The following is a 135,141-nucleotide window of genomic DNA, read 5'->3' as shown; positions in this document are numbered from 1 at the left end:
TATTCTAAACCTGGGGAGAGTTATAGCATTTTGGTAGCCATCATTTAATATATGAATAGTGAAGGAGAGTTTGCAGTTTATAAGTTTAGTTCAAATTTAATCGCTACGTTTCCTATGCCAGTGAGAATCTTTGTGATTTCTGCCAATTTATTTATTCGTTCAACAAAGTAAATCTGGAGATACAGCATTGTACTAAATAAACATTCTCTGGTTTCAGCAAGCTTATAGTCAAGCGAGTGACATAAATAAAACATATACACATACCTTAAAATAATGTCAGATAATGGATGCTATGAAAATATGGGATGGGGGGAAAAGTGACCAGAAGTATTGGGTAGTGCTGTTTTATACAGGGAAAACTGGAAAGATGTCTTCTTAGGTGACATTGGTACAAAGATCTAAAGGAAGTGAGGGAGGAACTATGAAGACATACCTATTGGATGAGCATTCCAGAAAGAGGTCTTCCCCCAGGTGAGTTAATGGACGAGTTAGACGTCAGTCTTGGAATTTGTTTGATATCTAGAAATATGTTGGCCACCTTGTTTTTCTTGGAGAGTGTCTTGACTGTTCTTAGCACTTTACATTTCCATAAACATTTTAGAATAACCTCGTTGCATTCTATCAATTTTGGTTGGGATTGCATTGAACCTATAATTATTCCTCTAGAGATCTTTCACATCTTTTTTTTTTTTTTTTTTGCGGTACGCGGGCCTCTCACTGCTGTGGCCTCTCCCATTGCGGAGCACAGGCTCCGGACGTGCAGGCTCAGCAGCCATGGCTCACGGGCCCAGCCACTCCGCGGCAACACATCTTTTTTTAAGTTTTATTCCCGGGTACTTGATTTTTTAGGTATCATTTTCTGTTTGTTAGTAGATAGAAATGTGGCTAATTTTTATGTAATGATTTTGCATCTAGGGAACAGTACTCTTAATTCCAAGAGTTTGTCTCTAGATTCTTTGAGATTTTTCTATACACAGTCGTCATCTGTGAATATTTTTTTTTTTAATTTAACAAACACTTTTACAGTGCTTTGTAGTGTCAAAACACTTTCTAGGTACTTTTAAAATATTCTCGTTTACTCTTTAGAACAACCCTGTGAAGGAGGTACTCATTATCCCCATTTTACAGATGAGGAAACTGAGACACAGGGTTAGCATTTTGCCCAGAATTACATTGCTGGTTAGTGGCAGAACAGGGATTCAAATCTTTCTCTTTGATCGCTGCATCATATATTTCTTTTTCTGGCGCATTTGGACTGGCTAGGACTTCAAGTGCATAATGCTGAATAGCAGTGGTTTGGGGGGCATTGTTAACTTATTAATAATCTCAAAGAGAACCCTTTCAACATTTCAACCATTAATTACGATATTTATATTTCAGTTATATTTGTAGATATATTTGTAGATACCCTTTATCAAAATTATTAAATTCTTTTCTAACTCTTAGTTTGCCAAGAATGTTTACCTTGGGAAATATGCTGAATTTTATTGGCTGCTATTTTGGGGGGAGGGTCATCTATCATGTAATTGTGATTTATTCCTTTAATGTGTTAACATAGTGAATTTGATTCTTTAAATGTTAAACTAACCTCCTGGGATAAACTTCAATATCAGAGTATATGTAAGACTGGAATTATGTCTTCCTTGAATGTTTGGTAGAAATTGTTATTAAGGCTGTCTGGACCTTCTGAATTTTTTTTATACCACAGAGGTCCACATTTTCAGGGTTAGTAAGCAGTTCCTTTTCATTTACATAATAGGAGCAGCAAGGCGAGGCAAGCTGTTTCCTCTGTGATCACAGAGTTTGCTAATCCTAGAGTGTGGCAATTTGCTGGTTGTCTGGTGCTGACATATTCCTGCTTTTATTGTTTTTCTTTGCAGCTTTTTGCCTAATAATGTTGGAGCACCTATTTCTGCTACCTTTTGGCCTGCATGAAGGAGGTAAAACTTAGATATTTCACAACCCCATGTGTACCAGGTGCCTCCAAATTCTGAATTCAGGATACTAGGAAACCAGAAACCTTAAAAAGAAAGAAAGTGTAGGCTCTCGGGGGCAAGAACCATATCTTTACTTTTTCCTATGTGTGTGCTTAATAAGTACTTCATCTACGGAGAGGGAATTGAGGATAAGCTTGCTATGATGGGACAGAACAACTGAGCAAAGACATGAGAATATTTGTGGACCAAGGCCTCAGAGTTGGTGACCAATCACTTCATTACATTGTCCACTAGAATAAGTTTTGAAGCAAGACAGTGGCTGAAACTTTTAACAAGGTTTTATGCCAAATAGGTTAATTTGTCAATATTCTAGGATGTATGACATACACTGGAACATCTTTTTTCAGGGTTGGAATAGCCAAGGCATTTTACTTTTGTTTCCGGGGGCTTTTTTTTTCTGTTTAAGGAAAATGTAATACGTTCAGCTAAATAAAGAATCATCGTTGCTTTAGAGGTAATGTGCAAACTGATGTTTTAGAGACAAATACTACTGAGAGTTTAAATAAACTGTGCACAAGACTTTCTTTCCCCGTCCCCCTTTTTCCTTTCTCTTTTTTCTTTGCTCCCCCCTTTCCCTTCTCTACCCTTCTTCCCACATTACCTTCCCCCATAACCACTGAAAATGACCAAGTATGTGTGATAGCATAGCTTTCTCTACATTCATATAATCTTACACAGTGCCTATATGTATTGATTATTGTCGCGATTTTCTCAATATCTATTGATTATTGTCGCGATTTTCTCAATATCTCAGAAATCAGTCCGAGTCACGTGATAGAGCTCCATTTCATTCGTTTCGATGGCTGCATGTTCATGGGTATTCACTTTGTGTCTCTTTTGTTTTGTTTTCCTCTCTACAAACACTGCAAGAAACATCCTCATACATAAGTCCTTGTTTTCTGGTGGTTTGGAGTATGGGAGATGGATTCATGGAAATCAAATAGCTACACTGAAAAGTATATGTATTTTTAACTTTAATAAGATTATCAGATTGCCTTCCCAAAAAGGTTGTCACAATTTCCAATTCCACTAACAATACACGAGTCCTCTTTCCCCTGTATTCCACCAACAATAGATATTAGGAGCTTTATAGTTTTTGCAAGGCTGTTTGGTATAAAGTAATACCTACTACTTGATTTTTCATATCCCTGTGAGTGAATTTGTACATTTTTGTGTGGTTTTCTTTCTTATGAGGGGAGGGAAATGATGGTATTTGATTCGCTGTTCTCTAAATTGACTTTAATATTTTTTGCCTATATTTTTTGAGTTGTTTTCTCCTTGTCAGTTTAAAAGATATCTTTATTATATATTATAGCTATCATAATAGCTCTATATTATATATATTACTACTAAGTTATATTTTTATTATATTTTTCTCTAAATCTAGTATTTGATTATTGACTTTAACTTTTCTTGCTGTGCAATTTTTTCTTCAACTTTGTTTAGAATTTGTGTTTTTTTTTTTTTTTTTGGCTGCATTGGGTCTTCGTTGCTGTGCGCGGGCTTTCTTTAGTTGCGGTGAGTGGGGGCTACTCTTTTTTTTTTTAACATCTTTATTGGAGTATAATTGCTTTACAATGGTGTGTTAGTTTCTGCTTTAGGGGGCTACTCTTTCGTTGCAGTGCGCAGGCTTCCTTGTTGTGGAGCACAGGCTCTAGGTGTGCGGGCTTCAGTAGTTGTGGCACGTGGGCTCAGTAGTTGTGGCTCACGGGCTCCAGAGCGCAGGCTCAGTAGTTGTGGCACATGGGCTTAGTTGTTCCGCGGCATGTGGGATCTTCCCTGACCAGGGCTCGAACCCGTGCCCCCTGCATTGGCAGGTGGATTCTTAACCACTGCGCCACCAGGGAAGCCCTATAATATTTTTAAACTTAAAGAAGAGTTGCAAAGATAATTCAGAGGCTCCCCATACACTCTTTACTCATATATATTATTTTGCCATATGAAAGCTCTAATTTTCAAATGTGTCTAATGGTATATTTCAGGCCTCTAATCGTGATTAAGGTCTCCCCTGCTCCTAAATGATACTTAGTCTCCTAGGTTTCTTGAGAGATTGTTATTTAATTTTTTACCTTTGCTTTAATCTGTATTGAATTTATGTTTAGTATGTAATATGGAGGTCCAATCTTATTTTCTTCCATTTAGAAAGCTGTTTGTGATGACACTGATATATAATCTATCCTTTCCCTGTGATCTGAATACTGTTTTTATACTGGAATTTCTAGATTTCTACAAAAGAGCCTGCTGGGATTTTTATTGTGATTCAATTGAATCTATAGATCAATTGGGGGACAATTAGCATCTTAATGATATTGACTCTTCTGATCCATGAATACATTGTATCTATCCATTTAGTTTTTTAAATTTCTTTAAACAGTGTTTTGTAGTTTTCAAAAACTGTTTTTGTAGATTTTTTTTAAAAAATCTCAATTTCTGATTTTTCATTAATAGTATACAGACATACCTTGTTTTATTGCACTTTGCTTTATTGTGCTTTGAAGATACGGTGTTTTAATAAACTGAAGTTTTGTGGCAGATGATGGTTAGCATTTTTTAGCAATGGAGTATTTTTTTTTTAATTTAATTTATTTTTATTTTTGGCTGCGTTGGGTCTTTGTTATGGTGCGCGGGCTTCTCATTGCAGTGGCTTATTGCGGAGCACGGCGTGCAGGCTTCAGTAGTTGTGGCGCACGGGCTTAGTCGCTCCGTGGCATGTGGGATTTCCCCGGGCCAGGGCTCGAACCCGTGTCCCCTGCATTGGCAGGAGGACTCTTAACCACTGTGCCACCAGGGAAGCCCATCAATGGAGTTTTTTTTAATTACGGTGCATACAATTTTTTAGACATAATGCTACTGCATACCTAATAGACTACAGTATAGTGTAAATGTAACTTTCATATGCACTGGGGAAACCCAAAAATTCATATGACTCACTTTATTGTGATATTCACAATAAACCTGCAATATCTCCAAGGTTGCCTGTATAGCAATACAATTTTTGTAGATTGATCTGGAAATCCTACAAAATTCTAAGTCATTTATTAATTCTAATACTTTTTTGGCAGATTCTCTAGGATTCCTCTACACAGACGATCATGTCTACAAATAAAGACAGCTTTATTTCTTCCTTTCCAGTCTGGAAGCCTTTAGTAACTTTTCTTTTTTTCCTTCTTTTACCGGCTTCAACCTCCAATACAGCATTAAATGGGAATGGTTAAGACTAGACATGCTCGTTTCCCATTGTAGCATGGAAGTATTTAGTCTTTCACACATCCATAGCTTTTATTCCTTCTGATAAATTAAAGGGGTGACACACTTAAAGGGGGTGACCTGTTTGAAATGATTGGAATTTGACCCTAAGTTGTTGTCTGAATTGGATGGTTTGCTTTTTTCCCCCCTCAATTTTAAAAATTGAGATATAGTTCACATATAAAATAAGAAAAATAGAAAACCGAGTTTGGTTTGTAAGTATCCTGACTGGTTTCTGACCACTTCGCAGTGAAGCATGCCGACAGTGGCAGAGTTTCAAACTAAGTTTCCAGTGCACTGTGACACTGGAAATTCTACAGTAAAGTAATTCAATCAGACTGAGCTCTTTCTTCTCATCAACACAAGTTAATTTAAAAATATGGCTTAGATTTTACCTCTTCCTGAAAATGTTCTTGATTAACTTTGGCCCTTTTAATAACTTTGACACTTGAACGTTATATTGATGCTTTTTTTTTTCCTACTAGAGTCTCTTGAACTTGGTTTTATTTTCCGTTCCTTCCAAATTAGTCATAAGCTCATTAAAAGCAGGAGCTATCTTTTTACTTATCCCCTACAATACTTTATTCAGAGGGTCATAAATGGTTTAGTTCACTTAGATGCTTATGCAACTCAGATATTAATTAGTTATTACGCACTCAGCTTCTAGGACAGTGGGTGTATATTCCAACTTGCCTAAGAATCACAAGAAATATTTTAAAATTTAGATTCCCAACCCCTGGACTCTAAGATTTCCAAGTGATTCTGATGCAAATATTCCAAGAACTACTGTTTGAGAAATATTTATAGAGTGTCACTGTAAAGTTCTCAGTAATAGGAACTTCTCTAATCTGAATTTTGGAAACCAGGGTACCTTTTAGGGCAGTGTTCTTTTAGATTCATTCATTCAGCATTTGCTAAGCACCTACCAAGCTATGCCAGACTCTGAATATACCTCTGTGTTGGCTCACTCTCAGAACAGTGACAGGTTGGAAGCAGCACACACTATTACAAATAGGTTGTTAAACTCAACATGTGGAGTCATCTCTTGGCTGTTGTGACATGACTGATTTCCAGGAGAAGGCACCAGACCACTTCTCTGGCTATCCCATTTCTATTGGCGTGGTTTTGATGTGTGTGACTTACCCAGTAAGTAAATATAAAGGTGTCCCTAATATTTGAAAATAGCTTTATTATCCTTTTCTATCAATAGAGATGAGATCATTATACTTATGGGAAGAAAGGAGTTCTATACATAGAAGGTAAGATAAGGAACTTATGAAGTAACACCAGGCATTTTACAAGAACTACATAATCCTACAACCCTGAGTGGTAGGAAAGTATCCCTCCTCATTTTGCAGATGAGGAATCTAAAGTCTTCAAGGTTATACAGCTCCTGAGTATCAATTAAATCCTGAGTTGGGATTTAATTCCAGGTTTATCTAATGCCAAAGTCTATGCACTAAAGCAGTTTCCCAGAAGAAAAGAAGGGGCAGCTCTGTCTCCTGCTGCTTTTTCACTGATCTTTATTAATTAACCTTCAACCATCTCTTTTATTTGATTTTTGGCAAAAGGTATCAAAACTGATAAACTTGACGAAATGCATTGTATTCTGGAGACAGATTTCGCACTAACAGACGTCTCTCGTGTGGGGAATTGAGAGAGGCAGCAGCCCATGACTTCCACATCAGTCCTTAGGGGTCCTTTTGGTCTGGGTGGTGCCAACTGGCTAACAGAGTAAAACAAATTCCTAATGAACCCGCTTTGCTTCATCCTGTTTCTAGATAGCAAACCCATGAAATAATAGAAAGGCAAGTATAATAAACTATCTTTGAACTCACTCTAATGTAAGTTTTGCTATAACTCATGATTAATCTTGATATCTTGCTCATGAAGGAGGAACTCTCTGCATATATATGCCTAAATAGATTGGCGCTCATTCTGAGCGATTCAGAAGTACAGTAGCCAGTTCAGATTCGGTATTATAGCTGCCCTTACAGCTTTGCTTCTTCACCTTTCAGTTTCACCTCCTTCGCCCACAAATCTCAGCAAAAGGGCAAAACCAACGCAGTCACCACTTCTCAGCGTTTCATACTACACAATATTCTGTTGTGTTCTTATTTGGGCTTCAGTATAAATAAAGGGATTAGCTTTAGGTGAGACTATCTCTAAAAAATTTCTTTAGGCTGCAAGAGTGTAACACAATTCTATGACTAAGAAAAGCCTTCTGGATTTGATCCAGGCGGTTGAGAGCAGTTTCAATAGTGATGGGAGGTAGAAGCCAAATTTCTTTCAAAACAGGAAATTTGGGAGGTGGGGAAAATGGAGAAAATTATCTATTTTTGAAAACAGGATGGTGTAGAAAAGGATGGAAGCTTGGATGATGAAAGAGGGACTCTTCTTTAGGTAGTGGGAAGAGTTGAGTCAGTTTGTAGGCTGAGAGGGGGGGCAGTAATAGAAAGGGACATATTGCAGATGCAAAAGAGGTGTTATTCTTGGGGGTGGGATCAAGGATCAGCATCAGGAAGGAGAGGAATACTGTTTTCTGGGAGAGAGAAGGAGCAGGGAACATTTGGTCATAAGCCATGAGGAAGGGAAGCTGATTGGAGCAGTCATATGGGATGGCCTCAGTTATTTCTGCTAAGGTCAGGAGGCTGAGGGTAGCCAGGGCAGTGGACCGTGGGATCATGTGGTAACAACTGCAGAGGCTGGACATTAACTGATGGGCCACAGTTAGGAGACGTAGAATCCTAGACTCAGGTTCTATACAGAGGGAGCTTTCATACTGTCCATGAACCAGAAATAATGATAGTCTCTTCTGTGGTGTATAGCTTAAAAGGTATTTTCATAGGTTATTCCACAACAAACATGATTGTCGGCGAGATGGTATCTATTAATCATTTAAAATATGCAAACTTAATGATTATGATTTGCTCAGGTATATTGTCATGTATAGTTTTCAGAGCCTGTGTTTTTTTTTTCTCTCCTTTTCTGTTTTACTATTTTGTCCTTCACTCCTAGTCTAGAAACTGCTTAAAAAGGTCCCTAAGGCATCAGTTTAAACTTTGATGATAAATCACCCTCACTCTAATAGAGAATTACTTTGAGACTTTTCTACTTCTGGATGCATGATTTACAGCAACCCATCAGATATGACAAGTGCAAACATTCTGCTGAGATACTTTAATATATGTACCCTAACATATAATGATAAAGTTAGCAATGCTTCTCTTTCATTTCATGCAGATTTATTGAGTCTCTACTGTGTCAGCCATTTTGCTCATCAAGATAGGGAACAGAACTAAACGAGACATTCTCTGTCATAGACAAGTCAACTCAGAACACCGCAGCAGTGCTTAGAACTATGATAGAGCTGTGCGCATGGCACCATGAGGAAACAAAGACAGATCATCTAACTCAGCCAAGGGAGGTGAGGAAAACCCTCTGGATTTTAAAATCCATTTGAACTGGATTTTAAAAGATGACTAAGAATTCACTCTTGTGGGTGTTTCTGGAGGGGAGAGGGAAGAAAGAAGAGCATCGGGAGCAGGGAAACATTCCGTGCGAAAGCAGTCAGTGTATTTTTTTTGTTTTTTTAAGTTATTTATTTTATTTATTTATTTTTGGCTGCGTTGGGTCTTTGTTGCTGCGCGTGGGCTTTCTCTAGTTGCAGCGAGCAGGGGCTACTCTTCGTTGCGGTGCGTGGGCTTCTCATTGTGGTGGCTTCTCTTGCTGTGGAGCATGGGATCTAGGCGCGTGGGCTTCAGTAGTTGTGGCACGTGGGCTCAGTAGTTGTGGCTCGCGGGTTCAATAGTTGTGGTGCACGGGCTTAGTTGCTCCGCGGCATGTGGGATCTTCCCGGACTGAGGCTTGAACCAGTGTCCCCTGCATTGGCAGGTGGATTCTTAACCACTGTGCCACCAGGGAAGCCCTGAGAGCAGACAGTGTTGAGTGAGTGCACCATACTGGGTAATGAAACAAGTTGCCTGGATGAAGTATTGGATGTGGAGTTTGAGAGAGCAAGGAAAGTCTAGGATGAAGCCAGAGTTCCTGGCCGAGGCCAGTGTATGAATGCTGGTAACTTTCACTAAACAAGTGAAGCCTAAGTTTGAGGGAACAGAGCTTAGTTTGGGGGACATTACATTTGTAGTAATGAGACATCCAGGTGGAGATGAACCATGTGAGGTTGGCTTTACAGGCCAGGAACTCATGAAAGATTTAAGGACTTAAGGTGGAAGAGATACAGAAACAGACTGAGAGATTAAGTCTTTGGATATAATTACAAACAATCCAAAATCTCAGTGGCCCAACACAAAAAAGCTTCTTTCCTGTTTAGGCTCTCTGCCCAGGGCAGGTTAGCAGGCCTCTGCTTCAGGCCCACACTCAAAGCACCAGGCTGCTGGAGGGGTCATCATCTTGTGACCCACTAACTGGAACATGAGGCCTTCTCAGTCACTGCAGCGAGGGAAAAGGCTGAGCGTGAGGGCTCTGTGCCAGCTCGTGCATACGCTGGCCCAGAAGTGACGGACAGCTTTTACCTCTACCCCAGCGGTCCCCAACCTTTTTGGCACCAGGGACCCGTTTCGTGGAAGACAGTTTTTCCACCGACGGGGGTGGTTCGGCGGTAACGTGAGCGAACGGAGAGGATGGTCCAGGCGTGCTGAGTGCAAGTGATGGGGATCGATGGGGAGTGGCAGTGAAGCCTCACTCGCTCGCCCGCTGCTCACCTCCTGCTGTGCAGCCCGGTTCCTACCAGGTGCAGACCAGCACGGGTCCGCGGTCCGGGGGTTGGGGACCCCTGCTCTACCCTATTGGCAGAAGAGGTCACCTGGCTCCAACCAATCACAAAGAGGCCGAAAAGTACCGTTTTGGGTATGCCCAGAAGGGGAAGAAAACCAGGTACTGGTTAAGAGTGGTAATGCCTGACTAGGAAAAGAACTATTTGTATAATTAAAACTCTGATATTGCTACCATTTCATGTGCAGCACGCAGCTATCTACTTTATCCCATTATAATTCCTTCAGGCTTTATCACACAAAGCTTAGGCTCCACTAGTACTAAGATGAAATGCAGTTCCCCAAACAGGTCCAGATATTTCACCCTTTCATGCAACACGCACCATCACTATGCATCTTGATGCCTTTGTGTCTCCTCTGCCTGGCACGTCCTTTTCTCGCATCCAAATGGCAAACTCAAGCTGCAACATTAACTCCTTGAAACCTTTCCTAACCTTCTCACGGCAGGGCTGGGCACTCCTCTTGCTCTGTGTAATCACTCTAAATGCCTCTACTGGGGTACCAGAGTTGGCAAATTTACATATCCATTGCCTCTACTAAGCTGTAACTCTTAAAGGCCAGGCACCTTACTCATTATTCCATTCATATATTTAAAATTTTCCATTACACAGCACAGTGCATATGAGTTCAAAAGAAAGACTGCCCAGGTTTGAATCTTGGACTGGCCATTTGCTGCATTTGTAATCCTTGTTAATGCATAAGGATTTAATTTAACTTAAATTTTCTGTTTTTAATTTTCTCTGTGCCATGGTTTCCTCATCTGTAACAGAGTTATTAGGATTAAACTAGACAATGTATGATAAACTAGGCACAGTGTCTGGCACAAAGTGAAGCTAAAAAAAAATATCACCTGCAATTTTTTTTACATTGAAATATATTTGACATATAACATTGTATAAGTTTACAGTGTACTACATGTTACTTGATACATTTCTATACTACAGTATGATTGCTGTGGTACTGCTAGCTAGCACCTTTATCACATCACATAATTATCATTTCTTCTTTGTGGTGGGACTAATTAAGGTCTAGTCTCTTAGCAAGTTTGATGTTTATAATACAATATTGTTATCTATAATCACTACGCTGTGTTAGATCTCTAGGACTTATTTATCTACTAGTTGTTAGTTTGGACCCTTAAACAACATCTCTTCTATTCCCCCACCCCTAACCCCCTGATATGCACCATTTTACACTGTTTTTATGAATTCAGCTTTAAGATTCCACATATAGGTGGTATCACACAGTATTTGTCTCTGACTTATGTCACTTAGTATAATACCCTCAAGGTCCATCCACGTTGTCACAAATGACAGGATTTCCTTCATTCTCATAGCTGAATAATATTCCTTTGAGTATATATATTCCATATCTTCTTTATCTATTCATCAGTTGATGGGCACTTTAAAGTATCAGGTCTTATAAGTCCTTGATCTATTTTTAGTTAATTTTTCTGAGTGGTATAAGAGGAGTCCAATTTCTTTTTTCTGCATTTGTTTACCCAGTTTTCCCAATACCATTTGTTGAAGAGACCACCCTTTCCCCATTGGTTGTTTATGGTTCCCTTGTCTAATATTAGTTGGCATATATGTGGAGGTTTAATTCTGGGGTCTCTATTCTGTTCCATTGGTCTGTGTCTATTTTTATGCCAGTACCATACTGTTTTAATTATTGTGGTTTATTGTATAGTTTGAAGTCAAAGTGTGATGCCTCCAGCTTTGCTCTTCTCTCTCATAATTGCTTTGGTTATAGGGGTCTTTTGTGGCTCCATACAAATTTTTAGGATTTCTTTTTCTATTTCTGTCAAAAATGCCATTTGAATTTTGATAGGGATTGCAGTGAATCTATAGATGGCTTTGGATAATATGGACATTTTAACAATATTAATTCTTCCAATTCATGAGTGTGGGGTATCTTTCCATTTGTTTGAGTCATCTTTGATTTCCTTTTTTTAAAATTAATTTATTTTGGGCTGTGTTGGGTCTTTGTTGCTGTGCACAGGTTTTATTTAGTTGCGGTGAGCAGGGGCTACTCTTCGTTGTGGTGCGCAGGCTTCTCATTGCGGTGGCCTCTCTTGTTGCAGAACATGGGCTCTAGGCTCAGTAGTTGTGGCTCGCGGGCTCTAGAGCACAGGCTCAGTAGTTGTGGCACATGGGCTTAGTTGCTCCACAGCATGTGGGATCTTCCTGGACCAGGGCTCGAACCCGTGTCCCCTGCAGGTGGATTCTCAACCACTGCGCCACCAGGGAAGCCCATCATCTTTGATTTCTTTTTTTTTTTTTTTTTATCTTTGATTTCTTTAAACAAAGTCTTGTAGTTTTCATTGTACAGATCCTTCACTTCCTTGAGTAAATTTATTCCTGGTATTTTGCTTTTGATGCTATTGTGAGTGGGATAGTTTTATTTTTCAGGTGTTTCATTGTTAGTGTACAGAAATGCAACTGATCTCTGTATGATTTTGTATCCTGCAAATTTACTAAACTTGTTGATTAGTTCTAAGAGTTTTTTTGGTTGAGACCAAAATTTTCTATATGGTCGTCCCTTGGTATCTGTGGGGGACTGGTTTCTGGAATCCCCACCAATACCAAAATTCACAGATGCACAAGTCCCTTATATAAACCTCTCATGGATTCTAAATCTGTAGATTCAATCAACCCCAGAATTCAAGCCATGGATACAGAGGGCTGACTGTATATAAAATCATATCGTCTGTCTGCAAATAATGAAAATTTTACTTCTTCCTTTCCTATTTGGATGCCTTTTCTTTCATTGTCTTGCCTAGTTGCTCTAGTGAGAACTTCTGATACTAGTATTGAATAAGAATGGTGAGAGTGTGCATCCTTGTTCCTTAGAGGAAAAGCTTTCAATTTTTCACTTGAGTATGTTTGCTGTGGGCTTGTCACGTATGGCCCACATTATGTTGAGGTTATGTTTCTTCCATATCCAATCTGTTGCGGGTTTTTATCATGAAAGGATGTTGCATTTTGCTATATGCTTTCTTCTGCATCTATTGAGATGATCATGTGATTTATTTCTTTCATTCTGTTAATATGGTATATAAGATTTATTAACTCACGTGTTGAACCATTCTTGTATCCCAAGGATAAATCCCACTTAGTCATATATTTAGGTGTTCCTACGTTGAGCCCATACATCTTTATGATTGTTATAAATTCTTGCTTACTGACCGCCTTTATCATTACATAATGACTTTCTTTGCTTCTTGTTATTGATTTTGGCTTAAGGTCTATTTTGTCTGATATTAGTATGGTTATCCCCACTTTTTGTGGTTTCCACTTGCATGGAATATCTTCTTCCATCCCTTCATTTTGAGCCTGTGTGCCTTTAAAGCTGAAGTGAGTCTCCTGAAGGAAACATATAGTTGGGTCTTGTTTTTTTAATCAGTCCAGCCACTCTGTGCCTTTTAACTGTTGAATTCAATCCATACATTCAGAGTAATTACTGATATGTACGTACGGACTTACTATTGCCATCTTATTGATTGCTTTCTGGTTTCTATTTCCATTGTTTCTTTCCCCTCTGTTTCTGTTTTTTCCTTATGTTTCTTTTTCCTTTTGTTTCATCTTGGTAAACTGGTGATTTTCCATGGTGATATGCTGTTTTCCCTTTCTGAAATCTTTCATGAATCTGCCCTAGACTTTTGCTTTGTGGCTACTGTGAGGCTTAGCTAAAACAGCTCATAGATGAAACAGTCCATTTTACACTGACAGCATCTTCATTCACCTATGAAGACTCCTCCCTTCACTAATCCCCCCTTTTACATTTTTGATGTCACAATCTTTTTATGTTGTGTATTTAATTATAGTAGCTATAGTTACTTTTAATACTCTTTTCTTTTAACCTTTATCTGTAATTGAGTGGCTAATATACTGTCTTATTATAGAATTAGAATTTTCTAAATTTGAGCATGTATTTTTCACCTTTACAGGTATAAAGGTGTTTTCATGTCATTGATGAGCCTCTTTTCATGTCAGCTTGAAGAACTCCTTTCAACATTTCTTGCAAGCCAGGTCTAATGGTGATAAACTCCCTCAGCTTTTGTTTGTCTTGAGAAAGCCTTTATTTTTCCTTTATATCTGAAGAATAACTTTGCTAGATAGAATATTCTTGGCTGGGAGTTTTTAATCTTTCAATGCTCTGAATATGTAATCCCACTCTCTCCTAGCCTGCAGGGGTTTTAGTGAGAAACCTGTTGATAGCCCAATGGATGTACCTTTGTAGGTTACACCCCCCCCCCCCCCCCCCCCCCGCCACTGGCTGCCTTTAGAATTCTTTATCTTTGGTAGTTTCATTACAACGTGTCTTGGAGAAGGTATTTTCACATTTAGATAACAGGGTGATCTATTAGCTTTGTGAATTTGGATGTCCACGTCTCCCCAGATTTGGGAAGTTTTCAGCTATTATTTCTTTAAGTAAACTTTCTATCCCCTTCTCCCTCTGGATCCCCAATTCTTCTAGTATTGATATTTGCTCTCTGTCTCAAGTCCCATAGAGCATGCATGCTTTCTTTGCTCTTTTTTATTCTGATTTATTTCAAAATTCTCATCCCCTAAATCATTTATTCTGTCTTCCATCTGCTCTGCGCTACTGCAGAGGCTCTCCAGTGCATTCTTCATCTCATTCACTAGAATTTCTGTTTAGTTCTTTTTTGTGATTTTTTTGGTAAAGTGTTAATTTTGTTCACGTATTTGCCTTCCTATTGTCATTAAGCTGTCTTTCTGAGTTTTCTGTAGCTCACTTCAGAACAGCTTCTTCAGAAGAGTTTCTTCAGAACAGCTATTCTGAACTCTTTATCAGCTACACCGGAGTATTCTGTTGCTTTGAGCTCAATTGTTGGAGAATTATTGGTATCTTTTGGAGGTGACATATTTTCTTGATTTTTCATGTTCCTTGTATTTTTGTGTTGCTCTTTTGGCATTTGAAGTAGCAGGCACCTCCTTAAATCTTTACTGGTTGCCTTCAGTTGGGATACTAATCATTGGTGTTGCTATACGAGGGGCTTCCTCGGTTTCTGAATGGGTAGCCCTGCTCCACTCTTCTTGTTCTGCCTTGTGGCAGAATTCTTAACCTTTTATGTTTCTCCTGATTCTTAGAACTCACCAGACCGGCTGCTGGAAACCTCTCTTTTGTCTTCCAGAAGGTAGTGTTATAGCTCCAGTTGCAATTTCTCCCTTACCCACAGACTCTGGTCCATCCTTCTGAGAATACTCCAACTACTGCGCCTGCTCTCACTGCTGCAGCACTCAGGAGCATGCAGACGGATCTGGCCACAGAATGGCAGGAAGTGTGGGTTTAGCACTTGGGTTGTTGGGGATGCCCACGGACCCAGCAGGGAGATCCCTAAGTAGGGTACTCCCAGAGGCTTGTGGGCAGACTTCCTGCTGAAGTCCTGAAGCTGTCTGCAGGAACTGTGCTCCTTTAATGCCCTTGATATTCTTATCTGCTTCCTTCACTTTCTCTTCCCTTCCTTCAGTCATGGAGGTCCCCCCTCAGGACTCCGGCTGGGGAGAAACAAGTTTCTCCAGGTGTGACCCCAACGGTTGGGACAGCCCAGCACTTGCTCACTGCTTCCCACCTCCTCCACAGGAGAGGCTGCCCCATGCAGCTAGTACTGGGTATGTAACTGTCAACAAAAGAGAACGTTTCCTTTTTATGTTTCTACTGTAAAGTTACTAACACACTCCATCATGTACTTGCACAGAAACTTAGTATCATTCAAAAGGAGAAGACTGTTTTGTTCATTTGCTTGAAGACTAGAGTTAAATACCCATCACAGCAGATTTTCATTTATGAGCTTAGGAAAGAATAGTTTTTTAAAAAAAATGGCACAGTTTGAAACCATTTACCCAAAATACTTTAAATATTCTTTAATTATTAAATATTAGATAATAATGGATATGGTAATAATGAATGTGATAGTCATCTTTCGTCTGCTCTTCTAAAGAGCAAGAAAATGCTTCAGAAGAAGAAACCTGACCAAAGACTACAGGAATAAATGACAGCACACTGATAGAGACCTGAAGGTTTTATCGTAAGAAACACCTTTACTCTGACCCAGTTAACAAGGGAGCTCTCAATATAAAGAGTTCTTCACTTTCCCTTTTGCACGAAGGGAATAAATATGATTATGCTTAAAGGAGGAGGGAAAAAAAGAGGGAGAAGTCATTTAAAATGTTTGGGGGAAGTGTGGGAGTGACAATTCAAATAGAAATGCAGGCTTAGTTGCTTTTATATAGTGGTTGTTTCGTTATTGCTTGTATAAGCAACACATAAGGGAAACTTGCCTTTAAAAATCTAGTAAAAAGTAGTAGAATTTCAGGCAGTTTTTGTTCTTAATTATTAGGCAATGCTTCCATATTAGAAAAAAATAAGTTCCTCTTATAGCTGTAAATTAATAATCACAATTTATTTAATAATCATTTCATATTCTAGACTTAAGTGTTACATTTCATCTTAGAGGCCTGTAATCCACAAGTAGTATAAAATGGGATTTATATATATCTTAGCAGGAAATAAAAGTGATGTAATAATCACTGTTAATGATTTTCACTTTTAAAAATGAACTGTAAAGAAATACATTTCTATCAAACTTAACAGGACTCCTTCATACCCAAAGAAGTGTAATTTAACTCAAAATTTTAACAAGTTATTAAAAGAAAATGTATAATATAAATTAAAATGCATCTTAGCGAGTTCCAGATATAATTATTAAATATAAGAAAATATTTACAACTAATAAAAAGCAGATTGTAGAATATATGTGTTCTATGTATAAAAATAAGTAAAATAGTTTATAGTCCAGACCAAGGGATCTTTTCTAAGCCAGGTTTTATCCATGCAACTCTTTTACAATACCATCTCATTAGCATTACTGGAACACATACATGCATGGAAGAAATCTAACAATAATCTTTATTTAAAGCTCATACTGCCTTTTGAGGGCCTGCACGTCTTCTAAAGTAAAATGTTTGTTTGGTGTGTCTGAGAGGTCATCAAAGAGCTGTTTAATCTGCTCCTTTTGGCTCTTGCTAATCAGTGTCAACATCATCTGAAAGAAGGAGAAAAATTATATTAGCATACAAACTGGCATTTTAAAGTTGTTATAAAACCCCTAAAAAAAATCAATCTCCATGAATAACATAGTTTGACACTTACTTTAAACCTTTCTGCTTTACTCAGATATAAAAGATGCTGATATACCAAAGAAGGATCTTTATCAACAAGATTATTTTTCAGAGACTGGATGAGGAGCAGGAATGTATCCCCTTCAAGTTTGTTGCTCAACAACACTGGCAAGTCTTTCGGTTCAGTGATGGCTAACAGGTGTGCACAGGCTTCTTTATCTTTCCTAGTACTGACTGCGTTTATAACCTGGCCAAATTCGTAGGCATTGTTAGGCTTGGGGATTGGTAGTTTCTCATAGAATTCTCGTGGCCCGTTGCTTGTGTCCCCCATCTCAGAAGCATGGGAGTCAGTGGAGACGTCCTCCGAGGTCCTTTCAGGCTCCTCTTTCTGGCCTTCATTCACCTTCAGGGGGAGACAAATTACACTGTGACACAACGGCCACTGCACACACCCCAAGTTACCTTCATTAAAACGGGAAGGGGGCTTCCCTGGTGGCGCAGTGGTTGAGACTCCACCTGCCAATGCAGGGGACACGGGTTCATGCCCCGGTCTGGGAGGATCCCACATGCCACGGAGCAGCTAGGCCTGTGAGCCATGGCCGCTGAGCCTGCACGTCCAGAGCCTGTGCTCTGCAACGGGAGAGGCCACAACAGTGAGAGGCCCACGTACCGCAAAAAAAAAAAAAAAAAAAAAAAAAAAAAAAAAAAAACGGGAAGGAACTGAAAAACACAAGTGGACTGTAGTTTAGTCAAGTTCTAAGTGAAAAATATATAACTTGTAATAATCATAAAATCTACTTTTTTTTAGGGAAGAGAACTTTAAAAGTATAAATAAGGATCCATTCATAAAAGCATTCATTTTTAAAGTTTAAAAAAAAATTTTGACACTGAGAATATGACAGTGAAATTTTATAATTTTCCACAAGTAAAAGCTGCTGCATAGAAGAAGACCTGTAACAACTTTATATCTCTTCTTCATGATAAATTTTACATTTACTTGTTTCGTTACATTTGATAGAGAAGTCAACTTACATTTCAATTCTCTTAAAACAGCTTTTTCCTCCCCTCCTTAGAGGGAAGAAACTCCCTAGCTTCTTTCACATATTAGCCTCTAACTCTTAGTAGAAATGTAAGATGATAGGTAGCTGATATAGTATTCATGAATACACAGGAATCCAAGAGCTGACATTCTTCACTAAAGGCAAAACAAAAGGCTACAGCACAACGCATCGAGTTGTCTGAAATCACAAAGGTAGGTTTGATTCTAGGGTAGTCCAGGACCCCTGGTGAGGCCGGTCTTACAAGTTTACTAAAAAAGGTCTAAATCAATCACGAACCCTCTATGGGGTGTGGCGTGCAGGACCACTGAAATTGAATCAGTCCTGTAGGGTTCTCTGGGTCGACCAGGAAGCAAAGCTCAGCGGCCACAGGCTCGCAGGGCAACCTCGAGTGGAAGCAATAAAACCACAGGCCAGGTGATACCGGGGGAGGGGAGCACAGAAAGGAAGAATGCAGACACCCAAGGGTCCTTGGACCCAAGCTGGGAAATGCAATGGCTAATTATCACAACAAAAGAAAAATCTTGTCATTTGTTAAAATGTCTTCATTGATCATCAGAATAAAAACATGAAAATTTTTAAAGTCATAGGAATATGACTTCAGAATCCCATATGAGTATAGGATCTCCAAAAGAGTACTTTCAGAGATAGCCAAATATACATACCTCTTCAATCTCAATTTTCCTTCTCTCCTTTTCTTTGTTGAATAATGCTGCATTATCCTGAACATTCAGGATTCTGGTTACCTCTTCCAGTTCCATTTTTGCCTCAATAATATTTGGGTCTAGTAGGAGAACTTTATGGAGATCGTTTAAACTTTTCTGATAATTCTGAAAGCAGGAAGGCAGAGAAAATAATTTTCATACATAAAAGGAGAAGGGGCACAGATGAGCCCAGGTGGGAGTGAAATTGGTGAGATGACTACACAGAGTGTGTGTAGTGGGTTCCATTGGTACCGCAGTAGTAAAGTTAGGCCTACGAGATAAGTCTTGGGCTAAAATATTGTAGCCCACAACACGGCGGCCATCCTCTACAGAAGAGCGAGCACGGAATCTGGGGTTAGAAGGCAAGTTAAGTTCTGTACCACCACAGCTTTCATAGTCCCTGGCACACACCGGCATTTGTGGTCTGCTGAATAGATGAAAGAGCGCAGCCTCCCATCAGCACCTACTAGTAATGAAAGCTTGAGCAAGATCCCACTTCAGCTTTCTGAGCTTTAGTTCTCTCATCTTGAAAGTAAGGATGAGAAGAGATTCTACTCTAGTTTTCACGAGGTTGTGCCGAGTAGTCAGCTCATTAATAAAATAACGTGGGAGTGGCTTAGCCTTAGAAAGAGCTGGGCCAGTGTTAGCTGTTACCATGATGCCCTGTTCTGTAACACCCTTCTGGTTGCCTACTGCTCAAACAGCCTAGAGTCAACCTTTATCCCTCCATAAAGAGTCAGGCAATACACTGGAGAGGTTGAGGGGAAGGAGAAGGGATCTACGCTTAACCAGACACTGCACAGAATCTGCTGGCAGAGACGGACACCACAGAATCACAGTCTGCTGTGACAAGCCACATTCTAGAACTACAGACTAGACCCATGTTTTGATTAAGCCAAAATTGATTCTGTGAGGAGGCCAGGAATTCCAATGACGTATCACCTCTCAAGTACTCATGACATATAATAACAGCATGCACTGGATGCTGAAGCCCAGGTAAAATAAGCTGGTGGTTACGTGACACCCCTGGGGGACGAGCTGTAATGCCGCGGCCCTTCCCACTCCACCCAGCAACATACTAGAGCAAGAGTGATGTGTTTAAAAGGGATAACCTTAAACCTGCTCTAACTTATTTTTTAAAAAGGTAAATTATTTACAAACTGTAGTACATCAGCGCTATTAACAACAATCTCCACATAGCACTTTGTCACAACAGCGCAGTTGGAAAACCTGCTACAAAAGACGACACTGTGTTTTCATCCTAGGTGTTCCAGGCACGGAATCATACTGAAAGGCAAGAAGGGGGGGGCAGCGGGGCAAGCTGAGGGAGTGATAATAGCTAACTCTTACCCGTCTCAACATTTTGCAAGTATTCTTATTTTAGTCCCACAATAGCCCTATAAATACTGTTACTGCCCCCATTTAAAGATAAGGAAACTGAGGCATAGAAAGGTAATCTTTGAGATGATGAAAGCAGCAATGAGCAGAAGGTGAATGATAAGACAGTTGTGGAGCTCAAGTGAGAGGCCTGAAAATGGAGATTTGTGAGCTGCAGCCTTGGAAATAGAAGGCCACCAGCAAGGAGTTGACATGACTATTTTTTCATCCATTCAAGGAAACGCTGTGCCTAAAGACCAGTCTGTCTGGTTGGAAGAAACCTAAGAAAGCAAGAAATACACTTTGATAAATGTTAAACAGAGGCAGGCAAGTGTGAAGAGAGGGCCTGACAGCAGGAGGTGCGGGGATGGCCATGGAGCAGGGAGGCGGTGGCAGAGGAGGGGCCGGGTCAACACAGCGTCAGACCAGATCCGGCCCTTCCGTGGGCCAGGGGCTAGGACACCATGGGGGAAAGGACAGCCAGGGCCCCGGCCCTTGTGGAAGCTTACGTCTTATGAGGGGAAACAGTAAGAAAACAAGTGAACAAATGAATAAATAAAGTAAGCGTGCACTGTCATTTATGCAATTAAGAGAAGCAAGGATGGAGACGGATGCTAAGGAGGGGAAGGAGTCTCCTTTGACACGGGTGTCGGAGAACAAAGGACCTGAAGGGAAGCCAGCCACGCAGAGTGGGGGGCAGAGCAGAGCTCACACAGAGAGAAAAGTGCGGCTCCAGCAAAAAGGAGGACGTTAAAAGTTGCTAATGACCTTATCAGGCCTCAAAAAAAAAAAAAAAAGGTAAAGTATAATCACATGTGTTTGTGATAACATTTACTATCAATAAATGTGCTTAAACTCCAATAACAGCAATTATTTTAGACGATATTACCCTTTTTGATACTTTTGGCCTGATAGCATCCCCGGTTGGCTGTGAATTCCCTAAGGCAGGCACTATGTCTTACCACCTCTATGCTCCCAAAGCCTAGCACGTGAGTGGCATATAAATTGTAAGTAAAAGCAAAATGTTCAATTATCTTTTCTTATGAAGAACAGCTGAACATTAAGCCCTATATTTTTCAAACCCGGCACACAGAAAAAATAAAAATAAAATAAAGCAAGCTAGAAAACAAACAAAATATCTGAGAAAGCACAGGCAGGACCCCAGCTCCCTGTGAGCCCCTGTGCCACTTCCTCACCGGTCACACAGAGGAAGCTGACCCAGGTGTGAGTTCTGATGCGTTTTATAAGCAGTGGTAGCCTTTGAAGATCCTGAAATTAAGTTCACTTGGCACATAACTCAAACTACAGGGTATACAGATCAAGTTATAAGAAATCAGACCAGGAAAGATGCCAGCCTCATACTCCAGCGGGACAGCATTGCTAAAAATGGGGATTATCTTTCTGCATCGTAATACAATTTCTAGAATTCATTCCAAGGAAGTATAAAATTCCGGTCTTTCATTAGGTACAACTTCTGACTTTGAATCAAGTAAACAAGTTCAAAGAGTCAGGCAGCCAGTACGGGATGAACCTGTTCTAAGGGTCTGGCTATATATAAACTCACGAGTCATGCAGATCATGGGTGCCTCACGGACCCAAATCCATTAAGTTCAAAAACACTTGAGTACATTTTCAAGAAGCCTCTTGTAATTCATGGTGCCACACACCACCTAGGAAATCTTTACATGAGGTTTACAAATGAGTATGTTGCTAACAAAAGAAAGGGGAGGGGACTGGTCAGGTCGCCTGGGCCCTGAACACACTGTGAATACAGGACACAGTGCAGCTGTGGAGCTGCTGGGCTGGTGAGTGGGGGCATCCACATGCTGGGAGGGTGACGCACCCCAGTTCCATGGGGACAGAAGCTCCTGCGCTCAGGACATTCCTGGACCTCGCCCTACACACCTCTTCACTTGCCTGTTCATCTGTGTGCTATATAACAAACTTAGAAGGGTGGGGGAGGGGAGGAAAGGGAGGGCAGCTGCATGGCCCCAGCTGGTAAGGGGTAGAGGTGTGGCTCCACTGCAGCCCGAGGGGATCTAGGACCTAGAAAAGCCTGAGCACTCAGTGCACACAGGTCGTACTCATTTGATACAGGACACAAACACATGACCACCCTCTCTCAACAAAACCTAGGTTTTATGGAATATATTTTTAGATATTTCCCTGTCAGTGATGGGCAGGGAATTACAAGAACTCTCTCAAACTCAATAAGGTCAACACTCCTCCCTCAAATCTCTCCCTCCTGCTGTACACCCTCCCTTATCACACTGTACTGCTCAGCCACCTGAGACAGAAACCTGTATTTATCCAAAGAAAACGAAAACACTAACTTGAAAAGATACTCCCATGCTCACTGCAGCGTTATTTACAATAGCAACCAAACTGTCCATCAGTGAATGAAGAGATAAAGAAAAATGTGGTATATCTACACAATGGAATATTATTCAGCTATAAAAAAGAAGGAAGTTCTGCCATTTGTGACAACATCATGGACTTTGAAGGCATCATGTTAAGTAAAATTAGTCATACAGAGACACGACAGTTACCTTATGATCTCACTTACGTGTGGAATCCAAAAAAACCAAAAAACCCACCACCTGAACTCACAGAAACAGAGAACAGAATGGTGGTTTCCAGAGGCAAGGTGGGAGTTGGGGTGTGGAGGATGGGTTGGAAAGGTTGAAGACCCTCAAAAGGTACAAAATTCCAGTTATAAAATAAGTCATGGAGATGTAAACAGCATGGTGATTCGAGATAGTAATCGTGTATTGTATACTGGAGAGTCTCTAAGAGAATAAATCTTAAAAGTTCTCGTCACACACAAAAAATTTGTAACTGTGTGGTGAACTACACATATTGTGATCATTTCACAGTATATACAAATACCAAATCACTATGTTGTACATCTGATACTGATATAAAATGTCAATTATATCTCAGTTTAAAAAAACTTTAAAGAGGAAAAAAAAAGTCAATGACCTGTACACTGACAATGTGTGAATTTCATTGTATTAAACCTTAATCAACTTGATTCTTTAAAAATACCATTTCAGGAAATGCCATTTCCCAGTATGTTCTGATTTTTCCTTGTCATGTTATTTTCTACAAATGTGAACATTCACTCAAGTCTTCCACACAGAAGAATCATCATAAAGAAAAATGTAATTATACAATACTTTCCTTGAAAATAATGGTGTGGTTTTCTTAGAGAAGAATGCCATCCTATAGCCTCACACTGACCACCGGCCAGTTTACAGCCCAAATCACAACAAACTTCCCAGCCTCTGCCATGTCTCTACCAACGTCCATGGGGTGAACACATTCTCCGTTCTGATACCTCCCTCCCACCCTACAGACAACCCCAGTCCCCTGCTAGAGGAATCCAGTGGCGGTGATGATGGCCTTCAGTAATTCAAACAAACCTTCCTGTCCTTTAAAGTGGACCTATTATAACTAACAACACTCCTTAGAAAATCAGAAAATAAATCATCGTTTTTGAGCTGGAAGGAATCTTAGAAATTATCTAGCTCCACATTATAGTCCGGGGAAATCTGAGGCATCTTCCAAGGTTTTGGGACTGCTGAGTACAGAACTGGGATTAAATCCCAGGATGATGTCACTGCCATTCCTTGAGCCCACAATTTATGTTCATGAAAACCACATGATCTGTTCAGAGCTGACATTTATATATTAAAATGAAGATTTCCTCACCTTGAGTCCTTTGTAAGCAAGAGCTCGTCTATAGCATGCTTTCACATTCCCGAGATCTATCTGAAGCGCCTGGTCACAGTCCTGCTTTGCCTCTTCAAACTGGCCCAGCTTCAAGTAACAGAGGGCTCTGGTATGTAATGGAACTCAGCATTATGGAAGTAAAAACAACATATCTATAAACTTGGACAACTAACAGAAATCAGAAAATAGATAAATAAGTCCGTTTCTATACCACAGCTGCTGCAATTGAAACCTAACATTTTCCTCCAATTATGGCATTTTCTTGCAACATGTGAAATTAGGGCCCTGGGGATACAACCGCAATCAAAACAGTCCTGGCCCTCAAGGAGGCTGCAGTCTAGGGGAAGAGACAGTCAAAAGAAGCAAACAATAAAATCTGTAGAGGATGCTCTGGTAGCACAGAGCTGAGACTCTCAACACATTTGGTGGAGCTGAAGCCAGGGGAGGAATAGTCAGGGAAGACGTCCCAGAAGAAGTGGCGTTTAAGTTGAAGCCCAGAGTACAAAGTGAGAATTAACCAATGTGAAAGCACTGGGCTGAGATTTAATATGTGGGGAGGGCACAGCACGTGCAAAGTCCTACGGTGACAGAGAACACGGTGCTCTTGACGGACTAAGAAAAGAGCGCTATGGTGGTGATGAGGCTGGGAGAGTGGGAGGCCAGATCAGAAAGGTCCCGTCAGGAGGCTGAGCTTTATCCCAAGGTTAATGGTAGTCCAGTGATGGGTTTTTAAGCAGAGGCTGATCCGTTCACCATGTTTTAAGAAGATCGCTCCAGCTGCAGCATGGAGAATCAGAGGGAACATGACTGTGCGGGGATACCTGGGAGGGCACTGCAGACGTCCAGGGAGAGCCGGTGTCAGCCGGAGGAGGGGCTGACGGTGAGGGTGGACAGAAAGGCTCACACCCAAGAGGAATTTAGAAGGTAGGACATCTGAGCTGCTGACAGACTGGAGAGGGAGGTGTGGGTCAGGGATGATAACCCACCGTGAGTGCAGAAGGGAGGGAGGTGCTCAGGTGCAGGGCTCAGAGACAGATTTGGGGGACATAATTGGAAGGTGGTAAATGGAGCTGGGGAGAGGATTAAATGGCCCAGAGAACATTAGAGCAGACAAGGGATCTATGCCTTTAGAAGCCCGAGAACACCAGGGAAAGAAAAAAGAAAAGTCAGAAGGGGAGAGCCAGGCAAGTGAGCTGTCTGCACCGCAGCCAGGAGGAGAGGTGGTCTCCAGGAAAAACTGAGTGGCCAGTGATGCCCAAGGCCACCGAGGCTGAACAGGAGAAGGGTAGAAAAGTACCTGTTGGGTTCAGTGACAGAATCTTTCACAAAAAAGGTTGCCAAAAGAGGAAAACATGTACAAAAACAAAGCAGTGAGAGATTAAAAGTTTTTTCTGAAATGGCTAGGAGAACCCATGCTGAGCCCCTATTCTTTAGGAACCATACCTTATTCTTCCTTGTCACTGCAGACTCTTATCTGTGTCCTAAAAATCCCCAAATCACCATATTCTAGGTTAACTATCTTTTTTACCATAATGTGTTAAACATGGCACCTGAGCAGCATTCTGGAAAAATCTGCCCATTCCTACTACACATTAGAAGATGCCGGGCCCTTCCCTTAGCATTTCAAGAGAAAAGGGGCCCTTAAGACACTAGTTTGAAAGGCAGCTGATTCCTGCTCCCACTCTGGAGGACCGCGCTGAGGCCTCCCCACGAGCCGCGGCGAGGCCACACACCACGGAGAATCAAAGCAGCACCAGCCAGGGCAGCCATGGCCACGCGGGAACCTAACGCAGCCCACGTCAGACCTCCCAGCTCCGAGACACATCATGTTTTCAATCTCTCCGATAGCCCCACCTCTTTAAAAAATACTCACTTAAAACAATTTGCTATACAGAGTCTCAGAATCATGGTAATAAACTTTGGCAATTAATTTATAATTTTTTCATCAAAACTATGAACATAAGAAATATAGAAAGTTACAAAGAACTTGCCTGTTTGTATAAATGGCACATTCCTTGTTGTTAATTTTTAAGCATTCACTGTATTTACTAAGGGCATCTTTATAGTTTTTGTCCTTTACACATTGATTTCCTTCTTCTTTAAGGGTTTTAAACATTTCTTCATCTATGGGACACACACAAAAAAGAGCAAGTATTCATATAAGCACCTTCACAAAACTTTAAGTATACTGTAAGTTAAGTGACCACAAACCATACAGAGCTAAAGTCTAAATGGAACAAAACGTTGTATACAAATTAAAAAGATAAATTGGCTATAAGTAAAAATGATTATACAATTATGACACTATTTTTTCAAATTAGAAAATAAAATACAAGTGATTCTATCCTTTTATCCATATTGGCACGCCTTCTTTTCTCTGCTAGAGATAGAAATATCTAGTGTTCAGTGTAGTAACTACTTCATGAAAAGTGAACAAACAAACCCATTAAAGCCTGAATTAGACATCTTCCAACAGTCCGAGTTTCCTTGGAATCACACCTCCTCCACTCTCTGCTCCTAAGGTTTACGTAAAGCAAATCCCACCCTAGCCCTACCTTTTGGAGTAATCTTTGTTTTACTAACCAGCACACTATGTTCCCTTGGCCACAATAATCTAATTGGTCAGGAATGGACCTATGAGAGCCAATGAGCTACAATAAGATTTTAGTGGCAGCTTCTGGTAAGGTAATTCTTGCTCTTTGCCGTGGAACATGAGGATAAAAGGAGGAGCTATTTTGCCATTGTGCGATGCAAGGGGAGAATCTGTCTGAGAATGGGGCCAACAGAGCGAGAGAGAGGCCAAGACAGACAGCTAACAAATAACCTCTGAGTGCCGAATCCAGTCATCCCTGCAGCTATCCTACTTGTGGCCTTTTCCACAAGGGGTGCTGCTAAACAACCTCTTTTGCTTAAGACATTAATGGTTGGGTTTTCTGTTATCTGCAATCAGAGTCCCAACTATTACTATTGCCTATTATCTTGCAGTGAGCATGGCTGACTCCTCACTCGGGATCCATTTCCTTCTTCCTAAGGGTACCTCAGCATTCATTCAGCTATCACTCCTCTCCTACTCAGCCCATGTGTCCAGGGGATGCTGACCTCACTGATCGGGAACGCATGGCACGGCATTTCTTCATTACAGGGAGGGGTTCAGCAATGGGCACATGACCTATTAGAATAAATACCAACAGAGCTCAGCCAACAGAATAACAGGCTTAATTAAAAAGCTGGGTCTTTGGGGCAACATATCTCCTCATTATTAAATTAATGCCACCAAAAGCAATGATGTCTCTCTCCCTTTGGACGTTGATATGTGCAGACATGAAGTCTAAAACTGCTACAGTTCTATTATTTCTGGCCAGAGCCCGAGCCCTGACAAGTTGTGCCCGATTTCAGAGCCTGTCTGGGCCCTTCAGTTACTTGAGCCAAAACAATTCCTTACACTTATAAGCCAACAGATTTTCTGTTACTTGCAACCAAAGTTTTCTAACATACATAAAATGTTAAGATTTAAAGTTTTAAATCTATGTAATAACTTTACGGAGTATCTTGATATAAAATAAAATTGCATAACAAATTTTAAAATATGCCTTTAAATTCTGTGATCTAAAAATCTTGATTAGAGGTACTGAATTTATAGTATACACTTGGAATGTAAAAAATAATCTTATTTGTCCCTCTGCACAAATGGCATGACATGTTAACTTTTCATCCTTTATTTCAAATTACAGAATATTTCTGCCTAATGTTTCATGTTTCAAAAGAACTCACACTATGTGGCCAAATGACAGTCCCCATAAATCTTGGTATATCTAAGCTCTAAAACAGAATATTACAGAGGATTTTTTCTCTTCCAATTTGCTGAAAAACTTTGCTGAAGCTTTTCTTCCTACATTGTTTCTGAGTCTTTGGTATCCAGTCTAACAGTTAGTACACAAATATGAACAGAAAGAGCTGAATATTCTTGTGCTGACGATTCACTATCACATGTCTATAGTATGGTTAGTATATGCACGTTATTAGTTATGAATAGCTACCCTTTACTGAGTAAATGCTTTGTGCCAGGCCCCATTAATAATGGATTCTAGAAGCTAGAGATCTCCATGTTTTTCCCAGGACTGCTGAACCATCTAAAAGCCTTGGCAGAAGTTCCCGGCATCTTCTTTCTAGGCAATGAAAAGGGTGAGCCATTGGGACATCATGGCTCAGTGTGCCTGCAAGATGAAGCTCGACACAGACACACATGGGGTTCCTAAGCAGGCAGGAGAAATGGAGCCTCAGCCAGATTCAAGCAGAAGGCAAGCGTGAAGCCACACTAAACACTCTGCACAAAGTTCTGAGATAAGCACTGTGGGGATGTATGTATGGATGTGAACAACTACGATACAAGGCAGAAGGAGGTACTGCTAGATATACGTTGTAGGGCTTTTTTTTTTTTTTTGAAAATGTTTAATTTATTTTATAAGAAAACTGGGATTAAATTACAAGGATCCATGTGACCCCAACTTCTGTCAGTCATTTCATGATTTGTGAGGCTCTGGTCCCTTCCCTTGGCATGGTGGCACAGCCTGAAAAAAATGTATACTTTCTTGTTGTTACTTAATAGAGATCTTCCTGGGCATGTTCCCCAAAACACTCCACAGGATGGGAGAAAGGTGCTACTACAGAGTAACAATTTTTGTTCCTACTCCCTCTCTGCTTTGTAAAACCAAAGTCAGATGTTATATAGCCCTATCCCCAAGCTTAAATGTAAACAACCAAACGATGTTTTAGATTAAAGCCTTGCATCTTTGACATTCTTGAATTTCTGCATGGTGAGATTTATAAAATTCATATGGAAGTACATAGAAGTTCTTATAATAAATCATGGCATTCCCTAGGACTTAATCTTTAGATCTCTCAATTATACTTTGTAAAACCTTGGTGATCTCATCTAACCTCATAACTTGAAATATCATAACCTGCCTGCTTCCAAGTTTATATGTCAATACAACCTCCCTCCCCTCTCAAACTCTAAGTTCTTTTGAATGTCTAGTAGGTTTTGATGTGTCCAAAACTGAGTTCTTGATTGTTCCAAATCTAATTTTTCTGCAGTTTTCCCATCTAATAAATGGCACTTCCATCCTTCTACTTTCTCAAGACAAAAACCCTGAAATTATCTGTAGCTCTTCTCCCACATCCAACTAGTCAGCTTTACCTTTAAATTGTAACTAGAATCTAATAATTCTCACTACCTCTTCTACTACCCTCTTTATTCAAGCCACCCTTATCTCTTGACTGGATTATTATGGTAGTTTCTTAATGCCCCTATCTCTTCCTTCCTTGGCTTTCTATAACAATCTCATCACAGTAGCCAGGGTGATTCCTAGGGCTTTATTTTGCTTGATTATTTCAAAAACATCAATCTCATTAAACTAGCCTTGCCACATACATGGTGTGTAGAGAACTATATGCTACTCAATTCTTTTTTCTTATTTTTAATAATAATGCTGACTTAATGTTTATTAAGAGGCTACTATAAGCTTACAGTCAGCACATGTGCTAAGTATTTCATATGCAACTCTCCATTTATTCCTGAGAATAACTCCATGAGACAGTTACTCATATTTCCCCCTTTCATATACAAACACTGGAGGTATGTGGCAACTTCCTAAGACTCTGCAGTTAGAAAGAGGGAGAACAGGGTCTTAACTTAAACCCACAGCGGACGCCTGAGTTCAGGCACTTATCCTTCTGCTTTACTGTGAAAATATATGCACAGCTCCCGATAACCCTCAGAAGAAATAAGTGTAGGCTTACCCTACCTGTGATGCCCGGTTGGTGATGGCTGCGGGAACCTCCCACTTGGTCTGGCGGCGTCTCTGCCACAGGCCGCCAAGCTCGCAACTGTGCGGAAGTGGGCACAGCAGGAATGGGCAACAGCTTCTCCCGCCAGCTTGGTCCATCCAGGGCCATTAGGATTTTTGTTATCCTAAAAAGAAAATCAGATTCCTCTGTTGATCATGCAGTTTGCTTTCTACATTAGTGGAGGTCATATCAAGAGTAAAATGTACAAATGCGATGCATTTCTGTACTTCCCTGTAGAAAGCACACAATCAAGCCATTTGCTATCCACATAAACAGTCTTAAAAAGGACTCTTAAAAATTGCCCCAGGGCTTCCCTGGTGGCGCAGTGGTTGAGAGTCCGCCTGCCGATGCAGGGACACGGGTTCGTGCCCCGGTCCAAGAAGATCCCACATGCTGTGGAGCGGCTGGGCCCGTGAGCCATGGCCGCTGAGCCTGTGCGTCCGGAGCCTGTGCTCCGCAACGGGAGAGGCCACAACAGTGAGAGGCCCGCGTACCACAAAAAAAAAAAAAATTGCCCCAAACTATGTAACTTTAGATTCTTTTTGCATCACAAGAAAAAATTAAGACATTTCTAATTAGTTTAACAACTTTTTAATGTATATGCAATAAAATTTTAATTTTTAAAAAAGTATAAAACTAAAAGTTAGGAGGCTTAGAAGAAATATCCCCTGCATAACATTTCATATAATTACTAAATTGATAATGTATTACTCTTGAGAATAATCAGAAGTACTTTGGAATTTCTATGCCCAAAGTGTATACGAAAGGCAGGTGTATAACACTGGCTGTTAAAACTGATGAGGAGTAGCAGTTACATGGAATAGAGCTTCTTCTGGAAACATTTACCTGTGGTTAAGATACTCTTTACCTTGTGTTTTTTTACATCTCTAAAATTATCCACTCTTTTTGTTTTCATATGCATAAAGATGAAAGAATAGGATATTGGAGTCTACTACAAGGGCCCTTGTATTAATGATATTTGCTAATGGCTATCATAATATTGAGATAACATCCCTGATTATCACTTTAAACTTACAAAATATCATACTTAGATTTTAAAACAAAACTGAATTATGTCTTTGGGAAAAATCTGTTTTCAAAAAAAAGGTGGTTCCTACCCACCAGAAAGACAAGATCCAGCCTCATCCACCAGAACACAGGCACTAGTCACCTCCACAGGGAAGCCTACACAACCCGCTGAGCCAACCATAGCCACCGGGGGCAGACACCAAAAACAACGGGAACTACAAACCTGCAGCCTGCGAAAAGGAAACCCCAAACACAGTAAGTTAAGCAAACTGAGAAGACAGAGAAACACACAGCAGATGAAGGAGCAAGGTAAAAACCCACCAGACCAAACAAATGAAGAGGAAATAGGCAGTCTACCTGAAAAAGAATTCAGAATAATGATAGTAAAGATGATCCAAAATCTTGGAAATAGAATGGAGAAAATACAAGAAACGTTTAAGAAGGACCTAGAAGAACTAAAGAGCAAATAAACAATGATGAACAACACAATAAATGAAATAAAAATTCTCTAGAAGGAATCAATAGCAGAATAACTGAGGCAGAAGAACGGATAAGTGACCTGGAAGATAACTGATGGAAATAACTACCGCAGAGCAGAATAAAGAAAAAAGAATGAAAAGAATCGAGAACAGTCTCAGAGACCTCTGGGACAACATTAAATGCACAAACATTTGAATTATAGGGGTCCCAAAAGAGGAAAAGAAAAAGAAGGGGACTGGGAAAATATTTGAAGAGTTTATAGTTGAAAACTTCCCTAATATGGGAAAGGAAATAGTTAATCAAGTCCGGGAAGCACAGAGAGTCCCATACAGGATAAATCCAAGGAGAAACATGCCAAGACACACATTAATTAAACTATCAAAAATTAAATACAAAGAAAAATATTAAAAGCAACAAGGGAAAAACAACAAATAACATACAAGGGAATCCCCATAAGGTTAATAGCTGATCTTTCAGCAGAAACTCTGCAAGCCAGAAAGGAGTGGCAGGACATATCTAAAGTGATGAAAGGGAAAAACCTACAACCAAGATTACTGTACCCAGCAAGGATCTCATTCAGATCCGATGGAGAAATTAAAACCTTTACAGACAAGCAAAACCTGAAAGAATTTAGCACCACCAAACCAGCTTTACAACAAATGCTAAAGGAACTTCTCTAGGCAGGCAACACAAGAAAAGGAAAAGACGTACAATAACAAACCAAAAACAATGGGTAATAGAAACATACATATCGATAACTACCTTAATGTAAATGGATTAAATGCTCCAACCAAAAGACAAAGACTGGCTGAATGGATACCAAAACAGATCAATATATATGCTGTCTACAAGAGACCCATTTCAGACCTAGGGGCACATACAGACTGAAAGGGGATGGAAAAAGATATTCCATGCAAGTGGAAATCCAAAGAAAACTGGAGCAGCAATTCTCATATCAGATAAAATAGACTTTAAAATAAAGACTGTTACAAGAGACAAAGAAGGACACTACATAATGATCAAGGGCTCAATCCAAGAAGAAGATATAACAATTGTAAATATTTATGCACCCAACATAGGAGCACCTCAATACATAAGGCAAATGCTAACAGCCATAAAAGGGGAAATAGACAGTAACACAATCATAGTAGGGGACTTTAACACCCCACCCAATGGACAGATCATCCAAAATGAAAATAAATAAGGAAACACAAGCTTTAAATGATACATTAAACAAGATGTACTTAATTGATATTTATAGGACATTCCATCCAAAAACAACAGAATACACTTTCTTCTCAAGTGCTCATGGAACATTCTCCAGGATAGATCATATCTTGGGTCACAAATCAAGGCTTGGTAAATTTAAGAAAATTGAAATCGTATCAAGTATCTTTTCTGACCACAATACTATGAGACTAGATATTAATTACAGGAAAAAATCTGTAAAGAATACAAATACATGGAGGCTAAACAGTACACTACTTAATAACCAAGAGATCACTGAAGAAATCAAAGTGGAAATCAAAAAATACCTAGAAACAAATGACAATGAAAACACGAAGACCCAGAACCTATGGGATGCAGCAAAATCAGTTCTAAGAGGGAAGTTTATAGCAATACAATCCTACCTCAAGAAAGAAGAAACATCTCCAACAACCTAATCTTACACCTAAAGCAATTAGAGAAAGAAGAACAAAAAACCCCGCAAAGTTAGCAGAAGGAAAGAAATCATAAAAATCAGATCAGAAATAAATGAAAAAGAAATGAAGGAAACGATGGCAAAGATCAATAAAACTAAAAGCTGGTTCTTTGAGAAGATAAGCAAAATTGTTAGACCATTAGTCAGACTCATCAAGAAAAAAAGGGAGAAGACTCAAATCAATAGAATTAGAAGTGAAAAAGGAGAAGTAACAACTGACACCGCAGAAATACAAAAGTTCATGAGAGATTACTACAAGCAGCTCTATGCCAATAAAATGGACAAACTGGAAGAAACGGACAATTTCTTAGAGAAGCACAACCCTCTGAGACTAAACCAGAAAGAAACAGAAGATATAAACAGACCAATCACATGCACTGAAACTGAGACTGTGATCAAAAATCTTCCAACAAAAAAAAGCCCAGGATCAGATGGCTTCACAGGCGAATTCCATCAAATATTTATAGAAGAGCTAACACCTATCCTTCTCAAACTCTTCCAAAATATAGCAGAGGGAGGAACACTCCCAAACTCATTCTACGAGGCCACCATCACCCTGATACCAAAACCAGACAAAGATGTCACAAAGAAAGAAAACTACAGGCCAATATCACTGATGAACACAGATGCAAAAATCCTCAACAAAATATAAGCAAACAGAATCCAACAGCACATTAAAAGGATCATACACTTGGGTTTCCCTGGTGGCGCAGTGGTTGAGAGTCCGCCTGCCGATGCAGGGGACACGGGTTCTTCCCCTGGTCCGGGAAGATCCCACATGCCGCAGAGCGGCTAGGCCCGTGAGCCATGGCCACTGAGCCTGCGCGTCTGGAGCTTGTGCTCTGCAACGGGAGAGGCCACAACAGTGAGAGGCCCGCGTACAGCAAAAAAACAAACAAACAAACAACAAAAAAGTATCATACACCAAGATCAAGTGGGGTTTATCCCAGGAATGCAAGGATTCTTCAATATACGCAAATCAAACAATGTGATAAACCATATTAACAAACTGAATAAAAACCATATGATCCTCTCAATAGATGCAGAAAAAGCTTTCAACAAAATTCAACACCCGTTTATGATTAAAACCCTCTGGAAAGTAGGCACAGATGGAACTTACCTCAACATAACAAAGGCCATATATGACAAACCCACAGCCAACATCGTCCTCAGTAGTGAAAAACTGAAACTATTTCCACTAAGATCAGGAAGAAGACAAGGTTGCCCACTCTCACCACTGTTATTCAACATAGTTTTGGAAGTTTTAGCCACAGCAATCAGAGAAGAACAAGAAATAAAAGGAATCCAAACCAGAAAAGAAGTAAAGCTGTCACTGTTTGCAGATGACATGATACTATACATAGAGAATCCTAAAGATGCTACCAGAAAACTACTAGAGCTAATCAATGAATTTGGTAAAGTATAAGGATACAAAATTAATGCACAGAAATCTCTGGCATTGCTATACACTAATGATGAAAAATCTGAAAGAGAAATTAAGGAAACACTCCTATTTACCACTGCAACAAAAAGAATAAAATACCTAGGAATAAACCTACCTAAGGAGACAGAAGACTTGTATGCAGAAGACTATTAGACACTGATGAAAGAAATTAATGATACAAACAGATGGAGAGATATACCATGTTCGTGGATTAGAAGAATCAACATTGTGAAAATGACTATACTACCCAAAGCAATCTACAGATACAATGCAATCCCTATCAAACTACCAATGTTATTTTTCACAGCACTAGGACAAAAAATTTCACAATTTGTATGGAAACACAAAAGACCCCGAACAGCCAAAGGAATCTTGAGAATGAAAAATGGAGCTGGAGGAATCAGGCTCCCTGACTTCAGACTATACTACAAAGCTACAGTAATCAAGACAGTATGGTACTGGCACAAAAACAGAAATACAGATCAATGGAACAGGATAGAAAACCCAGAGATAAACCCACGCACCTATGTCTCCTTATTTTTGATAAAGGAGGCAAGAATATACAATGGAGAAAAGACAGCCTCTTTAATAAGTGGTTCTGGGAAAACTGGACAGCTACATGTAAAAGAATGAAATTAGAATACTCCCTAACACCATACACAAAAATAAACCCAAAATGGATTAAAGACCTAAATGTAAGGCCAGGCACTATAAAACTCTTAGAGGAAAACATAGGCAGAACACTCTATGACATAAATCACAGCAAGATCCTTTTTGACCCACCTCCTAGAGAACTGGAAACAAAAACAAAAATTAAAATTAAAAAAACCAGACATTTCTCCAAAGAAGATATACAGTGCCAACAAACACATGAAAGGATGCTCAACATCACTAATCATTAGAGAAATGCAAATCAAAACTACAATGAGGTATCACCTCACACCAGTCAGAATGGCCATCATCAAAAAATCTACAAACAATAAATACTGGAGAGGGTTTGGAGAAAAGGAACCCTCTTGCACTGTTGGTGGGAATGTAAATAGATACAGCCACTATAGAGAACAGTATGGAGGTTCCTTAAAAAACTAAAAATAGAACTACCATATGACCCAGCAATCCCACTACTGGGCATATATCCTGAGAAAACCATAATTCAAAAAGAGACATGTACCACAATGTTCACTGCAGCTCTATGTACAATAGCCACAACACGGAAGCAACCGAAGTGTCCACTGACAGATGAATGGATAAAGATGATGTGGATAAAATATTCCATATATACAATGGAATATTACTCAGCCATAAAAAGAAACAAAATTGAATTATTTGTAGTGAGGTGGATGGACCTAGAGTCTGTTATACAGAGTGAAGTAAGTCAGAAAGAGGAAAACAAATACGGTATGCTAACACATATATATGGAATCTAAATTAAAAAAAAAAAAAAAGAAAAGCTTCTGAAGAACCTGGGGGTAGGACAGGAATAAAGATGCAGAAGTAGAGAATGGACTTGAGGACACGGGGAGGGAGAAGGGTAAGCTGGGATGAAGTGAGAGAGTGGCACGGATATATATACACTACCATATGTAAAATAGCTAGCTAGTGGGAAGCAGCTGTATAGCACAGGGAGATCAGCTCAGTGCTTTGTGACCACCTAGTGAGGTGGGATAGGTGGGAGGGAGGGAGACTCAAGAGGGAGGAGATATGGGGACATATGTATATGTATAGCTGATTCACTTTGTTATAAAGCAGAAACTAACACACCATTGTAAAGCAATTATACTCCAATAAAGATGTTAAAAATAAATAAATAATTTTAAAAAGGTGGTCTCCAAGACTGATAGTAGTTACTGGTAATTAGTAGAATGCATTCCAATTAGTTAGCTCAGTAGTACTTTTTCTGTGAAAAAAATTTTATATTTATATATAGAGGCAAATGTAATACATACACTTTCCCTGCAATTTCATAAACCGAAATTTCAATAGTGATCTTTGGCTATGATAACCACATCTCATATATTTTAGTGTAAAAAATAAATTTGAAAAAATAAATGTACAACCACCCACAGCAGCAGAAGAAAAAGAAAGAAAATTTTAGAATAAAAGAATTTTCAAGCAAAACTTGTATTACCAGCAGAGAGGTAAGGAAGCAGCAGCTGAAAAGAGATGATGTGTTGCCTGGGAATAAATAAGTAGATGCAGGGAAATGTAACACGTAAGATTCCTGGGGAGGGATATGGTTAATGGAAGACACATACAAAATAGGCACAGATGTTTAAATTTAAGAAGAAAAAAAGCTGCTGTGGCTTTGGTGGCAAAGCAAGCATAAATATGGGATTCATGAAAAGGTATAGTGAAATTTTCTAAATGGGTATTTTATCGAAGATACATGTGGCAAAACCAGACAAAGCCTCCTCATCTTATAAAACGATGTATCAGCAAGAGCCATTCAATTAAAAAAAATGAATGAGTCTTAAAAGTCAATTTGTGTAAAAGAACCTTCTTGAGTACATATAAAAATTACAATACAATCCTCAAAAAGCTAAACAGAATTACCATATGACCCAGCAATTCCATGCCTAGGTGTACGCCAAAAGGAACTGGAAACACGTATGCAAACAGAACCTTGCACGTGAATGTTCAGAGCAGCACTATTCACAACAGCCAAATGGTGCAAACAGCTGAAAGGTCCATCAACGGATGAACGGATAAACACAATGTGATACATCCATACAACAGAATATTATTCAGTCATAAAAAGAAATGACGTCAACATACATGCCACACCGCGGACCAACCTTGAAAACATTATGCTAAGTGAAATAAGCCAGACGCCAAAGGTACATATTGTATGATTCTATTTATATGAACTATCCAGAAAGGGTAAATCCATAGAGACAGCAGATCAGGTGCTTGGAAAGGGAGGATGAGGAGTGGCTGCTTAAGGGGGACAGAGTTTCCCTTTGGGGATGAAATATTTTGGAACTAGTTAAAGGTGGTGGCTGTACAACACTGTGAGTGTACTAAAGGCCACTAAATTGTACACCTTAAAATAGTTAATTTAGCTGCTATGTGAATTTTACTTCAATTTTTTAACAAAGTATAATGCAGAAGGTTCAGAAATGTGAATGCCCAGTCTTTCAGACATAAATTCCTCCCTTCAGACCATTCAGCCTATCATTATGAACCAGATTTCCTAAAACACCTCCTCAACAGGCCCCTTGTCTCTCTGTCAGATGCTTCTTTGTTTCATGAGAACCCCTAACCCTGGGAGAAGATCCTACTTTCCCCAACCATCTCGGAGACTCCCACACAGAGGATGGGCAAATTAAGAGCAGAATTCCACAGCATGGGGTGAGCCACGCTCTGTCTGTTGGAGAATGCATTCATTCCACACAATTTTACTGAGGATGCCTACTGTACAAAGTACCGCAACTACAGAGACAGATAAAACACAACCCCGACCTCCAGGAACTCCTAGAAGAATAAGAGAAAAAGAACTTTACAAAAAGAGAAGGCAGAGAATTTACAAACAATATGGAAAGAAGGCATAGGTGGTAGGAGAGGAGCCTGAAGGGCACGTGTGCTGGGGAGATGGTGGATCAGGGAAAGTCCTCTTCTTCGGGACAAGAAGGAATTAACCAAACAAAAAGGGGGAAGAAGAGCCTTCAGACACATATGAGGAGGCAGCAGATGACGTGCAGCGAGGCAGCTGTGCAGCAGGAGAAAAGGCTTGGAGAGCTCTCAGTGGCACGCCTGATTTTACAGGATGGAGACCAAGCCGTGAATGCCCATGGTTCCATCTGGTTCCACTCAGATCCAATAACCAATATCTACCCTTTACTTCCGGAAAGGCTGGGACCAGACAGGTCCTGAGCGACCACAGAGTAGAAGCACCAAGGAATGGCTGCCCACTCTCCACACGGATCTTTCCAAGAGTTTTTCTCCAAAGTGCAGCGGGACCAGGTGGGGAGGTAAGGCAGGATCTCAAAAAAGGAATTAATCTGAAACCTGCCATTCTCATTTTCCATAGCTTTGTTCAAGGTCCCCTCGTGGTCTCTCAACGCCCTTCACCTCTCCAACAACTGTGGCCCACACAGACAGAGGCAGCCTCACCTCTCTGTGATCCCCACCTCACTAATGTTCACACTTGGGGAGAATCTGTCTTATGTTAAGTTGTTCCCCCTAGCTATGTTCTAGTTTACTTAAAGACAGAGGCTATGTCATTTTTTTTTTCCCCTTTCTGTCTTTTTGTGGGGAGTGGGGCATGGTACACTAGACCAACACAAGGCTCCGTGTAATATACACATACTTGGAAGAAATTATACTTTGGACAAATGGGATCAGAAAATATTCTACATACCTAGAAATGTTATCCAAGTAGTAATTTTCAAAGTTCACCTGAAAGCAATTTATGAAGTCTGGAAATTCTTACCTTCCCATTCTCACCCGGGGGGTAAATAGGTCATAATATAAATTAAAACCAAATTCTGTGCTATTTTGCCATTTTAAGTTAATACTCATCCTAGATGAGTGTCTATTTAAAGGGCACATAACACAAATATCTAGCAGGCCCATGAAGACATCCATCAAAACCATTTGGTTTTGAAGGAATGAAAGAAGACAATCATTCATGTAATGCCAATAACGAAGAACACGTCTACACTTTGACATCGTTCTTGAAGGAGGGGAGGAAAATAAAATCTCATTCCATTAGAAAACAACTAGACCTCAGGCGGCTGTCTCTGATCAGGTTACCTGTTAACACTGTCATTTGCTATCTGGATTCCGCAGTCTATCTGCAACACTGTTTTATAATCCACATAAGCTTTCTGATACTGCTCTAAAGTTTCATAGGCCATCGCTCGTCGAAGAAGAGGCTTGATTGAGAATGGACGAAGTTCCAGAGCCCTAAAGGAGACAGAAATATTACACTGTCATTTGTTTTGAAAATTACTCCCTTACTTACACTAACTGAATGTATCCGATAGGACTGGACTCTCACATGCATTCATATCTGATATTTTACCTTGGGGATCTGGCAATATACCAGAAAGGCAAACCCAGAGTAGCAGAGCAATCAAATCTGTGGTTACTTCCTTTCTTTTAAAACAGTATCGAAGCCCTTTGGCATTTACTCTTTCCCCCAGTGAGACTGAACTCCCTGACAGCAGGCGGTGCCCTCCCTCCCACTCCCCTGTGTACTAGCAGAGCCCATCATGGCACCAAGCACAGAGTAGGCTTTCAACAGGTTCTTGTTATTGACAGATTAAAAGGAAAATTTTTATTTGCACCTATGTATTTAATAAGGCACTTAGCACAGAACCACAAAACCTACACTGCATTTTGAAAATAAGCTCTCCAAAACTTAATACAGGTGATTATGATTTACTCGCTGCCAAAGGGCTTCAAACATAGACCCGAGGAAATCAAGGGAGTAAGTACCCAATGATTTCTTGCAAGTCATGAATTTTCACCTTGTACTTTTTAGTCCGTGAAGCATTTCCAATATCACTAGAGATGTATTTCAAGGTTATGTTCCTTGGTTTTGTCTGAAGTAACTGCTTAAAGCTACCTCACTACTTAAGGCACTTCATTATGTTCTGAAACAAAGAATACAATCAAAAGATTGTATTTATGAATGAAAACTATTGTACTCTTAGTTTTAACAAAATCAACTGAAACTGTAAAGAAGTACTCCGTGCAGAGATCCTACGAAGAGCTATAATCCACTAACAAATCTCTGTGCCAGACTGCCCACAGTGGGGATAAAGGTTTGCTAATTCTTATGCATGAGCATTTTATATATCAGACATTTAACTTGCTTCAGGAAAAGCACGAGTGAGGGCTTCTTGACTTTTTCCCCAACAGTCCTAGAGATCTGCTGTCTATTCCTGTCTACAGTGATCTGGAAGGAGGAAGCTCCGACAACATCTGCCATTGCTAGTCTCTGCAGACATTCTCATCTAATGTCACAACAAGCCTGCAAGGTAAATAGTAACATGTTCATGTTGCAGGTGAGGAAATGGAGAGACACAGGGAGCAGTCTGCCCACGTGCCCGTTCTTCTGAATTTAAGCTGCAGGAAAGCACTGGCGTTGCGGGAGCTGATCATCACTGTATCCCAGTGCCTAGATCACTGCCAGGCCACTGGAGGGACTCGGCAAACCCCTCCCAAATGAACCTGCAGGGCCTACACTCTTTCTACCACGAACAGAAACAAGAGCACCACAGATAAAGGAACTCAGAGTCACCTGCCATTCAGGGATGCCCAACCCCGGGGCCACGGACCGGTGCCAGTCCACGGCCTGTTAGGAGCCGGGCTGCACAGCAGGAGGTGAACAGTGGGTGAGCAAGTGAAGCTTCATCTGCCGCTCCCCATCTTCGCAGCCCCTTGCATTACTTCCTGAACCATCCCCCCAATCCGAGGAAAAGTTGTCTTCCGCGAAACTGGTCCCTGGTGCCAAAAAGGCTGGGGACCGCTGCTCTACGTCGTACAGATACTCAACTGGGTGTGTTCCTCAGCTGTGTATCATAGAATTTGTTCTAGAAATGTCATTAAACCTAATTAGCTTCATTTCTTTGAAAAATAACCAATTTTGCTTTGCCTGAGTGTTAGGATTGGGGATGATTTTAATGATCTCCTTTGCGTTGTGCTGGGTTTTAAGATTTTTTTGTATAATAGGTATGTATTACTCTTGTGACCAGTAAAGTTATTTTAAAAATAAAATTAAAGTCTATTAAAAACACTCAAACACTAGAAAACAGGTTTCTGGGCATCTGTACCACTGCCTTAAATCTACCTTAGTTAAATGCGTAGGGAATATTAACTACACAGTGATTATAAATATAGGTCACAAACACAAGACTACCCCCATTTTACCAAAGACTTCCAACACCCAAGGTGCTATTTATCCACAAGAGAGACCTGAGGTAGGCGTGGAATCTAAAACTGAATGAGATGATGCATTTAATTTTTAGCATTGCCCAACCAAGTAAATGCAAGGTTTTTTCTCTTTAACCGCAGTCCTGAAAATGAATGTGACCTTTTAAGTGAGAATTCCACTAGAAGAAAAAAAGAAAAAAAAAAAGCACATCCATTCATAAAAACAAACACAGAGAACTTTTAAACCAGAGTTTACAAAAGCTTAAGTATTCAAGTTAACACATCGTCTTCTAATTTCAAGTCCGTCTGTGAGCAACAAAGATGAGAAAAAGCAGAGAATTACTAGGCAACATTCATTCATCTTGATTCTGTCAGAATACCCTCAATGGAAAATCAGTGAAAGATTTTTGATGTGGTTTGGATAACCCAAAAAGATTCTCTGACAGATGGGAACAGTGAAGATTCTTCTTTTAGCTGATAAGCAATTATGAGAATGACAAGTAATTTCTAGAAATAATTCTAGAATTTCTAGAAATAATTCTAGAATTATTTCTAGAAATTGTTTTATTGTTTAAAATCATTTGGTTTTAAACTTTTCTTAGGTGTCATAACCCTGTTTCATGCTTCACCTGGAAGCCTAACCTAGAAACCTGGAGATGCTCAGGGGAGGAGAGGGCAGGGCCTGCAGCCACTGAGCTCCTCAAACAGCCTCAGGCTCCCAGCAGCTGCTCTCCATAAGCCCCTGGGAAAGAGCTCAAGGGAAGTGCTTCAGAGTAGGCCCCAGGAGTGTAGACACTTAAAATCAAAGACTTTTCCCCAAAAATGCATACAAAGGTATTTCATAGGTTCCCCCTCTCCCTTATTTTAAACTGCCCTGGGCAGTTTTTCTTTTTCGCTGTTTGAATGCTGCAACCACTTGTTTTGTAATAAGTGCTCCTGCAACAGGAAACAACTCTCCAAGGAGCAAAGATAATTAACTGAAAAACTAAAAAATAGGCTCCCTTTAAAATGTATGTAATCTTTTTCAGGTGAAGAGAAAACAGTCATCCTTCTGCTAATAATTGGTTCCTAGTTTATACATGTTTAAATACAGCCATATTTCAACATGTTCACATAAGTAAATCATGGTTTCCCTGACACTGAAATGAGTTTGAGAATCGCTGCTTTGGCGTAAAATCACACCATGCTCCTTATGCTAAGACTCATACACCAGGTATCAAAGAAAACATCTAAGTAGGTCGGCTTCTAGAAAGGTCAGTACTGACCAGCAGAACCAGATTCCTCAGCCTAGAACACAGCTCTTAACTAAGGACACCTTACCTAAACCACCACCCACCTCCCTCCCTCCCTCCCCTGCAGGCAATCTCCCCCGCTCTCCTCCAGGGCAAACCTCCATTCTAGCGACCACCCCCACTCCTGACCCCAGAGTCTCCTCTGTGACTTCCTCCTGGGTCTACACTGAAACAACACATTTTAGCAAGAAAATGTCTGCCACCTTACTCTCACTTAAGGATAAAGTGAGTCCACTGTTTGTAACTAGAGTCCTGAACTCACTCACTGAAGGAAGACCAAGTCTGAAGGGTAATATATTACCATCACACACTTGAACTGAAAGGTTCTTAGCTGCAAATCACAACGTGCCTCATAATCTGCAAATACACGTGGTCTTGTTGTTAGTTATGGGCAGCGGTGAATGTGTAACAACCGGCTCTCCTGAGAAAAGAGGCCCAGGTTTGGGGCATTTGCCAATTTTCATGGTATTATAGTAGTACTCCAACCATGGCAGATTTCAACTACCAACTTGACTTCAACCAACTCACAAGATCCTGAAAACCTAACAATTAGCTAGTGTGAGATAGCACAGCAGTAGGTGGGGTCTAGAGTCAGACCAATGTGAATATAAATATTATTGATTTTAAATATGAATATGTAAAATCGGCAAAAAATCCAAGCAGCTCACGGCCTTCTTTTTAAACTGCAGGCACAGATACCAGCAAGATTTTATCCATATCAATAAACTGATACTATCAATGGAAAAAAAAACTGTTTACCTTATAATCAAGGTGTCCACACATGCTACTGTCCAAACTAGGGCTTCTGAGAGTGAAAGGGGATGATATTAACAATTATACCAGACTACAGGAGTAAACCACAACTGTGAAGGTTAAACCAGTACATATGGCTTCTTATTTTTTAGATGCACTAACAGTAGCTTCTTTCCAAAGGGCTCCTGAAGCAGGCTTATTATTTAATGGTAAAATGATACTTTTTATTCATGTAAATATATTCATCCATCTCAGTATGTAACTTGTTGAGTACCATGGGTGACTAATGTGCTTGAGGGATGCAACCCTATAATACATGATTCTTGACCTCAGGGAGCTTAAAATCCAATGCAGTGGATGACATAAGTACCTACAGGTGTGAGAGTGACAGTGCAAGCATTACAGCCATGCAGATGACCAGAGCCTGAGGTGATCAGGAAAGCAGAGAGGATGGGGAAGCTGAAGAGGAAGGATTTCTGAAAAGCAAAGATGTACAGAGGGCATTATAGATGTGAACCAAATGGGAGGAGAAAGCTTTTTTGGGGGGCAGTGTGGTGACAGAGGAGGTTATAATTATCTAGAAGACCATACAGAGCCACTGAACACCCGCTGAAACAGTCTGCACAAAATAATGCTTCAGGAAAAGCTATTCTGATGCCACAGTGGATTGGAGGACGCAGAGAGACTAGTTAGAAGGCTTCTCCAGTACTCTGAGACTGATGTGAAAAAGAGTATGAATTAACGTGATAGCAGTGGAAGTGAAAAAAGTTTGCACAATCTTCTATAATTGTCTTCATATATGTGAAAGGATTTACGAGTTTTATGTGTTAACCAATTAATACATCTTAAATGTCTTAATTAGACTCTTATGCAGAAAATTTAGTATATTAAATACTGCATTCATCACAGTGAAATAATAATCTCTTGACAAAGTTGAAAACGGGCAGCTTACCTGTTACAATCTTGAATGCAGCCACTGCAATTTCCGTCTTTTAGGTAACATGCTGCTCTATTTGAATATAAGATACTTAGATCATCTGCATTTCCACTTCCTAAAATCACATTTAATTAAATACAGTTAAAATCCATTAGCGAAATCACAGTTCAGCAGACAGCTGAGGTCTCCCGCGGCACTGCAGTCCTACACCCCGCTGCTAATGCAGCTCCGAGGACCTCCCTGTGCCCGCAGTGGCCATAGAGGCCAAGCCCGTAAGGGACCGCTGCAACCGTGCCCCGCCCGGGCACACGCTACGCGTTCCGAGGTACAGCTCCCGGAGGTGGAGTCGCTCCCGCCCTGCCCTCGGTTACTGGGAAGGAACCTACAGGGCGAGCGCCTGTCAATCGGGAGGTGGCCCGCGCCTCTCCCGCGGTGGCCCCTTTAGGTCCCGCGAGCCGCAGCCCGAGGGGACAGGGACCCCGCGGGCGAAGCTCACTCACCTGTAGGCTCCAGCTGCGCGATCACCGCCGAGTACCTGAGAGCCGCCTCGGCGAACTGCCCGTTTTTAAAGAGCTCGTTGCCCTGGCTCTTCAGGCCGGCGGGGCCGACTGGGGCGGCGGGCGCCGGCGGCGCGCCAGGTCCGGGGAACGCGCCGGGACTAGGGGGCGCGCTGGCCGCGGGGCCCCCCGAGCGCCGCCCGCCGCCCGGGTGCCCATTGGAGCCGCCCGCCGTCGCCGGGGCCCGCGGCCGGTGCCGCTTGTCCGCGCCGGCCTCCGGCGCCCGGCCCCGCCGCGGCGCGCCCCTCTGCGGCCGCCTGCCGCCCTCGCTCTTGCCAGTCAGCTTCTTCTGGATGTTGCCCATGGCGCGCGGCTCGGCGGCGCGCCCGGCAGGCGCCGGCTCCGCGGCCTCTGTGGGGAGTGGATGCTGGAAGTGAGTGTTTGCATCATCGCGAGCAACTACCAGGGAGGCCGCGGCGGTGCCGGCGCAGGGGCGGGGTCGCGGGAGAAGCCAGGCAGAGTGGGCCCGCCCCTCGGCCGGAATCCAGCGGTTCCGGCGCCTTTGGGGGGCCGGTTGGCCCAGAGGGTTAACAGCGGAGGTCGCGCTCCGAGCCCTAGTGGCTTCCCGGGTTAGGGACGGAAGCCAACCCCGGATTTAACTCTTCAAACGCTGAAGAGCTTGGGACGTGAAAACCGGCATTTCAAAATCATTCCTTTCATCAACGCATACGTATCGAGGTAGGTCTTACAAAATATGTACTTTTCTTCCATTTACAGTTTAGAAATGAATGAATGAAGTTACTAAAACTTGAATACAATAATTGCACCCAAAGTTAGGGCACCCTTTCCTTATGTTAAGGGACTGGGAGAAGATAATTTGAAAAAAAAAAAGTCCAAGTGACTTTTAAGCCATTTAAAAATTATTTTAGCAAAGAACTCACATAAAACAGGCACCTGGTTTTTAAAGTGAACCTTAGAAAGATAGTAAAATTTCCAGTACAATACCTTATTCAAACTTAAAAGTTCCTTTGATCTTGATTGAAAGATTTCAGGTACTTATCAGAGCTTAAATAATTGATTATTGAATTGATATTTAAATAGGCAAATGATGCATAAATATTTCATTGATGGTGTCTTAATATTTAAACAAAGCAATTCATCATTTCAAAGCACTAAATGCAGAGACTTCCCAGCTTTCTCTTGTAACAAATTCTAATCTGATTTTTAATGAATCTATTTCCCATTCTGTTTCATGAATGGTAAAGCCAGAATTTGAAGCACAAAGACAGAGGAAGTAGAAAACCACTAGTACTTAAATAAAAATCAGTGGATGGATGATCACCTCAAGGCAAGCAATGAGTATAAAAACACACTAATTAATAAATACAGCTTTCTATACAGCAGAATAACATCCAGTTTTGGATCACTAACCAAAAGGGGCTTAACAATAAAAAGATGATCTTATTATAGAGATAAATCCCCAAATGGGACCCAGAGCAAGGCTCCAGTACTCTTCATCTGGTATCTGCTGCTCAAGTCCCACCCAGCATAAAAATGGATGGAAGCTTAAGTCAGTGTCAGTAGAAACGATGGACAGCTAGTATTATTTTCTATTCCCTTGTATGTCTGACCAATACTATTACTAAATAGCTGCCATTTATTTAGAACTTAACATGGGTCAAGACCTTTACATACATTATCATTTTTCATTATTGTTAATCTTCATACCAAGTATTGTCCCCACATTACAAATGAAGCAAGAGAAACACATGGAAGAAGCTAAGGAATTCTCTCAAGCATGAAGAGCTAGAAACCAACATAACTGAGATTCAAATGTAATGAATGCTGTACCTCTTTCCTTAAGACTGAAATGCCCCTTAACATTTTCCTGCAAAGGTAAGCAGAGGCCTGAACATGAAAGACCTGTGAGTCCTGTTGGGTATTTAACTACCTGTGGGACATTCCAGAGGAGTTGTTCAGGAGGTAGCTCCAAATGTAGGTCAGAGGAGGCCTCATCTAGAGACATTGACTTGGGAATTGCTGGCATAAAAAGGATCACTGAAGTTTGAGTGTGAATGGACTCACCGAGATCTTCCAAAGGATCCTAAGAAATAAAACAAAGGGGGGCTTCCCTGGTGGCGCAGTGGTGGGGAGTCCGCCTGCCGATGCAGGGGACACGGGTTTGTGCCCCTGTCCGGGAAGATCCCACATGCCACGGAGCAGCTGGGCCTATAAGCCATGGCCACTGAGCCTGCACGTCTGGAGCCTGTGCTCTGCAACGGGAGAGGCCACAACAGTGAGAGGCCCGCATACCACAAAAACAAAAACAACAGCAACAAAAAAAACAAAAAAAAAAAACGCTTAAAGGATGATCAGAATCTCCAGTGGAGATGGAGGAGTACCTAGAAATGAGAGAGAAAACAGGAGGGTGTAATGCCTCAGAAACCAAGAAGAAAGAGTATTTCAGGGAGAAAGGAGTCAACAGTAACCAATATCAAAGGAAGGAATGGCCAAGAGTTTTGACTGCATAAGGATTAAAGAAAATCATTAGATCTGAAGACCACAAAGACTTCAGTACCCTGGGGTGGGGTGGTTTGGGTAGCTGGTAGATACAAAAATCCTCAATGAAATACTAGCAAACTGTTAAAAGGATTATACATCATGACCAAGTGGGATTTATCTCAGGAATGGAAGAGTAGTTCAACAGTAGAAAATCAATCTATGCAACATGACATTAAAGGACAAGGGGAAAAGCTGACACGGTCATAACTGACATTGAAAAGGAACTTGACAAAATCCAACACCCTTTCATGATAAAAACACTCAGAAAACTAAGAAGAGAAGTAAAATTTCTCAACATGATAAAGTACTTTTATGAAAAACAGCTAACATCATACTCAATAGTGAAATCCTGAAAACTTTCCCCTGAAGCTCAGGAACAAGACAAAGATGCTGTTTTCACTGCAGCTACTCAACATTGTACTGGAAGTTGTAGCCTGATCAATTAGACAAGAAAAAGAAATAAAAGACATACATATTGGAAAGGAAAAAGTAAAACTATCTCTATTCATAGATGACATGATTATCTACAGAGATGACATGATTATGTCAAAGATGACATGATTATATACAGATTATCTATCTATACCTATATATATATAAATGTACATATATTCCCAAAGAATACACACACACACAAACCACTACTAGAGCTAATAAGCAAATTCAGCGATTTCAGGGTACAAGCTCAACATACAAAAATCAGTTGTTTCTATAAATTAGCAATGAAAAATCCTGAAAGGAAATTACGAAAATAATTACATTTACAATAGCATCCAAAGGAATAAAATATTTAGGAATAAATTTAACCAAGGCAGTGAAAGACTTGTATAATAAATATTGCTGACAGAAATTAAATAGGGCTTCCCTGGTGGCGCAGTGGTTGAGAATCTGCCTGCTAATGCAGGGGACACAGGTCCAAGCCCTGGTCTGGGAAGATCCCACACGCCGCAGAGCAACTAGGCCCATGAGCCACAACTACTGAGCCTGTGCGTCTGGAGCCTGTGCTCCACGACAAGAGAGGCTGTGATAGTGAGAGGCCCGCACACCGTGATGAAGAGTGGCCCCCACTTGCCACAACTAGAGAAAGCCCTCGCACAGAAACAAAGACCCAACACCAACGCAGCAAAAATAAATTAATTAATAAACTCTTACCCGCAACATCTAAAAAAAAAAAAAGATCCTTTAAAAAAAAAGAAATTAAATAAAAGGAAAAACATCTCTTGATCATAGATAGGAAGACTTAATGTTAAAATATTAATACTATACAAAGCAGTCTACAGATTCAACATAATCCCTATCAAAACTCCACAACTTTTTGGGCAGAAATGGAAAAGCTGATCCTCAAATTCATGTGGATTTTCAAGGGGCCTAGAATAGCCAAAACAATCTTGAAAAAGAGAACAAAATCAAAGGACTTACACTTCACACTTCAAAACTTATGGAAAGCTACAGTAATCAAAACAGCGTGGTACGACATAAGGATAAACATATAAACCAATGGAATAGAGAGTCCAGAAATAAACCCATGCATCTATGGCCATGTGATTGTTTTCTTAGGGTAAAATATGTTTGAATTTTTATCAAATGCAAATCATTGAAACATCTAAAAACCACAGCTTTGGACCATGTCAGTCAGTCAGGTGGCTTTTTTTTTTGTTTGTTTGTTTGAATACACCTTTATTATTTTTTTTGAGGTATAGTTGATTTACAATATTATATAAGTTTTAGGTGTACAAAATACTGATTCACAATTTTTAAAGGTTATGTTCCATTTATAGTCATTATAAAATATTGACTATATTCCCTGTGCTGTATAATATACCCTTGTAGCTAATTTATTTTACACATAGTAGTTTGTACCACTTAATCCAATACCCCTACCTTGTCCCTCCCTGCTTTCCTCTCCCCTCTGGTTTGTTCTCTATGTCTGTAAGTCTGTTTCTTTTATGTTATATCCACTATTTTATTTTTTAAATTCCACATATAAGTTTTATCATATAGTATTTCTCTTTCTCTGACTTATTTCACTAAGCATAATACCCTCCAATTCCATCCATGTTGTTGCAAATGGCAAAATTTCACTCTTTTTTTAAGACTGAGTAGTAGTCCAGTGTGTGTGTGTGTTACATTTTCTTTATCCATTCATCTGTTGATGGACACAAGTTGCTTCCATATCCTAGCTATTGTAAATAATGCTGCTATGAACATTGGGGTGCATATATCTTTTCAAATTAGTGTTTTCTTTTTTTAACATCTTTATTGGAGTATAATTGCTTTACAATAGTGTGTTAGTTTCTGCTTTATAACAAAGTGAATCAGCTATACATATACATATATCCCCATATCTCCTCCCTCTTGTGTCTCCCTCCCACCCTTCCTATTCCACCCCTCTAGGTGGTCACAAAGCACTGAGCTGATCTCCCTGTGCTATGCAGCTGCTTCCCACTAGCTATCTATTTTACATTTGGTAATGTATATATGTCCATGCCACTCTCTCACTTCATCCCAGCTTACCCTTCCCCCTCCCCATGTCCTCAAGTCCATTCTCTATGTCTGCATCTTTATTCCTGTCCTGCCCCTAGGTTCTTCATAACCATTTTTTTTTTCAGATTCCATATATATGTGTTAGCATACAGTATTTGTTTTCATTTTATTTGAATATATACCCTGGAATGGAATTGCTGGATCATATGGTAGTTCTATTTTTAGTTTTGTGAGAAACCCTCATACCGTTTTCCACAGTGGCTATACCAATTTACATTCCCACCAACAGTGCACAAGGGTTACATTTTCTCCACATCCTTGCCAACATTTGCTCTTTGCGGTCTTTTTGGTGATAGCCATTCTGACAGGTGTGAGGTGATATCTCATTGTGGTTTTGATTTGCATTTCTCTGATGATTAATGATGTTGGTCATCTTTTCATGTGCCTGTTGGCCGTTTGTATATCTCCTTTGGAAAAATGTCTATTCAGGTCTTCTGCCCATTTTTTGACCTGGGTTGTTGGAGCTGTTTATATATGTTGGATATTAACCCCTTATTGATCTTATCATTTACAAATATCTTCTCCCATTCAATAGGTTGTCTTTTTGTTTTGTTGGTGGTTTCCTTTGCTGTGCAAAAGCTTTTTAGTTTAATTAGGTCCCATTTGTTTATTTTCGCTTTTGCTTCCTTTGCCTTAGGAGACAGATCCAAAAAAATATTGCTACAACTTATGTCAAAGGATGTTTGGCCTACATTTTCTTCAGGAGTTTTATGGTTCCTGGTCTTACGTTTAGGTCTTTAATCCATTTTGAGTTTATTTTTGTATATGATGTTAGAAAATGTTCTAATTTCATTCTTTTACATGGAGCTGTCCAGTTTTCCCAGTACCGCTTACTGAAGAGACTGTCTTTTCTCCATTATATATTCTTGCCTCCTTTGTTGTAGATTAATTGACCATAAGTGCGTGGATATGGCCAACTGATTTTGCACAAAGGTGCCAAGTCCATTCAATGAGGAAAGAATAGTTTCTTTAACAAATGGTGTTAGGACAACTAGGTTTCTACATGTCAAAAAACAAAAACAAAAAATCAAAGCTAAGTTGGACTCCTTCCTACCTCAACTAATCAAAATAAATCAATGACCTAAATATAAGAGCTAAAACCGTAGCACTCTTAGAAGAAAACATAGGAGTAAATCTATATGACCTTGGATTTAACAGTGGATTTTTTTTTTTTTTTTTTTTTTTTTTTTGGCCACACCACATGGCATGCGGGATTTTAGTTCCCCGACCAGGGATCGAACCCATGCCCCCTGCATTGGGAGCATAGAGTCTTAACCACTGGACTGCCAGGGAAGTCCTAATAGTGGATTTTTATATATGACACCAAGGGTGTAAGTAACAAAAGTAGATAAATTGGACTTCATCAAAATTAAAAACTTCTGTGCATCAGAGGGTATTATCAAGAAAGTTAAAAAACCCACAGAATGGGAGAAATTATGTGCAAATCAAGTATCTGATAAGGGTTTAATATCCAGAATACATAAATAACGGTTACAATGCAACAATAAAAAGACAACCTAATTTGAAAATGGGCAAAGGACTTGAATAAACATTTCTCCAAACAAGATATACAAATGGCTAATAAGCACATGGAAAACGGTCAACATAATAAGTCGTTAGGGAAATCCAAATCAAAACCATAAGGAGTTACCACTTTACACCCATTAGGATGGTTATACTCAAAGAGGCAAACCATAACAAGTGTTTGCAAGAATGTGGAGGAATTGGAATCCTTATATATTGCTGGTAAGAATATAAAATGATATAAACACTTTGGAAAACAGTCTTGCAGTTCCTCTGGAAGTTAAACATAGAGTTACCATATAACCCAGTATTCTGCTTTTAAGTATATACCCCCCAAAATTAAAAACATATGTACATGCATAAACACAAACAAAAAATACTTGTACATGAATGTTCACAAAAGCATTATTCATAATAGCCAAAAAGTGGAAACAACCCAAGTGTCCATCAACTGATTAATGAATAAAGAAAATGTGATATTATCAATGTAAGAATATTATTTTCCATAACAAGGAGTGAAGTACTAAGACATTGGTCTTAGTAATATTTTTTTGGATATGTCTCCTCAGACAAGGGAAACAAAAGTAAAAACAAACAAATGGGACTACATCAAACTAAAAAGCTTTTGCACAGCAAAGGAAACTATGAAAAAATGAAAAGGCCACCTACTGAATGGGAGAAGATATTTGTAAACAATATATCTGATGAGTTAGTATTCAAAATATACAAACAACTCATATAACTCATAGCAAAAAAACCCAAACAACCCAGTTAAAAAATGGGCATAGGATCTGAATAAACATTTTTGCAAAGAAGACACACAGATGGCCAACAGGCATCTCAAAATCGTTAAAAGATGCTCAAAATCGTTAATCATCAGAGATTAAAATGACAATGAGCTATCACCTCACACCTGTCAGAATGGCTATTATCAAAAAGACAACAAATAATAAGTGTTAGTGAGGACGTGGAGAAAGTGTAACCCTTGTACACTCTTGGTGGGAATGTGAATTGGTACAGCCAGTATAGAAAACAGTATGGAGATTCCTCAAAAAATTAAAAACAGAACTACCATACAATCCAACAATTCCACTCCTGGGTGTTTATCTGAAGAAAACAAAAACACTAATTAGAAAAGATATACAGACCTCTATGTTCATTGCAGCATTATTTACAATAGCCAAAATATGGAAGCAAACGACTAATAGATGAATGGATAAAGAAGATGTAGCATACATATATAAATAAATGTACATAAAATATATAATAGAATATTACTCAGCCATAAAAAAGAATGCAATCTTGCCATTTGTGACAACATGGATAGATGTAGAGGGTATTATGCTTAGTGAACTAAGTCAGACAGAAAAACAAATACTGAATGATTTCACTTATATGTGGAATGTAAAAACAAAACAAATGAACAAACATAAAACAAACACAGTCATAGATACAGAGAACAAACAGATGGTTGCTGGAGGGGAAGGGGCTGAGGCAAAGAGAGAAAAAGGTGAGGGACATTAAGAAGTAAAAACTTCCACTTGCAAAAATAAATGAATCACAGGTATGAAATGTACAGTATGGAGAATATAGTCAATAATTATGTAATATCTTCATATGGTGACAGATCATAGCTAGACTTACTGTGGTGATCATTTTGAAATGTATAGAAATACAAAATCACTAAGTTGTGTAGCAGGAACTAACATGTCAGTCAATTATACTTCGAAACCAAATAAACAAGCTCATAGAAAAAAGATCAGATTTGTGGTTACCAGAAGTGGGGAATGAGGGGAGGGGGAAATGGATGAAGGCAGTCAAAAGGTACAAATTTCCAGTTATAAGGTAAATAAGTACTAGGGATGTAATGTACAACATGATAAACATAATTAACACTTTTATATATGAAAGTTGTTAAGAGAATAAATCCTAAGAGTTCTCATCATAAGGAAAAAAATTTTTTTTCTATTTTAAAAATGTTGCATCTATATGAGATAATGGATGCTTTCTAAACTTACTGTGATAATCATTTCATGATGTATGTAAGGAAAATCATTATGCTGTATGCCTTAAACTTTATACAGTGCTAATGTCAATTATATATTAATAAAACTGGAAGAAAAAAAAAGGAATGAAGTACTGATACATACTTCAACGCTTCAACATGGATAAACCTTGAAAACATTATGCTGAGTGAGAGAAGCCAGACACAAAAGGCCACATATTGTATGATTCCATTTACATGAGATATTCAGAATAAGCAAATCTGTAGAGACAGAAAGTGGATTAGTAGTTGCCAGGGGAAAGGGAGATGGGAGTGACTGCTAATGGGAATGGGATTTCTTTTTGTGATGATAAAAATGTTCTGGAATTAGACAGTCGTGATGATTGTACAACCTTGTAAGTATACTAAAATCTACTGAATTTGTAAAGGATGAATGTTATGATATATGAATTATATCTCAAGTTTTTAAAAAGAATGCTTATTTTACCTTACCATTGACAAGAAAGAATACCTTTGTTTTTCCATCTCAGTCAATTTGATGGGAGAAAAAAAAATCTATATTTAATTTTCATCTTTTTATTAGCAATACAAAAATGTATTGATCGGGGCTCCCCTGGTGGCGCAGTGGTTGAGAGTCCACCTGCCAATGCAGGGGACGCAGGTTTGTGCCCCGGTCCGGGAAGATCCTACATGCTGCGGAGCGGCTGGGCCCGTGAGCCATGGCTGCTGAGCCTGCGCGTCCAGAGCCTGTGCTCCACAACAGGAGAGGCCACAACAGTGACAGGCACGCGTACCGCAAAAGAAAAAAAATGTATTGATCATTTAATTTCTTCATTAGTGATTTCTCTGTTCCTATGCTTTGTTCATTTTGGTACTAGGCTCTATACTTGGTCTTACTGTTTTGTAAAAGCTCTTCATATTTAAGGTCATAAACCCTTTGCCATTTTACTAATTTGTCATTTGCCTTTTATTTTTTTTATGGCATCTGTCTTATACAAGTTTTTAATTTTTACATAATCAAAATAATTCATCTTTCTCTTTATGATTTTGTCTGTTGTTTTAACTCTTTGAAATCCCCACCCTTCCAACCTCCTGATCCCACCAATTCTAGGACAAGAGGAATATTTACATTTTATTCTTCTGTTTGTCAATGACTGTTTAATTTTCTTATATTTCATTTTTAAGTGGAGAATAAGCAACAGCACTACAAGGGAGTCTAGAGGCTTACTTTCCTCTGACGGCCACTTCTAAATATTCTCTACTAGGGAAGGAAAACACAAATAGGGAAGTTTCCGAGAAAGCCCATGAACTCAAATCCCAGATCCAATCAGCCTGGCGAGGACAGGTATTTTTCTTCATAGCAGTCCTCAAAAGGACAGGTGAAGAAAGCCTATCAATTGTCTTATCTCAGTACCTGACACAGAGTAGGTGCTCAGCAACTGTCAGCTGTTAGATTAAACCCATTGGTTATGTTGTACCTCAGTCTGGCTGACCTGGGCCTGGCCAACCCAGGTGGAGCCCACAGGGAAGCAGCAGTATCAGCCGAGGATAGAACACACTAATTGCTGCATTTTCCCATGGTCTTCAGGGCTCCCTGCATCATACCCCATAATGACTAAGAATTCTTTCTTGGAATGTGGTGGGAGGGGAACCACAGGCAAAGATTCCAGTTTGATAACCTCCCTCTGGGCTTTCACATTATTTTCCTAAAAGTGACTTGGATTTCTCCTATCTTGTCCAAGGCTCCAGGACCTCTTTTTACATATTATCTAACAATGGAACTTGGTAAAAGTGAACATAATATAGTCCCACTGTTCTTACTTCATCTTAAAAGCACTACTTCTGGGCTTCCAGCCATTTAACCTACCTAATCTTGATTTGCTTCTGATAAAAGGGAACTAACTGGTCTTAAAATTTATATCCTTCCTCATCAAGACATTTTTGTTTTCTGAATCTTGCACACTTTTATATAGTCCCTAATCTACAAAATAATTATGGGGGGGCGGGCATGAATGACAGGATCAGAAATGGTTCTCTTAAAGCTCTGCCTGCTTGGAAATCTGAATGGGAATATTGCTTCCCTATGGGACTTACCTTAGGGATAACCACCTAATTCAGAGAGAAACATATCAATCTGTTAAGTGATATTACACTACAGTAATCCTAACTCAGATTTTTAATCATGGAACCATATGTATTACTAATTTTTGATTAGCCCTTTGCTGTTTATCTCTATTTGTGAAGAGGGCGTTTTAGTATGTTTATTGAGATGCAGTTGACACATAACACTGTTTAAGTTGTACGGTATGGTGATTTCATACACATATATACTGCAGAATGATTACCACAATAAGGTTACTTAATACATCCATCACAGAACTACTATTACTTTTGTAATAAAAATATTTAAGATCTACTGTCTTAGCACCTTTCAAGTCTTAGCACCTTTCAAGCACCTGTATTATTAACAATAATACAGTATTGTTAACTATAGTCATCATGCTATACTGAATCCCCAGAACTTATTCATCTTATAACTGGAAGTTTATGCCCTTTGACCAACTTCTCCCCAATACCTCCAACCCCTCCGCCCTAGAAACCACCATTCTACTCTCTATTATTATGAATTTGGCTTTTTTAAGATTCCACACCATAAGTGGGATCATAGAGTATTTTTCTGTCTGACTTATTTCACTTAGTACAATACCCTCAAGTTCCCTCCATGTTGTCACAAATGGCAGGATTTTCTTCTTTATTATGGCTGAATAATGTTCATGTGTGTGTGTTTGTATCACACTTTCTTTACTTATTCATCCTTTGGTGGACACTTAGATTGTTTCCATATCTTGGTTATTGGGAATAATGCTGCAATGAACAATGGATATCTCTTCGAGATAGTGATTTCATTTCTATTGGACATATACCCAGAAGTGGGATGGCTGGATCATATGGTAGTTCTATTTTTTAATTTTTTGAGGAACCTCCATACTGTTTTCCATAGTGGTTATATTCCCACCAATAGTACAAGAGTTCCTTTTTCTCCATATCCTTACTGACACTTGTGATCTCTTGTCTTCTTGTTGATGGCCATTCAAATAGGCGTGAGGTGATATCTCATTGTGGTTTTGCTTTGCATTTCCCTGATGATTAGTGATGTTGAGTACCTTTTCACGTACCTGTTGGCCATATAAATGTCTTCTCTGGAAAAATGTCTATTGAGTTCCTCTGCCCATTCTTTAATCAAAAATGATCATATTAGTCATTAACCCACTTGTTTCTCAACATATGTTCAACCTCTGATAAGAGTTCTTAGTACAGCGTCAGCACAAGAGTGGATAAACACCAAATTACATCTGTTTCTTTGACAGTGTAGCCCGGTGATATTCAGCCTGGGTTTTATAGAACCTGTACTTCCTTAGTTGGTATCTAATAACCATGTTTAAGAGATACACTTTAGAATCTCACAGATTTGGGGCCATATCCTAACCATATGACTTATAACCTATGCAAATGTGGCAAATAACCTTTCTAAGCTTCTGTTTCCTAATCTATAAAAAGTATGGATATTATAGCTTCCTTGAGGATTAAGTGACATAATATAAGTAAAGCACTTTCACAGTTCTTCAAGTGTGCTAATTGTTTCCCCCCCCCCAAAAAAATAAAGTAGTGAGAAGAGCAATTCCTGTCAAGGTGGAGAAACATAATCCACCCTGTCCCTCACACTGAATACAACTAAAAACCTGGGACAGAATTCATGGAGCAGTTATATGAGGACACTGAAAAGTAAATGGTAGCAGGCTGATTGGGGAAAGGAACTAGAATTGGAAATACCTCCCAAACAGCAGTGAGTTTCTCATTTTTCTTTCCTCTGATATCTCCTAGCCTGGGTCAAAGTCAGTTTAAAACCCAAAACTGCACTGGGTATGGAGAAAAAAGAGCTTTAGGAGGTCCCCTTTATTATTTATCTTAAGAAAAAAAAAGAAATAGTTGGCCCCTATGGGGAAATTCCCTGTTTCTATTTGTTTGTTTGTTTGTTTTGTTTTTCCTTTCTCTCCAATCCCAGCTCCCAGGCAATCCTTCAGCAGCTGCAGTAGCAGCCAAGTAGATAGCTAAAACTTTGAGGGAGAGGAACTCTTATCTCTGGTCAGAGAAACTGTGGTCCCAAGGATATCCCCATTGCTTTTTTTTTTTTTCTCTTTCCTCTTGCTGCTCACTACTGGAGGCACATAGTCATGGGAAGTGTACAGTAGAATTAAAGTGTGGCTTTCTAGCCAAAGGAAGAGGAAGGAAAACATCTGGCATCCAGAAAGAGTAGGGAAGAATCACAGAGGAGGGAACTTAAGAAAACAATTGCATAAAATTGTAACTGAAATGAGCTTACCCACCAGGTGATCCATGTGCATAAATCTGACCTTAAACATCCTACCAGAATTTTTGAGAAGTGAATTCCGGGGGAAACCATTACCCAGGGCCCAGTTGGTCATGGGGTGGTGCACAAGTGGGACAGATCCAAATAGTGCTGCAAAGGTTTTGAAACTAAACTGACATTAGAACCATAGTCCACGGAAGTCAGGTAGGAGAACTGTTACCCAAAACTAACCAGATTGATTAACTGCTTTAAAGTAAAAGTTCCCCATCAGATTTAAACAAAACTGAAAATCACATATAATAATATTAAAAATTGCTAATATACAGTACAAAATTCCTTACAAGTGAAGAAGAAAGAAAATCTCAACGTGTGGCAAAGAAAAAGGCAATTAAGTAATACTAAACCCTGGATAACCAGATGTTATGAATTCTCAAACAAAGACTTTAAAGTGGCAATACTAACCATGCTCCAAGAAATACAGGCAAACACTCTTAAAATGAATAGAAAGATTAAAAAGTTTTGCTGAAAAATAGAAGATTTCAAAAAAAAAAAGAACCAAATGGAAACATTACAATGGAAAAATACAATAACCAAGATTTAAAAATTCACCAGATGGCTACAATAATACAATTGAGATGAGAGGAAAAGGTCAGTGAACTTGAATATACAGATCAAGAGAAATCTCTCAATCTTAACAAGAGAGAGGAAAAATAACTGGGGGAAAAAAAGAACAGAGCCTCAAAGTCTTGTAGGACAATACCAAATGGTCTAACAATTGTGTCATAATAGTCCCAGTAGGAAAGGAAAAATAGTGTTGTCCAGAAAAAAATTTGAAGAACTTAGGGCTGACAACTTCACAAATGTGGCAAAGACATGAACTTATAGATTCAAGAATCTCAGCATACTCCAAAAGGATAAATTCAAAGAAATGCACATCAAGACATATGATAATCAAACTGCTAAAAAATAAAAACAGGGCTTCCCTGGTGGCGCAGTGGTTGAGAGTCCACCTGCCGATGCAGGGGACACGGGTTCATGCCCCAGTCTGGGAAGATCCCACATGCCGCGGAGCGGCTGGGCCTGTGAGCTATGGCTGCTGAGCCTGCGTGTCCGGAGCCTGTGCTCCACAACAGGAGAGGCTGCAACAGTGAGAGGCCTGCATACCGCAAAAAATTAAAAATAAAATAAATAAAAATAAAAACAAAGGAAAAAGTCTTGAAAGCATCCAGAGGAAAACAATGCATCAAATATAGGGGAACAACAATTTGAATAACAATGGATTTCTCATCAGAATCATGAAGGATAGAAGGCAGCAGGGCAAAATGTTTAAAACACTGAAACAAAGGACTGTCAAACCATAATTCTATAGCCCGCAAAAATATCCTTCAGAAATGAAGGTGAAATAAAGACATCCTCAGTAAAGGAAAACTAAGAGAATTCATCTCTAGCAGACATTCTTGAAAAGAAATGCTAAAGGAAATACTTCATATGTAAAGGAGATGATAGCAGGAAGAAACACGTACCATTAGGAATGAAGGAAGAACAGTAGAAATGATAAATATCTGAGTAAATAAAGGACTGTTTTTTTTCTCCTCTTAAATTCTTTAAAAAATGTAGAGAGGTTGAAAGCAGAAAGCATAACATTGTCTAATGGGAATACCAATGAACGTAGATATAACACATATGATAACTACAACATAAAGACAGTGGATAAAGGGACTGATATGGTGGTAAGATTTTTTTTTTTACATTCCACTGGAAGTGGTAAAATATTAATTCTAAGTAAAATGTGGAAAGTATGTATATATAAATTCCTAGTGGGACCATTAAAAGAATGTACTAAGAAATACAGTAAAAAACACAATCAATACTTTAAAATGTAAAACTAAACAATATTTAAATAACTCAAAAGAAGGTATAAAAGAAAAAAAGTTGAACAAAAAACAAAGGGAGGAAACAGAAAAACAAATAATACAATGTTAGACCTACTACAAACATCAATAATTAATTGTAAATGGTGTACATATAACAGTTATAAGACAAGAGATAGTAAGATTAAAAACAAGACCCAACTATTTACTGTCTAATAGAAAACCACCTTAATTATATAGGTAGGTTAAAGTAAAAGCCTAGGAAAATATATACTGTGAAAATATTAATCCAAAGAGAGCTGAAATAGCTATATTACTGTCAGACAAAGCAGACTTAAAAGCAAGTAAAATTACCAAAGATAGAGAAACATTATATAATGATAAAAGGATCAACTGACCAACAAGTCACAGAAATCCTAAACATGAATATTTCTAACAACAGAGCCTCAAGACACGTGAAGCAAAAACTGGTACAACTAAAAAGAGAAATGGACAAATCCACAACTGTAGACAACAATACTCCTCAATAAGGAATATAAAAGTAAGGAATATAACAAGTAAACAAAATCAGCAAGGATAAAGAACTAAGCAGCACCATCAACCAACTTAATTTAATTGACATTTATAAAACACTCCACCAAAAAACAGCAGAATAACATTCTTTTCAAGGGCACGTGGAATCTGCATCAAGAAATAATACATCCTATGTCATAAAAAAAAGCCTCAACAAATTTGAAAGTAATAATGTAACACAAAGTGTATTCTCTGACCTTAACGGAGGTAAACTTTACAGGTTTTTATTTTTATATTTCCATTCTTTTTAAAATTTTTTTATTTAAAAAATATTTAACATCTTTATTGGAGTATAACTGCTTTACAATGGTGTGTTAGTTTCTACTGTATAACACGGAGGTAAACTTTAAATCAATAACAGAAAGATTACTGATGTCTCAAAAATTTGGAAATTAAATATGCCATATGGGTCAAAGAGGGAGTCTTGAAGGAAATTAGAAAATATTTCCAGTTAAATGACAATGAGAATACAATGTATCAAAATGTATGGGATACAGCTAATGCCACACTTAGAAGAAAGCATAGCATCAAATGCTTATGTTAGGGAAAAAAGTTTCAAATCAACATTCTAAGCTTCCATTTGAGAAACTATCTTAGAGAAAGAGAAGAAAAATAAACCCATAACAAACAAAAAGAAGGAAATGATAAAGAGCAGAAATCAATGAAACTGAAAAATATAAAAAAGCAGAGAAGTGAGAACTTCAAGATGGTGAAAGACTAAGATGTGGAGATCACCTTCCCACCCACAAATACATCAGAAGTACATCTACATGTGGAACAACTCCTACAGGACACCTACTGAACGCTGGTAGAAGACCTTAGACCTCCCAAAAGGCAAGAAACTCCCCACATACCTGGGTAGGGCAAAAGAAAAAAGAAAAAACAGAGACAAAAAATAGGGATGGGACCTGCACCAGTGGGACAGAGCTGTGAAGGAGGAAAGGTTTCCACACACTAGGAAGCCCCGTCACTGGCAAAGATGGGGGTGACGGGGGGAAGCTTCGGAACCACGGAGGAGAGCGCAGCAACAGGGGTGCAGAGGGCAAAGCAGACAGATTCCTGCACAGAGGATCAGTGCCAACCAGCTGTCACCAGCCCGAGAGGCTTGTCTGCTCACCTGCCAGGACGGGTGGGGGCTGGGAGCTGAGGATCCTGCTGCAGAGGTCAGATCCCAGGGAGAGGACTGGGGTTGGCAGCATGAACACAGCCTGAAGGGGGCTAGTGCGTCACAGCTAGCCGGGAAGGAGTCTGTGGGGGGAAGTCTGGAACTGCCAAAGAGGCAAGAGACTTTTTCTTGCCTTGCTGTTTCACGGTGCGCAAGGAGAGGGGATTCAGAGCACGGCCGAAACAAGCTCCAGAGATGGGTGTGAGCCATGGCTATCAGTGCAGACCCAAGAGATGGGCATGAGACACTAAGGCTGCTGCTGCAACCACCAAGAAGCCTGTGTGCAAGCACAGGTCACTATCCACACCTCCCCTCCTAGGAGCCTGTGCAGCCCGCAACTGCCAGGGTCCCATGATCCAGGGACAACTTCCCTGGGGGAACACATGGCACGACTCAGGCTGTTGCAACATCACGCCAGCCTCTGCTGCCACAGGATCGCCCCACATTCTGTACCCATCTGTTCCCCTGGCCTGAGTGAGCCAGAGCCCCCAATCAGCTGCTCCTTTAACCCCATCCTGTATGAGCAAAGAACAGATGCCCTCAGGCAACCTACACGCAGAGGCGGGGCTAAATACAAAGGTGAACCCCAGGAGCTGTGCAAACAAAGAAGAGAAAGGGAAATCTCTCCCAGCAGCCTCAGGAGCAGTGGATTAAATTTCCACAATCAACCTGATGTACCGTGCATCTGTGGAATACCTGAAAAGACAACGAATCATCCCAAACTGAGGCAGTGGACTTCGGGAGCAATGATATATATATATATATATATATATATATATATATATGTATATATATTTCCTTTTTCTCTTTTTGTTGAGTGTGTATGTGTATGCATCTTTGTGTGATTTTGTCTGTATAGCTTTGCTTTTACCATTTGTCCTAGGGTTCCGTCTGCCCTTTTTTTTTTTTAAGCATGGTTTTTAGCACTTTTATCATTGCTGGATTTATTTTCTGGTTTGGTTGCTCTGTTCTTTCTTTCTTTGCTTTGTTTTTTTTTACTTTTTAAATTTTTTTATTTTTAATGATTATTTTTTATTTTACAACTTGATTTTATATCACTTTCTTTCTTTCCTTTATTCTCCCTTTTATTCTGAGCTGTGTGGATGACAGTGTCTTGGTGCCCCGGCCGGGCGTCAGGCCTGTGCCTCTGAGGTGGGAGAGCCAAGTTCAGGACATCGGTCCACCAGAGACCTCCCAGCTCCATGTAATATCAAATGGCAAAAATCACTCAGAGATCTCCATTTCAGCACCAAGACCCAGCTCCACTCAACGACCAGCAAACTCCAGTGCTGGACACCCTATGCCAAGAAACTAGCAAGATGTAACACAACGCCACCCACTACGAGAAAGGCTGCCTAAAATCATAATAAGGTCACAGACACACCAAAACACACCACCAGACGCGGAGCTGCCCACGAGAAAGACAAGATCCAGCCTCATCCACCAGAACACAGGCACCAGTCCCCTTCACCAGGAAGCCTAAACAACTCACTGAACCAACCTTAGCCACTGAGGGCAGACACCAAAAACAATGGGAATTACGAACCGGCAGCCTGCAAAAAGGAGACCCCGAACACAATAAGTTAAGCAAAATGAGAAGACAGAGAAACACACAGCACATGAAGGAGCAAGGTAAAAAACCCACCAGACCAAACAAATGAAGAAGAAATAGGCAGTCTACCTGAAAAGGAATTCAGAGTAATGATAGTAAAGATGATCCAAAATCTTGGAAACAGAATGGAGAAAATACAAGAAACGTTTAAGAAGGACCTAGAAGAACTAAAGAGCAAACAAACAATGATGAACAACACAATAAATGAACTTAAAATTCTCTAGAAGGAATCAATAGTAGAATAACTGAGGAAGAAGAATGGATAAGTAACATGGAAGATAAAATAGTGGAAATAACTACTTCAGAGCAGAATAAAGAAAAAAAATGAAATGAATTGAGGACAGTCTCAGAGACCTATGGGACAACATTAAGCACACCAACATTCAAATTATAGGGGTCCCAGGAGAACAAAAGAAAACGAAAGGGACTGAGAAAATACCTGAAGACATTATAGTTGAAACTTCCCTAACGTGGGAAAGGAAATAGTTAATCAAGTCCAGGGAGCGCAGAGAGTCCGATACAGGACAAATGCAAGGAGAAACATGCCAAGACACATATTAATCAAACTATCAAAAATTGAATACAAAGCAAAAATATTAAAAGCAGCAAATAACATACAAGGGACTCCCCATAAGGTTAACAGCTAATCTTTCAGCAGAAACTCTTCAAGCCAGAAGGGAGTGACAGGACATATTTAAAGTGATGAAAGGGAAAAACCTACAATCAAGATTACTCTACCTAGCAAGACTGTCATTTAGATTTGATGGAGAAATTAAAATCCTTACAGACAAGCAAAAGCTAAGAGAATTCAGCACCACCAAACCAGCCTTACAACAAATGGTCAAGGAACTTCTCTAGGCAGGAAACACAGGAGAAGGGAAAGACCTACACTAACAAACACAAATTTTAGAAAATGGTAATAGGAACATACATATCGCTAATTACCTTAAATTAAATGGATTAAATGCTCCAACCAAAAGACATAGACTGGCTGAATGTATAAAAAAACAAAACCCGTATATATGCTGTCTACAAGAGACCCACTTCAGACCTAGGGACACATACAGACTGAAAGTGAGGGGATGGAAAAATATCTTCCATGCAAATGGAAATCAAAAGTAAGCTGGAGTAGCAATTCTCATATCAGACAAAATAGACTTTAAAATACAGACTATTACAAGAGACAAAGAAGGACACTATATAATGATCAAGGGCTCAATCCAAGAAGAAGATATAACAATTGTAAATATTTATGCACCCAACATAGGAGCACCTCAATACATAAGGCAAATGCTAACAGCCATAAAAGGGGAAATCGACAGTAACACAATCATAGTAGGGGACTTTAACACCCCACTTCCACCAATGGACAGATCATCCAAAATGAAAATAAATAAGGAAACACAAGCTTTAAATGATACATTAAACAAGATGGACTTAATTGATATTTATAGGACATTTCTATCAAAAACAAGAGAATAAACTTTCTTCTCAAGTGCTCATGGAACATTCTCCAGGATAGATCATATCCTGGGTCACAAATCAAGCCTTGGTAAATTTAAGAAAATTGAAATCATATCAAGAAACTTTTCCGACCAAAATGCTATGAGACTAGGTATCAATTACAGGAAAAAATCTGTAAAAAATACAAACACATGGAGGCTAAACAACACACTGCTTAATAACCAAGAGATCACTGAAGAAATCAAAGTGGAAATCAAAAAAATACCTAGAAATGGGCTTCCCTGGTGGCACAGTGGTTGGGAGTCCGCCTGCAGATGCAGGGGACATGGGTTCGTGCTCTGGTCCGGGAAGATTCCACATGCCGTGGAGCGGCTGGGTCCGTAAGCCATGGCCGCTGGGCATGTGCATCCAGAGCCTGTGCTCCGCAATGGGAGGGGCTGCAACAGTGAGAGGCCCACTTATTGCAAAAAAAAAAAAAAAAAAAACCTAGAAACAAATGACAATGAAAACACGATGACACTAAACCTATGGGATGCAGCAAAATCAGTACTAAGAGGGAAGTTTATAGTAATACAATACTACCTTAAGAAACAAGAAACATCTCAAAGAAACAACCTAACTTTACACCTGAAGAGATTAGAGAAGGAAGAACAAAATACCCCCAAAATTAGCAGAAGGAAAGAAATCATAAAGATCAGATCAGAAATAAATGAAAAAGAAATGAAGGAAACGATAGCAAAGATCAATAAAACTAAAAGCTGGTTCTTTGAGAAAATAAACAAAATTGATAAACCATTAGCCAGACTCATCTAGAAAAAAAGGGAGAACACTAATATCGATAGAATTAGAAATGAAAAAGAAGAAGTAACAACTGACACGGCAGAAATACAAAGGATCATGAGAGATTACTACAGGGAAATATATGCCAATAAAAAGGACAACCTGGAAGAAATGGACAAATTCTTAGAAAAGCACAACCTTCTGAGACTGAACCAGGCAGAAATAGAAAATATAAACAGACCAATCACAAGCACTGAAATTGAAACTGTGATTAAAAATCTTCCAACAAACAAAAGCCCAGGACCAGATGGCTTCACAGGAAAATTCTATCAAACATTTATAGAAGAGGTAACAACTATTCTCCAGAGGGAAGAACACTCCCAAACTCATTCTACAAGGCCACCATCACCCTGATACCAAAACCAGACAAAGATGTGACAAAGAAAGAAAACTACAGGCCAATATCACTAATGAACACAGATGCAAAAATCCTCAACAAAATACTAGCAAACAGAATCCGACAGCACATTAAAAGTATCGTACACCATGATCATACACATACAAAAGTATCATACACCATGATCAAGTGGGGTTATCCCAGGAATGCAAGGATTCTTCTATATATGCAAATCAATCAATGTGATATACCATATTAACAAATTGAAGGAGAAAAACCATAGGACCATCTCAACAGATGCAGAAAAAGCTATCGACAAAATTCAACACGCATTTATGATAAAAACCCTCCAAAAGTAAGCATAGATGGAACTTATCTCAACATAATAAAGGCCATACATGACAACCCCACAGCCAACGTCGTCCTCAATGGTGAAGAACTGAAACCATTTCCACTAAGATCTGGAACAAGACAAGGTTGCCCACCCTCACCACTATTATTCATAGTTTTGGAGTTTTAGCCACAGCAATCAGAGAAGAAAAAGAAATAAAAGGAATCCATATGGGTAAAGAAGAAGTAAAGCTTTCACTGTTTGCAGATGACATGATACTATACATAGAGAATCCTAAAGATGCTACCAGAAAACTGCTAGAGCTAATCGATGAGTTTGGTAAAGTAGCAGGATATAAAATTAATGCACAGAAATCTCTTGCATTCCTATACACTAATGAAAAATCTAAGGAAACACTCCCATTTACCATGGCAACAAAAGAATAAAACACCTAGGAATAAACCTACTTAAGGAGAGAAAAGACCTGTGTGCAGAAAACTATAAGACACTGATGAAAGAAATTAAAGATGCTACAAATAGATGGAGAGATATACCATGTTCTTGGATTGGAAGAATCAACATTGTGAAAATGACTATACCACCAAAGCAATCTACAGATTCAATGCAATTCCTATCAAACTACCACTGGCATTTTTCACAGAACCTGAACAAAAAATTTCACAATTTGTATGGAAACACAAAAGACCCCAAATAGGCAAAGCAATTTTGAGAAAGAAAAACGGAGCTGGAGGAATCAGGCTCTCTGACTTCAGACTATACTACAAAGCTACAGTAAATAAGAGTATGGTACTGGCACAAAATCAGAAATATAGATCAATGGAACAGGATAGAAAGCCCAGAGATAAACCCACGCACATACGGTGACCTTATCTTTCACAAAGGAGGCAAGAACATACAATGGAGAAAAGACAGCCTCTTCAATAAGTGGTGCTGGGAAACCGGGCAGCTACATGTAAAAATAGACGAAATTAGAACACTCCCTAACACCATACACAAAAATAAACTCAAAATGGATTAAAGACCCAAATGTAAGGCTAGACACTATAAAACTTAGAGGAAAACATAGGCAGAACACTCTATGACATAAATCACAGCAAGATCCTTTTTGACCCACCTAAAGAAATGGAAATAAAAACAAAAATAAACAAATGGGGCCTAATGAAACTTAAAAGCTTTTGCACAGCAAAGGAAACGATAAACAAGACCAAAAGACAACCCTCAGAATGGGAGAAAATTTTTGCTAATGAAGCAAATGACAAAGGATTAATCTCTAAAATTTACAAGCAGCTCATGCAGCTGAATATCAGAAAAACAAGCAACCCAATCCAAAAATGGGCAGGACCTAAACAGACATTTCTCCAAAGAAGATATACATATTGCCAACAAACACATGAAAGAATGCTCAACATCAGTAATCATCAGAGTAATGCAAATCAAAACTACCATGAGGTATCACCTCACACCAGTCAGAATGGCCATCATCAAAAAATCTACAAACAATAAATGCTGGAGAGGGTGTGGAGAAAAGGGAACCCTCTTGCACTGTTGGTGGGAATGTAAATTGATACAGCCACTATGGAGAACAGTATAGAGGTTCCTTAAAAAACTAAAAATAGAACTACCATATGACCCAGCAATCCCACTACTGGGCATAAACCCTGAGAAAACCGTATTTCAAAAAGAGTCATATACCACAGTGTTCATTGCAGCTCTATTTACAATAGCCAGGACTTGGAAGCAACCTAAGTGTCCATCGACAGATGAATGGATAAACAAGATGTGGCACATATACACAATGGAATATTACTCAGCCATAAAAAGAAACAAAATTGAGTTACTTGTAGTGAAGTGGATGGACCTAGAGTCTGTCATACAGAGTGAAGTAAGTCAGAAACAGAAAAACAAATACCATATGCTAACACATATATGGAATCTAAAAAAAAAAAAAAGGTTTTGAAGAACCTAGGGGCAGGACAGGAATAAAGACGCAGCCCTACTAGAGAATGGATTTGAGGACATGGGGAGGGGTAAGGGGTAAGCTGGGACAAAGTGAGAGAGTGGCATGGACATATATATACTACCAAATATAAAATCAATAGCTAGTGGATAGCAGCCGCATAGCACAGGGAGATCAACTCTGTGCTTTGTGACCACTTAGAGGAGTGGGATAGGGAGGGTGGGAGGGAGATGCAAGAGGGAAGAGATATGGGGCTATATGTATATGTATAACTGATTCACTGTGTTATAAAGCAGAAACTAACACAGCATTGTAAAGCAATTATACTCCAATAAAGATATTTTTTTAAAAAGCTGAGAAAAATCAATGAAACATTTGAAAAAATCAGTAACATTGATAAACCTCGAACTAGACTGACAAACAAAAAAGAGAAAACACAAATCGCCACTCTCAGGAAGAGAGGATATCACTACAGGTCAATCAGACATTAAAGCTATAATAAGGGAGTACTATGAACTGTGCTTATAAATTCAACAACTTGGATGAAATGGACCAATTTTTTGGAAACTACTAAACTCAGGATTCACTGAAGAAAAACACAGATAACCTAAACAGTTGTATGTCTACTAAAGAAATTAAATTTGTAATTTTAAGTCTTTCACAAAAGAACCTCCAGGCCCAGATGGTTTCACTGGCAAATTCTACCAAATTTTAAAAGAAGTAATATCAATTCTACACAATCTCTTTCAGAAAACAGAAGTGGTGGAAGCACATTCCAGCTCCCAACTTTTCTGACGTTGCCATTATCCTGATACCAAAACCAGACATGTACAGTACAAAAAAAAAAGAGAAACTATAGTCCAATGTCTCTCATGAACATAGATGCAAAACTCCTCAACAAGATAATAACAGACAAAATCCTGAAAACAATAATACATGATGATGGGGTTTATCCCAAGAATTCAAGGCTAGCTCAACTTTTGAAAATCAATCAACATAATCCAATAGACTAACAGATTACAGAAAAAAAACCACATGATCAAATCAATTTCTGCAGAAAAAGTATTTGAAAAGTTTACATCAATTTGAGATTAAAAGTTCACATCAATTTGAGATTAAAAGTCACAGTCATGTAGAAATAGAAAGTTACTTCCTTAATTTGATGAAGCCCATCTCTCAAAAACCCACAGTTAACAGAAAACTTAATGACGGAAGACTGAATGCTTGCCCTCTAAGATTAAGAACAAAGCTCATGGTTGTTCACTCTCACCATGTTTATTCAACACCATAGCCCTTAGCCAGTTCAATAAAGTAAGAAAAAGCAAGAAAAGAGGTATAGATTGGAAATTAGAAAAATAAAACTGTTCTTATCTGCAGACCATGTAATTGTCTATGAAAAAAATTCCAAGGAGTCTACAAAAAGAATCCTGGAACTTATCAGTGAGTTAGCAAGACTACAAGATACAAGGTCAACATATTTTTTAAAATAAATGATATTTTCATATTCTAGCAATGAACAATTCAATTTTCAATTTTCTGAAATTAAAAAAATATTCTTTACAATAGCTCCAAAAAATCTAAATACTTAAGTATAAATTTGTCAAAGTATGTGCAGTATCTGTGTGCTGAAAACTTAAAAAAACACTAATGAAATAAATCAAAGAAGACCTAAATAAGTGGAGAGATATACCATGTTCATGGATTGGAAAAATCCATATAGTTACAATGTCATTTCTTCCCTATATTGATTTATAAATTCAATGCAGTTCCAATCAAATTCCCAGCATGACTTTTTTTAGGTATAAAAGAACTGATTCAACTACCTCATATTTGCTGTCCAATTATAGTCTACTATATACTATAGTGATATACAGTGGGAAATTCCCTGTGTTTTGCAGTGAGTAGAAATATAGATTTTAGTAATATAACAAATAGGCTTGTGGTAAAATAGTCATCAAATATATGTGACTGTTAAGTGATTTTATGTAATAAAGGAATATACTTGAATATTAATAGAAGTTGGAGGAATGCAGCATGTGAAAAATAAAATGTAATTGAAAAAAACCTGATTTTAAAACTATGTGAAAGGCAAAGGAACTAGAATAGCCAAACTATTTTGAAAAAAAAACATAAAGCTGAAGGAATCACACTACCTGATTTTAAGACTTACTATAAAACTACAGCACTCGAGATAGTGTGGTATTGACAAAGGGACAGACACATATGTCAGTGGAAAACAACTGAACCCAGCGTTAGATTCTATTGGCTACACAAATATGGCCAACTGATTTTTTTTTACAAAGGTGCAAAGACAGTTCAAAGGAGTAAGGACAGTTTTCATCAAATGGTTTTGGAACAATTGGACATCCATATGCAAAAAAGTGAAACTCAATCTAATCCTCACACTTCATAGAAAAATTAACTCAGTATGGCTAAGTGAAATAAGTCAGACAGAGAAAGATGAACACCACATGATCTCATTTATATGTGGAATCTAAAAAGAAAAACCAAACCGAGCTCATAGAGAACAGACTGATAGTTGCCAGAGGCGTATCTGTGTGTGTGTGTGTGTGTGTGTACATGTGCACACGTGTGCAATGGGTGAAGGGAGTCAAAAGGCACAAACTTCCAGTTATAAAGTAAGTCATGGGGATGTAATGTACAGCATAGTGACTAGAGTTAATAATACTCTATTATATATTTGAAACTTGCTAAAAGAGATATTAAAAGTTCTCATCACAAGAAAAAAATTTTTAACTATGTATGGTGATGGTTTTTAACTAGACTTATTGTGGCAATTACTTCACAATATATACAACTATTGAATCATGTTGTACACCTGAAACTAATAGAATGTTATATGTCAGTTATATCTCAATAAAAAAATTAACTCAGAATGGTACATAAGTATAAAACTATGGAACTTTTAAAGGAAAACAGGAGAAAATCCTCATGATTTTAGCTTAGTCAAAGCATTAAGATATGACACCAAATCACCAGCCCATTAAAAAATTTTGATAAACTGGACTCTAATCAAACTAATACCCTTTTTTTCTGTGAAAGACACTGATAAAAGAATGAGAAAAAACAAGCTACAAATAGGGAAAAAATATTTGCAGATCTCACATCTAACAAAGGACTTGTATCAAAAATATGAAAAGAACTCTCAAAATTCAACAGTAAGAAATCAACAACCCAACTTTAAAAACTGGTGGAATAATTTCAACAGATACTTTACCAAAAGTGATATAGACATGGCAAATAAGCACAAGAAAAAATGTTCAACATCACTAGCCAATAGTAAAATGCAAATTAAAACCACAGTGAGAAACCACTATACACCTAATAAAATGGCTAAAAAAAATTTTTAAATAAAATACCAAATGCTGGCAAGAATGTGAAACAGCTAGAACTCTCATGTGTTGCTAATGGGAATGAAAAATGGTACCACCATTCTGGAAAAACAGTCTGGAGATGTTTTATAAAGTTAAACATACACTTGCCATATGACCCAGCAGTCCCACTCTTGGTATTTACCCCAGAGAAATGAAAACGTACGTTCACCCAAAAACCTGTGCATGAATATTAATAGCAGCTCTATTCATAAATACCAAATACTGGAAAAAACCTAAATGTCCTTCAACAAATGAAAGGATAAACAAGCTGCAGTATATCCATATAATGGTGTATTACTCAGTAATAAAAAGGGATAAATCAAAGATACATGCAACTACATGAATGAATCTCAGTGACATTACACTAAGTGCAGGAAGCTAGTCTCAAAAGGTTATATACTCTCTGATTCCATTTATATGACATTCTGGAAAAGGTGAAACTACAGCAACAGAGGATAAATCAACGACCAAGGCTTGGGGTGATGGAAGGGTTTGGATAAAAGGAAAGCAAAAAGATGTGTTCTTTTTTGCCTTCCTTTTAGCCAACAATTTGTGATAAAATTGTTCTGGATCCTGACGGTGGTGGCTGTTACATGAAATTATACACGTGTTACAACTGTATACCAAAAAGTCCATTTTTACTATATGTAAATTTTAAAAAATAATTTAAAAATAGTGGCAATTGATAGAGTTTATATTATATCTTGTTCCAGATAAGATTTTAAATGATTTCCTTTAATTGTAAGATGCTTGGCTAATTATCTTAAGCTAAATATAAACATAAGAAAAACATTTGCTCCCAGAACTTGCTTAAAGGTGAGCCTCAATCGGGACTTCCCTGGGTGGCACAGTGGTTAAGAATCCGCCTGCCAATGCAAGGGACACGGGTTCAATCCCTGGTCCGGGAGGATCCCACATGCCGTGGAGCAGCTAAACCCGTGCGCGGCAACTACTGAGCCTGCGCTCTGGAGCCGGCAAGCCACAATTACTGAGCCCGTGTGCCACAACTACTGAAGCCTGTGTGCCTAGAGCCCATGCTTGGCAACAAGAGAAGCCGCCACAATGAAAAGCCCACGCACCGCAATGAAGAGGAGCCCACGCTCACCGCAACTAAAGAAAGCCCGCATGCAGCAACAAAGACCCAACACAGCCAAAAATAAATAAATAAATAAATTTATTTAAGGAAAAAAAGGTGAGCCTCAATCCTTGAAAAGCTGCTTACCTTAAACTCTCCTTTTTATCCCTTTGATGCTCTCACTTTCTTTTCCATCTTTCTTGGGTGCTCTACTCTGCCTCATCTCTTTCCCCCTTCTTTTCTGTGCTTTTGTCTTTATCCTAGCTTAACTGATCATATTTTAAGCTGATGTATATATTTTACACTATATATTTTGCCACGAATGAAAACAAACTTATACTCCTTGTTCTTTCTTTAAAGTTGAATGACTTGAACATTTTATATTTCCCTAAAATAAAATATTCTGTCAAATTACTTAAAGTTGGTTTTTACCTGTGAATGATTTTCAGAGCTGACATTTCCCCTTCAGTTGCTCAGGGGCTCTCAAGAAAAAAGAAAAACTTTTCTCCCCTGGTCAAATGAAAAGGCAGATTTTTTTCCCCTTAAAGTTGATGTAATTTTCATTGTCTTATATTATGAAGATTAAGCTTTATATAGTCTAGATTTTTTTTTAATTACATCAAAAGTGAAATTGCATTTTTTTAAAAAAAATTGAGAGGCACGCATAGCTACAGGGCATTCCAACAGTGCATTCATTTTTAGGCAAACAACCCCTTTGAAGCCAACATATTTGTTTGCAACCAAGTAGCTATATATAAAACAATCATCTAAGAGATGGACATAGATTAACTTGCAAATGGTTGGTGTCACAGAGGCAGCCATTTGTGTTTAAAGGTGATAATCAGGAATTAAATTGAGCACTAGAAAAGATGTCAGATTATGAAGAAAAATGGGTTTGGGAGATTGTATTAAGAAAAAGATTTTTTTTACGGTATGCAGGCCTCTCACTGTTGTGGCCTCTCCCTTTGCAGGGCACAGGCTCCAGACGCGCAGGCCCAGCGGCCATGGCTCATGGGCCTAGCCACTCCGCAGCATGTGGGATCTTCCCGGACCAGGGCACGAACCCGTGTCCCCTACATCAGCAGGCAGACTCTCAACCACTGTGCCACCAGGGAAGCCCCAAGAAAAAGATTTTAACTAGACTTATCGTGGTGATAATTTCACAATACATACAAATATTGAATCATTATGTTGTACAACTGAAACTAACATAATGTTATAAGTCAATTATACCGCAATAAGAAAAGAAAAGAAAAAGAAATGAGCTGTGTTAAGAAGAAGATGAAGGAAAAACCTGCTTGTAGACTTACAAGGTAAAGGCTAGAAAAATTTGGTAGACTAAGAATTTCTGTACAAAGAGAAAATTTGAGCCAGCTCATCATATAACAAGATAGGGTTGTGGTTTTTTTTTTGCATAAACCAAAGAGAAAAGATGTCTTACTGTTATCTCCAATGCCATCTTCATGTTTTCTTCCACTGTCCTTTTCATTTTCATCTTCTGAGTTTTCTACTTCCTGAATAACCATCCTTTTTCCTTTGGTTTGAGTCTCAGATGCAGGTTCAGAATTTTTCAGATCTCTTTCAACCTCTAACAAGGTTTTCTGAAACATAATCGCCACATTAAAGAAAACTTTTTCCTTTAGTAAAAAGTATAACCATTCTTGCAGGTAAGAATATCAAGATATTAAAAAATGAATAAAGATAACTAAGATAAAGCTTCTTATGGTGGTCTTTTTCTTTTCAAACAACTTCACTGCTTTGTCTGATTAGAACTATACATGTCCACTGTAAAAAAACTTAAAGCATAACAAGTATAAAAGAAGGAAGAAAAAAATCATCTGAAATCCTGCCACTCAGATAAACTATTGACATTCTGATGATCATCTTCCTGGATATATTTGTATGCAGATACAAACAGAGGTGTCCAGTTTTATACAAATTAAACCATACTATACATGTTTTTTTAAGTCATGTTGAAAGTTCTTTAATATTTTATGCCAACTAGAAAATTTTAAAAATATATCAAACCATTTTGCTTCCTTCCTCATCTTTAACACCTTACTGAGGTATAATTGACATAAACTGCACATACTTAAAGAGCACAAGTTTTAATAGATTTTGATGTAATAATAAACATATCCACCATTCACAAAACATTTCTTCCTATCTTTTTGTTATGATTCCCTTTTGCTCATCCCTGCAACCACTGTTCTTTCTGTTACGATAGTTTGTATTTTCCAGTTTTTTATATAAGTAGAATCATAATACATATACTCTTTTTGTCTGGCTTCTTTCACTTAGCATAATTATTTTGAAATTTATCCATGTCTTATGAACCTATTAGTTCATTCCCTTTTATTGTTCAGTAGTATTCTATTATATGCTTACAAAATGATTTATCCATTCACCTATTGATGGACATTTTAGGCTATTTTCAGTTTTTGGCAATTACAAATGAAGCCATTATAAACATTCGTGCTTAAATCTTTGTATGGACATATGCTTGTATTTTTCTTGGTGAATACTCGGAGTGGAATGACTGGGTCATGCAGTAGGCGTATGATTGTTTTGTTTAACTTTTTACCTGTATTCCAAAGCAGTGGGATCATTTTATATTCCCAAGTTTCAGTTCTCCCACATGCCCACCAACACTTAGTATGGTCAATCATTTTCATTTTAGCTGTCTAACAGGTTTGTAGTGGTATCTCTTGTGGTTTTATGTTTCTCTAATGACTAATGACATTGAGCATCTTTTCATGTGCTTATTTTCCACTCACGTAACTTTTGGTGACGTGTCTGATCAAATATCTTGCTTATTTTTCTTCAACCTGTTTGTTTTCTTATTATTGAGTTTTTAAAGTTCTGTATATATTCAGGACACAAGCCCTTTGTTGGATACATGATTGCAAATATTTTCCCCCAGTCTATGGCTTGTCTTTTTATTCTTCTGATAAAATAAATAAAAACTTTTTAATTTTGATGAAGCCCAATTATCAACTTTTTATAGATTATGCCTCTGTGTCACACCTAAGGAATATTTGTCTCATCCAAGGTCATAAAGATTTTCTCTTATGTTTTCTTCTAGAACTGACATACTCCAAGTTTTATATTAAGGTATATGATCCGCTTTGAGTTAATCTTTACATATGGTTAAGGTAAAAATGTATTTGGTTAAGGTCTAAAGTTAATATGTAAACATGAACTTATGTTGGATAGTAAAATTAAAAGTGGTTTTCCTTGTTTCAATTTTTTTTTAGAATATTAAAATGCTAACTTTTTAATGAACATACCACTATAAAAAGGAAATACTATGGGGTCAAGATGTGTTCCTAAGCTGCACCCTAAACCTAATCCACTGAAATGCTGACTTGATAATTGCAGCTGATACAGTAGGGACATCAGCTGCCTCTCAGAAAGAGTTAGATAACCTGAAAGGTATGTGGAAACAGTGACAACTTATTGGTGGAAGACAGTTCTCCAGGGGTTTCCCATATTTCTGAATATATTGTAAGCAGAGGAGCTAAACCACCTTTGTTCTTTTTTTTAATTTGATTTATAACAACAGGAATTTATTTCTCAGTTCTGAAGACTGGGAAGTCCAAGTTTAAGGTGCTAGCAGATTTGGTTTCTGGTGAGGGCCTGCTTTCTGGTTCACAGACAGCTGTCTTCCTGCTGTATCTGCACTTGGTGAAAGGGACCTAGATTATCTTTTTAAGGATGTTTGTACTGAGAACAGCCCTGGGAAATAGAGAATGCCCTATCTGGGCATTCTGCCGCTCACACGGAACTTGGTGGCCAGGGTAACAGACATGAGCTTCAAGCTCATCGGCTTGCCATGCCATGAGTAGCAAAGTCTTTTCTGCCTGACCCAGGAATCTTGTATATTCTTCTAGGCCACCTTGCTAATTTACATGTAGGGTAAACTCTCAGGCCCTTCACAGCTCTTGACACTTACCTCTACTCCATAGGATTGAATACAGATCCCCTAAGTGCATATCTGAGTCAGTTTACTGTTAGGGATGCTATGGTTATCACGCAAACTAAGGAATAAACACTCTTTTATGGCCGTCAAGCTCATGCTTAATCCTACCTAGGAAAGTTCTACACCATTTGCATAATAAATTGAACTTGGCTCAAAGAAAAGAACTGCCTACAAAGCTTCAGGAAAGAGAAAATTATTTGTCCTTCAGGAGTAGGTTTATGATTTTGGACAATTTAAGAGCCAGCTTTCTTCCACTTCAAATAGATGTTAACACTGGGAATGTCTGAGATGTACCTCTCTCTCTTTTTTTTTTTAACATCTTTATTGGAGTATAATTGCTTTACAATGGTGTGTTAGTTTCTGCTTTATAACCAAGTGAATCAGCTATACATATAAATATATCCCCATATCTCTTCCCTCTTGCGACTCCCTCTCACCCTCCCTATCCCACCTTGCTAGGTGGTCACGAAGCACCAAGCTGATCTCCCTGTGCTATGCAGCTGCTTCCCATGAGCTATCGGTTTTACATTCGGTAGTGTATATATGTCCATGCCACTCTCTCACTTTGTCCCAGCTTCCCCTTCCCCCTCCCCGTGTCCTCAAGTCCATTCTCTGCATCCACCTCACTACAAATAACTCAATTTCGTTTCTTTTTGTGGCTGAGTAATATGCCACTGTTTATATGTGCCACATCTTCTTTATCCATTCACCTGTCAACGGACACTTACGTTGCTTCCATGTCCTAGCTATTGTAAATAGAGCTGCAATGAACATTGTGGTACATGACTGTTTTTTGAATTATGGTTTTCTCAGGGTATATGTCCAGTAGTGGGATTGCTGTGTCGTATGGTAGTTCTATTTTTAGTTTTTTAAGGAACCTCCATACTGTTCTCCATAGTGGCTGTATCAGTTTCCACTCCCACTAACAGTGCAAGAGAGTTCCCTTTTCTCCACACCCTCTCCAGCATTTGTTGTTTGTAGAATTTTTGATGATGCCCATTCTAACTGGTGTGAAGTGATACCTCACTGCAGTTTTGATTTGCATTTCTCTAATTAGTGATGTTGAGCAGCTTCTCATGTGCTTCTTGGCCATCTGTATATCTTCTTTGGAGAAATGTCTATTTAGGTCTTCTGCCCATTTGTGGATTGGGCTGTATGTTTTTTTGATATTGAGCTGCAAGACCTGCTTGTAAATTTTGGAAATTAATCCTTTGTCAGTTGCTTCATTTGCAAATATTTTCTCCCATTCTGAGGGTTGTCTTTTCCTGCTATTTATGTTTTCCTTTGCTGTGCAAAAGCTTTTAAGTTTCATTAGGTCCCATTATGTTTATTTTTGTTTTTATTTCCATTTCTCTAGGAGCTGGGTCAAAAAGGATCTTGCTGTGATTTATATCATAGAGTGTTCTGCCTATGTTTTCCTCTAGGAGTTTTAGAGTGTCTGGCCTTACATTTAGGTCTTTAATCCATTTTGAGCTTATTTTTGTGGTGTTAGGGAGTCTTCTAATTTCATCCTTTTACATGCAGCTATCCAGTTTTCCCAGCACCATTTATTGAAGAGGCTTTCTTTTCTACATTGTATATTCTTGCCTCCTTTATCAAAAACAAGGTGACCATATGTGCTTGGGTTTATCTCTGGGCTTTCTATCCTGTTCCATCGATCTATATTTCTGTTTTTGTGCCAGTACAATACTGTACTGCTGTAGCTTTGTAGTATAGTCTGAAGTCAGGGAGCCTGATTCCTCCAGGTCCATTTTTCTTTCTCAAGATTGCTTTGGCTATACGGGATCTTTTGTGTTTTCATACAAATTGTGCAATTTTTTGTTCCAGTTCTGTGAAAATATGCCAGTGGTAGTGTGATAGGGGTTGCACTGAATCCGTAGATTGCTTTGGGTAGTATAGTCATTTTCACAATGTTGATTCTTCCAATCCAAGAACATGGTATATCTCTCCATCTATTTGTATCATCTTTAATTTCTTTCATCAGTGTGTTATAGTTTTCTGCATACAGGTCTTTTGTCTTCTTAGGTAGGTTTGTTCCTAGGTGTGTTATTCTTTTTGCTGCCATGGTAAATGGGAGTGTTTCCTTAATTTCTCTTTCGGATTTTTCATCATTAGTGTAAAAGAATGCAAGAGATTTCTGTGAATTAATTTTGTATCCTATTTTATCAAATTCATTGATTAGCTGTAGTAGTTTTCCAGTAGCATCTTTAGGATTCTCTATGTATAGTATCATATCATCTGCAAACAGTGACAGCTTTATTTCTTTTCCAATATGGATTCCTTTTATTTCTTTTTCTTCTCTGATTGCTGTGGCTAAAACTTCCAAAACTATGTTGAATAATAGTGGTAAGAGTGGGCATCCTTGTCTTGTTCCTGATCTTAGTGAAAATGGTTACAGTTTTTCACCATTGAGTATGATGTTGGCCATGGGTTTGTCATATATGGCCTTTATTATGCTGAGGTAAGTTCCATCTATGCCTACTTTCTGGAGGGTTTTTATCATAAATGGGTGCTGAATTTTGTTGAAAGCTTTTTCTGCATCTATTGAGATGATCATATGGTTTTTATTCTTCAATTTGTTAATATGGTGTATCACATTGATTAATTTGCATATATTGAAGGTTCCTTGCATTCCTGAGATAAACCCCACTTGTTCATGGTGTACAATCCTTTTAATGTGCTGTTGGATTGTTTGCTAGTATTTTGTTGACGATTTTTGGATCTATGTACATCAGTGATATTGGCCTGTAGTTTTCTTTGTGACTTCTTTGTCTGGTTTTGGTATCAGGGTGATGGTGGCCTCGTAGAATGAGTTTGAGAGTGTTCCTCCCTCTGCTATATTTTGGAAGAGTTTGACAAGGATAGGTGTTAGCTCTTCTATAAATGTTTGATAGAATTTTCTTGTGAAGCCATGTGGTCCTGGGCTTTTGTTTGTTGGAAGATTTTTAATCAGTTTCAATTTTAGTGCTTGTGATTGGTCTCTTTATATTTTCTATTTCTCCCTGTTTCAGTTTCAGAAGGTTGTGCTTTTCTAAGAATTTGTCCAGTTCTTCCAGGTTGTCCATTTTATTGACAGAGTTGCTTGTAGTAATCTCTCATGATCCTTTGTATTTCTGCAGTGTCAGTTGTTACTTCTCCTTTTTCATTTCTAATTCTATTGATTTGAGTCTTCTCCCTTTTTTTTGATGAGTCTAGCTAATGGTTTATCAATTTTGTTTTTCTTCTCAAAGAACAAGCTTTTAATTTTATTGATATTTGCTATTTTTTCCTTCATTTATTTTTCATTTATTTCTGATCTGATCTTTATGATTTCTTTTCTTCTGCTAACTTTGGGGGTTTTGGTTCTTCTTTCTCTAATTGCTTTAGGTGTAAAGTTAGGTTGTTTCTTTGAGATGTTTCTTGTTTCTCTTAAGGTAGTAGTGTATTGCTATAAACTTCCCTCTTAGTACTGATTTTGCTACATCCCATAGGTTTAATGTCATAATGTTTTCATTGTCCTTTGTTTCTAGGTATTTTTTGATTTCCACTTTGATTTCTTCAGTGATCTCGTGGTTATTAAGGTGTGTATTGTTTAGCCTCCATGTGTTTGTATATTTTACAGATTTTTGCCTGTAATTAATATCTAGTCTCATTGCATTGTGGACGGAAAAGATACTTGATACGATTTCAATTTTCTTAAATTCACCAAGGCTTGATTTGTGACCCAAGATATGATCTCTCCTGGAGGATGTTCCATGAGCAGTAGAGGAAAATGTGTATTCTGTTGTTTTTGGATGGAATGTCCTATAAATATCAATTAAGTCCATCTTGTTTAATGTATCATTTAAAGCTTGTGTTTCCTTATTTATTTTCATTTTGGATGATCTGTCCATTGGTGAAAGTGGAGTGTTAACGTCCCCTACTATGATTGTGTTACTGTCGATTTCCCCTTTTATGGCTGTTAGCATTTGCCTTATGTATTGAGGTGCTCCTATGTTGGGTGCATAAATATTTACAATTGTTATATCTTCTTCTTGTATTGAGCCCTTGATCATTATGTAGTGTCCTTCTTTGTCTCTGGTAATAGTCTTTATTTTAAATTATATTTTGTCTGATATGAGAATTGCTACTCCAGCTTACTTTTGATTTCCATTTTCATGGAATATCTTTTTCCATCTCCTTTCAGTCTGTACGTGTCCTTAGGTCTGAAGTGGGTCTCTTGTAGACAGCATAAGTATGGGTCTTGTTTTTGTATGCATTCAGCCAGTCTATTTCTTTTGGTTGGAGCATTTAATCCATTTACATTTAAGGCAATTATTGATGTGTATGTTCCTATTAACATTTTCTAAATTTCTGTCATTTGTTATTGTAGGTCTTTTCCTTCTCCTGTGTTTCCTGCCTAGAAAAGTTCCTTGAGCATTTGTTGTAAAGCTTGTTTGGTGGTGCTGTATTCTCTTAGGTTCTGCTTGTCTGTAAAGGTTTTAATTTCTCTGTCGAATCTGAATGAGATCCTTGCTGGGTAGAGTAATCTTGGGTGTAGGTTTTTCCCTTTCATCACTTTAAATATGTCCTGCCACTCCCTTCTGGCTTGCAGAGTTTCTGCTGAAAGATCAGCTGTTAACCTTATGGGAGTCCCTTGTATGTTGTTGTTTTTCCCTTGATGCTCTTAATATTTTTTCTCTGTATTTAAATTTTGATAGTTTGATTAATATGTGTCTTGGCATGTTTCTCCTTGAATTTATCCTGTATGGGACTCTCTGCGCTTCCTGGAGTTGACTATTTTCTTTCCCATGTTAGGGAAGTTTTCAACTATAATCTCATCAAATATTTTCTCTCTTTTTCTCTTCTTTTTCAGGGACCTGTATAATTCGAATGTTGGTGCGTTTAATGTTGTCCCAGAGGTCTCTGAGACTGTCCTCAATTCTTTCCATTCTTTTTTCTTTATTCTGCTCTGCAGTAGTTATTTCCACTATTTTATCTTCCAGGTCACTTATCTGTTCTTCTTCCTCAGTTATTCTGCTATTGATTCCTTCTAGAGAATTTTAATTTCATTCATTGTGTTGTTCATCATCGTTTGTTTGCTCTTTAGTTCTTCTAGGTCCTTGTTAAACGTTTGTTGTATTTTCTCCATTCTTTTTCCAAGATTTTGGATCACCTTTACTATCATTATTCTGAATTCTTTTTCAGGTAGACTGCCTATTTCCTCTTCATTTGTTTGGTCTGGTGGGTTTTTACCTTGCTCCTTCATCTGATGTGTGTTTCTCTGTCTTCTCATTTTGCTTAACTTACTGTGTTTGGGGCCTCCTTTTTGCAGGGTGCAGATTTGTAGTTCCCATTGTTTTTGGTGTCTACACCCACTGGCTATGGTTGGTTCAGTGGGTTGTGTAGGCTTCCCTGTGGAGGGGGCTGGTGCCTGTGTTCTGGTGGATGAGGCTGGATCTTGTCTTTCTGGTGGGCAGATCTGCATCTGGTGGTGTGTTTTGGATTTTCTATGATCTGATTATGATTTTACACAGCCTTTCTGCTAAAAGGTGGGGTTGTGTTCCTGCCTTGGTAGTTGTTTGGCATAGGGTGTACAGCACTGTTGCTTGCTGGTCGTTGAGTGGAGCTGTGTCTTGTCGTTGAGATGGAGATCTCTGGGATATTTTTGCTGTGATATTACATGGAGCTGGGAGGTCTGTGGTGGACCAATGTCCTGAACTCAGCCCTCCCACCTCAGAGGCACAGGCCTGACTCCCAGCCTGGTCACCAAGACCCTGTCATCCACACGGCTCAGAATAAAAGGGAGAAAAAAAGAAAGAAGGGAAGTAAAAAATAAATAAAATAAAGTTATAAAATAAAGAATAATTTTTAAAAATAAAAACAAAATTTGAAAATAATAAGAAAGAAAGAAGAGAGCAACCAAACCAAAGAACAATTCCACCAATGATAACAGATGCTAAAAACTATACTAAAGAAAACTCCAAAAAACGGACAGACAGAACCCTAGGACAAATGGTAAAAGCAAAGCTATACAGACAAAATCACAGAAGCATAAACATACACACTCACAAAAAGAGAAAAAGGAAAAAAAAAAAAAACATATATATATCATTGCTTCCAAAGTCCACTCCCTCAATTTGGGATGATTCATTGTCTATTCAGGTATTCCACAGATGCAGGGTACATCAAGTTGATTGTGGAGATTTAATCCACTGCTCCTGAGGCTGCTGGGAGAGATTTCCCTTTCTCTTCTTTGTTTGCACAGCTCCTGGGGTTCACCTTTAGATTTGGCCCTAGCTCTGCATGTAAGTCGCCTGAGGGCATCTGTTCCCGCTCAGACAGGACGGGGTTAAAGGCTCTGGCTCCCTAAGGCCGGGGTCGGGCCGGGTACGGAATGTGGGGTAAGCCTGCGGTGGCAGAGCTGGTGTGATGTTGCAATAGCCTGAGGTGTGCCATGTGTTCTCCTGGGGAAGTTGTCCCTGGATCACAGGACCCTGGTAGTGGCAGGCTGCACAGGCTCCCAGGAGGGGAGGTGTGGATAGTGACCTGTGCTTGCACACAGGCTTCTTCGTGGCTGCGGCAGCAGCCTGAGCATTTCACGCCCGTCTCTGCGGTCCGCGCTGATAGCCACAGCTCATGCCCACCTCTGGAGCTTGTTTCAGCAGTGCTCTGAATCCCCTCTCCTTGTGCACCACGGAACGAGGCAAGAAAAAGTCTCTTGCCTCTTCGGCAGTTCCAGACTTTCCCCCCCAGACTCCCTCCCAGCTAGCTGTGGTGCAGTAGCCCCCTTCAGGCTATGTTCACATAGCCAACCCCAGTCCTCTCCCTGGGATCTGACCTCCAATGCCGGAGCCTCAGCTCCCAGCCCCTGCCCGCCCCGGCAGATGAGCAGACAAGCCTCTCGGGCTGGTGAGTGCTGGTCAGCACCAATCCTCTGTGCAGGAATGTCTCTGCTTTGCCCTCCACACCCCTGTTGCTGCGCACTTCTCCGTGGCCTAGAAGCTTCCCCCCTCCGCCGTGTGCAGCCTCCGCCCACGAAGGGGCTTCCTAGTGTGTGGAAACCTTTCCTCCTTCACAGCTCCCTCCCACTGGTGCAGGTCCCTTCCCTATTCTTTTGTCCCTGCTTTTTCTTTTCTATTTTGCCCTACCCAGGTACGTGGGGAGTTTCTTGCCTTTTGGGAAGTCTGGGTTCTTCTGTCAGCGGTCAGTAGGTGTTCTGTAGGAATTGTTCCACATGTAGATGTAGTTCTGATGTATCTGTGGGAAGGAAGGTGATCTCCGCATCTTACTCTTCCACCATCTTGAAGCTCCTCATACCTATTTCTTAAAGCTGTGTCCTAATCCTCAACATCATTTTTCCAGCAAGACTGATATCATTTTAACATAAATACAGAAATAGCAAACTATAGAATTAGGTGAGGTATCACTTTCTGTACTTACTTTGGCCAACTCATTATCAGGTTCAACAACCAGTACTTTATTCAAATCTTTTATAGCTTCCTGGAGCTTGTTTTGATGTTTATACGTAGTGGCACGGCGCAGAAGAGCTGAAAATTTACCAAAATAAAAGACATACTTTAACATATGGCATTATGATTATAACACACTTTTCAAGTGTAAGTATATATGTAACATAGAACAGTTTAGAATGCGATTGTGCAAACTACATCAACTTCCAACGACCTGGCCTCTGGGTGCTCCAGTCCCTGCCAGCTCCTCCAAGGGCTGAGAGACTCGGTACCTCACCCCTCAGAGGCACCATGCTGTGCTACAATAATGGGAAGGTCTTCACTAAACAGTAACATGCTCCTCCTTATAATCATCACTAGTATTATTTCCACTTTACGAACATTTAGAAAACCCTTCCTTTAAATTTAGTACATTACTGACCAGCACCTGACCCAGAATCTGGGCTGTTAGTGAAATCTCTATAGCACAGGGAACTGAAGGAATCCTGGTGATTATGTCAACTAGGTTCAGAAATTGAATACTTTAGCAATTTGTATGAGGGTTGTTTTTTTTTTTTGTAGGTTACAATATCTAATTTGATCATTTTTTAATACTGAAATGAATGCCTTCCTAGTCCGATTGTTATTAACTATATAATGAGAGAATTTTGTGTAGTTAGACATGATTTTGAAAAGAATCAGTCTTGGTAATTCTGAAAAGTGAGATATTTATATCTGATTTAATACACTATTTTATTTTAGATTTTTTTTTTGATGTGGACCATTTTTAAAGTCTTTATGGAATTTGTTACAATAATGCTTCTGTTTTATGTTTTGGTTTTTTGGCCACAGGCATGTAGGATCTTAGCTTCCCAACCAGGCATTGAACCCACACCCCCTGCATTGGAATGTGAAGTCTTAACCACTGGATTGCCAGGGAAGTCCCAATATGCTATTTTAAAACATAAATTTCACTAGTTTGATTTTAGTCCTAGAATGAGCCACGAAAATCTAGAGGATAAATCATTTTATCATAAGTGTAATCAAAATTGTAGCATAAGTACAAGTTTAGCTTTTACTATTACCACTCAGATTTCAGAAGGGATTGTCCATAAAGAAATATTCATGATATAACAAATACCATTTTTAAAGACTTTTTACTTTGGAAAATACTTTAGATTTACATAAAGTTGCAAAGCTAATACAGATAGTTCTCATATACCTTCACCCAGCTTTCACTAATGCTAACATCTTATATAACGCCGGTATTTTTGCCAAAACTAAGAAAATAACATTGGTACAATACTGTCAACTAAACTACAGGCTTTCTTTGGATTTCACCAATTTCTCCACTAATGTCCTTTTTCTGTTCCAGGATGTAATCAAATACCACACTGCATTCAGAGCAATTATTTTTTGAGTAAAAAATAAAATTTTAAACAGGAAGATATTTATCCACTTAAGAAAACCTAAGACTTTTCAATGCTTTATGGCCATAATGATGGCCATAGTGGCTCTGTCAAATTTTTTTTTAAGTAGTGAAGATTCTGGTGCTTAAGGAATTATTCAATCAAGGAAGAATGAAAACAGAAGGCCATTCTACTGGCAGAAGAGTAGCACAGTGGTTGAATGTGGGCTCCTGATGTCTCATCCAGTGTTAAGTCCTGGCTCTGTCACTTACTAGCAGTGTGATCTTAGGTGAGTTGTTCAATCACTCTATGCCTCAGTGTCCTTTTGTAAAATGAGTGTGCTAATAATAGTACCTGCACATTTACTGAGCTGTTGTGAAAATTAATGGAGTTAATACATGTACTACATGGCACAGGGCCTGGCACAGTGATGGTGTGGGCCCATCAGGAGATCGTAAAACCTTTACCAGGCACCTGCCTAAAGCTGGGAGCCCACCGGTACTCTGTGATAGAGACAACACACAGGCACGGGAGAACTCTACTGGGGAAAGGAGAGCAATCCATTATGATGACAGTCAGTCTGATGCACTGGGATCTACCCTCAGCACAACCATGGTTTCTGCCCATCCATGTTTGTAGGCATGTGAAAAAAAAATTAAGTGGTTATATTTATCTGAATCTGTAAGTATTTAAAGAAATAGAATGAGTCTGTTATAACTTATGCCACTTCATTTTGGAATGACTCCCTGATAACAGAAAAGGAGAGTGGAGTCTGACTTGCATACTTCAGGCTTGGACCACAGCAAGGTGGTGCAGTCACTGAGACAGGAAATCAGAACACAGGACAGGTGTTGGTGGAAAGATGTAGTCAGTTTTAGACACATTTAATTTAAAATGTCTATGGACATCTAGGTGGAAAAGCCCACAAAGCAGCTGGGAGAAAGTTCTAGAGCTCTGGTGTGGACTTATTTTATTACATTAATAAATATTTTTAAATCTATATTAAATTATACTTAAATTTATTTTTGAATAAAAAGATACAGTTCAATAAGCCAGTCACAAAAAGATAAATACTGTATGATTTCATTCATATGACATACCTAAAATAATAAAATCACAGAAACAGAAAGTAGACTGGTGGTTGCCAGAGGCTGGGGTGGGTGGAGAGAATAGAGAGTTGCTGTTTAATGGGTGCACTTTCAGATTTTAAAAGTTCTGGAGATGGATGGTGGTGATGACTGCACAACAATATGAATGTATTTAATACCACCGAACTATTCACTTAAAAATGATTAAGGTGGTAAATTTTATGTTATGTCAATTTTACCACAATAAAAAAAAATTGAAAGAAAAAAAAACACAAACCACAATTCAAATGCAAGCATGAGATATTTCTTTTAAAACACATGTACACTTTATTCAATCAGTCATCTGGGATTATTAGCTACTTCAATGCAAATAATTAGGAACTTAAATTCCAAGTTAAACTTGAAATTAAAAGTAACTTGAGGGGGGCTTCCCTGGTGGCACAGTGGTTGAGAGTCCGCCTGCCGATGCAGGGGACACGGGTTCGTGCCCCGGTCCGGGAAGATCCCACATGCCGCGGAGCGGCTGGGCCCGTGAGCCATGGCCGCTGAGCCTGCGCGTCCGGAGCCTGTGCTCCGCAACGGGAGAGGCCACAACAGTGAGAGGCCCGCGTACCGCAAAAAAAAAAAAGTAACTTGAGGAAGGTAATGATTCACATATAGAAATATGAGTTTATCTGAAATATTTTTAGTGTAAATATAAGTGTCTACAAATGGTCTTTAACAGATCCTGTTGCAAATTTAAAGGTATTCTATAAACACTTTTACCCTTTAAGTTCCCAGGTTCTAACTCCAAGACCTTTTCACAATCCTGAAAAGCACTATTCCAGTTCTGTAGTTTGAGTTCCGCTTGAGCGCGATTGTTATAGGCTGCTACTGTGGGAAGCACTGATATGCTCCTGTAAAAGAAACACTTAATGGCAACAAGCAGATGACAGGAAAACATAAGATAGAGAAACTCATCTAAAGTTGTAAGTAAAACAATCACAGCTCGTGTTATGGGTGCAATTGTGTCCCCACAAATTCATATGTTGAAATCCTAACCCCCAGCACCTCAGAATGTAACTATACTTGGAGATAGTCTTTAAAGAGATAATTAAGTTAAAGTGAGGTCATGAGGGTGTTCCCTAATCCAATATGACTGGTGTCATTATAAGAAGACGAGATTAGGACACGGACATGCACAGAGGAAAGCTCACTTGAAGACACAGAGAGAAGATGGCCATCTACAAGCCAAGGAGAGAGGCATCAGAAGAAACCAATCCTACAGACACTTTGATCTCAGACTTCTAACCGCCAGAGCTGTCAGAAAATACATTTCTGTTGTTTAAGCCACTCAGTCTGTGACAGTTTGTATGGCAGCTCTAGCAAACGAATATGGCTTGTATCATCAAAAATAATAACATACAATTCTATAAACATATTAAATCAATGTTTGGACAGATGCTTGAATATCCAGTTAAGAGATTTAAAGTTGACTCTGGCTTTAGAAGTGACATGATCACTTAAATACCCACAGATCTCTTAAAAACCCAGTTTAGTTAACATCAAATATCAAATACATATTTTTTTACTCTTTAGGGACAAGTTTCTAGTACAAAAAAAAAGGAGCAACCAACCACAACTAATATCCTTTATTAAGTTGTTATTGTGTTAACAGATACAAATTAGTCTGTAATCTAAAAGTAAATTTAAATCTAAGGAAATGATAATTTTATCAAAGGAATTTAATTGAAGGAAACAAGAGAGTAGTAGTAATTGAGGAATACAGACCTTAAGAGAGTAAATTTTGCTACATTAAGGGTATGAATGCAAAATAATTAATGAAAAGAATTTAAAACCTACATGGCTGTTGCTTAAAAAACTGATTTGGAATGCTGTAAAATAATGTATTCCTAGATATAGGAAACATAAGGGTATTGGTGCACTAAATTTTCTAAATCCAGAAAAAAAAATGGGAAAGTCACAAAAAGTGTCAATTTACTAAGATCATTAAAGATGAATATAAAGAAATTACACAGCTGGGTAGAGACCAAACATGGAAAATACATGTAAGAATAAATAACACGAGTACCTGACACTGAGTACTTCCCACATGCCAGGCACTAAACAGTCAACTCATTTAATCCTCATTATAATCCACGGAGGAGGCATTACTGCTCTTACGATTTTACAGATGAGAAAATAGATGTAACGGAAAGGTTAAGTAACATGCCCAAGGCCACAAGCTTGGAAATGGTAGAGTCAGGATTTAAATCCCAACTGTCTACTCCAGCACCTGTTCTCTTTACCATCGTGTTACCCTGCCTTTCAGCATGTTGTTTTATTTAATCCTCACAGCTGCTCTGAGGTAGGCACTGTTATAGTCTCATCGCATTGAGAAGACTGAGGTAAGAGAGGTGAAGAATTTACCCAAGGCCAGAAAAGTGGCAATTTGAGTTCCCTTAACCATTGCAATATGCTGCTTTAATTCTGCACCTCTGTGATTTCTTCAAAGAGGAAGACAAGAAAAAGTTTGTTCCCTGTAATAGGCAAGAGATTCTCCACTGGTGGAAATCTACAAAAAGACAAACAAAATTCCAGAGCTGACATCCACCTGCCTGAACAGGGGAGGCTGTACTGAATGAATGATACCTCAATATCCTCTTTACTTTGTATGTTCACTTCAACAGTTGAGCAAACTTCTTTACAGACACCAACAACATTAAAAAAAAATTTTCTTTCCAAAGGTGGAAGCAAGATTGTACAGAGTTTAGCTCTAAGATAGCATTAGTGGTTGTATAAGCACAGTTTGTCTCTAACAATATTTTAGGAAATTAGTTTACTTTTCATAGACTGTAAGAGCTTCATAAGTTCATGCAAGCGTACAATGAACATCTACTATGAACCAGGTACTCTGCTGGGTATTAGGGATACAATGATATTAAAAAAATGACAAGTGGGCTTTATTCTTACAGAGCTTACAGTCCAGTTAGTGCCAAATCACACACACTTGAATTGTACCTCCAACAAAGTAGAGTTAAGATTACTATATGGGTATGTAAATTGGGGGGGGGGGCGTTAAACTGAGTAGGGTGAAGGTTTAACCTAGTCTGAAAACTAAAGGCAGACTTCCCCAAAGAAGTGAGACATGGGCTGAGATCTGAAGAATAAGTCAGAATTAACTAAATCATGAGAAGAGGGGATAGTATGCTAGATGGAGGACCCAGCATATGCAAAGGCCCTGTGGTGGGAGGTAGCACCATAAGTACTAGGATCCAGGCAGTCTGACTATAGAACCTGAGTTCTTAACCTCTATGCTATATGAACTTTCTGTCGAGTTCCATTCAGACAGCTTCTATTTTCTCTGTAAAACAGTAAAGTTAGAACCTCTGTCAAAAGTGGGGATGAAGTGGGAGCTTGGACGTTTAAGGAAATTATTGAGAAAACAAGGCAAACACAAGTGAATTTATGATAAATCACAAGTACAATATCTTAAGTGGTTCTGACACTGATTATTTAGCTTATTTACATCATTTCAACAATTAAATTTAAACATTATCATTTTTTTAAATGGCAAGTTTTGCGCTTTCCTGATGGTGCAGTGGTTAAGAATCCACCTGCCAATGCAGGGGACATGGGTTCGAGCCCTGGTCCAGGAAGATCCCACATGCCGCAGAGCAACTAAACCTGTGCGCCACAACTACTGAGCCTGCTCTTTAGAGCCCTCAAGCCACAACTACTGAAGCCCGTGTGCCTAGAGACCGTGCTCCACAACGAGAGAAGCCACTGCAATGAGAAGCCCATGCACCGCAACGAAGAGTAGGCCCCACCTGCCACAACTAGAGAAAGCCTGCGCACAGCAATGAAGACCCAACACAGCCAAAAAAATTAATTAATTAAAACATAAACAAATAAATGGCAAGTTTAAACCACAATGAAAATCTGCTCACCGAGTATAATACATCACAGCCTCTTCATAATCTCCTGCGTTAAAAGCTTCATTACCTTTCTCCTTTTCATGAATAGCAAGAAAATCCTTTTCCTTCTCAGTTAGACCTAGAAATAAATGTTACCTGCTATAAGTAAAAATATAACTTAGTACAATTTTAACAAATTTAAATCCAAGAATGCTTATTTTAACAGAAGCAGAAAATTATAAAATAAATAAAACAAGATAAAAGTTTCCTAAGTTTAGAGATATTTCTTTTCTTTTTTTTAATTTATCAGAATTTTTGAAGGTTTAGATTTTTTGAATAATTGTTTTGTTTTACTTTAATGGTACTATACACCTGTGGACTTCAAGTGAAAACAACCTGCTCCATCTTTTTGTTTTGAGGCAAAAAGAAAAAAATTTGAGGGATTTGGAGGAAAAAGATGATTTGAAAAAGGGAATGAAAAATGAATTACAGTAAAAAAAATAGGTTTACATATATATTTTTAAGTCTTACTAAATTTAAATATCGTAACTCTTACTCATAAAATTAAGAAGTTAAAGGATAGAATGGAATTTGTTAGAGGTGGTAAGCTCTTGGAGAAAATCCATAAACTTTTCATGGAAATCTGCAGCACTTAAAGAGAATGTCTTTGGGTCAACAGCTTTTATTGTATTTCAAAAAATTTAGAGACTACTAAATTATTCTTATTTTCCCCAAATTACCTGCTGTATCTAGTCTTGTCTCAATTTTAGACAAATGCAACTTGTTGTTTACTACAGTTTTTTCTTTGTAATCTTCATCAATTTTCGCACATTCCTTTTCCACGTCAAATCTTAAATGAAAGAATAATAAAACTAGAAAAAAAAAGCTCAATACAAACAAGAGAGTAAAATTTATTATTGATATTCTTGTATTTGTATCACCATGCCTTTAGAAATAATATTCCAAAAATATATGATAGGTTTGTATTAGAAGTCATCTCTATTCCTTCCTAGAAAACATGGAATTTAGTAAGAACTTAAATATTAATCAGACGTAAAATGTGTGGAACTTTGGTATTAAAATTGTGACCAATTTCTCTTTATTTAAAAATTTGTTAATTTTTATTTTGTATGGCTATAAGTATTACATTAGTTATTTTTGGTTACCCTTATAAATAAAATGATGCAGTAGTTTTTTATTTAATGAAAAAACAAAATCAAGAGTGCTTAATCCAAATACTCTTAGTACTCTACTGACATAACGATATTTGATATGTTCAGGTTTAAAACAACAAAGAATTTATTACAGTATTTTATGGTAGAGAATTTTTATATACAGAAATATAAAACATACTTATCCCACTCTGCATAATCCCTTGGAATTTTCTTTTTAGCTGGTCTACTTTTAGAATTTTTTTCCTGAAAGAAAAAATTATATTTTATGAGATATTTAATATGAGATTAGCAGATTTTCCTATAAATGTGTAGTACTGGATTAAGGTACACAAATTGAATGGGTAAGAAAAATAGGTACCCTTGACGTTACAACAACTCCAGTATTGTAATTTTTTTAACATAATAATATACAGCAGGTTAAAAAGTAATTTTAAATTTGTAGTTAATTATGAGAGTGGTGGGCAGGACTTTAAGTACATATATAAAATTTTAAAACTTATATGTGTGAAATGTGATTATTATTGATTTTTCTTATAATAGAAAAGTACTAAACTATCATTCATTCTTTTAAAACCTAGGCATTGAAGAAGTAAGAATAACTACTTTGCTGTGTTAGACAGAGCTGTTTTGCTTGCAATGACAGACACCCAACTTGAACTAATTTTAGTTAAAAAGAATAAATTATTGGCTTATGTAACCAAACTGATGAAAGGGCAGGGGTATTTCTGGATAAAGCATTCATATACCCTCTTTCTATAGCTCTCCCTCTCTCCCCTTTTCTCCTTCTCTCCCCCAGAAGTCTCTGCTTCTCTCTCCCTGATTTTGTTTTCCCTGCTTTCTGCTTGCTTTTATGTAGTTGCAAATGTGGCCACACACAGTCTGGGATTATAACCTCACAGGCCTCCCAATCAGAAAGGAAAAGGAGAGTACTTTTCTCTCCATCTTTAGTTAGAGAAATCCCAGGGAAGGACTCTGGCTAGCTTCAGTTATGGGCCCATCACTGACCAAGCACTAGCTTGGTGCTACTAAGTGGCTCAACCCAGGTCACATGTCCACTGCAAGCACCTTGAAGGGAATGGGAGGAAAGCAAACAACAGCTCACAAATAGTTTCTTAAATGATTTCTTAAAAGTCATAATTTGAAACCATCTGAATGGGTCATTTATACAAGCACGATTTTGTATCATTGGTCATTAGGAGTTACACAGATCTTCCAAATATTCCTACATTTCATTATACAATTAAAAAATCATATCTGTTAAAATCCTCATGGAGTTCACCGACAGGCACACGCAAAGATGCTCAACATCACTAATCGTCAGGGAAATGCAAATTAAAACCACGAGATATCACCTCACACCTGTCAGAATGGCTATCATCAAAAAGACCATAAATAACAAATATTAGAGAGGATGTGAAGAAAAGGGAATCCTTGTACACTGTTGGTGCATCCACTGTGGAAAACAGTATGGCAGTTTCTCAACAAACTAAAAATAGAACTACCCTACGATCAAGCAATTCCACTCCAGGGTATATATTTGAATAAAATGCAAACACTAATTCAAAGAGATGCATGCACCCCAATGTACACAGCAGCATTATTTACAATTGCCAAGATCTGGAAGCAACTTAAGTGTCTATCAACAGATGAATGGATAAAGAAGAAGTAGTGTATACAAACATAAAAAAGAATGAAATTTTACCATTTGCAACAACATGGATGGACTTGAAGGGTATTATGCTAGGTGAAATAAGTCAGACAGAGAAAGACAAATACTATATGATATCACTTATATGTGGAACCTAAAAACTAAACTCGTGAATATAACAAAAAGGAAACAGACTCATAGATACAGAGAACAAGCTAGTGATTACCAATGGGGAGAGGGGAGGGGGAGGGGCAAAACCAGAGTAGGTGATTAAGAGGTACAAAGTATTATGTATAAAATAAATTAGCTACAAGGATATACTGTACAACACAGCGAATATGGCCAATATTTTATAATAACTATAGATGGAGTATAACCTTTAAAAACTGTGAATCACTGTTATAACACCTGTAACTTGTATAATATTGTACATCAACTATATCTCAATTGTTTAAAAGTAAAAAAAAAAAAAAAATCCTCATGGAGCTCATCATAAAAGTCACTAAGCGTCTCCCTTAAGGGGAAATTTTTTTTGTCACAAGTAGGTATTTGAGAGCCCCCAATAATATGAAATACTCTGAATTCTACCTGAAAGCTCAGGTTTTAGCACTGGCAACAAATACTGTTCATTGATTTCTTTGAAGTGATAGACCATTGCACTATTTCCAAGAAAATGTCTGCCCAAAACTCAACTCTGAATAACTATAGCTTGTCTGCCAGTCATTTCTTCAAGTAAAAATTGTTCCAGGAAAGAGTTGCTATTTCGGTTGGTGGTCAATCACACAAGTGCTTTTTCTTATGATAACCATATTTCATTTCACAGTGAAGTGCCTTCTGTGTACTCCTCATTTTGTCACACAGAATATTTTTTTAACATCTTTATTGAAGTATAGTTGCTTTACAATGGTGTGTTAGTTTCTGCTGTATAACAAAGTGAATCAGCTATACGTATACATACATCCCCATATCTCCTCCCTCTTGCGACTCCCTCCCACCCTCCCTATCCCACCCCTCTAGGTGGACACAAAGCACGGAGCTGATCTCCCTGTGCTATGTGGCTGCTTCCCACTAGCTATCTATTTTACATTTGGTACACACAGAATGTTAAAAAGATATGTCCTCAAGATTCAAGATTTAATGACAAAAAAGTTTTATTGTTTCATCAAAGACACTTTTAAGTTAAACTGGAATTTTTTACTATGAGTGCACAGCAGTGGAGAAAACAATGACCACTAGTCCAGTTGGTGCCACTGCCTTGATTCCTGGTAAGGCACCAGCAGGTTTACCCTCAGTGCAAATGTCAACCGAGTGAAAGAGACAAAAGCATCAGCATTATTTTTTAAAATAACGTTGACTTTCTGGATCCCCTAGAAGGATCTCTGGGACAATCAGCATCCACGGGCCATACTTTGAGAACCACTGTACTACTAGTCTGTCTATTCCTACTGTACTATAAGCTCTTTGAGGACAGAGACCAAATGTTTTTTGTTGTTATAGTTTCAGGACACAGACTTAACACATAATGGGAATGTTCAATAAATACGAATTCACTGATTACAGACAGTAGTATCCTTCCTATACTTACTTACTTTGTACCTCAGTTACCTGAGTAATTCCTAATGAGTAAAAAGACCCAGGAAGGTAAATTACCAAGGAGCAGAGTGATGAAAAAGCTATGAATGTTTTTCAAATAAAACTGGGTACTCAAAGAAGAGACGAGAAAAACAAGAATGACTCAACCCGAAATGAAGAAACTTAGGTAAGCATCCTCTTAAAGATGATAGGAATAAAAGAAAAAAAAAAAAAAAAAAAAGAAGGGCAGAGGGAATGGAATGTGTGATCCAAGCGAAAGCCCACTGGAGACAAGGGCTGGTTTCTATAATATCAGGGTCAGGTGGATGCCAAGAAGCTCAATTTTAACTTGAAGTTAAGTGAACCTGGAACTCCAACAAGCCCCTTCTCTATGGAAGCCATGGGTTACCAAGGAGAGATCTGCATGGCAAAATAGGGACCAATCTCAGAGGAATAAAAATGAGGGGCTGGAAATGGGGGGAGAAATGCACTAAACAGAGAAATGACATCTATAACTGCTTGAAATCCATGTTTAATCAGTTAAACAGATTAATTCAGCTGTTTAATGCTTTAAATCATACTTAATTGTGTAATAAACTACTCCCTCTATACCTCTATTGGATACATGAAATTACTCCCTGAAACTCTTACACACTGAATTGGATCTTAAGTACTCATCAAAACTTGTCAGAGTAGAAGAGACAGAACAGCAAAAGAAAAAATGAGGAAGGTGGTAAACTCAAGATGCAAGCCTTCAAATGAAAATACTGTTTGATTTTGATCTCCAGGTGAGGCCTACTCCAGAAGGTGATGACACACGATCACCTGAAAAAAAATCCCCAGCTGCCTACAAGACATCACACTTCGGCTACACTGATTAAATCAAGATAATGTTCTTAATAAACAACTTTCTCCCCCTACCACTCACACCCCACACCAAAAAGGCCTACCTTGGCAACATGAAGATAGCTGGTTGAACCACGAACTGGAGGCAAATTATCTTCCATTGCTGGAAATGTTTCATTTTCTTGAAAGTGTATTTTATCATCTTCTTTTTTAATTTCTGATACCCAACTCTAAGGAGAAGAGAGGAAAAAAGAAGGTAAATATACAGTTTGAAATAATTAACCAGGCATTAGAAAGGACTGTACATCATCATAGTTTACTGTGGGTCAATTTTTAGGTGACAATTTGATCATGCCATTTTTCCCTACCTGAAATGCCCTTCTTACCCTCTCGTTTTTTTTTTTCAACTGTAGGAAAATATACAATAACATAAAATGTATCATCGTAACTATTTTTAAGTGTACAGTTCAGTATTGTTCAGTATATTCATTGGAGCCCTTCCTACATTCATTGGTGCCCTTCCTACTTTATTTATCTTACAAGATCTTTTTCATCATCCCTTCCAGCAAGCTTTCTCTGAACTTCCTGGTTGGGCTAAAAGTGTTCCTCCTCTGTGTTTAGCATAGACTTTAAATCCTCTATTTATTGTTTGTCCCTCTTACCACACTGTAAGTTCCTTGAGGGCAGAGCCTATGTCTTAATATCAAGAACCTTAGCACATCAGCTGCAACTTAACATACAGATTAGATTGACCCAGTCTCCAACTCTAGCAGTTTGACAGAAGGAACATGCTCCTTTCTGTAGTTAAATATTAATTACTTCAGATTCCACTGATTTTTTTAATATACAGTGGTCAGTATAAAATATACAAATAACAAGAAAGACAAAGAAGCAGAAAAACATTACCCACAGTCAATAGAAGCAGACTCATAGAGTGGAAGGATGTTGGAAGTAACAAATAGGGACTTACAAACAGCTACAGTAAATATGTGAGGAGGGTGGACAACATGCATGAACAATTGAGAACTTTGGGAGAAGAATGGAAACTTTAAAAAGATTTAATGGAAATCCTGAAAATGAAAAACTCAGTATCCAAAATGAATCTATTTGATCAACAGTAGAATGGACACAGGGAAAACGTGGACAAAAAGAGAATCAATAATGTTATAGCAGATGTGAACATTAACCAACTTGACCTAATCAATATTAAAAACTTCTATGTTATTTTCAAGAGCACATGGAACATAGGCCAAAAAAAGTCTCAATAAATTAGATAGGGGTGAAATTAGACAAAGTATGGTATCTGACCACAAGAGACCTAAACTAGAATTCAGTAATAATAAGTATTTAAATTATCCCCAAGTAATTGGAAATTAAACAATACACTTATAAAGAGATCATGGGTTAAAAAAGGAAATCAGATGGGAAATTGGAAAATAATTTGAACTAAGTGATAATGAAAACATGACATATAATTTGTAGGATTCAGATAAAGTATTAGAGAGAAATATACAACTTTAAACAAGAAGAAAGGCTTAAGATCCAATTATTTAAGCTTCTACCTTAAAAAACTAATGAAGAGAGAGAAAACACATTAAAGCCGAAGTAGGTAGAAGGAAATAAAAATATTAAAAAATAAAAGTACGAATCTAGGGCTTCCCTGGTGGCGCAGTGGTTGAGAGTCCGCCTGCCGATGCAGGGGACATGGGTTCGTGTCCCGGTCCAGGAAGATCCCACATGCCGTGGAGCGGCTGGGCCCGTGAGCCATGGCCGCTGAGCCGTCGCGTCCGGAGCCTGTGGTCCGCAACGGGAGAGGCCGCAACAGTGAGAGGCCCGCGTACCACCAAAAAAAAAAAAAGTAGGAATCTATAAAACAGATAATAGAAAAATAAAGAAAATCAACATTCAAAACTAGTTTTTCGTTTTGTTTTGTTTTTTGTTTTTTTTTGTGGTAAGTGGGCCTCTCACTGTTGTGGCCTCTCCTGCTGCGGAGCTCAGGCTCCGGACGTGCAGGCCCAGCGGCCATGGCTCACAGGCCCAGCCGCTCCGCGGCATGTGGGATCTTCCCGGAGCAGGGCACGAACCCATGTCCCCTGCATCAGCAGGCGGACTCTCAACCACTGCGCCACCAGGGAAGCCCAAAACTAGTTTTTCTGGAAATAAATTAATACAACTGACAAACACTTAGCAAGACTAGTCAAAAGAAAGTGAAAGGAAAAAATACAAATTACTAGTATCAGGGATAAAAGAGGTACGTCACTAATAATTCTACAGATATTAAAATAAATAAGGGGATGTTTTAGACGAATTTATACCAATAACTTTGCAAGTTAGATAAAATAAACAAATTCCCTGAAAAACTTAATTTAGATACAAGAAAAGGTGAAGTACTTAAAACAAACAAAAAACACACAAAAACCCAGCACAGTGTCTGGCATATACTAGGTTTACAATAATGTTTATTAAACTGAATCGTCACAGAGGCCAAAAAATCTGAGTAAGATATTTCCTTATTATCTGTGAAATTCTATTATTTATTATTCAGCAGATATATAGTGAGGGTCTAATATTTGTCAGACACTCTTCAAATAGGGGCTAGGATAAACTATATTAACTGTCCTACCCATATAGGAGGCAGGGAGGATGAAAAGGAGGCAAACAGGAGAAACAGGAAGAGAAAAAGAAAAACAAGGGAAGAAAGGTAAAAGGAGAGAGGAAGGATTATAGAGGAGGAAAGGGAGAGAGAGAATGGGAACGAGGGAGAAGTGGCAAGAAAAGTATGAAGGAAAGATGAGAAGGAAACTAACTTAAGAATTGACCGAGAAAGAAGAAACAGGCCCTGCAATTAAAACGGCTGTTTACCCCTCAGAAAATAAAGCCAAAGACCGCTGGACAAGAACTGCTATTTTAACCTGTAGATTAATTACCAAATTTTCAAACTCAAGTCAATAAAATGACAAAATGAGAAAGCTGAAAGTTTTTAAAAATTAGCATTCTGAGTTAGAGAATACATATAACTCAAAATTGTTTTCAAGTGTATGATTTACCTCAGAAAAAAATACGCTGAATAAAATTAAGTAAAACCAAAAAAATTTGTTTTCCCAGAGTCTGTTTAAAATATATATATATTTCTTAAGCAAAATGAAGCCACAAAGGAACTATGAGACAATATTGGTAAATATGTATCTGGTGGAGACAGAGTCTTCCTAAGTATAAAACAAATGTAAAGATCATAAAGGATAAAATCAAGAGGTGTGGTTACATAAAAATAAATAAATAAACATCACACACAAAACTTATAAGGCAAATTAACAAATTGAGGGAAAAATTAAAATATGTAGGAAAGAACTCTTACAAATAAATAAGAAACATATCAATAGAAAAGTCAATAAAGGAGCTTCTGGCTCTGACAAAGTAACAGGGACTAGATTTACCCTCCTGCCTAAACTTCAGAAAACCTGATATATGAAACAATAGTTTTCAGACACTGGACAACAGGTAGCACAGGACAGTAATTCTGGAAAGAAGGAAAACAAATGAGGTAAACCCTACATTTGCTCCAAACTGACTGCCTAGTGTTTCCAGGCTACAGCATAGGGAAAGGAAACAGTCTTAGGTCTCAATGAATTTAAAAGAACAGAGGTCAGACTTTGGGGAGACCAAGATTGCAAGAACTGAGGAGGCAAGATTTCTGAGAGGAGAGAGCTGGACAGAGAGAAAGCTCTGAAGATAACCCGAATAGCCCTGAGTCTACTAAAGAAACTGAATTAATAGTTAAAACCTTACCAATAAAGAAAACTTGAGGCCCAGATGGCATCAATGGTAAATTCTAGAAAACATTTAAGGAAGAAATAATATCAATTATACACAAGCTTTTCTAGGAAACAGAAGAAGAGAGAATACTTTCCAACTCACTCTGAGGTCAACAGTACCCTGCTAAGAAACTAGACAATGACATTACAAGAAAAGTACAGGCCAATATCTCTCATGATCCATAGACACAAAAAGTCCTTGACAAAATTTTAGCAATCCAATCCATATGAAAGAGATACATCATGATGAGTAGGGTTTATCCTGGAATGCAAGGTTACTATAACACTCAAAAACAGTGTACATAAATTACCTTATTAACAGACTACTAAGAAAACCATATGTTCATCTCAATAAATGCAGGAAAAGCATTTCACAAAATTCAATATCCATTCATGATAAAAATTCTCCATCCATCAAACATGGAACAAAAGGGAACTTCCTCAACCTGATATAGGACATCTATACAAATCTAAAAGTAACATAATGAAAGGCTGGATGATTTCACCTAAGATTGGGAACAAGACAAAGATATCTGCTCTCATTTCAACATTGTACTAGAGGTCCAAGCCAATGGAATAAGGCAAGTAAAAGGAATAAAAGGCAGCCAGTATGGAAAAGAAGAAAATCTTTCAATATTCACAGATGCCATAATCTTCCATAAAGAAAATCCAAGGAATCTACAAAAAAAGCTACTAGAACGGGCTTCCCTGGTGGCACAGTGGTTGAGAGTCCGCCTGCCGATGCAGGGGACGTGGGTTCGTGCCCCGGTCCGGGAAGATCCCACATGCCACGGAGCGGCTGGGCCCGTGAGCCACGGCCGCTGAGCCTGCGCGTCCGGAGCCTGTGCTCCGCAATGGGAGAGGCCACAACAGTGAGAGGCCCACATATCGCAAAAAAAAAAAAAAAAAAAGCTACTAGAACGAATGTGTTAGTTTGAATTAAACAAGACACAGGATACACAATCAATATAAAAAGGCCAATTTTAGATAACTATAAGCTTGCAATGTACAAGTAGAAATTGAAGTTAAAATTCTACTGATATGAGGTATTTAGATTAGCCAAACTCAAAGAAACAGAAAGTAGAATGGTCAATAGATGCAGAAAAAGCTTTTGATAAAATTCAACATCCATTTATGATAAAAACTCTCCAGAAAATGGGCAAAGAGGGAACATACCTCCACATAACAAAGGCCATAAATGACAAACTCACAGCTAACATCATACTCAATGGTGAACAGGAAGAAGAAAAGGATGTCCAATATCACCACTTTTATTCAACAAAGTTTTTGAAGTCCTAGCCACATCAATCAGAGAAGAAAAAGAAATAAAAGGCATCCAAACTGGAAAACAGCTGATCTTTCAGCAGAAACTCTGCAAGTCAAAAGGGAGTGGCAGGACATATTTAAAGTGATGAAGGAGAAAAACCTGCAACCAAGATTACTCTACCCAGCAAGGACCTCATTCAGATTTGATGGAGAAATTAAAACCTTTACAGACAAGCAAAAGTTGAGAGAGTTCAGCACCACCAATCCAGCTTTACAACAAAGGCTAAAGGAACTTCTCTAGGCAAGAAACACAAGAGAAGACCTACAATAACGAACCCAGAACAATTTAGAAAATGGGAATAGGAACATACATATTGATAATTACCTTAAATGTAAATGGACTAAATGCTCCCACCAAAAGACACAGATTGGCTGAATGGATACAAAAACAAGACCCATATATATGCTGTCTACAAGAGATCCACTTCAGACCTAGAGACACATACAGACTGAAAGTAAGGGGATGGGAAAAGATATTCCATGCAAATGGAAACCAAAAGAAAGCTGGAGTAGCAATTCTCATATCAGACAAAATAGACTTGAAAATAAAGACTATTACAAGGGACAAAGAAGGACACTACATAATGATCAAGGGATCGATCCAAGAAGAAGATATAACAATTGTAAATATTTATGCACCCAACATAGGAGCACCTCAATACATAAGGCAAATACTAACAGCAATAAAAGGGGATATCGACAGTAACACATTGATAGTAGGGGACTTTAACACCCCACTTTCACCAATGAACAGATCATCCAAAATGAAAATAAATAAGGAAACACAAGCTTTAAATGATACATTAAACAAGATGGCCTTAATTGGTATTTATAGGACACTCCATCCAAAAACAACAGAATACACATTTTTCTCAAGTGCTCATGGAACATTCTCCAGGAAAGATCATATCTTGGGTCACAAATGAAGTCTTGGTTATTTTAAGAAAATTAATATGGTATCAAGTATCTTTTGCGACCACAACACTATGAGACTAGATATCAATTACAGGAAAAGATCTGTAAAAAATACAAACACATGGAGGCTAAACAATACACTACTTAATAACAAAGTGATCACTGAAGAAATCAAAGAGGAAATCACAAAATACCTAGAAACAAATGACAATGGTGACACAACGACCCAAAACCTACGGGAAGCAGCAAAAGCAGTTCTAAGAGGGAAGTTTATAGCAATACAAGCCCACAAGAAACAGGAAACATCTCGAATAAACAACCTAACCTTGCACCTAAAGCAATTAGAGAAAGAAGAACAAAAAAACCCCAAAGTTAGCAGAAGGAAAGAAATCATAAAAATCAGATCAGAAATAAATGAAAAAGAAATGAAGGAAACGAGAGCAAAGATCACTAAAACTAAAAGCTGGTTCTTTGAGAATATAAACAAAATTGATAAACCATTAGCCAGACTCATCAAAGAAAAAAGGGAGAAAATTCAAATTAATAGAATTAGAAATGAAAAAGGAGAAGTAACAACTGACACTGCAGAAGTACAAAAGATCATGAGAGATTACTACAAGCAACTCTATGCCAATAAAATGGACAATCTGGAAGAAATGGACAAATTCTTAGAAATGCACAACCTGCCAAGACTGAATCAGGAAGAAAAAGAAAATATGAACAGACCAATCACAAGCACTGTAATTGAAACTGTGATTAAAAATCTTCCAACAAACAAAAGCGCAGGACCAGATGGCTTCACAGGTGAATTCTATCAAACATTTAGAGAAGAGCTAACACCTATCCTTCTCAAACTCTTCCAAAATATAGCATAGGGAGGAACACTCCCAAATTCATTCTACGAGGCCACCATCACCTTGATAGCAAAACCAGACAAGGATGTCACAAAGAAAGAAAACTACAGGCCAATATCACTGATGAACATAGATGCAAAAATCCTCAATAAAATACTAGCAAACAGAATCCAACAGCACATTAAAAGGATCATACACCATGATCAAGTGGGTTTTATTCCAGGAATGCAAGGATTCTTCAATATACACAAATCAATCAATGTGATAAACCATATTAACACATTGAAGGAGAAAAACCATATGATCATCTCAATAGATGCAGAGAAAGCTTTTGACAAAATTCAACACCCATTTATGATAAAATCCCTGCAGAAAGTAGGCATAGAGGGAACTTTCCTGAGTATGATAAAGGCCATATATGACAAACCCACAGCCAACATCATCCTCAATGGTGAAAAACTGAAACCATTTCCACTAAGATCAGGAACAAGACACGGTTGCCCACTCTCACCACTCTTATTCAACATAGTTTGGGAAGTTTTAGCCACAGCAATCAGAGAAGAAAAGGAAATAAAAGGAATCCAAATCGGAAAAGAAGAAGTAAAGCTGTCACTGCTTGCAGATGACATGATACTATACATAGAGAATCCTAAAGATGCTACCAAAAAACTACTAGAGTTAATCAATGAATCTGGTAAAGTTGCAGGATATAAAATTAATGCACAGAAATCTCTGGCATTTCTATACACTAATGATGAAAAATCTGAAAGTGAAATCAAGAAAACACTCCCATTTACCATTGCAACAAAAAGAATAAAATATATAGGAATAAACCTACCCAAGGAGACAAAAGACCTGTATGCAGAAAATTATAAGACACTGATGAAACAAATTAAAGATGATACAAATAGATGGAGAGATATACCATGTTTTTGGATTGGAAGAATCAACATTGTGAAAATGACTCTACTACCCAATGCAATCTACAGATTCAATGCAATCCCTATCAAACTACCACTGGCATTTTTCACAGAACTAGAAAAAAATTTTTCACAATTTGTATGGAAACACAAAAGACCCCGAATAGCCAAAGCAATCTTGAGAACAAAAAATGGAGCAGGAGGAATCAGGCTCCCTGACTTCAGACTATAGTACAAAGCTACAGTAATCAAGATAGTATGGTACTGGCACAAAAGCAAAAAGATAGATCAATGGAACAGGATAGAAAGCTCAGAGATAAACCCACGCACATATGGTCACCTTATCTTTGATAAAGGAGGCAGGGATGTATAGTGGAGAAAGGACAGCCTCTTCAATAAGTGGTGCTGCGAAAACTGGACAGGTACATGTAAAAGTATAAGATTAGATCACTCCCTATCACCATACACAAAAATAAGCTCAAAATGGATTAAAGACCTTAATATATGACCAGAAACTATCAAACTCTTAGAGGAAAACATAGGCAGAACACTCTATGACATAAATCACAGCAAGATCCTTTTTGACCCACCTCCTAGAGAAATGGAAATAAAAGCAAAAATAAACAAATGGGACCTAATGAAACTTCAAAGCTTTTGCACAGCAAAGGAAACCATAAACAAGACCAAAAGACAACCCTCAGAATTGGAGAAAATATTTGCAAATGAAGCAACTGACAAAGGATTAATCTCCAAAGTTTACAAGCAGCTCATGCAGCTCAATAGCAAAAAAACAAACAACCCAATCCAAAATTGGGCAGAAGACCTAAATAGACATTTCTCCAAAGAAGATATACAGAATGCCAACAAACACATGAAAGAATGCTCAACATCATTAATCATTAGAGAAATGCAAATCAAAACTACAATGAGATATCATCTCACACCAGTCAGAATGGCCATCATCAAAAAATCTAGAAACAATAAATGCTGGAGAGGGTGTGGAGAAATGGGAACACTCTTGCACTGCTGGTGGGAATGTGAATTGGTACAGCCACTATGGAGAACAGTATGGAGGTTCCTTAAAAAACTACAAATAGAACTAACATATGACCCAGCAATCCCACTACTGGGCATATTCCCTGATAAAACCATAATTCAAAAAGAGTCATGTACCAAAATGCTCATTGCAGCTCTATTTACAATAGCCCAGAGATGGAAACAACCTAAGTGCCCATCTTTGGATGAATGGATAAAGGAGATGTGGCACATATATACAATGGAATATTACTCAGCCATAAAGAGAAATGAAATTGAGCTATTTGTAATGAGGTGGATAGACCTAGAGTCTGTCATACAGAGTGAAGTAAGTCAGAAAGAGAAAGACAAATACCATACACTAACACATATATATGGAATTTAAGAAAAAAAAATGTCATGAAGAACCAAGGGGTAAGACAGGAATAAAGACACAGACCTACTAGAGAACGGACTTGAGGATATGGGGAGGGGGAAGGGTGAGCTGTGACAAAGTGAGAGAGAGGCATGGCCATATATACACTACCAAACGTAAGGTAGATAGCTAGTGGGAAGCAGTTGCATAGCACAGGGAGATCAGCTCGGTGCTTTATGACCGCCTGGATGGGTGGGATAGGGAGTGTGGGAGGGAGGGAGACGCAAGAGGGAAGAGATATGGGAACATATGTATACGTATAACTGATTCACTTTGTAATAAAGCAGAAACTAACTCACCACTGTAAAGCAATTTTACCCCAATAAAGAGGTTAAAAAAAAAAAAGAGAGAGAAATTCGCAAGTAAAGGACCTGGAACACCCAAAACAGCTCTGAAAATGAAGAACAGAGTTGGAAGACTTGCACTATCTGATTTCAAGACTTAGTGCATATATGGGAAAAGAATCTGAAAAAGAATATATATAAAAATGTATAACTGAATCACTTTGCTGTACACCTGAAACTAACACAACACTGTAAATCAACTATACTCCAATATGTTGATAAAATTAAAATTAAAAAATAGACTTACTGTAATCAAGACAATGGAGTACTGGTGTAAAGACACACATTTAGATTGATGAACAGAATAGAGAGAGTTCAGAAATAGACTTAAACATACATGGTCAGTTGATTTTTGATAATGGTACCAAGAATTTCAATCAGGAAAGGATAATCTTTCATTAAATGACACATGAACTTTTGGATATCCATATTAGTATGTACAAATATATGTATGTGTGTGTATGTATATATTTGTGTGTGTGTCTAAAAAATGAAACAGATCTTAGACGTATATTTAAAAGCTAAAACTATAAACTTTCTAGAAGAATCAGAGGAGAAAATTTAGGGATCTTGAATTAGACAAAGATTTCTTAATAGGACACAAAAGCACAAACTATAAAAAGAAAAATCGGTTTCATCAAAAGTAAAAACTTTTGCTCTTTCAAAGGTACTGTTAAAAAAATGAAAAGGCAAGCCACACAATATCAGAAAATATTTGCAAAGATGTATCTTTGTGTGTAAAATACATGAAAGACGTGTATTTTACAACTCAATAAAGAACACAAAAAATCTATTTCTTTTAATGGACAAAGGATTTAAAGACACTCTACAAAAGAAGATATATGGATGACAAATAAGTACATGAAAAGACATTCAACATCATTAGTTATTAGAGAAACGCAAATGAAAACCACAATGAGATACCACTATATACCTAATAGAATAGCTAAAATTAACAAACCTGACAATACTAAGTATGGACCACAATATAGAGCAACTGGAACTTTTATCCATTATTGGCAGGATTGATTGCCACTTTGGAAAACATTTTGGCATTTGTTCATCAATGGGTAAATGGTTAAACTGTGAGATATCCATACAATTCACTACTACTCAGCAATTAAAAGGAATGAACTGTGGACACATGCAACAACATAGATAAATCTCAAAAGCATCATGCTAAGTGAAAGAACCCAGACATGAAAGAAGATACACTATATAATTATATTTATATGAAAGTCTAGAAAAGGCAAATCTATAATGATAGAAAGCAGTTCAGCAGTTGCCCGGAGCCAGGGTATGGAGTCAGCACTGACTGCAAAGGGGCAAAACAAAACTTTTAGGGATAATGGAAATATTCCACAGCAAATGCAGTTTGTCAAAACTCAGTGAAATTACCATAAAATCGCTAATTTTTAAAAAATTGAAGTATAGTTAATATACAATATTATGTTAGTTTCAGGTATACAACATAGTGATTAAATATTTTTATAGATTATACTCCATTTAAAGTTATTACAAAAGAATTGCTCTGCTTCCCTGTGCTGTACACCCTTGTTGCTTATTTATTTTATACACAGTAGTTTGTATCTCTTAATCCCTTACCCCTATCCTGCCCCTCCTTCCTCCCTCTCCCCACTGGTAACCACTATTTTGTTCTCTATGTCTGTGAGTCTGTTTCTGCTTTGTTGCATACATTTGTTTGTTTTATAAAATAGCTAATTTTTATTGAATGTGAATAATAACAATAAAGCTGATTAAAAGAAATCAGTAAAGACAGAAACAGGTCATTAACAAAATACGAAATTCAAGTGACAGATTTTTAAAAATTTAACGATACTAGTAAACAAACAATACACTACGTACTATCATTTTCTAACTGTTTAATTGACTTTAAAATGTAAAGAATGATTACGGTTTCAAGTGAAGAGTACCTGAAGTGAGCATTCTTACACACTGCTGGTGGGAGAGTACAAAGGTACAACTTCCTGAGAACACAGAAATGTGTTTCAACAGCCTTAAAAATATTTAGAGCCTTTGATCAAGTAATTTGAATTCTAATAATTTATCCCGAGGAAACAACCAGGATGGTACAAAAAAATTATGAACGAACATAACACTATTTATAGATGCTGACTGAATTATGTTCCTTTCATAGGATGGGATATTATTCAGTCATTTAAAATACATGTGCAGGGCTTCCCTGGTGGTGCAGTGGTTAAGGATCTGCCTGCCAATGCAGGGGACACGGGCTCAATTCCTGGTCCGGGAAGATCCCACATGCCGCAAAGCAACTAAGCCTATGCACCACAACTACCGAGCCTGCGCTCTAGAGCCCGCGAGCCACAACTACTGAGCCCATGTGCCACAAATACTGAAGCCCGCACGCCTAGAGTCTCCGCACCGCAACAAGAGAAGCCACTGTAATGAGACGCTCGCACACCGCAACGAAGAGTAGCCCCAGCTCACTGCAACTAGAGAAAGCCTGCGCACAGCAACAAAGATCCAACTCAGCCAAAAACAAATAAATAAATAAATTTATGTTAAAAAAATAAAAAAAATAAAATACATGAGCATGCCCTCCCCACCCCCCACCAACAAATCCAGACATACACACACGCACGCACACACACACACACACACACACACACATTCACAATATTCTCCTCGGTGTAAGAAGTAGCCAGTACCACCTAAGTAATTACTACTAAAAGCCCTTTACTGACAAAAAAAGGAAGCCTAGGATTTCAGATAAGTAAAGTAGATATATATCCACAACAATGTCACAAAAAGTGATGTTACTCTATACCTTTATATCACCATCAATTTTTTCCCATTCTTCTGCTGTGAAACTGGCTGCTGTTGCTGCAGGTTTCTCTCTCCTCAAAGCTCTACTTCCAGGAGCCAAGCCTGAAAGGCGCTTTTCACAAAATTCAGTAAGTTCAGGATAATATCCTTCCTCACCAGACCTTTTAAAAAATTCAGAATTTTAGAGTTACCACTTCATTTAGAGATCATATAGACCAGTGGTTTGCAAGCTGGGTTCCATGGAGCCCAGGGGTTCCACAGAGATCTCACAGTCTGCCCCAAATGAGGATGAAGGCTGAGCTGCTGCCTTCCCCTCACCGTCCTCAATTAGAGCAACCTCCACTTTCACATGCTAATCTATGGAGTACTGCGATGAAGGGGGAAAAAGGAGCTCCAAAGAAGACATCAATTTCCATCACACACTTTAAAAGTTGAATAGGTAACATTTTCTCTCCTCTTTAGCACACATATGTTCATTTTGCATATAAGGTAATTTTAAACTTATAAATGGAAATTCATTATTAGAGACAGGCAAAGAGTGAGACTTTGGACTTACTTTCCAATGAGGAGTTACTGTTCTAGCTCATTTTCTTTTTCCCCCCAAAGGGATAGGAAGAAAATGGCAGAAGAACAGTTTAGAACAACACACCTCTAAATTCAACCACTCAAGGAACAGAATTCCTTCCTTAGTTATACAGAGACATGCGTTCTCTTTTGCTTTTTTTTTTTAAGGAAAATCAATCTTTTCCCCATTCTTGTGAATCTGTTTACTTCTAAATTTTTAGAAAAATAAAAATAAATCCCATTTTCAAAGTAAATTAAAAAAATAATCCCAAGTCAATACAATTTAATTAGGCTATTCATAAAATGTCTTTCAAACTCTTTCACCCCATAAACTTCGCATTTTCTTTTAGTCTTTAATCAAATAAAAATGAAAACGTTCTTATATGTTGAGAAAAGCGAGAGGGAAAACAATGATATGATGAGGCTATTACATCAACACTGGCTGGGGACAAGCAGGGATGCTTAGGAAGGACAGGAGGCTAAAGGTGATAAGAAAGAAAAAGGAAAAAAAAGAGAAAGAAAAAGGAAAGGACACAGCAGTAAGGAAGGGCATCAGAGGAAAGAAAAGAGAGAACCACTGCCGAGCAAAAGGAATACTATTGATGTCCCGGAAATGGGCAGTTTGTGCTCACAAGTGCTTCTGCAGTAATGAGGCGATCCTCCAAATGACAAACCCTCAAAAAACCCCAAACAGGTGGCACAGGTCGGTAGGCCACAGGGCAGTGTTTCTTGTAGAGTTCCCTTGACCAACCGCATGTTGATCAGCCAGTGTGCTCATTAAAAACACATTCCTGGGCTCCACTCATGATTTCCTGAAGCAGAATCTCTAGGAGTGGGGCCCTCAAATTTGCATTTTCTAACCACCATGTTTGGCAAATATTAAAGTTTGACAATCACAGCCACAGGGCTCTTACCCAGAAAAGGCCTTGATTCCCTGACTTCTGGGGTCCCCCCCACCCCATCCCCCATGCGACGGCTCCCAGTGAGTCACCCACCTTTGCTGGCAGATAGTGTGAAGTGGGAGAGTGCCAAAGCACTTTATCAGCATAAGCAGGTGCCTCCTAACGGCTGCTTTACCGGTTCCTAGAAAGTGCCAGAAAGCAAGAAAAATGCCCTCTTGGATACTAATTAGCCTAAGTCTTGTGCTGGAAGTAGATCTAGCCAGAACCCGCCAAACTAACCACAGGATTGAAACCACTATTTTGGAACCTAACATGGACAAAAACAACAATTTCAATATTGGAAAATCTGCTCCAAAATTTCTAACGTAGCTTTGAATTTTAGAAGTCAACAATATAATTAAAATTGGCAAACTGAAACGTGATATGATTTTTAAATGCTTACCTGAGCACACAAAGAATTTTTTCCAAGTGTTTAACATCTGAACATTTTTCAATATACTTGAAATCCAAATGTTCAACAGGTATTTTAAATGTTTTTGTTGTTCCAAAGCCCCACAATGATGGATAATCTTTGGCAGTCATGGCTGAAATATAGTGTAGGAAAATAGTTATGAATCTAATATATACATTAATACTCAATTTGGATAGTAGTAACCATCTAGGTGCTTCTGTAATATTTATTTTTCATTTCCATAGAAAAGGAGATGGAGTATTTCTTCTGAGGAGGAAGCTACTCATTGTAAATTCTCTCTCCCTGATAAGAACAGTTAACATTCATCGGGCTAAATTACTATATACCGACTTCCCTGGTGGCGTGGTGGTTAAGAATCTGCCTGCCAATAGAATCTTGAAGCCCCTGAGATTTTATGATTTGAATAAAATATGGTGAAAAACATTTGAAATGATAAAGACACCTCTTACCTAATCAAGCGAATTTTATTCTGAACACTGTTTCAACGTTTCTGAGAATCCTTTTTGAAAACTACCACTTGGTGGGGGGGTGGGTAGGAGAGATTCTCAAGACCACTAAACGTTAACTCTCAAACTCCAAAAAATAAGTCATACAATACTTTGTTTGCTCTATTTAGAACTCTTCCACATCTGTTTGCAATTTCTTTGCCTCTGATTAGAAAACTTTGGTCCTAATTGGCGTTAATTTCTTCTCCACCGTCCTAATCCACATCCATTTCCCATACTTCCTAATCAGTATATCAGTAATACCTCCAGCACAAACTGCAATGGGCTAGTAACACGAAAAATGGTTTTCTTCCACCTAGGCACGTTCTTTCCAGCATCCACAGGGCTGGGCGCCACCTGCAGCCAGAGACCGGAAGGAAACGGCATCCTCCAGCAGTAGCAACGGTTTCTATGTACAGCGCGGGTCAGGGACTGCCTGAGATCCGGGAGCTCTACAGCCAACCCGCAACGGTCAAGGGGCACTTTAGGACTCTACGAAACTTCTCCCCATTCCTCTGCTTTGTTCACAAGGACCGGTGGCCGCCGCCAGAGCCCGGGAACCTCCCCGCCGCACCACCACCTCAGCGTTGCCGCTCTGCCCCAACATCCGCCACCGTCAGCCCCGAGAAACAGAAGGCCCCCAGGCTGTTGCCCCGGCCGACAAGGACATCCCTCCAACTGCAGTCCGATAGCGCATTTGCTCCTCCGGGTCCGTCTTCCACCCCGGCTCCCAGAGGAAGGGATTGCGATATAGAGACGTAGTTTACTCCTGGCCTGCAGATACTCACCTAGTTCAGACCCCAAGCCTTGCGGAAGCCCCAGCCACACACCACCAGTCGCGCGGCTCGTAACCAAGGAGGGGCGTGTCGCCCCGCCCCACTCCGGCACCCGAGGGCTTGCGGCGGACCGCCGGGGGCGGGGATTAGGGCCTCTGAGTGATGACAGGCTAGTCTCCGGTTTGCCATCCGGCTGATTGGCCTTGCAGACCCAGCTTCACCCGAACAGAAGAACGTTAGCCGAGAAATAAGAGTTGCAATTCCACGTGCCCTGTAATTTTCTTTTCACGCACACTTTGGTTTTTTTCTGGTTACAATTATGTACATATACAATTATGCTGAATAAACAAGCAGGATAAAAACTAACTCAAAGGAAATGGACTATGCAGGCAAATGAAAATTACCACTATCATCTTCATAAAGACATTGCGTCCAATAATTAATAGATGGATTAGAAAGTAAAGTTGAAGAAATCTTTCACAGAGCAGATAAAGAAGAAAAAGGAAATCGAAAAAGATGAAAAAGTTAGGTCTAATATTAGATTTAAAAGATCTAGAGAGAATACTGAGGGTAGGAAGTTATCAATTCAAGAAAATTTTCCAGAATTAAAGAGCTTGAGTTTCCAGACTGAAAGCACCCACCAAGTGACCAAAACAGGGAAGGAAAACAGACCCATACCAAGGCACAAACTGCAAAATTTCAGGACACTGGCAAAGCAAATTCTAAGTTTCTAGAGCGAAAACAGGTCACATACAAAGCATTAGGAAGAATAGTTTTGGACTTCCCCACAATAATACAGAAAACTAGATGGCATTCTGACACTGGGGAAGAACACAAGACAGGTCATTTCAGGCAGAGAGAAAGGCAGGAGCACAGGCAAAAAGGTCTGTTATCTGCTTAAGGAACTGCAAACATCTCCTTAAAACCAAGATTGAGAGGTGGGTTGAAGTGGTGACAGAGGCAGGAAAGGAGTCTATACTATTACCAAATATACTATTCCCAATAGTTTTCGTTTTATCAAAATGGGAAGCTACTAAGAATTTTCAGCAAGACAGTGCTGTGCAATTTCTATCTTACAATGAGCAAGCTGGGACTTCCCTAGTGGTCCAGCGGTTAGGACTCTACAATGAGCAAGCTAAAGAGTATGGAAAACAGCAAGACCAGTAACTGAGACTAATCCTAAGACTGATACAAGCACCTGTGCAGAAAATGCTAATACTTTCTGTAATGGTGTTAACAGTTATTAGATTAAGAGTTTTTATGGAGTATTTAATTTTATCTTGCAGCAAACCTTTGACATAGGTGCTATTATTTCATGCCCATTTTACAAATAAGGAAAGTGAATCTTGGTAGTCACTGACATAGAACAAGGGACACTCTGGGAATACGGACCCAAAGCCTTTTGCCGAAGTCCATACTGTTTACTGTGCTCCTAAGTACTAACCAATTCACAAGTAAGTCCTATTCAACTTCAAAACATATCTCACAACCAGCTACTTCTCACTCCCTCTACGCCTACCCTGGCCCAGCCACCATTACTCTTAGCCTGAACTTTTACAGGTGGCCCCTAACTGGCTTCCCACCATCCCGTCCCTATATTGTCCATTCCCACAGAACAGACCCAGTAATCTTTTAAGTCTGGGCAGAGGGTGGAGGGTGGATGGATGTGCATGTATTTGTACACGTAAGGAGGCAACTTGTTTTTACATGTTCTCAGTTTACACTTTCTCACTTTATGTGATATTTTAATCTTCTTAAAATTGGTCATTTATGATTTCATCTACTAGTTTTGAATGTCATTAACTTCAATCTCTGAAGATAGCTTCAGAGTCCAAAAGCACTGAACTATCATTAATTCCTTGACTTTGACAAGCTGAAGTCAAAAGAAATAAACTGGCCAGTAATTGAGTAGCAGCGCTGGATTTGAACCAATTTCCGTGTATTGATATTTTTGATGGACCTGCATGTTTACAGCCACTGGTAAGCAGTTTAGTAGGGGACAAGTTATGTATTAGCTTCAAGCTCAGATTTACTGATTTTTATATTTATAGAGTACTATTCAAAAGGATCTTTTAAAAGCAATTTTATATCTATTTTACCTTTTCTTAAAACTGTCCAGGTAGGCAAGAGGTAAAATTACATCCATTTTATAGATGATGGGGACACGAAGAGGTAACTGAAACGATGGTCTTGAGTTCCAGTGGTTAATACTTTTCCCATTAAACCACTGTCTAGTTAACCAAATAACAGTATTCAATTAAACTATTGATACACAAAGGACCTATGATGAAATTAGAATAGTTAAGAGCAACATTACCCAATGAGTTGTGGTTTAGGAGGCTGTCATAAAGAGATATTTATTGGGACTCTTGTACAAAAAGGACCAGCTCAAGAAAGAACATGGCAGGGCTTCCCTGGTGGCGCAGTGGTTGAGAGTCTGCCTGCCAATGCAGGGGACACGGGTTCGTGCCCTGGTCTGGGAAGATCCCACGTGACGCGGAGCGGCTGCACCCACGAGCCATGGCCAGTGAGCCTGCGCGTCCAGAGCCTGTGCTCCGCAATGGGAGAGGCCACAACAGTGAGAGGCCCGCATAGCACAAAAAAAAAAAAAAAGGAACATGGCAGAATTACAAAATTATGAAAGCCACAGTCCAGGAAAACCTGGACCAAGGAAGCACTCTTTAAAAATCTTAAGTATGGTAGTACTTTGTATAGCACATAATAAATTTACAGAACTTAATATTTGAGGATGGTAGTAGAAACAATGCTTTGTTTTCTTTTTTAAACGGCACAGTTGCACAGTTAATACTTTCAATGTGCGAGACACACAAAACTATTAACAAAGTTGAAATATATCTAATCGAATCCTGGAACAGATGGAGTATCTGAGCATCCACATCCCTATCAAGGCAAAAGCTTTAAACATTCATCCAATTTAGTGTAAACCAACTCCTATTTTTTCTATATCCTGAAAGCAGAGTTTTTTACCTTAATGATTACACCTGGGAAACTGCACCTGCCTTAATAGTCTGCTTCATCTACTTTACTTGGGGTTGATTTTGCCTTAGAGAAAGCAATCATTAAAGTTTCTTTTCCCTTGCCAAAGATTTAAAAAACTGTCAAGCATTATATACAAATAAAGAAAGACCTATGCCAAGTTAACAAATAAATTATAACTCAAAATGAGGTATGCACACTGATAGTAAGTGCGTTGGTATACTCTATACAAAATGACGCTGGAGAGTTTACAAACAATTGGTGATGTAAAACAGTGGTTTCCTAGGAACTTACTTATCAGACCTTTAAAGGGCCCTAGCAAACTTCATTTTTAACAAGGGCCCCAGATGATTCTAGGTTTTGATTAAAGTGTAGTTTGGGGAATCACTTTTAACCTTCATTGTGTGTCAGATTACATATACGATAAAATTAAATTACAAACCATGTAACTGAACAAAACTATCTTTATATAAGCTATTAATAGATACCTAAGTACAATATGGTTTTTAAAATGAAATCATGTGTATATAGTTGTATTCATAAAGTACACTAATCAAAAGCTATATGACAACATTAATAGCAAATCCAAATCCAAATGAAGACATTCCTCTGTATTTCATCTTTCATCGAGCATCAAAAACCACCACTATACAAAAACTGAGTTAAGGACAAAATAAGTACTTCAAAATTATATTAAAAATTTAATACTTCCAAGTCACTTTCTCTTTGCAATAAGCTAGTTATTTAATCTAAAATGCACAAAAGAATGAAGTTCACTATTTACTATAATTAGAAATGAACTAAAAAAATAAACTATTTTAATTATTAGCCCCCCCATGATACAAGAGACCAATGCACCAAGAAACACTAAAGCAGTGTTAAAAGTGATAATTTAGTGATCTAAAAAACACTGGTAGTTATTACATAACAATTTACTCTCAGTCTTTCAGCTAATTTGTAAGCCTCACTTATTCCATTAGGTAGCATACAAACTCAATATCTGTATTTCTCCTTGTATCATTTAGTTTGCCCATAAACTGAAGCTCAAGAATGAGTACTTATATACAGAATCCCTGAAAAAATACACTTATGAAAGCCAAAATCAACTAGTATTTAGATTATTTAGTATATGTCTATACACTGGAGTACTGGTCCATGAAAATGCTAATCATGCCTTTTGTTTTTTTGGTAAGTAATCCAAGTTGTTACCATTTTTACCAGAAATTAGTCTTTGACTATCAAACCATGCATTATTTTTCACTTCCTCTTATCTCATAGTCATAAAGCTTAGTTAGAAGGATACATCTTTTAGTCCTTTTCTTGTACATTATTCTGTATCCACATTCTCTGCAACGGATTGGATCCCTTGATTTTATTTCATTTTCTGTGTGACATTCTAGAAACAAAACACGTTTATTCAATGCCTAAAAGAGAAATATTACAGACGAGCAAATTATCTTAACCATACTTTTCACCCAAAGCACTAAAATATAGTATACTCAGTCTCAAGGGTATGTTGCCATTACCAACATATTAAGGGAGAAAGAAAAAGAGTGGCAGACAAAAGACAGTGGCATTTTTCCTAGGAAAGAAAATGAAATCTTAATAAGAGGATTTTTTTTTAAGATTGTTAAAGTTGTTCTGCTTTCTAACTTTAAAGATGACTCATTTAAGCCAAAGATAAATGCAATAATTTTTTTAAAACTGAGGTGAAATACTCTTACTTTTGTGTTACTCTTACCTCCACAGATATATATCATTGGCTGCTGCTTTGGGGGTTGAACGTCCTTCTGGGTGTCCATTGTTGTCCCTGAAATCACAGACTCAAATATTTAATATCTCAAATGGCGTCCTCACAAATCTAACCAGGCCTCATGTTTCTCGGAGAAAGCTAAAAAGGTCCCAATTCCTAATCTGTGCTTTTTTCAAATCCTATAGGTGGGTCTAAAGAACGAAACAAAAAAACAACGTATTGTGCATTTACCCCCAAACTGGACACAATAATAAACACTTTACATATGTCATTTCAATTATGCATGCTACTTCATTATAATCTTTACAACAATTCTAGGAGGTATTACTCTTATTTTACAGATGAAGGAACTGGGGTTTAAAGAAGTTAATTTGGGCAGGATTATTCATCTGTTACGAGTCAGAGATTTAGATCTGACTGCAAAGCTCGCGTCTTCATTTAACACAAGTTCCAAACTTTAGCAAGAGATTACCAAAAAACTGTATCCCTCAACAGGAGAACATGCGAACCGAAGATAAGGGAAGAACAAAGAAATAACTCCCAACGGCTAAAACGCCAAAAGCTAAAGAGGCAAACAACCCAACAGCTTAAGAGGCAAAGGCCTAACAGCATCGACTCTATCCCCAGTCTCTCCCAACTCTAACCCCACACCAGACCTGTTTAGCCCCTAGCGTCTTTCCAGTTTTGGCCCAAATACCCACCCCCCAATCCGCCAATTACCTACACACGTAACACGGAGAAACTTCCCTGCTGCTCCGAACAGATTCCGCCTCGCCGCTGTATGGCAGCCAACTTCCGGCGCTGGCTTATGACGCAAGCGGAGTCTCCGCCCCTTCCGCCCCAGGTGTGGCAGAGAAAGCCGGATTGATTACAGGTGTTGAAACTGGTTTGGTTTTTTTGTTTTTTGTTTTTTGCGGTACGCGGGCCTCTTACTTCTGTGGCCTCTCCCGTTGCGGAGCACAGGCTCCGGACGCGCAGGCTCAGCGGCCATGGCTCACGGGCACAGCCGCTCCGCAGCATGTGGGATCTTCCCGGACTGGGGCACAAACCCGCGTCCCCTGCATCGGCAGGCGGACTCTCAACCACTGCGCCACCAGGGAAGCCCAGCGGCTGCTTTTTCTGTATTTCAGACTCCGGACAAAAATGCTTGTTTCAGTCTCACCTGTTTTCACTTTTCAGGGAAGTAAAGCGTTTTAGAAGCTCCTCAAGTCGAAGGAGGTTTGTTTCTCTGACATATGAAGTCGGTAGAAAATAACACTTTTCCAGAAGGGCAGAGGGTTAGAAGAGAAACCCAAGTGAAGTGCTCGTGGAATCCTAGGCTGACCGTTACAACGAGGAACGTAGAAGAATCGGCTCCACCGCTGATTTCCACGTAGAAAAGCACTTTTCAGATTATGCATTTACAGTCGTTTGATACCTGTGCCGGGGCAGTGGAGCAGCCGCCCCAATCCTTCCTTAGAATCATTTCGTTTTTGCTTTTTGCCCCTTTCTCTCCCGTCATCCCTGTAACCCCCTCCTTTTACTCGTTTTAAAGCACAGGTGGGCTTGCGGGCAGCTACGTCAATTACTCCCACTTAAAGCTAAGGGATTTAGGTAGTGGTAGCTGTCCATTGACTCTCCTTTCATCCCATGTATTAATTCCTCCCCAGAAGAACAAAACGACTTGTCCAGTGAAGGCGTGTTCTTTCAAAGATCAAAATTTTAGTGAGACTAGTAACAGTTGGGTTCACAACATTTGCATTCGTTTGCTTCTTTCACAGCAGGTATTTTACTTATATCACGAGAGAGAAGAAAATGAAGTTATTAAAATTTAGAAACTAACCAGTTGTTAATAACTATTTTAGTTAATCTGAGAAGCAGGTTTCTTTCTCCCCAACATGCACTACTTTGGTTTTTATTAAGCAGGCTATACCGCTTTTCGGTCTTCCATCCAGCAACTTGGGAACCTTGAGCCTCACCTTTCACTTCCAGAAGGAATTCCAACTGGTTGCACCTCCACAGACCAGCCTGAGAGATTTAACTCGATTTTCTCAGTCTTCCTAGTTGCCGATTTTTAAATTTCCAGGAAACACAGTGGACTGTCCTGCTTCTTTCTCCACAGATAGGCTAAGATAGAACATAAATATTTTGATCATCAGCTCTCTTACGAAATACCCCTCCTCTTAGCCAAAGGGAAGAGGTAATCCAATAGAACAGTCAAAATTAGCTTCACTCAAGAAATATTAGGTAAAACCATTGTCATGATAAGAGAAAGATTATGGAGTGATCCAGAAAGTGTAACTTTTAATCATTGCAAACTGACCTGGGTTCTGACTATGCAGCTTGAGGTTATCAAGATGATGCTGGCACGTAACACAGTTTGTGGAGATCAGAACGGATCAACACATGTAGAATACAAATGGAACCCTACAGAGGGTTAGGGTAAAGACAAGTTATAGCAAGGAGATCCAGAATTTCAACAAGAGTTCATGTCGAGGCTAGTTCCCAGTGCAACATTCTCTTTCCTATCAGCAGGAAACAGTAATTTTAGGATCATTTTGGAGCATGGTCTGTGGAAGCTGTTATCAATGGTGACAGCTAACTTTTCTTGAGCATTTGCTACGTGCTGGACATCATCGCATTGCTCTCTCTTAATGAGGGCATTTGTTTTGCCAACTTGGATACTAGTGTTTTTAAATGCTTACATTGCAATAATATGGTTATGGAGATGCAAGTTGCTATTTTCCCCCTGAGTATCTGTTTTCCTTTTTCTTGATCATACTCATTTAAGTATACCTGCATAGCTTGACTATCATGGTGATGGAAAACCCTTTCAGTATGTTTTCCTGGATGGTCTCCAAAAGAAGCGTTAGCTCTGTGGAAAACATATGGGTTTTAGAATTCTGAGGTCAGTAATGAGATTACACCCAATCCAGAAAGGGAAGGGAAAAGGCCAAAGACTGTGATGTGTAAAGAATAGGAAAATATAGCTCAGTGGCTTAAATTTGCAGTATATGAGTAAAGCTAGGGCAAGCTACATGTAACTAGGTGTCTTTTTGCCATTTTTGGGGTGGGGAGGGGTGTAAAAGTATTCTTCGAGTGAATAGAAGGGAGTTATGATACATTCTTTTACTCTTCAGTTGTAACAAAATATCTAAAGAAAAATTACTAGAGAAAGAGAAAAGGGCAATGTTTAATCGTGTTTTGGGGTCGTGTGGCTTTTATTTAACCATAGGCAAAATCCCCTGCCCTGTTTACAGTGGAGTGGGGAGCAGACCTTACACAAAGTAAGTAAATAATACAGTATTTTATAAGGTGATAAATTATATGGAGAAAATTCAGGAGAGAAGGATTGCAAGTGCTGGGCAGGGAGTGGCAAAATAAAGGCTTGATTGTAATAGAGACTGGTTTGAGGACCTAGAAAGGACACTACTCATTCTATCCGAACGTGTGAGGGAGGCTTCAGGGAGGTGCCATCTTGAAGAATGTGTAATTCACCAATTCCTTACCTTAAGTCCTACAGGTACCACAAACGTAACAACCTCGCACTAAATTCATTTTATTTCCTCCCAAACCTGTACTCTTCGCTCCTCACTCCCTGCTGCATGCAGTTCATTCAGCCAACTGAATCAGGTGTAGGTCCTTCTCCACCCCCATTATCTTCCAGAGTAATGCAGTAGCTTCCTAAGCCACTCTCACCTCTCTTCCTTCTGTCTTCCATTCTGCCACCAGAGTGGTCCTTCTAAAACGTCCTACATTGCCTGGGACTTCCCTGGGGGTGGTGGTTAAGAATCAGCTGCCAGTGGGGGCGATCCGCCTCCCAGTGGGGGCGAACCCAGACAGGGGTTCGAGCCCTGGTCCGGGAAGATCCCACATGTTGCAGAGCAGCTAAGCCTGTGCGCCAAAACTACTGAGTCTGCGCTCTAGAGCCCATGAGCCACAACTACTGAGCCCGCGTGTCTAGAGCCTGTGCTCTGCAACAAGAGAAGCCACCGCAATGAGAAGCCTGCGCACTGCAACGAAAAATAGCCCCCGCTCACCGCAACTAGAGAAAGCTCGCGCGTAGGATAAACTTCAGACTCTTAATGTGCATCCAAACCTCTCCACGGCTTGGCTTCTTCCCCTTGTCAAGAATTTTCTTTGCCCTTTCCTCAAACCAGTCTTAGTTTCCAGCTGTAACAAATTATTTGTAGTTTCTCTAATGTGCCCAACTGTTTCAATTTTCCTGCTGGTACATTTTGTTTCAAGTTTAGAATCACCTGTTATCTGTCTTTAAAGATGCTACCCTTCCTTCAAAATCCACCTCATATCACAGTCTATATAAAGGTAGCTCTGCCCACTCTTCCGCCGTAGATTTAGTTGATCCCTTTTCTTTTGTGTTACTACCATTCCTCTACTATAGCACTTACACCAGTGAGCCAGCCCTTCAGGGCAGTAACTGCGCCATTCCATCTTTGTATTCCCAGTACCTAGCCCAATAATTGGCACATAGTCAGAGCTTAATCATTGTTAGTGAGTTTGATTTTGGATATGTGGCATTTAGGATAACTGTGGGGCATCCACATGGAGAAATGTTCTGTCGGAGGAGAGTGGTAGCAGTGGCTGTTACTGGCTTTAAAGTAATCCTTTTAACTCTGAATGAGAATCATGTAAGCACAGAATGGTAAAGTAAGAAAAATGTTGGGTAGGACGCCCATTTAGGGAGTAAGTAGAGGAAAAGAAGCCAGAAAAAAAGAATTAGGAAGAAGTTGCCAAGAGCAGAAGGATGGAGCCTGGCACATAAAACATCCCTTTTTAGATGCCTAAAAAAACAAGCATAATGATGTCTAGAGATGCTGTAACCAAGTTAGTCAAACCTTTCAGACTTTATCCTGTGTATAGCTGAACTTCTAACCTAAAATGAGTCATTCTGTTTGTAACCTGCTTTTCACGCTTGATTTCATCTCCGGAAACATTTTCAAGTGAATGTTTTCCTACATTATTTTTAATAGCATCCCACTGTAGGACCTGTTAACCTTTCTATACAGTGTTCCCCAAAGTTAAAATGGGGAGGAGAGAAGAACCTATCAAATTAGGAAGCCCTCATGGAGCCTCGGAGGGGTGTGCGCACGGAGGGATGGGAAAGCAAGTACAGACTTCCTCGGGCGGAGGCTGGGCCGGGGGCCTGCGGGTCGCGGGGCCGCCGGCTGGGGCGCCGCTGAGCGAGAGGAAGGGGCGGCGCGGGGCGGCGCGCAGCGGTTACTCAGGGCGGGCCGTTCAAACCGAAGGAGGGAAACGCGGCGGCCCCACACGAAGCTGGCGTGGGGGTTGCCATAGCCTGGCGTCGCTGAAGGCGAGGCCGCGGCACCTCCCCTGCGCTCCAGAGGCAGCCGCCTCGGTCCTCGCCCGCCCGTCGACCCCGTGGGTGCGGCCGCCCCGGGTCTCCAGGTGGGCGGGAGCGGGGGACGCCAGGTGTGTGCGGGCTGGCCGGCCTCCGGGCTTCCCCGGCCCCGCGCCCGCTCTAGCTCTGCTTCCCGGGTGCCGGGACTAGAGAGGCGCCCCGACGCCGTTCACTTTCCCCTCGCTCTGCTCCAGGAGACGGCCCACCCACCCTCAGCCCGTGGGTGGCTTCCTGGGCCCTGGGGCCAGGCCGGGCCTCCCTCCGACAGCCTGGCCTGGGGAGGGTCCGCGGAGGGACGAGAGGCCCGATTGACGCCTTGCGGAGACCGTTAACCACCCACCCGCCGACTGCTCCTGGGGGAGGAGATGACCGCGCTGCAGCTTACACTGCATCTCAGAAACCCCAATTTGGGAAGTTTCTTCCATTCCAAGGCTAGCTGGAGAAAACAAAGATATTAAAATTACTGTTGTCCGGAAAGCTGGAGGAAATTCAAAATGATTTAGGCCTTTTCAAGTGTTAGAACTAATCCCTGTAGCATGTACTTCACGTATACAAATTTTAGCCGGTATCGTGCTACTGCACGTTTTAATGAATTGTTCAAATTAAAATTTTCTCTTTAAGTGGTATTACTTTGGCACGAATTTTAAAGGTAAAGTGAGAAATTTCCTTTTTTGGAAGCCTACATGACGTTGACGTCTAAGAACTCAAGCTTTACTGATGGTAAGATTTTACACTTTAACAAATGAAGGAAATTTGGTTCTAATTTGTTATCATATTGTAAGTACTTCATTGAGTTAATCAGTTTTTTTTTTTTTTTTTAAAGAGCGCTATAGAGATAAGTGTTCTCAATCCTTATCAGGAGTCTGGTTTTAAAAAACGAATATTGAAGAGGCTTGTTTGATTCATCAGTGAACTGTTGAATCAGTAAAATTGAACAAGTCAACAGGCGTTCCACGATTTTGCATAAATAATTTTAAATTTAAAGTTTGAATAACCACATTTTGTTTGAGACCAATGTCTTGGGTTGAAAATGATGAAAGGTGAAAAAAATGATGACGTCAGAGAAAGCACGGTGGAAGCAACTTCAAATGTGTAGATGAACAGAAAAAATTAGGAAGTTTTCTGTACGTTTAAAGCAACCGGTTTATGGTTTCTGGCAGGGAGAGGATGATCTCTGCACCCCTACTCTTGTTTCTAACAATTTGCCTCTCAGATTCCCAAATTCTAGCATGGTGAGACACCTAGTGGTGAAGTAGCAGAATAGTTACATTTGTTGTAACTTTAAAAAAAAAAGGCTGGGACCTAACTTTACCAAATGAGTGAAAACTGTTACTTAATAGAGTGATTCTCAGAAAGGGGGAAATATTCGTGGATGGAGGTGTAATTTGAAAACACATTCTATCTTATTAACTTAATATTTTGAAAACAAAAATTGTTTAAAAATATAATATGAATTATAGAAAGCAAAGTTTGATAATTTTGGCTGGTAAGCATGTACGGAAGAGAGCAGTGATTGTCACAATCTGAGGGAATCTAAATCAGAAGAGAACATGTGTGAGACTTACCAAAACGGAATATAGGTTTTAAAGACTGAAAAACACCTAGGTACTTTGCCCAGTAATAATGATCTCCTAATGATCATTACACCATAAAGAAACTATTTGGTTTTGTGGTTATTGTAGCAATTTTTTAAAGCTCATTCATTTACATATTTAACTGATGTAACTTAAGCATAAATAAATTACTTTCCCATTATACTCAACTAAAATACATCTTCCCAGGATCTTTTTAATAGAGAAGAATCGTGTACTTGGCCTGGAGAAAACTTTGAAAGAATGACAATTTTCTTAGTGTCCCTTGAATAGTCTGCAGAAATATATGCTATGATAACTTTCTTATCTTTTCTTCTTATACTTTGAGCTAAGATGTAATTCAAGTTTCCACAAAGAAGGAATGCAATGATAGCGTTGAAAAGGTGAAAGAGTAAAGTATTTCCTTAAAAACAAATGAGTAAAGTATTTCCTAGTGTCATTCCTTACAAATATAATTACTGAATCACATTTCTTCTTTAAGGAATGTACTTGAATTCTTTATTTTCAATTTCAAGAATATTATAAAGGGTGGGTTTCCCCCAAATAGAAAATATTTAGAAGATGAGGCATGAATGAGTATAACTTGCCAGGTTTGACATGGCCATGTTATCTGTGGGACAGGGGTTCATTTTGGCTAACTCAAGAATGTGTTAGTAATTTATTAGTGAGCCTAAGAGTCTTTGCAAAGGTGAAAGTCTGCCAATTTAGACCTTGTGAATGGTCAGGAGGACTGAGTTTCTGAGACAGGCCCGTGTTACAAGTATAAATGACATTATCCTAGAGTTGTTTAGCCATATTGCAGTTTAGTCTACTGGCAGCACGTACTTGACACATTTCCCAAATACATGTTTAAAAATCAGCATATAGTTTTTTTTTTAAACAGCTTTATTTACATCGCAAAATATCGAAAGGAAATATCCAACTGACAAAATCTTGGTCAGCACAAATAAGCCAGAATATTAAAACTACAGTAATGTACTTTAGCGCTGTAAAAGTCATAAAGTAATAAAATCATCTAAAAATGACGCCATGAGATTTTTTTTTTCTCAAGTGTAGTTCAAGAAAATATTTGTGCATGGTGCCTAGACTATGCTTAGTCAGGTAATCTGTGAATATTTATTTCCTGGAAATTTTGGTCTTCGCGATGTTAAAACATTGTTTTATGTAAGAGACACGTGAGTATAGTGTAGAGTAGATTTGTTTTTTAAAGTAACTTTTTTTATTGCCATACAATTTTCCATTATTATTTGTGCTCATAACAAGTAATGTATTTTGGTGTAAGCTGCCAGACTGTTCATTTCAAAGGAAGAATAAAATTTGTTTTCACTTTGTAGAAACAGAGATTTTGAAGATGTCAGAAAGGCATTCAGGTCAAGCTGGCACTGGAGCAGGAAATGAGGTGGACTCTCCTATTGTCAACATCAAGTCGTCCAGCTTTGGAGACTTTTGTTCCACATCTTCATTTCAAGATAGTGGCTACAGTGAGCTGTTAAAATCATGCAGCTTTGATAATACAGATAAAGAATCATTTGGAAAGAAAGAAAGAGGCTCAACTTTAATCCATGAACATCCTGAAACTTCAAGTCTGGCCTTAACACATAGTTTAGAGTCTCCCACTCAAAGAAAGAGATTTGTCTTCCCCAGGAAGGAAAAGGATAAAACCCCAGACCTTTGTGAAACTCCTAAAGTCAGTGGAAAAAAATTTTTACTGCGCAGAAGATTGGATGTATCTTTCTCTCTTCTAAAGGGGGATTTTGAATCACAAAATAGTTCTCTCGAAAGTAGTACAAGCCAAGTTCCCAATTTAGAAAAAAATATTCCAAGCAGTGCTTCAGGTTTCCCAAGGCAAAATAATTTTAGTTCTTTAGTTACTAGCACTTTGAAAACAGAAGAAGCGACTTCCAGCAGTCAAAAATTGAGACTTAATTTTTCTCAACAGAAGACATCCACAGTTGATGATTCCAAAGATAACTGTAGCCTATTTGAAGTTGAATGTATATCTCCAATTCAAGGCAATAGTTTTAAAGACTCTATCACACATGACTTTAGCGACAGCAGTCTATGTATTAATGATGAGAATACATATCCTGAACTTCTGGGCTCTTCGGTCAGTGGAACAACTTGTGGAACAGATGAGGACATATTTGTGACTCCAATAAGTAATCTTGTAGCAAATGTTAAATTTAATGTAAGTCAAAGGCTTTCTCCTTTAGGTGAAGTGAGACGAAATATTTCAACACCTGAAGACAGTGGCTTTAACTCACTTTGCTTGGATAAATCAGAAGATTCCCTCACTGACCAAGAGGGCTCTTTCCAAGAACTGCTTCAGAAACATAAGGGAACTCTCAAAGTCAGGGACACGGTAAGAAGATCAAGGCGTCTTGGAAGATTAAGAAGACTGTCCACCCTTAGGGAGCAAGGCTCACAATCTGAGACAGAAGAAGAAAAGCAGCCCAACCTCTCTGGCTCTGAATCAACACCAGTGGCCACTTCAGACATCTCAGAGAGTCAGCCAAGCAGTGACAATAAGAGTGGGGATTTGAGTTTAAGCTTTAAGAATTTATCAAAGACCCCAGCCTTGCAGTTAGTGCATGAGCTCTTTATGAAAAGCAAAAGGAAAAGATTCCAGCAAAGTGGTGCACGTGAATTGTTAGAAGAAAGGGACGGGGGGAAAATAGCTGTACTACAGCGTGTACTTGCAGGCCTGATTGGCAAGAAAATGGGTATAGAAAAACTGGACATCTTAACAGAATTAAAATACAGAAATTTAAAGCATGTTCTTGCTATGGTTTTAGATTCCTTGGCTGCAGAAAGCCTATGCAGGTAAGAATTTTTTTTTTTCTGAAATAAAACTGCCTTTTATTTTTTTTTAAGTTGGAAAGCTTTTCTGTTAGTTGAGTACTTTTTTTTGAAATTTTGTTTTAGCATCTCTATCTTGGATACTTTATATTTTATCAAAGGTGGTTTAGTGAAATTCTTCAGTGTCTCAGAAATTTCACAGAAATTTCAGTATATTGAATGTTGCCATAAGTAAAGAGAAACTAAGTCACATATATAGGAGTATTGAGGGTAGGAACTAGAGTTACGAGACTAAAGAGAGACTGTGTTTATACTGGCAATTTTGCGAAGTGCAGGACTATCAGAAGACAAGGCCCTTGGGAATGCCATGACCAGGAAGGAGGGAAGCCATGTGGAACAGGATTTTTGCAAGGTCATGGTTGGGGAAGGACATGCAAGAGAGTTAGTGAGCCTCTATTTCCATAGGTATGTGTGAAGAGTTGTTTTCATAGAATCCTTACTCTTTTATGGCCCCTGCTTCTATTAAAACCCTTCTTCACCTTTTCCCCATAAATTAAATGTAGGCTATTGTAGAGAATTGTAGAATCTCATAGCTGGAAGTCTTCTGAAATGTCTAGTCCTATCATGTATTTTGCAGATGAGAAAACTGAGCTCCAGAGAAGGGATCTGCCAATGGTCACTCGAGACAGAAACAGATCCAGGTCTACAGCTGAGCCCTCTGATTTCTAAGCCCATATTTTCCCAAAACTCTTATTAAGGTTTAAGTCCTTTCAGAATAGCCTTGATCAGGAATGTCTTTGGTGTAACCCAAGTAGGATGATAAGCAGGTTAATGGCCTACATACACGTGCCTTTAAAAAATTTCAAATGAGATAAATTATTTGTTTAAAAGAATAAGGAGATGGCTGCGACATAGGAATTTTATTTTTATATGCTGGAGTATTTGGATACAGACCAGTTAGAATTAAAACTTGGGTGACTCTTTTGGGTGCTCGCTTGTAGGAACAAATGATATTCAGTCATATTTCAATAATTGCCTTTGCTGCCATCCCTCTAGATTTATAGTATTTGTATTGCAGAGTGCATGTATAATCTTGGCAGTGCTTATTCTTGGTAATATGAGAAATTACAGTCAGTTGAAATAGCTGAGGCAAATACCCAAACGTGTATTTCATTTCTTCCCCATTAATGAGTGACTTTCTGCCTATATCTCTCCATCTATCTGATATAAGGCACATGTATCGGCTTAAGGAGAGGCAATGGCAATTGAAGTGGCCACGGTAACTGGAAGAATAGTAGTATTGATAACTCAACTATAACCTGGGGCCCTCCATAACCTTCTCCTGACCTCATTCACTTTGAGTGATTTGTTAAGTTAAAGTAATAAAAAAGACCATATTAACAGTTGCAGGATTAGCTTTTCTTTAATAATTAATATAGTCAAAGTTATTGATAAATAAGCAATCACTAGACATAAATTGTGTTTTTCTTTAGCTGCTTTAGTCTTACAAACTTTGGTTTATAAAATAGGAACTTTGTAGTGCTACCCATAATAATGTTTATTATAGCTGACCCTTGAACAGCCAGAGATTAGGGGCGCTGACCCTCTGCCATGCAGTCTAAAAATCTTTGTGTAATTTATAGTCAGCTCTCCATATCCGAGTTTCCTCCGTATCCGGGGTTCGGCATCCCTGGATTCAACCAACCAGTCTGTGTAGTATTTACTATTGAAAAAATCCACCTGTAAGTTCATCCCCAGAATTCAAACCCATGTTGTTCAGGGGTCAACTGTATTTGGCACTTAGTACTTCCAATAAAGGATTGATTGCTTTTGTGTTTATTTAATCAAAGTGACAGAAATTCGTTAAATACAATAATAGGAGAAATTTATAGAATCTCTTGCACTACAGTTGATAATCATTTGCTGCATGTCATGTTCCAAATTTTTAATCTTAGTGTCATGTTTAAGTTAAATCCTCTTAATTAGCCTCGCAGTGGACCCATTTGGGTTTTTATGAAACTTTGTTTTTTCCTTAACCATTTATGAGATAGTAATCTGTCAATATGATGCTGGCATATTTTAATAGGTATTCTTTCACAACTATGCAGATCAAGTCATATTTTTAATGTAAAATTTTAGCTTTAAATAAACTATCCAAAATCTTTAAAATGAATTTTTCTTATTGTCATGTGTGAAAAATATTAATTCTGTGGAATATATACAATATAAGGACTGATCTTTTTGTTACAGTATTTGGAAAGTGAGCAGAAATTGGCGTGAAATTATTATTCAAGATAAAAAAGCAGATCAGAGGAGGAAATTTCATATCACACAACTGAAAACAGATTCTGAGGTAATGTATATAATACTATTCTAAAATGGATTTGTATAAATATCTAATCCCATATGGCTGGACAACCTCATTTGGTTTTCCTGCTATCTTGCTATCTTTTAACCTTTCCATTTACCAACATTGACTCATAAACTCTTTTTTTGTTTGTTTTTGGCTGTGCCACGTGGCTTGTGGAATCTCAGGGATTGAGCCTGGGCCACGGCAGTGAAAGCCTGGAATCCTAACCACTAGGCCACCAGGGAACTCATGCACTCATAAACTCTTTATTTTTCCCAAACTCCATCTCTACCCAGTGCATCAGTGGAGTAGACTAACTGACATCAAGAATATCTTACTGGGTTTTGTTGTTAAGTGTGTATGCTGTTAGCAGTATTTGAATACCATTTGAATAGGATATGCTGGACCCTATTCATAGTTAGACATCCTTATAGCATTTTCCCATCCAGTCTTTTGAGTCGATACTACATGCAGTTGCTCAGATTACAATGTGAACATTTGTGACATGATTCCTTGCTTTCTTGGCACTCATACCCTGTGGGTGATAGTTATAAACAGGTGATTACAGTACAGGTGTGTTAGAGGAAGCCCAGAGTTCTCTTTATTGAACACTTAAAAGGAGTGGGGATCAAGAGGAGGAAAAAATGCGTCTCAGCTGAGAGCTGAATAATGAGTTAGGGAAGGTGTTTCAGCAGAGGGAATAGCATATATGGAGGCCTGGAGGTGAGTGAGCATGGCAGATTAGTACTTGTAAGACATCATAAACTTGTGCTCTCTTGAAGATTTGAGGTCCAGCTTTGAAGTTACAAGAAAAGTTTTACAGAAGCTGATTAATTCTTTCTGGGGATACTACTTTGTATAACAGGCATCTGATGACTCTGGCACCCATATTTACTGTATATTCAACTTTTAGACCTTTCTTAGGCATCAATACCAAAAGAAACTCCGAGAATTAACTCTCTTATTCTTGTTCTAGTAAAAAGTGTTTAATAACATAAGTAAATTTATAATTTGGTGAAATATAATAACTGAGATGAAGCATGGTATAAACTAATATGAACACCTAGGTACAGATTGGGGGGTTTCTCATTCCAAGGAAATATTAGGGACCGCTATTAACTAAAGTATTGACTTTCTATTTTATTTGAAGAAATGTTTTACCTTCTCACCTATAATAATCCTTCACGACTGACTCACGGCTCTTGGCTACTGCTGTAGCTGCTGGCTCTGGGAGCTTATAATACTGAAGATATAAATTTCCTTCTCAACATATCATTTTAGAGTGGCTCCCTACATGCTAAGGACAGACCAAAAACACATTTTTAAGCAAGTACCCATTAATATTAAACTTTTAGCTCCATGTACTCTTTACATCCTATGTGGAGGAAACATGTTGTATTGGTAAGCCTTTGCGTAGTTCTAGATAAAGCATTCTACCCTCATATCCTAGCCACCATTTTTCTTTTTAACTTGGTTTCTTAAAGGACTGTACTTTTTTCCTTACTTGAGTATTTTCCTTTATTCTGATTTGCTTTAAATTTTTTTTTCAGTAGACACAGTACATGGTTTAAAACATCAAATTGCACTTTAAGGCTTATAAAAAAGCACATATTCTCCTGCGCTTCCTACTCTTGATTCTTGCCCCATCGAGGCAATCACTTTTTAGCTGTTCCTTTTGATATTTACCTCCACGTTTCTGAATGGCATGCCTTTACTGCTATTTCTTCTTTTGTTTTTTTCTGTAGAGGGACTAGGTGAGTTCTCTAACCTCTCACCACTACCTATCTACCCACCTCTCCCTCTGAAGTCCTTTCTCCTATCTTATGAATGTAACTACACCATCGTTTGGGAGCGAATTAGAATTAGGTGCTGACATTATTAAGACTGCGTTGAGATTCTTAGGACTTTTTGACAGCTGTGACATGTAGTACAGTATGATTATACCTGTTATACCTTTTTTCCTATAACTTTTTTCCTCAGAGTTAATAACTGCCCAGTTTCTTTCTTTCTTTCTTTTCTTCTTCTTTTTTTTTTTTTTTTTGCTTATTGTTTCTCTATACGGATCCCTGACTCATCTCCTGTTATCCACCAGAACTGGAAATCTCCTCTTAACTCTGAATGTATCAGGTATTCTACCTGTTCCCTCTTTTCTTCAGAGACATCCTTCCAGATGCCTTTTGCCCTCCTCTTCTGAAATGGACTGGTTGCTTTCTACCTGAACTATCCTAATGTATATCATTAACCAAAACAGAAAAATTATACAACAAAGTTGTTTGGTGGTTTTCCTCATACTTGTATAGTGGCACTGAAAGCCCTTTATATGTAAAAATTAAAACGCACACACCAGCTACGTGTGATAGGACCTCTATTTAATCTGTTTGCTTTGCAGCAGTGAGAATGACCATTAAAATCAGAATATCCCACTTTTTCCATTGAATTTCTTAATTTACTGTAGTCTTCCCTGTTTTCTTATAATCATGGAAATGAACATCAGTAAGGTGACTCCCCTGTCACATTTAAATATTTTCTGGTAACGTGATGGAGACTATATTTTGAAAAATGTTGGTGCTCACGAATGCGTGCCTTTGTTGGCTGCTTGACCTTATACTGTTCGGAGATAGTAGCACACATTTTAAGCTCCAAGAGGGCAGGGACTAGACTGTTCTATTCATTCGACACCTAGTAGATGTTTTATGAATGTTTGTTAAATGAATGAATGTTTCTTCTGTGGAAGAAATTTGCTTCAACAACATACCTCTATTCATTTTTTGGTGCATGGAGCATCACTGTGCTTGCCAACTGCATCAAAATCCAATGGGTGTCTTCTTTTAGTATGCTCTTGTGTCATACGCTTCTAGCTTAGGCTGCAAATCATTTCTAAAGTGTAACATGAGGAGATGTATTGAGTCCTTGAATAAGTTCAACTGTATTAATTCTAATTTCTACAAAAACCAATATTCATCCATGACACTTATGCATATGTTGTTAAACTGTTAATGGCATAATTTTTCATGGCCAGTTAACTTCGTTCCTATACTTATCCTACTGTCATTTCTCATATTTTTAACTCTCCCCATTTAGGAGCCAACTCTGGCAAAAGGAGACTATCAAGGGAGAGGAAACACAATTATAGTTGGACACTTAAGGAAATTCACCGGTAGTACATTTTATTTTGATAATTGGTTACGAATGCCAATTTGTTAAAAAAAAAAAACTTACTCTTTTTTCTCATTCCCAACCTTAACAAAATAGAAGGCTATAAGGATTATTCATTGAAAATATTTCTTGGCTAAATATTTGAGTAATGTGGAAATCCAGTTCAAATAAGAGACATTTTTTTCTCCTTTTAAAATATCAAAGCTGTTTAAAACTCAAGTGTAAAAATTAATCAAGTATTGCAAGTATCTGGTATTTGTATAAACCAGCCAAACAAATTGGGTTTCATGGTCTAACCAGGCCCATTATTTTTCTGACATGCGGCTAAGGTAAGAAACCTTCAAAGAATTCCATGATGTCCCATAGTAAGCTTTGATTCACCTCCTCGTACACCTTGGCCTAAAAGGGGACTTGGTAAACTCTGATCTGTGGGCCAAATCCTGTCCATCACCTGTGTTTTTAAAGTAAGTTTTATTGGAACACAGCCCTGCTCTTTTCATTTACATATATCCGTGGCTGTGTTTGCTAAAACAACAATTAAGTAGCTTGCAGCTATCTGGTCCTTTTCAGGAAAAGTTTGCAAACCCATGCTCTAAACAGAAAAATAACCAAGCATGCAAACTTAAAGCTAGCATTTATTGTCTTAATTTTTTCTTTGACTTTTAAATGCTAGATGAGAGGGTTTTTTTTTTTTTTTTCCTTTTTTCTAAAAAGGAAAGGTTTAGGGAGAAAATTCCAGTAGTGTAAAACCACTTCCAAACATTTAAATACATGTGCATCAGAAAGCTGTCCTGGAACTTTTGATATTACAGTGTTGACCCCTCTTGTCTTTTACCACAGGGGGCTATATTAAATGTTGATGATGCTGCCACTCGGCTCCATCTTTTAAATCGATCAGCTTTAAGATCTGTGCAAGCACAGGCTAGGACACCAGGTTTTCAGAAAGAACAAGTTTCAACATTTTCTCCTTGGGGAGAAGTTTTGACACCTATAGCGAGTTCTTCTGTTACTCACTTAAGTAGTAAACAGGAAGAATATGTTAAGGTGAGTATCATAAGTTATTAGAAGTAAATATTTACAGAGTTTGAAATAAAGCAATTCTCTATGCGAAAATGGAAGATTTAGTTTGTGTGCTTTTACTACAGGTTGCCAAAACACTTTTTATTGATGAAGCATTAAAACCTTGCCCAAGGTGCCAATCCCCTGCTAAGTACCAGCCTTATAAGAAAAGGGGACTATGTAGCAGCACAGCCTGTGGTTTTGACTTTTGTGTGTTATGTTTGTGTGCTTATCATGGGTCTGAAGAATGTAGTAGAGGAGCAGCAAAGCCAAGAAATAGAAAAGATGCTCTTCCAGGAAGTGCCCAGAGTAAGCGGAATTTAAAACGCCTCTAAAGAGACTTCACATATAAAAGAAGCATTCCCTCGAAGCAACATTTTGTTTGGCTTAAAATTATGAATATTTTGAAAGCATGCAAGTCTTCCCATCAATGACAGATGATGATTTATTTCCTACTTTGTATATATTGTGATCCATGTCATTGTATGTTTTCTTTAAAGTAGTGAGCTTTGAAAAAATCTTATTTTACAATGTCATTTTTACTCATTTTAATAATTTAGTGTTTTTAAATAAAGAATTTTCAGTGTTTTATATATATGTATTTAACTGTTTCATGTAACATTTAAAAATTGTGCATTTCATCACTATGTGTTGAAATGTTCTTCGATTACTTTTCAAAAGTAGTTTTCCAAATAGTATTAAAAATTCTGAACTTGAGATAGATGGCCTTATAGATTTCAAAATCTTTGAATATTTGAAATGAAATATAAATAAAATGTTTTCAGAAGTTCTGTTGAATTTACTCTATAATCTCAATCTTTCTCTTAATTTAATTAATGTCACATTTGGGCAGACTTCTGGTTAAATAAAATTTACTTAATATTGATAACTAAGATGTAAAAAGTAAATTATTAGATATATATGGTTATTCACCATGAGAGTCTTAGGTAATAAACACCCATAAGTCACACGTAAGTTTCCTTTACCTTGTTACACATGAAATTGTCAGTAGTGCAATGTAGAAATCTGGAATCCTATCTCTGGTCCATGAGGAGGCACTTTGTATATTGCAGTCACATTGCCCTCTCAGTGTGTCACATTTGTCATCTTATGGTTACTCAGTCCATTAAGAAAGTAGTATTTTATTTCACTCTGGTAGTGAAAAAGAAGATTTTACCACATTTAGTTTTAGAAATCAATAATCTACATGTGTTCCTCTCTACTGAAGGAACTGTTAAACGATAGAAGTTCAATTTAAAAAAAAATTTTTGGCTTTAAATTGGGATGAGTATTGTAATAAAGTCAATATGAGTGAAATAGTGTAAGGACTTAATACCATATATTTAAATGAGTTTACAATAAAAATAAAACTTTCTGAAGACAAAAGATCAGAGTAGAAATTCAAAAGTTAATGAGTGAAGCTAATTCCAAGCTTCTTATTGGTAGGTTTTACATTTGTGATGAGTTCAAGAGGTAGGTAGGTTAACTGGAAGAAAATCATATGGTATTCATGAATAACTTTATTAAAGTTTCCAGATATCCAGAAAATAATCATCATTATTCTAATGGTTGTAAATTATTATGTATTATAGTAACTGGCTGGTGCAGGTACCCTAGCTATATGTTCCAATAGCGTCCTGTGCTTCCTCTGTCGTGGTACTTAGTTTCACTTTGCTTAACTTGTTTTTTAATTTTCTTTCCCCATGAGACTGTAAGCTCTGTGAAGGCCTGTCATATTTGATTTAAATACCGTTGTATCCCTAACACCTAGCCTGGTACCAGGCAAGTAGCAGGTACTCAGTAAATATTTATTGAATGAGTGGATTTTTTTTAGTGCTAACAGTGTTAACTTTTTATCCAAGTAAACCATTATAACGCTATCCTAATAATTTGTTAATTTTTAATGCTTGATTTCATTGATTAATGCTTGATTACATGAAAAAGTAGAATCTAAATGATTTCTTAAATTGATTTTAAACGTGTAATCTAATCAATAGATTTGTTTGGTCTACTCATTCTTTTAGCTGATTTTTCTATAACTAGTTAGGGTGTAATGCAAGGAATACTAGGCCAGGAATCAAAAAGCCTGGGTTGGTATCCTGAACTACTTACTAGCTGTGCCCTTATGCAAGTCACTTATTGATTCTGAGTATATTTCTTTAACTATAAATAAGGGAAGTTAAAAGAAATGATGTATTGTGAAATTACCCTGTTAACACCAATCAGTGTTACTACACGTTTGGCTGTATGTGAATACAATAAAGTGAAATAACATTTGTGGGGATAGAGCATATGATCTTGATATCATTAACACTATGCTGAATGAAACCGTAAAGTCAACCTCTAACCTGCTTGTGAAAATTGTTTGGTTGGAAAAAAAATTCAACAAACAATTAATTGAGCATTTGCTATGTCCAGGCACTGTTCTAAGTCCTTTACATGAGTTAACTCATTTATTCCTCAAAGTGACTCTATAATGCAGTTATCATTCCTTTTTTATATCAGGAAACCAAGAATCAGGTTAAATAATGTAAAATCACATAGATAGCAAGTGTGGGGAGCCAGGATTCTAGCAGAGGTAGTCTGCCACTTGTATGTGACAAAACTCTTTGCAGAACCCTTGTTGATAAATTCAAGATGCATATAATTACCATGTCTTTAATGGAAGATTGTTTTGCCATTTAAGAAAAATCTTTTGGTATACCAGGTAAAAAATTCTAAGTTAGAACAATTCGGCCTGAACAGAGTAGTTTCTTAGCTCATGAGTGGCTTAAACAACTATCTCATTTGATAAACTAAATGAACTGCATGAATACAATTATCTTGAGAACTCAGTTCCAGAGGAAGGCCACTGGTTCCA

The 135,141-nt window shown here is 38.6% G+C and overlaps 3 protein-coding genes across 4 annotated transcripts; 1 reads left to right on the top strand and 2 right to left on the bottom strand.

Annotated features, from left to right (window-relative positions):
• Positions 1 to 16,081: 16,081 nt before the first annotated feature.
• On the bottom strand, positions 16,082 to 113,444 carry SPAG1 (sperm associated antigen 1). The gene is made up of 20 exons (XM_032609889.1): positions 113,316 to 113,444; positions 111,229 to 111,431; positions 109,926 to 110,067; positions 108,019 to 108,178; positions 95,693 to 95,818; positions 91,701 to 91,765; positions 91,088 to 91,197; positions 90,381 to 90,486; positions 87,217 to 87,347; positions 83,947 to 84,053; positions 74,005 to 74,164; positions 44,922 to 45,329; positions 44,437 to 44,536; positions 39,313 to 39,465; positions 29,860 to 30,026; positions 26,047 to 26,179; positions 24,035 to 24,161; positions 18,905 to 19,069; positions 17,213 to 17,584; positions 16,082 to 17,105 (listed from the first exon to the last, which is right to left on the bottom strand). The coding sequence occupies exons 1-20, from the start codon at positions 113,360 to 113,362 to the stop codon at positions 16,974 to 16,976; spliced, it is 3,114 nt and encodes a 1,037-aa protein (XP_032465780.1). The 5' UTR covers positions 113,363 to 113,444; the 3' UTR covers positions 16,082 to 16,973.
• A 103-nt stretch (positions 113,445 to 113,547) lies between these two features.
• On the bottom strand, positions 113,548 to 116,789 carry POLR2K (RNA polymerase II subunit K). Of its 2 annotated transcripts, none has more exons than XM_032609896.1 (4): positions 116,687 to 116,763; positions 115,955 to 116,023; positions 115,517 to 115,609; positions 113,548 to 114,859 (listed from the first exon to the last, which is right to left on the bottom strand). In XM_032609896.1, exons 2-4 carry the CDS (start codon positions 116,013 to 116,015, stop codon positions 114,837 to 114,839), a joined length of 177 nt encoding a protein of 58 aa, XP_032465787.1. In that variant the 5' UTR covers positions 116,016 to 116,023; positions 116,687 to 116,763; the 3' UTR covers positions 113,548 to 114,836. The 2 variants fall into 2 exon arrangements, with proteins under 2 accessions (XP_032465787.1, XP_032465788.1); XM_032609897.1 differs by having other exon boundaries at positions 114,660 to 114,859; positions 116,691 to 116,789.
• A 4,844-nt stretch (positions 116,790 to 121,633) lies between these two features.
• On the top strand, positions 121,634 to 133,079 carry FBXO43 (F-box protein 43). Its single transcript, XM_032610434.1, has 5 exons — positions 121,634 to 122,045; positions 124,252 to 125,740; positions 127,967 to 128,069; positions 132,063 to 132,266; positions 132,368 to 133,079. Exons 1-5 carry the CDS (start codon positions 122,009 to 122,011, stop codon positions 132,614 to 132,616), a joined length of 2,082 nt encoding a protein of 693 aa, XP_032466325.1. The 5' UTR covers positions 121,634 to 122,008; the 3' UTR covers positions 132,617 to 133,079.
• Positions 133,080 to 135,141: the final 2,062 nt, after the last annotated feature.

The sequence above is a fragment of the Phocoena sinus genome, chromosome 17 (assembly GCF_008692025.1).
Source record: "Phocoena sinus isolate mPhoSin1 chromosome 17, mPhoSin1.pri, whole genome shotgun sequence".
Taxonomy (NCBI): Eukaryota; Metazoa; Chordata; class Mammalia; order Artiodactyla; family Phocoenidae; genus Phocoena; species Phocoena sinus.
The sequence above is the reverse complement of the archived record's forward strand: the minus strand, read 5'-3'. Positions and strand labels throughout refer to the sequence as shown.

What these genes read in the sequence shown, in the direction of transcription:
- SPAG1 (XM_032609889.1), bottom strand. Translation starts at nt 113,362, where the DNA reads ATGGATGTAATTTTACCTCTTGCCTACCTGGACAGTTTTAAGAAAAG. An exon ending in AAATTGATGGTGATATAAAG is followed by an intron (nt 95,819 to 108,018) that starts GTATAGAGTAAC and finishes TCTTCTCCTTAG; the next exon opens with AGTTGGGTATCAGAAATTAA. An exon ending in GATTATGCAGAGTGGGATAA is followed by an intron (nt 91,198 to 91,700) that starts GTATGTTTTATA and finishes CTTTCATTTAAG; the next exon opens with ATTTGACGTGGAAAAGGAAT.
- POLR2K (XM_032609897.1), bottom strand. Translation starts at nt 116,015, where the DNA reads ATGGACACCCAGAAGGACGTTCAACCCCCAAAGCAGCAGCCAATGATA. An exon ending in AATGATATATATCTGTGGAG is followed by an intron (nt 115,610 to 115,954) that starts GTAAGAGTAACA and finishes TTTTGTTTCTAG; the next exon opens with AATGTCACACAGAAAATGAA. An exon ending in CAAGAAAAGGACTAAAAGAT is followed by an intron (nt 114,860 to 115,516) that starts GTATCCTTCTAA and finishes GTTTTTGTATAG; the next exon opens with TGGTGGTTTTTGATGCTCGA.
- FBXO43 (XM_032610434.1), top strand. Translation starts at nt 122,009, where the DNA reads ATGACGTTGACGTCTAAGAACTCAAGCTTTACTGATG. An exon ending in GAACTCAAGCTTTACTGATG is followed by an intron (nt 122,046 to 124,251) that starts GTAAGATTTTAC and finishes TTCACTTTGTAG; the next exon opens with AAACAGAGATTTTGAAGATG. An exon ending in AACAGGAAGAATATGTTAAG is followed by an intron (nt 132,267 to 132,367) that starts GTGAGTATCATA and finishes CTTTTACTACAG; the next exon opens with GTTGCCAAAACACTTTTTAT.